This window comes from Pteronotus mesoamericanus, unplaced genomic scaffold (genome assembly GCF_021234165.1).
Source record: "Pteronotus mesoamericanus isolate MK-2021 breed Mesoamerican mustached bat unplaced genomic scaffold, CSHL_Meso_final contig_220, whole genome shotgun sequence".
NCBI lineage: Eukaryota > Metazoa > Chordata > Mammalia > Chiroptera > Mormoopidae > Pteronotus > Pteronotus mesoamericanus.
The window spans coordinates 9,837,012-9,950,051 of record NW_026555091.1 but is presented as its reverse complement, the minus strand read 5'-3'; the positions used below and the strand labels follow the sequence as shown (position 1 = coordinate 9,950,051).

The following is a 113,040-nucleotide window of genomic DNA, read 5'->3' as shown; positions in this document are numbered from 1 at the left end:
CAGCTTTCTGTCCAGGCTGTGCTGAGCTGGGCGGCGTGGTAGCCTCTACGCAGACTCAGCAGAACAGCTCCAGTCCCTTCCTGGGGCTGGAGTAGCATTTGAGTAATTAGGCTGAAGGTGACCGTTCCTCTCACACCCTAACCTGCTTCCCGGAATCAGCTGCCACCCCACACTTCCTGGCGCGGCCAGGTGTACAGCGGCCAGGTGCGAGATGGGGCATTCTGCCGCGGGGCCTCCTGCGCCGGGGAGGGCCTGCGCTGCCATGGCGACCGGGAGCGGGGCCTCCGGGCCGGGCCCTGGCCTGTGGGTTGGCCGCCAGCCATCAGGGCTGCCATGCAGAAAACTGGGGGGAGGCAGCCGGCCTCCGTCCCCGTCCCCATGGCAGCAGCCCCGTGGCCGTGTCATCGCCACCTGTCCAGTTCCCCCGGGCGGGGCGCAGGGCTTCCAAACTCACTTCCTAAAGAGCAGAGGCCCCTCGGGGCCTGGGCGCCAGGGGAGAGGGTGCAGGCTGCTGGGCCACAGGCGCCGCCCCACGCGCCCCGCGCCCCCGGGCCACTGCCTTCCTGGCTGCTGCCCCGCAGCCTGAGCCGGCGTCCCGGGCCCAGCCAGCCGGAGGCCCACCTGCCTGGCCTCAGCCCAGTGGCCAGGCGGCCCCTCTCGCCGGCTGTAGGAAGGCCCCGGGGGTCAGGCAGGGAGCAGGGGGCTGCTGACTCAGGTTTCACTCGCGTCCGGAGCAGAATGGGACCCAGAGACGACCCCATGGGAGTTTCTGGCCGGGCTCCGACCTGGTGCGTCTGTGACGCTCACAGCGCCTCTCAATCAGGCCAAGGGTGTGAGCGCAGAGCCAGGGGCCGAGGACGTCCACCGGGCGGGGCGGCAAGGGCAGCAGGGGCAGGAGCGGCCGGGGGCCCGGCCCCGTGCGCGGTCCTCTGGCACTTGCGGTTCCCCTTCACTGATCTTTGTGTCTCCCGGGGCCACACGTGCTCATGCTCCTTCTGGATGGTTCCCAGGGCCGAGTGGCTGGGCAGGACTTACTGGCCGGCCCTCACATGCCCTCATACAACTAACCTTCCACAAACAGTAGGTGTTTGGCTACATCCCGGCCGATCCTTGAGATAATACATCTTTATCATTTTCTGCTGATCTATCATCTCATTGTTGCTTTAATTGCAAAGTGCAGGACATGTTTTTATTTTTTAAAAATTCTGTTTATTTATTTTTAGAGAGGTGGAGGGAGAAAGGGAGAGAAACATCCCTGTGTGGTTGCCTCTCGCATGCCCCCTGCTGGGGACCTGGCCTGCAACCCAGGCACGTGCCCTGACTGGGAATCGAACCGGCGACCCTTTGGTTCGCAGGCCGGTGCTCAAGCCACTGAGCCACACCAGCCAGGGCTGAACGTCTTTCTATATGCTTAGTAGTTATTTGTATTTTTTCCCTGAAGATGATTTGTTCGTGTTATTTAACTATTTTGTTACTGAATTATCTTTTGTCTTTCAATTTGTATAAACTACTTTTATATTCTCTCTATAACATCTAATAATCCTGTGTCTAACATGCTATATATCCCTCCAGCCTATTGCTGAACCGACGACTTGGTTACCAGTGTCTTTCGTCACCCAGAAGTGTTTCCTTTGTATGGATTTCAGTCTTTGCTTTCAAGAAAAGCATTTCCCACCCAAATTACAAAATATTTTCCCGCATTTCTTTCCATACTTTTTTCCAGTTTTTTAATGGTTAGCACTTTGGTCCTTCTGCATTTGTTTTGCACATGGCATGAGGTGTTTGTCCAGTGCCCTTTCTCACAGACTTGCAACACCACCTGCCTCACAGCTTGAACGTCACTGTGTTATTCTCTTGGGGGAGGAACAGCTCAGCTCCAGTCACCTGCAGGCGGACCCAACAGGCTGCGCGGCCAGCTCCGGAGCCACAGCGCCCCAGGGCCTCTGGGAGCACGGTGGCCCCAGGTGGGAAGACAGGGCCACAGCCACCTCCCACCCCCTTCCTGCCAGGGAGGCTTCCTGTTGTCTACCAGGTCCCAGGGTCCAGCCGCCATCTGGGATGGGCTGCCAGACAGGGCACACGCAGGTGGCTCAGCCCTCCCGTGTGGGTGTGGGGCGAGCAGCGGCACCTGGGGTGCTCTTTCTGTTCCCGTGTCACGGTGACCCTGGTCTGAAGGGGAGCAGCTCCGGGCATCGCCTGCCTCGGCCTCCGCTCCGCCCACGAGCTGTGGCTCTCGGCCCACACCGCACTCTGTCCGTTGGCATAACTTTTTAGTTTTTTTATATCCGGTGGAGCAAACGTCCCTTCTTTTTTTCCTACAGAATTTTCTTTACCATGACCTTTTTATCTTTCATGTAAATCTTATAATTTACTCACTCCATTTTACAAAATAATGCTGTTGATAATTTCAGTGGATATGCACAGCATTTGGGGGCATGGGGGTTCATGTTAGAGAATGGACATCTTTATAACGTCGAATTGTCTCACTCGGAAAGACGGTACATCACTCCATCGGTTTGGGTCTCCTTTTGTGTCCTTTAGGTGAGTGTTGCTACTGTTCTCACACATTGATCTTACACATATCTTGTTAGCTGTAGTCCTAAAGAACGGCAATATATTTATGAGGAAAAATTGTTATTATAACTCACGTTGATTAAAACTGTAATTCACAAAGAACTTCACCCATTCTGTCATTCGATCAACGTGGGGGCAGCAGGAAGGGCTGGTGTTATCATCGCGTTCAAACGAGGCCACGGAAGCCAGTGGGCTGAAGGGCTGGCCCGCAGTCTGCAGTGCTCGCGGCCCCCACGGGCCCCGGCCGCGGCCTCCGGCTGAGCACAGAGGCAGAGAAGTCCCTCCTGCCAAGACACAGCCCCGACCTCCCTGACCACAGGGGGGCTGACCCAAAGGCAGCCGTCCTGCACACCTACCAGAGCCTTGAGACTGGGCTCGCAGGACACACTGTCCCAGGAGGGACTAGAAACGTGGGTGGTTTCGCTCTCAAAGGGGCAGAAGCTCTGAGCCACTCAGCTCTCCAGAAGGAAGGCCCTGCATCCTGTTCCCTGGGGAGAGAGAGAAGGTGGTGCTTTCCTGGCTGGAGAGCCTGGGGAGTGCGCATGGGGGGGCCTCTCCAGGACACTTGGGTTTCAGCCCCTCACTGGCTAAGCCCCCATCACAGACAGGACCTCTCTGCAGCGGACAGCCGCCGGCCCCGGGTGGCCTTGCCCATTCACTGTGCTCCTGCAGTCCTTTGCCTCCAAGTCATTCGAGTGGAGATTCGCCAGGGAGTTCATATAAACCTGTGTATTTAACCTTCCATGTTTAACCAGAAGTTTGCACTGACACTGCTTGAGGTTCGCTCACCGTCCCAGTCTGTGCAAATCACACTGCTTCTCTCAAGTGTCAAATGCGTTCTGTGCAGGGCAGCCCCGAGGTGGTCAGGATGCCGTCCTCAGGCCAGGCCACCAGCCTAAGTAACCGTGTGTCCAGAGTGGGTTTGGGCAGGGACAGTCAGTCCGTTGTGGATTAGTGACTAGCAAGGTTCGCTCGTGCAGATGCCTCTCGGCCTCCGCCCACCCGGGTGCTGGGCATGCGTCCCCTCCTCCTCGTACAGGGAGGGCAAGCTCCATGGGGAGGTTAACCCCTGCTTTCGGAATAGAAAGTGGGGTCAGAGTGCCCTCTTGCACCTGCTGTAGTGCAATGCCTTAACTCAAAATAATCAATACATCAAAGCATGATATGCTGCGGACTCGTTCGGAGGCCGGACCACACCGGCGGCTCCGCTCGAAGCCCCTTCCCGAGAGGGCTGGAGGCTCACGTCAGTTCAGTGAAACAACCCAGCTGCCCCGCGGTGGGCTGCCGGCCCCTGTACGGCCGGCCGTTTCGGGGCCGGGCCTCCGGGAAGCGGTGGTGCCCACCTTGTCCAGCAGGGGTAGACCCAGTTATGGCCGGACGGCGAGCCCGGTCTCCCGCGGACGCGCACGCTGACGCCGGCGCCCCTGCCCTGCTGCCGCGCTGTGCCAAGTGCCGGCCGCGAGGACAGGTGCGGAAACGCACAAAGCATCGCTGGACGACCTCCGCCCGATCGCCTCCGCGGACTCTGCCCCGGACGCCCGTGCGACTCTGTGCGCGCGCGTCGGTCCTGCAAGACCGTTCCTGACCGCACGGGGCCGTTTAGCGACCGAGGCTCCGAGGGAACTGCCGCCTCTTGGACGGAGCCCCGTCTCAACACGCCAGCTAGAGAGCGGCGGCCGCGGCCCCCGGCGGCCCGGGAGGCGGCGGGCAGCCACGGACAGCTCCACGGGGCGGGGCCGCGGCCCCGCGCACGCGCACTCGCGCCCCGCCCCGCCCCTCGCCGCGTGTTTCCGGCCGCCGCGCCGCTCCGCCGGCAAGGACGCGCTCCGCAAGCCTCGGGCTGCGGCCCCTGACCGGAACCGGAAGTGGACCCCGAGCCCAGAGGAGGAAGCGGCGACCGACGCGTCGGCGGCGGTGGTGGTCTGGGAGGGGCGGCGGCCGCCAGCTCGTGCGAGCCGGTCCGCGGGCCGGGCGGCGGCCGCGGCGGAGCCATGAAGCTGTACTGCCTGAGCGTCCTGTACAAAGGCGAGCCCAAGGCGGCGCTGCTCAAGGCCGCTTCCGACGTGTCGTCCTTCAGCTTCTTCCAGCGGTCCAGGTGGGCGGACGGGCCGGCCGCCCGGGGTCGCGGGGGCGTGCCGGGGAAGCCGGGCGGCGGAGGCGGCGGAGGGGGTGGCGACGGCGGCGGCCCCCGCAGGGACCTCTTCCGTCCGGTCCGCGGACCGCACCTCTTGGCCACCATCCTGGCGCTGATGGAGGCTTAGGCCATTCCAGGAGACGCCCCTAAACTCGGTGTTTTCCAAATCGCTGCCCTGTAAAAATGACAAGGGAGCTTTGAAAATGCAGATTCCCCGGGCTCACGTCGCGATGTCTGAACTGGTAGGCGGAGGCCTCGAAGTCTGTGTTCGAAACCAGTACCTCTCAGGCAACGACCCTGGGTCGCGCCCGGGGCTGCCACGTCCTCAGAGTCCCTGCATCCCAGCCGCCCCGGGAGAGGTGCAGGCGGGCGCTCCCTCTTGGGGCAGGTCGCCAAGGCCCCAAGGGAGCGCACCACGGCCAGCCCGGGCTCCGACCCAAACTGCCGTCTCTTAGTTTGGGCCCCCTGGTACCGAAGGTCCTACCCCGGGGACCCGGGAGGAAGCGGCGCGGCGTTGGTAGGGGCTCAAGCTTTCCTGGGGGTGTCCAGCGTCCGGGAGACCCTGGGCCACGCTGGAAGAAGGAGAGTTGTCTTGGCGGCCACATTAAATACATTGTGACACGTAATCCCTCACACACACACACATACACCCCCACCCACACACACAATCTCATGATGTTTTAAGTAAATTTACGATTTTGTGTTGGGCTGCATTCGTAGCCACTCTTGGGCCACATGCGGCCCACCAGCGGCGAGGTGGACAGCCCTGCGCCTTCCTGGGCGTGTGTTCCAAGCAGGTGGGTGTTGGAAGTAGGACAGACGCTTGCAGCCCGTCCGTGGGAGGGTGGGTGACCCAGGCCTGGACGGAGAGGGACCCCGCGGCGCCTGCCTGTGGTCACCGGGCCCAGGCCTGCGGCCGTCGGCCGCCTGGACCGCCTCCACGGCTCTGCAGCGGTTTTGTTCTCGATGAGAGTGGCTTGCTGGCAGGCTCCAAAACAGCCTCTTAATTTTTTTTTTTTTTTTTTTTTTTTTTTTTTTTTGCTGAAGCTTCCTGCTTCTTTTGGGTCTAAAAGTATCTTCTTGATACTTGGCTCCCTGGGCCTTGGCCTCCACTCGCTGCCCTGTGGCTGCTTCTCTGTCTTTGTGCCAACTCAGGTCCCTCTGGTCCTCTGTGCTCTCCGCGCATGAACGCTGGAGGGTCGGGGTTCATGGGGGACTGACAGACCGGTAGCTTGCGGCGCGCGTACCCGCTGCCGATGGGCAACACCTGCGACCCGTGCCGAGCCTGTGTCCCCGCCGTGCCCCGTGCCCCGTGCCCCGTGTCCGAGCCGCTGCCCTCCACCCCTCCGGCAGTGCCCGGGGCCAGTGCCGCAGGTGAGGCGGCCGTACCTGGCTGTGCATCTGCCACACAGGTCTGGCCGCCTATGCTTTTCCAGGGGTTTTTATTTGTCCTACTTCTTGGAAATCAGCGGGGCCTGGAGGACAAGCACTGGCTTCTGCTTTGCACTGTGTCCCAACCGTCCTCTGACCAAGTTGTTACATGGACAGTAAAACACCCGAGGAGTCTGGAAGGTGGTGGTTGGGGTGAGCTGAGTAGCAAACAGAAGTAGTTTGAATGGTGGTGATAATTTGTAACTATGTGGATCTGTTCACTTACAGAGCGTTTGTTACATGTCTATGGTTGGGAGGGAAAGGGCTGAAACCCAGCAGCAGTGTCACCTTATGGATAAGCGCAGGTCACTCGCCATTGGGTTGAGGACAAGGTGGCAGGAGCCAGTAACATGTGCTGTGTTTCTTAGTGTTCAGGAATTCATGACCTTCACCAGCCAGCTGATTGTGGAGCGCTCAACAAAAGGCAGCAGAGCTTCCGTCAAAGAACAAGGTAAGAGGGCCGGCGCCCGGCCGCGGGCAGCCCGCCGCCCGGAGAGGCCGGCCGGGCCTCTCTTCCCCTCCTCTCTGTTTGCACAGAACTCCGTGCCCTCTGTCGGTGTCCCGCTGCCTGGGTGAAGCCGCCCCAGAGCTCGGTCCCGCTCTTGGGTCAGCGAGGGACGCGTCCTCCAGAGCGGAGGCGTCTCCGAAAAAGGTTCCCGGGCGGCCTGCGCAGGCGCCCCGCAGTCTGTTCTGTAGATTTTGACCAGGAACCTGAAGAGGTTATTTTTTGTTCCTCGTAGCTCAGGCGTCTGTGAGGACTGTTCGGCATTTATTTTGCAGGCGTGTGTGTTGTCCCGACAGGTCAGGTTGCTCATGGCTTAGACCGCAGTCCCGGGGGTGTGGGTGCTGTGTCGACGGCGTCGCCGTCCGGGAGGCGTGGGCGGCGGCGGCGGCTGTGTTCTCTGGGAGACCTGTGTGCCCCGTGCCGCCGCTGCCCTGGGCCGTGGGCATGTGAGTGCTCGCAGTCCCCGGGGCCGCGTCCGCCTCCCCAGCTTGGCGCCTGCGGCCGCGTCCTCAGACCCTGACCCAGTTCTCTGCGGTGTGTGTGCTTCATCCCCGGGTGTGAGTCTGCCTCACTTGGGGATGGGCGCCTGGAGCGTGTCGGTGGTGAGCCCCCGTCCCGCTCCTGCCTGCCACCCTTGGTCTCCGTCCACTTCTGATGTCAGGGGCCGTCGGCCTCCTGGCCTCTTTAGTTTGTTTTTCTTGTTTAGCTTCTGAATCTCCTGGCTGAGAGTCTTAAAAACAAGAACTACATATTTATCAGCTGCAGGGCTTTCCCGGTGACTGGAGGCAGTCCCGCGGGCTGTGAGCGAGGGGCCAAAGCCCTCGTACGGACTGTCCGTGCCGCTGCTTCCTGCAGACCCAGCCCGCAGCGGCCAGGCTCTTCCTGATGGGCCTCGCTGCCGGCGCTCCCCCCGCCAACCCCCCAAGAACGGAGCCAGCCACCTGGGGCCCGGAGAGCCGATTCCCTGATGGGGGGCTGCCCTCACAGGGCTTTTAAAGGGCGTGGGGCTATTTTGCTTCCCACGGCTTCCTCCGTTTGGGAGCAGAGCCTTGGGGGGCTGCTGCTCCCTGAGACGCTGCCAGCCCTGGCCCAGAGCTTGGGGCTGCATCCGGACACGGGGCCTCCGTCCCTGGCTCTGCACGCCAGGCCTGGGGCATCTCCTCGCCCTAAAGCAGCTGTTGGGCCAAGCCCATGGCCGAGCTCCCACGCGCTGTCCTGTGGGCGTCCAGTCCCGCGGCCGGCCTGCAGAGTAGCTTCCTTGGCCCAAAAGGCAAGAGCCCAGCGCGGTGACACTTGGATTGGGGGTGAAGGGTCTAAAGTCCTCCCGCCCTCGTGTGTCTCCTCAGACTACCTGTGCCACGTCTACGTGCGCAACGACGGTCTCGCGGGTGTGGTCATCGCTGACAGCGAGTACCCATCCCGGGTGGCCTTCACCTTGCTGGAGAAGGTGAGTCTGCAGTCGGCTGCCCTGGGACCGGGGAGGGGGGGGTGGGGGGGGGTGCGACCGTGCCCGAGGCCTTGGGGGAGGGGCCCCTGGTCAGCTTGCTCCCTGCCCTCCCCGGCTGCCCCGCGGGGCCCTGATTCCTGCCCTCTGTCCAGGCTCGCGCCCCAGGGCCCCAGGTCTACCCATTCAGTGACTGCATCCCCCCTCTGGGTCACAGTTCTAGGGCCGGCCGGCGGTGGCCGAGCTCTTACCCTGTGTGGCCCCGTTTCCTCCTGAGCCGCACCTGACTCCAGTGCCACCCGGCCTCTGCCCCGCTCCCACACCGAGACCCCCGTGCACCCCTGGGCTCTCCTGACCCCTGCGGCAGTGCTGGTGGCGCCCACCCCTGCTGTGGGCGTCTGTCCTCGTGGGCCGCTAGTTACAGGGTCCTCCAAGACACGGCCGTGTCTTGTCCCCCAAAGGACTGGCACACGTAGGAGCACAGGGAGTTTGCCGACGGCTTAGATTTTTCCTTTTTGAAGAATTGGTTGGAAGAGTAGGACGCGTACTCTCATTCCTGGGAGTTCGTAACCTAAATAGAAGCTCAACGTGTAGTTTAGAACTCGCATGCTCTTGTCCTCACCAGTCGAGGTTTGTCTGAGGCTGGGCACACGTGGCTTTGAGGGCCCAGCGTGCTTGGGAGGGGGAACCTGCGTCGGGGCTTCTGCCTGTGTTGGCCGTCCACCCGGCCCGCCCTTGGCCTGAGCGCCTCTTCGGGGCCAGGTCCTGCTGCCGTGGGCGTGGCGTGCAGAGCGGCGTCGCTGAGCTCCTTTGCCTTGCAGGTGCTGGACGATTTCTCCAGGCAGGTTGACAGGAGTGAGTGGCCGGTCGGATCCCCTTCTACCATCAGCTACGCAGCCCTGGACGGCTACCTGAGCACATACCAGGTGAGGTGGCTCCTGGGGGCCGTTCTGACAGCCTGGAAGTCTCTGTCTCTGTGGAAAATGCGGGCGCCACATGAGGACCGAGAGCCTGGGCCCCCGGGCGCGCTGCTGCTTCTCTGTCCCGTGGCTTTACGTGGCAGAGTGTGAAAGGGTGTCCCGCTCGCTTGGGTGGGCTTGTTTCCAGGCGGCTTCTCCAGCCCTGACATGTTTGTTTCCGGCTCCTCTTCCCTAGAATCCCCGAGAAGCCGACCCCATGAGTAAGGTGCAGGCAGAACTGGACGAGACCAAGATCATTCTGGTAAGGGGGGCCCGGGCAGGGGCCTGGCACGCAGCCGCAGTGGTAGCCAGAGCGCCTTCCCAGGCGGGGACGGCCTGCCTCTCTCCAGGCTTCAGAGGCCTCGAGGCCAGACGGCCCCAGGCTGCCCCTCCTCACCCCGTGCGTGGCACCGGCTGCACAAGGGATGAAGCTGGGAGCCAGTCTGGACCTTTTCCGTCCCCATTTCATGGGTGGTTCCCGGCTGGGGATGGTCAGTTTAGTAGTTCTGCCCCAGCAGCCCTTGAGCCCCCTGCACCTGCTTCAGAGCGGGCAGGCACCTCCCCGTGGGCCCTGGGTGCTGAGAGCACAGAGGTGTTGGGAACCCCATGTTTTCACCTGAGATCCCCTGGTTTACAACCATCGCAGCCACCGAGCTGCCACACTTCTTAAAGTCCTTCAGCAGCTTGGGAATCGGCTCCAGGAGAAAGAATAGGCTCCCAGACACGTCTTGTGATCCCCACCCCTCCCAGGAAGGTCCCCACGCTCAGGCCTCGCAGGTCCATGGAGGCAACTCCAGGCCCTTTCTGAACGTCACCGCCTCGGCCCTGCTAGTTCCAGGTCTCCCTGCCAGTGGGGGAGCTCGTCCCCATCTCTTCGTCCCTGCTCACAGCCCGCTCGCTGACAGCGGTGCCTGGCAGTCGGTGGACCCCGAGCAACCAGACAGGAAGCCCTGACAGACCGTGCCCTGCAGCGAAGCTCTCCTGGCTCCCGGGCCCGTGCTTGGATAACGCGGTTTTGGGATGAGACCTGGGTGTGAGAGTTCAGGTGCTCTCTGTCCTTCGTAACCAAGCCCCGCCTGCTGCTGCTGCGGCTTCGGAGCTGGGGGGGCCTCAGGCTGGTGGGCACTGCCCGCTCCTGCGCTGGGCCTGGCCACCGGGCTGTGGTCGCCCAGCCTTGTTCTGGCCGCAGTGGCCACGCTGCCTTCGTTCCACCCGTAACTGAGTCCAGTTACTTTGGGCAGAAATCCGAGTGGCCGGGCCAGTGCGGAGACAGGAACGCTGTGTTCCTTCCTTACTCCATGCCTTCTCGCGTGTGTGAACTCAGGTTCAGAGGGTCTGGCGTCGGCTCTTGCGGTGGCCGCCTGGGGTGACACAGGCTGGCAGTAGGGCCGCAGGCCCTTTGCCTCTTGGAGGTGGACCTGTGTGTTCATAGCTCCTGAGAGCGAAGGTGCTCACGCAGGCTAGTCAGGACGGGGAGGCCCCTCCTGGCGCGGTTGTCCACGCCTGTGCTGCGCAGGCTGGGGAGATGCACTCAGTGCTGGTCAGAAGCTCCTGGGTCCATGGGAAGGTCCCTAGGCCCAGCCACCGGCCCAGGTCGGGCTGAGCCAGGGTGCGCGTGTGTGGGGGCGGGCCTGGCGGCGGTGCTCCCCACGACACATGGGCGGGCTCACGGCCACGCGCTGTGGACGGAGCAGACGTCGCCCCCTCTCCTCTGTGCAGCACAACACCATGGAGTCCTTGTTGGAACGAGGTGAGAAGATAGATGACCTGGTGTCCAAGTCCGAAGTGCTGGGGATTCACTCCAAAGCCTTCTACAAAACGGTGGGTGCGCGGCGGCCCTGGGCCCCAGGCCCCTGGCGGCGGCAGGAGCAGAGGCTTGAGCCGCTGCTGGTTCCAGGCTGCCCGCCGCGGCTGGGGGTGGGGATCATGGGGGCGGTGGCCCTTGGGGTTGAGGAATCGGAACAGGACCCAGGAACCAGGGCTGACTGGCCTTGTGTGGGAACAGTGGGCAGCCGATGTCCATTCCTGTTTTTGTGTCCAGCAACTTCCTGGTAGCAGGAACTGGGGAGGAGGGCATGGCCTGCAGACGGCTGCCTGGGCGACGCTGAGGAGGGACCGCCTCCAGCCCTCTGTCCCGCTCAGCGCTCCGGTCCACTGGTGTGTCCGGGTCACCACCGCCTCGGCCCTGCTTCAGCTCCTCTTTGTTCTTTTCTAGGCCCGGAAGCAAAACTCGTGCTGTGCAGTCATGTGACCGCAGCCCGCAGGGGCCCCCTCACTGCAAAGTCCCCGCCATTCGCATCCGAACTGCAGCCCCCAAGAACCTTGGAGGCCACAGGAAGACCGACGCGCAAAACCTCATCGCCCGCTTTGGGCTCCCGGACGGAGCCGAGGGCTGGTGGAAGGGACCTGGGGCGGGGAATGTTCAAGTTCACGTGTCTCGTAATTTCTGCAAACATAACTGGAGGCGCCCAGAGGTGTATTTTTGGGCCAAATGCTACGATAAACACTCTGGACCCCTGCGGAGGCTGAGGGGCCGTTTCTGCCGGACGGCCCCGGGGGCGGGGCCAGCTCTGCTGTCCTCAGCAGCCTCTGGGTCTCACTTGTACATTAACTGTGTTAACACTTCAGTGAGGGGTTCCCGACGCCCAGGGCGGGGTGGCGGGCAGCGCGCACACCTGGTTCTCCCGGGGAGGCCGCCAGCGTCACTGCAGGGCGGGGGATGTGGTGAGACGGCCACTGGGCCTCGTTCTGCGACGCGGTTGCGTTTCTGCTGAGGTGGACGTCTGCAGAGTCCCACGGAGGGGCCTCGGAGGCCTTTGGAGGGGGCAGGACACCTGACCTACAGACCGACCTTGAACGTCAGGGTCACAAGTGTGTGCCTCCGGTGACGAGCCTGTTTTGGCAGCCACCTGCGGTCTGCGTGTCTTAGCAAGTGGCGCTTCCTGTGGCCGCTGTTACTGAGCACCAAGCGTAGGTGCCAGCCAGCGCAAGGGCTCCTGACGCCCCCGCTGTGGTCAGAGGCCCATCTCCGCCCACCCCCCACCTGACCCCCTGCAGCAGGAGCCCCGGCGACCCTCCACCCACCCCGTCCAGCACTGCCGCCTCCTGCCCCGTGTGTCCCCTGAGGACAAGGTGCGCCCTCGAGCCTGGGCCCCACGGGGGCCGCTGCCCGGCGGTCGCTGGTGTGGCTCTGTCCACAGGGCCTCCCCCACGTGTGCTGGTTCCTGCCTGACCTGAAGGTTCCACTCCAACAGGAGGTGCCCGCAGCCCTGGAACCTCTCGCTTGGGCCAGAACGCGGGGCCTGGCCCAGTTCCCTGCCGGTGGCCCCGCCCCGGGCGCCGCAGGCCCACCCACCTCTGCTGCCTGCCTGGCCACGCGGTTCCGCCCCTGCCGCACAGGCCCCGGGAGGCACGGAGCCGTCCTGCGCGCTGGCCCCCGGGGTGGCTGTGACCCCGCTTGGGCAGCTCAGGCTGTGGGTGGGGCCAGGCCCTGTGCCAGCTTGTCCCCTGTTGTGTCATTCTAACATCAAGTCATCTGGCTGAGAGTGTATTTTAATAACTGCTGCCTAACTTTTCTGTGTGTGAGAGGTGTCTGTCTGGATAAAGTTGTCTTTTGAAATTCCAAAATGGTCCTGTGCTTTAAGCCTCAGGGGGCCCCTTCAGGGAGTCCCCCTCTGCTGTGCACGCTGCTTTGCAGACGTGGGGGCCCAGGCCGTGACTCCTCCCCCTTCTCACCACCCCCCCAGGCCCAGCGGGAGCCAGGCCCTGCAGGTGGGCGGGCTGGGGGGTCGGCCCTCGTTCAGGCAACAAGCTGGGCAGCTGGGCAGTGGGCCTCTGCAGAGACTTGGCAGCCAGGCTGTCGCTGGCCCAGGGCCCTGCGCTCGGCTCGCCACCACTGTGGGGCTCAGGAGCAGTCCCGGGCGCCGGCAGGGCTGAGCTGGCCCCCCCGGCTGTGGCCTGGGGGGCTATGCCCGGAGCAGGCCCTGCTCACGAGGGGCGAAGGCCCTCGCGGACCTCCCGCTGCCCGTGGTGCCTGGCTCTGCCTGTGGGCCTGCCCCGCACGCGCCAGGGTGAGGGATGGCCCATCAGGGATCCGGATCCCAGGGAGGCCCGGCCTGGACAGTGCCTCTGATTACAGCTGATAGGCCTGGGTCTAGGAGACACTCTGCCGCGACTCGGCGCTCCGGCTCTGCCCTACATTCTCCTGGGCCAGCTTGTGAGCCCTGAGCCGCTGCCGCCAGGCGCAGCTGCCCTCCTGCCGACACACCTGAGAACGCCTGCCCGGTGCCTCTCTCCGGCGCTGAGACGCCGGTGTCTAGGGCCTCCTGGCCTGGGTGAGGTGCCTGCCGCCAGGAGCGGGAGCCGGAGGAAGCGGCCCAGGCTGGGGTGCCTGCGTCGTCTGCCTGTCGGCCCCTGGGCTGGGCACAGCGTGTCCAGGATGGGTTTGAAGCCTGTGCTTCTGTCCCAGGAAAGCATGTGACAAAGTGCAGACGGACAGCCGCTGGGGTCGGGGGTGGGGCGGGCCAGGGGGCCTGGGGGAGCCACCCACCTCGAAGTGAGGGCGTGTCTGGGAGGGAGGCGGGCCAAGAGGCCTGTAGCGGGGCCCTGCGTGCAGCCACGTGGGCAGATGGACTCCTCAGGCCCTAGCCAAGTGCTCAGGTGGCCGGTCAGCGCCAACAGCCGCACAGGCCAAGGGTGGCCGTTCCCGAGGGAGGTCCCAGCACGCTGTGTGTCCCTGTGCTGCAGGGCTACAGCTGGGTGACACGTCCACTCTGAGGAACAGGCCAGGGCACCGACGGTGGGGCAGAGCCCCAGGACAGGAGAGCGCACGCGGGCGCACTGCGCAGGGAGGCCCAGGGGAGGGCCCAGCCTGCACCCCAGCCCTCACGCGCTCCCGCCCTCCGTCCAGCCGCCTCAGGCTCAGTACCTGGCCTCTCTCTCTGATCAGCGCCCACAGATCTCTGCTGGGGGGGTCCTGTCATCCGGGCCTCCCTGAGAAGCCCGGTGGGACCCCATTGTCATTGCCGGCGGTTTCGTCTTGGCATCCCAGCAGCCACCGCCGCGCTGCGCGTGACGTCGGCGTCTGACACGGGTCAGGCCTGCGTGCCGCCTGCACTTCCCAGCACGTGGGCTCACGCGCGCAGACTAGGGTGGCGCCGGCAGCGAGAAAAGGTGGAGGCGGCAGGGTGGGTGGAAGGAGCAACTCGGCAGGACAGCGGAGCCCGGTCCTGGGGCCCCTCCCCCAGGAGCTGCCCTCCAGCCGCACTTCGGAGGCGACAGGGCGACTAGAGCGCTGGGGGCTCGGGGGCAGCAGCGGTTGGAGCTGTGGCTGTGGCGGCACAGGGGGCCTGGGCGGGCTCTCCGCGCGGCCGGGGCCAGGCCGCCCGCACTCAGCCTCCGCGGGCGCCCGCGGGCCGGGCCTGGGCGTGGGGGGCAGGTCCCGGCACAAAGCACCCAGCTGCGCGGGAAGCAGTTTGTCCTGTTTTTCTTTTATTTGCAGTTTCCCGAGACAGAACAAAATAATTTTTTGTACACTTACAAGGCTCAGAAAGAAAAGACAATGAAACTCAGCAAAAAGAGAGAGGAGGAAAGCCGGCCAGCGCTGCGGCGGCCGGCCCTCTGCAGGGCGGGCCGGCGAGGCCACACCGCGGACATCCAGCTAGAAGAGCGGGTGTGGCTTGCTCATGGGGGTCATGCAAAAGAACTATCCCCCGAAAAAAGTCCCCAAATTAACCCAGACAGGCAGCTCTGTGGAGATAAGGGGGTAGGGGAGGCGGGACGAGGCCCCAGGGGGTGAAGGTGGCCAGGCCACATGCTGTCCGTGGCGAGCCCTGCTGCGCGCTGCCCACACCCGGGGAGCGGGCAGGTGTTCGCCCTGTGTCCACGGGTGGGAACAGCGGTCCTGAGCACAGCTGTGGACGGGCAGGAGACTGTCCACTCTCAGTGTCTGACAACGGAGAGTCTCCTTGGAGAACAGGTGCTGCGTCCCATCCTGACTCTGTGTCCGTGTCCCCGCCCCCGCCCCCCCTTGACTTGTGAGGGAAGATGAAAAGAATCCTTGTTGAAAAGAACGGGAATTCAAGGGTCCCACACCTCCGTGGCCAGGCCCGATCAGACCTGCCCCGCACCCCTGGCTGCTCTCTGCCGCCGTCCCTGAGCCTCACGGAGCCTCTCTGAGCGGAGCCCTGCACCTCCCCCGCTCAGGGTCCCTGTCACACACCGCAGCCTCCTGATGCCTGGCGACGTGGCCGGCCCTGCCCTGCCCTGCCCTCCCAAAGCACTGCCAGGGGCCTGGACCCCGCCGCGGCCAGGGGCCCGGAGCTGCGGTCCCTTACGCCCCTCCTTCCTGAGTCAGCGCCAAGCCCTGCGGGGCCCTCGAGCCCTGCCCCTGTGTTGGGAGGGGCCGGCCCAGGGGTCCCTCCCCACAGGGCTGCAGCCAAGCCGGCCTGCGCCAGGCGCCGGGTGTGCCCATCTGCCTCTCCTGCCCCTGGGAGGCCCAGAGCCCGGGCCCTGGGCCCTCGGGGGCTCCTCTCACGACCCGTCCTCCGGGGACCCCGCCCGGCCTCTGCACCGCCGTCCGCGTGGGCACCGGAGCGCCGCAAGGGAGGGGCCCACGCCTGCCTTCTCGGTTTGGGGAGGGAGGGAGAAGCAGCAGAGGGAGCGGCTGCGCTCAGGCCCGCGGCCCGCAGCGCCCGACGACGCCGGACACCCCTCCCCCTGCCGCGAACAGGGCAGGGGTGGGTCCCGCGGAAGCAACAGGCCAGGGCCCCGGGCGCCGCCCTGTGGACAAGGTCACCGCCCGCGGCGGTCGGAGGCCGGGAGCGGACGGACGAGTGGAGCTCGGGTGGGGAATGGCCAGTAGTTTCGAGGCCCCACAAATGCCAGTCATTTTTACAGCTTTTTCCTTTGTTTAGTTTGTTTCCCATTTCATCCGACATCGTGTGTGTGTGTGTGTGTGTGTGTGTGTGTGGTTGTTGCTGTCATCTTGTTTTTAAAAAGAAATCACATCTGGTCTTGGTTTTCTGCAGACACAGGCACCGGGGAGGAAGAGGCAGACACAAACATGCGACAGGCAGGCCGTGCGCCAGGGCGGCTGCGCGCCGAACGCGATCCGTCGGGCTCTGGAACGGCGGGGGCGGAGTCAGCTCCCGCGCGCCGCGCGCGGCCCCGCCCCGCCCGCCCGCGGCCCCGCCCCGCCCCGCGGCCCCGCCCCCCGCGCCGCTCACCTTCACTGCAGCGGAGCTACGGGCGCGCCCGAGCAGTGGAAGTGCACGTTCTGCCACTTGCCGTCGCGGCGGTGCCACACGCGGGTTTCCTCGGACTGGCTGGTGCGGGGCCGGCCCTGGCCGTCGATGTACTGCGTGAGGCGGATGTAGGCGATGCAGGCGGCGTCCTCCCCGATGACGTGCACGTGCGGGTTCAAGATGGTCGTGTGGATCGGCTTGCTGTTTTTGGCGAGCACTGCGCACAGACGGGCCACGGCTCAGCCCTGCAGCGGCCACTCACGCCTGGGCCGCCGCGCGCCCTCCCGGGCCGGGTCCGTGGCTGTGCGGCCTGGGGCTCCGGGCACGGGGACTGGGGGAGGCTTCCCGGGGCTCCCGACTGCCCTCCACACCCCCGCCCCAGCCCCCTCACTCACAGTTCTCGAAGTAGAACCTGTGAAAATCCATCCCTTCGACCAGGTTGCCCAAAGCTTCAGGCTCAAATGAGGTCAGGCCTGGGTCGCAGATTTTCCTGGGGGGCAGACCCAGGTGAGGAGGGGCCCCTCTGCACCCGCCCAGGGCGTCCAGACCCCTCTTCAGAGCCCACCCAGGGGACCGCAGGACCCACACAGGCCCCGACTCACGCGTAGGCCTCGAAGTCGCCATTGTTCACAGCCTCAATGAGCTGCTCAGTGATCTTGATGATCTCCTGCTTCCGCGCTGTAAGGACACAGGCCCAGTGACCCTCGGGCCCCACGCAGCCCCGGCCCCTCCCGCCTCTCCTCTCCAGGAGGACCCCGAGGCCGGGCACCCCAACTGTCCAGCTCAGCCCATGCCCTCCAGGCCACCACGGCTTCCACGTTTCCAAGTCCCACAGTCTCCTCCCATGTCTGTCATAAAGGAAACGTCTTAAATAATAGAAAATTCCATCCATGGCACAATGTGTCTCAAAAATGCAGAAAGGGGGAACGGCGTCGGCCAGCACCCAGCCCCTGACCTGGGCCCCCCGCCCCCTGGGCAGCCACCCCGGGCCTCCTCAGCTGCGCTCTGCGACGTGCCTTCAGGGCTCCGGCCTGCGGGTCCTCCCCAAACCCGACCATTCCTTCCCCCTGTGGGGACTGTGCAGGGCCGGCTCGCACAGCAGGGGTGGGCTGGGGGCTCCCATGAGGCCTCTGCCTAAAGGCCAGGAGCAGGGGTGAGGGGCCAGGCAGAGCGGAGGGCAGTGCGTGGGCCTCAGCCCCCCGCCCCCTGGAGGCCCCCGGACCAGGTGTTGGCCTTCACCTCCCTCGGTCTCCGCCTGCCTGTGGTCCCGAGCCCAGGTGCCAGCCCGCACACCGCCGCCCGGCCCGTCCAGCCCTCCCTGTCCCCCAGCCCTACACAGGCCTGGCCCCCATGGTGGTCGCCTGGGGCCCTTTGTCTCCAAGCACAACTCATTTTCATGCAAAAAATCTTAAACACAAGGAAGCAGAGAGGATAATTCAGCCCACACTCTGCGGACTCAAGTCTGAGCATTATCTTACTTGCTCTGGACGTTTCAAATAAAACCTTGCATAGCTGCAGGTGCCAGGGAGGGTCCGGGGCCAGTTCCCCTCACAGATGTGCCTGAATGCATACACACTCACCCTCAAAATACACACATGTACACGCAGGCACACACTGTGGGGATATCTTAAAGCAATGAGGTAGGTGCCAGTGGCCAACACAGACCCAAGTGGCCTGAAGACAGGGTCCCCAGGCCTCTCCCCCTGACCCTCAGGTTGAGGCTGCCCCAGCCACGCATCTGTGCACACAAGCCCCCCTTTTCCCAGTGGCACTTGGGACCACGGTTCTCTGCGCGGCCGCCATGTGGGACGGGCACCCACCGGTCTCCACTTCGGCTCGCGGGAGTGGCACACACGTGCGTCGATCCGTGGGCTCACAGCCCCAAGCACTTAGCACCCAGAAGCGTGCGCTGCAGGCCCTGCTGGCTGCCTGTGCACCTCCCGGCAGCACTGGGCTAGATGGGCACTCCCGCCCCCCAGCACCACCTGGAGGGGGGCCAAGTGCACAGCAGCAGATGCTTCGGGCTGCGTGTGAGCCCGGGAGGCTGTGGCCCCCGAGGGGTTGGGTGCAGACGTGCGTGGGTCACGTGGGAATGTGTACACGTCCGTGCGTGCGTGCTCTGTCAGGTGGGTGTGCCTCTGAGTGTGTGTGTCCGCTCCGGCCTGTAAGCGCGTGGGCCCCTCTCTGGGCCGCTGCGCCTCTGCTGCTGCCTGTTGGGCTTCGCTGCCAGACTTGTGTCCAGACGCCGGCAGGGCTGGGCTCGGGGTTGTCACCGCAGGAGCCCACCTGCCTGGCTGGCCCCGGAGGTAGCCTGTAGGGGTGGCCGCGGGCTCCAGCACCCCGGCCCCGGGACCACCTGCACAGCTCTGTCCCAGTCGCCCCTGGGCGCCACGCAGGAGGCCCCAGGGTCGCAGTGTGTCCCCAGCAGCCCGCCCACCTCGCTGGCCTCTGCCTGGGCCGTCTCCAATTCTGAGCAGACTCCCTCCTCCGGTGCCCCCTCTGTCCCCTCTCGGTTCACCTGTCACCTCGGCGGAGGTGGTGACCAGCTGCTGGCTTCCTTCTCCTCCAACTGCAGCCAAGTGTCCCCCGCCCGCCCAGTGTGGCCCGGCCACCTCCCTGCCAGCATCGCAGCCCCGGCTGGGTCCTGCCCAGGGTGCCCCTTGCCAGGACCGAGTCCAGCCCCTGCTCAGGAGCCCCCACCCCCGACCCGATGCTGCTCGCCCCCCTTCTTCTCAGGGGACAGGAGCTGCCCCCACCCCACAGGACTGACGGCTGCACAGCTGGAGCCGGGGGACACTTTTCCTGTTTTGTTCTCAGTGCACTTTGATTTTACAGTCACCCTATACTGTACGTGAACCCAATCTTCTATGTAAGGATGAAATATTGAGTGTTCTTAAATAAATTGTAATGAAAAACGGGGGTGGGTGTGAAGAGAAAGTACAAAGTAAACAGAAGGGGGTTTCCAGGCTGCCGGCACAAGCCTAGACGTCTCAGGTCCAGGGGGCGGCAGCTGCCCCGCCCCACGCACACGCCCCGCCCCCGGGCGGCATCGGAGCCCCGCGCGGGGAGGCCCGGCTCGGGCACAGGGTCTGGGGAGACCTGGTGCCTCTTTGCTGCCACCAACCCTATCCCTTGGCGTTTGTCAGGTGCCAGGGGCTCTCCGGCCGCCCCCAGACAGCTGCACAGGGTCAGGCTGGACTGCGTGTCCTCCCCGACCACGGGGGCTCGGCCGGACTGGCGGGCACCGGCCCCGTTACGCACTGAGGCAGCTGGCGGGCACACGCTTGAGAAAGGAGGGGCCCATGGCCCGCCCTGGGACGACCCCTGTGCCTGGGCCTTGGTGCTGGACAGGCGGACCCTGGTCCCCAAGGTGGAGGGGGGCATCCGGGCCTGGCACGCACCTGCTCAGACCCACAGAAAACAGGCTCCAGCCCTGGGCAGTGCCTCCCCCAGGCCACCCACCTCGCTGTCACCTGGGGATTCCCTGCACACAGGCTGCTGGGGTGTTGGGGCTCAGGTGGGGCACCCCCAGGAGCAAAGGCCTCATCCCCTGAGAGCGCCCAGCTGGGGCGGTCCTTGCCCTCAGCGCCCCTCGGCCCCACCCCCATCCCCGCAGGCCAGGTCCTGTCTGCTGCCCCAGACCCTGTCCCCCCACTTGACTCTGCTCACAGCCCTCCTGCAGCCCCCCCTTAGCCACGCTCAGGGCAGACCCCTAAATAGGCAGAGCTGTGCTGAGCCCCCGCGCAGGCTGCAGTGCCGACCCCAAGGGGCCCCTCCCGGCCTCCAAGCCCCAGGTGAGGGCCCGGGGGCCTGGGGGATGGGGTGCGGAGCCTCTGAACTCAGACAACACGCTGTACAAACGGGGTTCCGACCCCCCCAGGGCCCGCTGTGCGCCCACCACGGCGTCACCCCAGCTCTACGACCAGCCGGATCCCAGTGCCACCGCCACAGCCCCCCTCTAACCCCCGCCGCCAGGCCGGGGGCCAGCGGCCGCCCTCGGCCCCGGCCCCTCGCGCTGAGCACAGGGTGCTCTCGGCAGGTCCTCGGCTCCCCCCAGGGCCGCTCCCCGAGAACCCACGGGCCTGCAGCCGCTCCCATGCATCGCGCTGCTCCCCGCTCCCCGCCCCCCACCTGGCCTGCAGGGGGTGGGCAGGGGTCAGCACTCACCCAGCCACTCCCCCGCCATGCCCGGCCCCGGGCCCGGCAGCCTCTGCTCTGAGAGCCCTGAGCCTCCCCGGCGGCGGCGGGGGCAGCCGGCCTGGGGTGTCATCCATCCCTGTAAGCGATACTGGCGGCCGGCAGACAGGCTGGGGCAGCTCGGCTCCTCCCCGCCCGGGGTGGGGGCAGCTCCAGCCCGCGGGGCCTCCCCTTCCGGCCCCTCTCCGCGCAGGCCGACCTCCCCTCGCGTGGGGCAGCGCCGCCCTGCAAGGCCCTTCCACGCCGGACCCCGCCAGCCGGACCCCAGCGGCAGCCCGCCTGGCCGGCTCCTCGAGCCGCCGCACTGCGCTGTCCTGAGGGGGTCCGGCCCTGACCACCCGGGCCTGTGCTCGGGTTCCTGTCTGACACGCATGTGTTCACCCCCATGTCTTCAGCCACAGGCACCTCTCCGTGTGCCCCGCCGTCCCTTCCAGAGCGGGGCAGGGCCCTGCGGCTAAGTCCGACCCCCCGAGGGCCACTCCCGGTGCTACTTACACGGGGCGGGTGGGGGGCCTGGGAGAGCCGGAGACAGGCAGGGTGGGGGGCCCTGGGCTTCTGGGGTCCCCGAGCCCCTCCTCACTGAGCTCAGGGTGTCAGAGATCCTGGGGGCTGGGGTGGAACAGAACAGACGTGAACATGAGGCAGGCGGGGTGGGTGCAGGCGAGGAAACCTACAGGCTGACGGCCAAGCAAGGCAGTGCTGCGCAGAGGGGACATGAGGGGACTCGGGGAGACAGAGAGGGTCCGGGGGGAAGGAGGAGGAACAGGGGTCGGGAGATGGAGGGGTCATGGGGGGTGGAAGGGACCGTGGAGGAAACGGGGGACACTGGGAGTCATGGGCAGGTAGAGACAGTCACGGGGGATGTGGGGGGGGGTGAGGGGGGGGATGTGGGGGGGGATGAGGGGGCAGAAGGGCACGTGGGGGGAGCTGCTTTGCGCAGAGGGCGCCAGGCGAGGAGGGGCGCCGGCCCAGGGGGGCAGAGCGCACGGCCGAGGCCTGTCAGCCGTGGGGACAGCCTGCGGGGCGGGGGTCAGGCCTTCCTGCCCCTTTAAGCCCACGGGCCTGCGGCCGGACAGGGGCAGGGCCGTCGTGAAGAGCCCGCGGGACCACAGAGGCTGCAGCAGACGGCCTGAGGGAGGCAGGGAGGCAGGGAGGACCGTCCATCGGCCTCAGCCGCTGCCTGGGGCCCGGCTGAGCAGCAGCACGCGTGCGAGACACGTGCGAGGTTGGGGGCCAGCGGGAGGCAGGGCCGCGGTGCCAGAGAGGCCCCTGCCCGGACACTCGGCAGAGCACAGCGGGCGCAGGGGGCCACACTGCTTACACGGGCCGGGCGGGGCCCTCGGCTTCCGGGGCCCCCGAGCCCCTCCTGCCGGAGCTCAGGGTGTCAGGGACCCCGGGGGCTGGGCACACAGACAGGATGTGCCCAGGACGCAGGCGGACGGGGAGCGCAGTGGGGAAAGGGCAGGGGAAAGAAGGTGGCGGTGACGCTGGAGACCCCCAGACCTGTGGCACAGCTCTTGGCCACCCAAGGCCATGCGGTGGGGTCCAGGGGTCCCTGGGGGGCAGCGTCGCCCCAACACGTGCCCAGGGCCATCTAGTCACAGCAGACATGCAAGGCCGGCCCAGGCGGGGGCTGCCTGCCGGTCCCCCCCCACGGTCCCCTGCCGTCCTTGCAGGCCCGGGTCTGACGTCCCCGGGAGCCCAGGGCAGGGAGGCGACCCCAAGCTGGCGGCTCCGGCCTGTTTCAGTCTGGGGAGACCACACTCACGCCCCATGTCCCCCGTCTAAGTCCTGTGCTCGCCACCGCTCCAGGGTATATGGGGACGCTCAGGGCCACTGGGTCTGGCCTTTGTCCCCAGGACGGCAGGGTGGTCGCCGCGGTGCCCTGGGCAGTCCTGGGGTGCTGCTGTGTGACCAGAGCGTCTGGCACGGCCTCCTGGGCTGAGGACGTGGGCACCAGATCCCCGCTCACCCACATCGAGGCCACAGAAACACCCAGAACCCAGGAAAGGCCCCCGGCTGCCGTCCACTTGGCTGCCGGCCGGCCGGTCACGACAGGAAGGAACTTGAAGAGCCGAAACTGAGCAAATGCAAACATGACCTCATTTCTCCTGTGGGGACGGAGCGCCTGGACCCCGGCGGGAGTGGGGGCACCGGGGCAGAGTGCAAAGGGCAGCAGCCCCCTGGCTGGTCAGGGCGCCGGCCTGGCAGGCTGTGCAGGGCAGGTCCCACGGATGCACCCGAGTCACAGACCCTGACACGGAGACCCCCGCCGTACCCCTGCGGGGGCGGGCCACCCCGTACCTTTTGTGTCCTCGTCCTCTATGGTGGTGTGGGTGCTGTCGGACGACTCCTGGGGAGACACAGGGCGGAAGCGGGTCAGAACCGCCCGCGGGCCTGGGGATCGGAGGCCTGGGAGGCGCTTGCAGGGCCCCAGCACCCACAGGGAGCTGGAGCTTTGCCTGGCCCCCAGGTCCCGCTTCCCACCTGCCTACAGCCAGCACACGTGCTGGGTGGGAAGACTGTGTGCTCGGGTGACTCTCTCTGACAACAGGGGAAACTGAGGCTTTACGAAATTCCAGGGCCCCCCGGCGAGAGGGAAAGGCAGCCCCAGGTGGGCCGGACGCCACCGGCAGGTCCTTGGAACCCGGGGGCCCTAGGCAGAGTGCAGCTGCGCCCAGGCCTCCTCCCCGAGCGCGGTGCACGCCCCTCGCTGGCCGGTGCCATCCAGGCGGGCCTGGCCCCACCGCTCCAGGGGCCTCGGAGCACAGGACACAGCCCAGCACCTCCCATCCCACTCGTGGCTTGTTGCCCTTCATACGAAAACCAGGTGCCAGCCGTCGTTGCCGACTCCCGGTAAGGAATAGCTCAGCGGGGCCCCCGAGGGACAGGCCCTGGCCCTGGCAGCACCCGCTGCCCTGGGCCCGGGGCCCGCTGGGGTCTATCTGCCGGGGGATCAGAGCTTGCGGCACAGCCCCAGAGGCTGCTCGCCAGAGAAACGGGAGCCTTGGGCCAGAGACGGGGTCAGGCGGGGAAACAGCCAGGCCCTCGGTAGCACCCTGGGTCCGGGACAGCCGAGAGGCCGGGGGACCATGGCCCCAGTCCCCAGGTCTCAGCCCGCGGCTCGGGGGAGCCCAGCTGCAGGCCTGGGCTCGGGTGGGGGTGCTGGTCCTAGAAGCACCCAGGCCACCCGCCCATACCCCTCCCCCCCCCGCCCCAGCAATGCCGCAGCTGCGGCGAGCAGGTGCAGAGCGGAGAGGTGCAGAGGAGGGGCCAGCGCAGCCGGAAGCACCAGGCAGCAGGGGAAGGACGGGTGGGCGAGGTCACAGGTCTGTGCTGCCCCCACCCCCGGGCCCTTCTGCCCTGGGATCCTGGGAACAGGGCCCTGCACGCGCTGCCCCCGGCCGGGCCAGGCCTGGCCTCTGCCATGCGGAGTGGACAGGGCCGGCGACAGCCAGGAGGGTCCTGAGCTGTGGCCCCCGCTCTAGGCCTCAGGGCAGCCCGGCCCCCGTGTCCCCAGTGGGCAGGCGCAGCGACACCTGCAAGGCAGGCGGCTGGGGCCTCCGGGGGCCGTCTGCCCTGGGAGGGGTTGCGCGACCCCCGCCCTCAGAGGGTCCATGCCCAGACCGTCCCCAGGGCTGGGGGTCTGCCTCCCGCCCCCGCAGAAGGTCCGCGGAGGGTGAGGGCGCTGCAGTACCTTGATCCCATCCACAGGGTTATGAATGACGGTGCTTTGAGGCTCCTACAGAAGAAGGAAGCACAGAGGAAGGAAGGAGGGCGGTGAGGAGAGGGACGGTGGCGCCCAGCGGAGCGAGGGAGAGGCAGGGACAAGCAGCGGGTGGAGGCAGATGGGAGAGGCCCAGGGCCAGGTCAGCGGGATGGAGCAGGCGAGGCGCCGGACCGCGGCCGACGGGGGGCTGCGGCCCCGGGCGCGGGCGAGAAGCGGGGTGGGGGGGCTGGCGTGGGGGCCCAGGCTGGAAGATGGCGCGGGGGTGGGGGCCGAGGCGCGCGGGACGGAGGGGTCCCGGGCGGGGCTGCCGGCAGGACTCCCCCCCCCCGCCCCGCCCCGGGGCCCAGCCTGCCCGTGGGCAGTCGGGGCGGCTCCCGGAGGAAGCAGGGACGGGGCCACGACTCCCTGGGACCAGCAAACCCCAGCCTCCACTCAGGCCACAGCCACGACCACCGGCTGCGGGGCTTCCCTGGGCGGGAGCCCCCAGGCGAGGCCACGAGCTGTGGGCCCAGCGGCCTGCGCCTGCCGGCCCCTCCCCTGCCAGGGGCCCCTGCGCCCCCGGCTCTGGGCGGCCACAGGTCAGCACAGCCACGCAGGCGGGCGTCCCGAGTGGCCTCGGGCCGCGGGATGCAGCTGTGATGACTTTGATGGGAGACCACCACGGAGGCTCCGCCTCCCTCCAGGCCAGTGGGGGGCTCCGAAGGACAGCCCCCCCTCCTCCTGCAGAGACAGCAGAGCCCAGCCCCCAGGCAGCATCTGCTGGCGACCGAGGCGCCTGGAGCAGGGCCCCGCTGCCCCGGCTCCGCCGCAGGCCTGGCCCCGGGCTCCGGGCGCGGCCCAGGGCAGCGCCCTGAGTCCTGCATCTTGGCCTCACAGCCCCCGGAAGAGCTCCATCCATCCGAGACGGGCGGGAGCCGGGCCCGCCGCCACCCAGGCCGCCACAGAGCCGGGCGCCGGACGCCAGGCAGGGAGGGCCGAGGGGCGCAGTACCAGGGCGGCCGGAGGGAGCGCCCCCTTGGGGCTGGTGGCGGCTGCGCTGTTCTTGCTGCTGTTCGTCTGAGGCTGCGGGGGGCAGAGAGGAGCATTAGGGGGCGAGGCCCTGCCTCCCCGGCTCCGCCCCAGCAGGCACCTGGGGACAGAACTCACCTTGACTCCATCCGCTTTCTTGTTGAGCAGACTCTTGGCTGCTGCATTGGGGGGAGACAGGCGTTGTGAGGGCGCGGCCGCCGGGGGCCCGCGAGCCTCCCGAGGGTGAGGGAGGGGTGGCTGTCCTGGGGGGCCCTGGGGGGGGCCCTCGTCTCCTGAGAACGCCAAAATTTCTCCTCCCACTCGGGACCCTCGGCGTGCGGGCGGCCGGGGGGGCTCTGAGAGGAGGGAGGCAGCGCCCCCAGGCGGGGACACAGGCGGCTGCTGGGTGTCCGTCCCAAGTCCCCGTGTTCGCAGCGGGGGTGGGGCTGCCGCTGGCCACCCACAGGGGGCGCTTGTCCCAACCCCATGTGCCCGCCTGCCCTCGCCGCCTGTCCTCTGCCTCAGAAGACGGGACTCAGAGCTCTGCCCCCGCAGCCAGAGCCCCGAGGGGCGGCCTTTCCCTGTGGGGCTGCTGCTTGGCCTGGCTCTGGCAGCCGCCGGGGCCAGGCCGGCCTCCGTGCCCGCCCGCCCAGGGCCAGGCTCTGGGGGGGTCAGCAGGATGCCACGTGTCGGGGGGCCAAGGGCCACCTGCAGCCTCTGATGCTCAGACGGGGCAGACGGCCACTTGCCCTGACCCTCCCCGTTGGTCGGGGCGGCCGGGCCTGCCTCCCCCTCCGAGCCGCCCACCTGCCGCCCCCGCGTTCCCCGGACCCTGGCGCCTGCGCCCTCCACAGAGGTCTATGTTAGTTACAGAGCTGCAAGAAGAGGAAGCCAGCTTACCTTCGACAAGACAAGGTGAGGAGGGGAGGGGAGGGCGTGAGGCGGGGAGAGAGAAAACAAGGCGTGCGTCAGTTCGGGCAGAGAGCGAGCCTGCGCCCAGGATCCCCAGCGCACCCTGCCCACCCAGCCCACCAGCAGGCAAGCAGCGGCCACGCGCGGGTGAGGGAAGCAGCAGAGGGCCCCTCGCCAAGGGCCCCGGGCCGGCTCCAAAGGCTCCGGCGGGCTGGCCCTGAGCTGCGGTCTGCTGGCTCCCAGGGACGGGGCGGCCGGAGGGCCTGGCCAGCCTGCCCTGCTGGGAGCAGCCCTGGAGGCCGCTGCCCTGGCCAGTGGAGCAGACAGACCTCAGGCCCAGGGAGGCGTGGGGTCCCTCCGCCAGCAGCGTTAGCATCGCCCGCCGCCTCCCTGCTCGGGGGGCAGGAAGCCGGGCCAGGCACCGGCTCGGCAAGCCCTCTGGGGGTCCTGCTGCCACTCAGCCCAAGAAGCACGGCCAGAACCCCGTGCAGTGACCAGCCCGGGCCCAGGCAGTGGGACTGCCTGCCGACCACCGTCCTCCGAGTCCTCAGCGCTGCCTCGGGGCTCCGTGCGGGGACCCTGGCGGCTGCTGGGTCGGAGGCCTGCTGGGCCACCCGGGCAGCCGCCCTGAACACAGTGTCCTGACTCCCCCGAAACCTGTCGGCTCTCAAAAGCATCCCTCCCGGGACCCACAGGGCGGCGCTTCCCCAGCAGCCTGGCCCCGGCCCGGTCCCCAGCAAACCCCCGCGAGTGGAGGACCGCAGACCCTGCAAGGGTGACGCCTGGCGGCTGGGCTCAGGCCCTGGCACCTGGCCGCCCTGCCTCTGGCCTCCCAGGGCCAGAAGCTCCTGGGGCCACGTGGAAACCTGCCGCTCACGACGAGGGACAGCACAGCCCCGCAGGGACCAATGTGGCCTCCCCGCCACAGCCCCTCCCCTCCCCCGCCCCTCGCCAATGTGGGCCCCACCGCGCCACAAGTGGGAGTCATCTGAGGTCACGGAGCCCAGGGGCCCCATCAGTGCTGGCCGGCCAGCTGGCCGCGCAGTCGGCGGTGCCCGAGGGGGAGGCGTCCGGCCCTGAAGGCGCGTGTCCTACGAGCCAAGCGAGCTGACCCCGGTCTCCGGTTTAAGACGGGCAGGCTGGGGGCGAGCTGCCCTGACCCCGCACAGCCCCGGCCACCGCATTCCCGGCAGCTTCGAGCTAGGAGCAGCGCGGGGACACAGCCCAGGCCAGGCTCCCCCTTGGGTAGGGAAGAGGCTTTGCCCGGGTCAGGCCCCGGGGGAGGCAGTTGGGGACCGTGCCTCAGGCCCCGGTCTAAAGAGGGTCCCCTTCGGTTCTCGGTTTTACGGACCGGGGCTGCAGGCCTCGCTGCCCGAGGCCGGCCGTTCTGCTGGGGCCGCACGGGTCAGTGCCTGGGCTCCAAGCACACACCTCTGCTTTTCCTCAGCCCCCCAGCCAGCCCCGTGCGGCCCCAGCCCAGCTGCTGGCCCCTGCGTCTCCTGGAGACCCAGCTGCAAAGCCGGCTGAGTCCTGTCTGGGCTGGCAAAGGCACAGGCGGCGCTGCCACGCTCCCCGAGGCGACACGGCAGGAGCCGGCAGGAGCCCACGCAGCCCGAGTGCAGACCCTCTGCCCACCCCTCCTCCCAGGGCGGTCCTCAGGCCAGGCCGCTGCCACTGCAGCGGCCCGAGGCCCTCAGGGGGAAGGCGCCCTGGGACCTGACCGGGGCTTCGGTCAACGGCAACGGCTCCTCGGAGACACCCGGCTGCCCCCACAGAGGAGCTACGGCCCCGGGGCCCATCACACACGCCACGCCCCCTCCCCGCCACGTCTGCTGGGCTCGGTGCAGCCACCGAGGAGGGCTGACCTGACGGGGGAGGCCCCCCAGCGCGCAGGGCAGGCCTTGGCCTCGCCCTGTCACCGGCCACCCAGGGACAGCCATGCTGGGCTCCGTCCACATGCACTGACCACCCTCGGGACTGGCGGCCCCCAGAGCCCACATGCACGCAGCCTCATGCAGGCGGGCGGCGGGGCAGGCGGGGGCCAGGCAGGGAGCAGCTCGGGCGCCCGCCTCTCTCCCTGAGCCTGGCGGCAGGGCTGCACCGGGAGCCTCTGGCCGCACCTTCCCTGACCCTGCCCGTCCTTCCCCGCAGGTGCTTTAGAAAGGCCCGGAAAGGGAGGGACTCAGGACGGCCCTCTGGGGCCTGCCTGCGGGACCTGCCCACGGGATGGGGGCGGGGAGCACAGACCCTGCCCCCCACGGCGGGCCCTGTCCTGCTGCCGGGGGGGGGGCAGCCAGGGAGGCTGGGTCCTCAGTCGGGCGTGCAGGGCTGCCCAGCCTGTGGGCTTGGGGGCGGGAGTGGGGCAGGCACGAGGGCAAGAAAGGGCCTGAGCCTGGGCCTGGGAGGACACGGGCTTTGCCCAGCAGCAGCAGGGTCGGCCCGCAGTGGCACCGCCCGCCCTACGTCCGCACCCCGGCCCCTGGCCAGGGCTGGGCCCGCGGGCCCAGGGGAGCTCTTGAGGTCAGCAGCCCTCTCAGGGTCCGGGCAAGGTTGCAGGCAGGTGGGAGCTCACCTGGGCCTCCTGGGACCAGGTTAGCAGAACCAGGGTCCCCCCTCATGGGTTTGGGACAAAGGGAGGGGATCCTCGTGGGGAGAACCAAAAGGAGGCCTTCAAAGCCATTCTCAGGGCAGCCAAAGGCCCCGGCCTGGAGCCTCAGCATGGCTGTGCACGCCTGAGGCTCCCGGTGGGGCTGGGGGGCAGGTCCGGGTGGGCGGGGAGGCCAGCAGGCTCTCAGGGGCAGGGCCTCTGCCTCTGCCCTTCTCCTGGGGGCCCCCAGGTAGGACTGGGACCCCCCGTGGCAGCCCCAAGACTTGCTGTGGACGGGCAAGGTCATTCTGAATGAGCATTGGATGGACAGCTGGAAAGAGAGCCTCCTTCAGAGGCAAAGGGCTCTGAACAGAGGGGTCTCCCGACCCCCAGACTCAGGGGCCGGGACTGGGGGGTTCAGTGAAATACACATATGTGGGGCCCGGGGTAGGGGTGGCCTAGCCTGTCCCTTCTTTGCTAGGCGGGGCCAAGGGCCCGGGGCTCTGTGGGACGGTCCACGGCGGGAGCGGGGCTCGCGGCCCCGGGCGCCGGGCAGCCAGGGGAGCCGCATGCCGACTGCGGGACGCGGGCCCGAAGCGTCTACCTTGTTCCACCAGCCCCACGGGGGCGCCGGAGGCCGCGGTGGACATTGTGGCCGGAGCGGTGGTCTGTCTGCCCACTGTTAGCACCGGTTAGAGACGAGGGAGGAGCGGACACAGACGGGTGGGGGGCGAGGTGAGGGAAGAGAAGAGACAAAGGAAGCAGAAGAAGATTAGAGTCCAGGCCGACGTGGCAGTGGTTCCAGAGCCCCTTGCACAGCAGGACGAGAACAAGGTGCGGACAAGTGACACCAAGGGACGGCCCCCTTCCTCCTGGGCAGCCCCCAGGCTCCTGGGGCAGGACACGCCCCCTTGGCCCGTGGGACAGGGGCCCGCCCGCCGCCCCGCCCACGGCAGGGGGACTGGAGGGCGCCGGACGCACACACAGCGAGGACGGGCCACAGACTCCGCACACGCAAACCGCGGGACAGGGCATGGGCGGCCAGCCCCACTTGGGCGACGCTGCCCTGGGGGCCTGCCGGGGCCTCTGGCCTCGGGGCCCTGACCCCCGCCCGCCCGGGCGGGGCCGCCGGCACCTCCGGGGCTCAGCAGAGAGGCCCCGGCCCTCCTCTCACCTCCCACACACAAGACGCGGCTCAGAAGTTTCAGGACAACGACAGGCCACAGAGGAGCCGACCTACACCGGACAGACACACGGAGCTGGGGCGTCAGGCGGGGACACAGAGACCCAACACGCAGGGGCGGGGCAGGTGCCTGCGGCCTCCGCGGGGCAGGGGAGGCCCGCAGCGGCGGGGGCGGGGCCGAGGCCGGAGGGGGCGGGGCCGAGGCCGGAGGGGGCGCGGGGCGGGGCGCTGAGCCTTCCTGGAGGAGGCGGTTCTCACCTGAGAAATTCCGGGTGGCCAGCATGGTGGTGAGGATGGCGCCCTGGGGAGAGACCCACGGCTGAGGCCAGGGCCGCCGCCGGCCAGGACTGCACCCCCACCCGCCCGGCCTTGGCCTGGGGGTGTCTGGAGGGACTCGCTCGCTGCACCCGGACAAGCCGCTTGCTTCCAGAATGAAAACAGTGCGCGTCCTGGGCCCTAAGCTGCCCACCGACCAGCGCCTGAAACATGCTTCAGGAGCCCCGGGTGTCCCCTGGGGTCCGCCTGCCCCGACAGGCACGTCCACGTGTGCTAGGCCACGCCTGGCACCAGCGCAGCGTGCTGCAGCCTTCGGGGAGGGCAGGCCAGGGCCGCCCCCCGCCCCCGCCACCCAGGCACCAGGGCAGCCGTCCTCTGCCCTGCCCCGGGCGGGAGAGCCACGCAGAGGCCCAGGAGTGCAGGCAGGCTCCCGGGGCAGCGTGAGCAGCCGAGGAGGGGCCCGCGGTGCCCCTGGAGGCCAGGCCCACTTGTGGGCTCCTTGGGCTTGGTGTCAGGGGGTCATGGGGCCCACCTGACATGTGTGGTCTGCTGACAAGCAGCCTGTCTTGGATGCCCCGGAGGCCAGCGTGGGGCCCCAGAGGGGACGGGCACTCGGTGTGCGGGGCCCGAGCCTCACCTTGAGCTTCCTGCGGGCGTTGAACTTCTTCAGGCACTCCACCGTCTCCTGCCTGTGCATCATGGAGGCCACCGTGGAGCGTTGCTGTGGGGAGAGGGGTCAAGGAGAGGCTCAGGGCGGCAGGGAGCCTGTCCGCGCGAGGACCGGGCCCCAGGTCAGCCTGCCGGGCGGGGGGGCGTGCGGAGGCGACTTACGCAGACCCATGGGTGCTTCAGTGCCTCATGCGCAGTGATGCGCTTGGCGGGGTTGATGGTCAGCATCTGGTTGATGAGGTTTTTGGCTTCAGGTGTGACTGTGTCCCACTCGGGGGACGGGAACTGGAGGAGGAGGAGACAGCGCTCAGGGGAGCCTGCGGCCCCGGGCAGGAGCCGGTTCCCGGGCCAGGCGGGCGGCACTCACGTCGTAGGCGCCGGCCTTGATCTGCTGGTACAGCTTGTGCTGGTCCTCGTCCCAGAAGGGCGGGTAGCCCACCAGCAGGATGTACAGGATCACGCCTGGGGGCGGGGAGCGGGCTCACGCCGCGGCCTGTGCCGAGCCCCGCTCATCCCTGCGCCCGTACGTGCGGCCGCGGGCTGGTCGCTGGCCCCAGGGGTGTCGAGGGCGGCCCCAGGGGTCGGGTGCCCAGCTCGCCAGCTGCAGGGCCCTCAGGCGGGGCCTTGGCCCCAACTAGGACGGGGGAACTCTCTGAAGCCAGCGAGCCCCATGAGGGCATTGGGGTCCTTGAGCTCCCCTCCCCCGCAGCCAGAGCCAGCGCCAGCTGGAGAACAGGGACGTTGCTCACAGCCTCCTCCCTGCCGTCCTACCCTCCCCCTACTTCACAGGCGGTCTGCCCAGCAATGCCCAGCGCCTGGGCCGCTGAGCACAGCGGGGGGCGGGGGGGCGCGTGAGCTCAGCATCAGCCAGGACCCCAGGTCTGGTCTGGGTGGGAGGGGTTAGCCCGGCGCGGCTGCCCGCCTGCCCCGCCCTGGGCCTCACCGCACGCCCAGATGTCCACCGGCTTGCCGTAGGCCTCCTTGCGCAGCACCTCGGGGGACAGGTAGCCCGGCGTGCCGGCGAACCCTACGGGGGGACGGGTGGTGTGAGCGCCTGGGGGCACCTCACCCCTCGCCCGGCCCGCCAGCCCGGCGCTCACCGAACCAAGCCTGCTGGTCCCCCTGCACCTCGATAGCCAGGCCGAAGTCTGCCAGCTTCACGGCCGCCCCCTTGCACTTGCTGGCCAGGAGCAGGTTCTCAGGCTGCAGGGCCCCCAACGGGGGACAAAACAGAGGTGACAGTGGTTTGCAGGGGGGCACACAGGTCTGACCCCGCCGTGTGGGTGTCTCCCAAGCACTGCTGACCCCTGGGGCCCCCGGGCCTGCACCCCAGAGCCCTCCCGCCTCCTGGGGCAGGGACAGGTGTGCCTGGGATCCCCCAGACCCAGACTGGGAACTCGGGGCGCCGGACCAAACCGAGCACCCCCTACCAGTCCTGGGGGGTCCCATCAGCAACAGGGTTTCCCTCCCCGCCTCATGTCTGGCTGCTCGGAGACACGGTGGGGGGCTGCCAGCTGGGGGCTCGGGCGCTTCCTGCAGGGTGCCGACCCCGGGGGGCAAGGAGGAGCGACCAAGGGCCCCAAAGCCCGGGCAGTGCAGGACACCCACCCACCACACCCACGGCTCTCGTTCGGTGGGAGGGGCCTGACTAGACCCCCGCCTGTCCAGCAGCCGCGGGAAAGGGCTGCCTCCGCCCTCAGGGGGCAGCGCCAAGGCAGAAGGACCTTGGTCCCGGGCCTGCGGGGGCAGCAGGGCGGTGGCTGCCCTCCGATGGGGCCCTCGTACGCTGTGTCCCGTGCGCCGGGCCCGTCCTGGCCGCCTCACTGCCTCCAGGGGTCAGTGCTCAGAGCCTCAGCTGCTGGACTCCTCACCCCTGACCACCAGGGCTCCCTCCGCACGTGCAAGCCCACAGAGACCACGCGGCCACTTGGGGACAGGCAGAAAGGAGCTTCACCGGGTGATCTGACCGCAAGTCCCCAACTCTGCAGGTCAGCGTGGGTCCTCAGGCCCCAGGCCTACGGCTTCTTTAGTGAAAAGCTGACCTTTACCTTGAGCTAGCCCCGCCCACTGTCTCTGGGCACCTAGGAAAACACCTTTGTCGCAGGCGGGACCCCTCTCAGGAGAGCCTGTAACCGTTCGCTGTCCGGTAGCCTCTCCTCGCTCTCTCCCACCTCCTTGCAACCCTCCTCCTGACCCCTTCATCCCCAAAGAGCCCGTGACACCGCTATCATCGGGAGGGTGAGACCTCGCTCCCAGGCAACGCGCTCCGTGTGGCTCAGATACACTCTCATAAATTCCTTACAGGTTTTTGGACGTTCTTATGTCACGACGCTGTAGTGCCACCCAGAGAGACCAGCCCCGCAGCCCAACTGCGTGGGCACCGCGTGTAACTCAGGCGTCAGAGCTGCTGCGAGTCAGGGCGGGTTATCGCCCCATGCTGCCAGCGTGAGCCGAACAGGGGCCCCAACCCCTGAAGTCGGGCAGGGACGCAGCCGGGGCTGGGCCTGAATGTGCAGGGCCCACCCCGCCCCGCCCCAGGAAGTCTCCCGTCCCCACGCTCCCGCCTTGGCCGGAGCTCCGGGGCCGAGCCAGGGCAGGGCCTCTCTGGCCAGGCTGCTTCCCACACCTGGCAGGAGGCCCTGCAGCCCCCCCTTTTCCCAGCAAGGATCCCGTGTGCCCCAGGCCGCGGGCTGGGCGAGCGCCCTCTGCCTTGGCCTCAGAGTCCGCTGCGGGTTGCGGGGTCCAGGAATGAAGTGGGGACTCCTGCCCACGCCCGGGGCCCCTCCTCTCAGACGCCCCGAGTGAGGCCCATTCAGACAAGACAGTGACAGAGGACAGCACAAGCGCACAAGACAGACACGTGAAAGGACAGGGACCGCTGGGATGTGCACAGAGGGAGCAGAGGCAGGGGACGGGCTCAGGAGAGGGTCCTGGGTCTGCTGCTGGCATGACATCGTCCCCGGAGCACCGTGCGGAGCTCAACGCACACACACACCCCCTCAAAGGCCCGCGGGAGGGGTGGCCCCAGTCGGCGCCAGCACCAGGGGAGAGCTGTCTCCACCGCCACCAGGGGGCCCCACCCCGACAGGAAACCGCCGGACCAGCCTGGAGAGAGCTGGAGTCCAAGGAACGCGGGTGCAGGGGAGGGCTGCTGTTCCCCCCGAGGGCCCTGCCCCGGCCTCTGCCCTGTGGAAAGGTCGGGAGCCACTTGCTGGGGCTGAGCTGAGCTGAGGGCCAGGGACTCGGGGGGGGGGGGGGCGGCAGTTTGCAGACAGCAACTCTGGAGACCAGCCCCCTACCCGCCGCCCCGGCTCCGCCTGCGGCGTCAGCCCCACCTGCACGCACATCCCCGAGTCCCACCTGCCAGGTCTACACCTGAGCCGGGAAAGTGAGACCCTGCGGGGACGTGTGCTCACAGACTGATGTTTGACACCTGCCCCTCTCAGCCCCGTAGCCTGGAGGAGCGAAGGCCTTGGGCAGACAGCCCCGAGCGCGCACGCGCACGCGCACGCGCACACGCAGCCTCACACATCACACGCGCATGCACGGGCACGGCCCCCACGCACAGGGCGCCCCAGGCCGCCTCCGACGGGACGCGCAGGCACAGACCGCAGGCCCCGCGCGGCGCGGGGTGGGGACTCACCTTGAGGTCCCTGTGGACGACCCCCATTTGGTGGCAATGGAGAACCGCCTCCAGGATCTGCTGGATGCAGTGACTGCGGCAGACAGCACGTGCATTAGTGCGGGGCCAGGGCAGGGGTGCAGGAGCTGGGGGTGGGGGTGCGTGTGGCATGAGGGAGGGGTCCCAGCCTGGCGGGTTTGCGGGAGGCGGGGAATCAAGGCGCTGTGGCCTCTGGGGTGCCTCCCTCACCTTCAGGTCAGCTCAGGCACGGCCGGCCCCGGTGCCCCCGCCCAGGCCCCCCTGACGACGCTCAGGGGGCCCCCGGCTCCCCAGAGCCCCTCCCCAGGCCCACGCTGGCCAAGCCTGACCCTGAGCCAGCCGTCCGGGAGGGAGGCCGGGGCGGAGCCCCACCCTGCAAAGCAGGCTGGGGGGACCCAGGCAGGGACAGGGCAGAGGTGAAAGAGCAGAGGGCAGAGGACAAGGGTCACCCAGGTGCGGGCAGTGCTGATGCTGCAGCCCCCAGTCACTCGTGGGCCAGAGCAGGTGCCGCTTCCTACTGACAAATAGGGACACCCACCCCCACCCCGGCCACCCCCCACCCCTGCCTCCGCCGGACAGCTCAGCCCTGCAGCAGCCCAGGGGCCCGAGGCAGAGGTCCGGGCTCCCTGCCCCCCCAACCTGAGCTTCACCACGTCCCCCACCCGATGGATCAGATGCCCCAGCCCGACACACGCGAACCTCCGCAGCCTGAGCCGGCCTCTGCCAAGTGCCTTGTTTCCGGCAGCCCCCAGAGCCAGGCCCAGGCCTGGGAGACCCGCACGCCTGTGTCGCCGGCAGCTCGGCGAGGCTGGGGCCGTGGGCCGCCCGGAGCCCACCGTCCACGGGGTCCCTCACAGCCCCCTGGCTGGGCCGAGGTGGGGCAGACAGGCTCCCCCAGAACCCCTCCAGCCTCTGCAGGGCCCCGTGCAGGGACCGAGGGTCGCGGGAGGAGTGCGCTTCATGTTTTCAGCGTTCCTAATGACAAACGAGGGAAAGGGGTGGGGGACCAGCCCTCTCCCCGCAAACTGTGGCCACATCTACAGTCCAGCAGCCACTGCACAGAAGAGTCAACCTGAGCTTCCCCCCAACGTGGCAGAACCCAGAGCTGAGCCCCAGCGATGACGGGTCCTCTGCGGCCCCTGCTCTTCGATGGCCACCATGGGCTGGCACCTGGGTCCTGCTCCGCCCCCGCCCCCCAACTCCTGCCCACATCCAGCTGCCCTTGCGGTCAGGACAGGCCGCCGCGCAGCTGCTGGGACCCTGCAGGGAGGCCTGCGGGACCCCCTGCCTGCTGACCAGCCTCGCCCTGAACTGGCTCTGCCCCCGGTCGGGGGTGGTCCGTGGCCCGGCTGTGAACCTCACGGTCCTGCAGAACCCTGGCCTTCCTCCTGCGACCGGAGGCCCGTCAGCCCGGGCTGGCCTTTCCTGCGCCCTGGGCAGCCTGCCATGCCCGGGAGGCCTCTTGGCGCTGACCCATCCATCGCCGCAAACACCGGCTCCAGCCCTGGGTTCATGTCTTCAGCCCAGAGGCCTCGCCCTCCAAGACGCCCTTCTGGGTCTCCATGTGGGTGCCCTCGAAGCTCCCACGTTGTCTCCACTGCACTGGGGCGGCCCTGTCCTCTGCGTGGTGTCTGGGCAGCATCTGTGGCCGCGGCGACTGTAGGAATGTGCTGCTCTCTCCTCTCAGGTGTGGTCCCCAAACATCAGTAGGACCCATGGTCTGTCTGCCACAGCGCCGCTTGCTTGTGAGGTAGGCTTGGACGGGTGGGCTTCGCCCCGCCCTCTTCCAAGACCCCCCTGGAAAACGGGGCTCCTGCCCAGCGGGGCTCGGCCTGTACCTCCTGCCGGCCGCGGGCTGGGCGCGCAGCGCTGAGGTCCGGTCCCACATTCCTGCCCTGTCCACCGTCCTGCAGGCCCTGCTTGACGCGTCAGGGACACCCCGAGGGCCACTCGTGCAGGCTGGACACAGGCTTTCCCTGGCCTTGCCCCCTGTGATCAGCAAGAGCTAGACAAGCAAACCAGGCTCCCCGACAGAAAACAGCCCCCCACCCCCTGCCGACGAGGCAGCGCTGGCCAATCTCCTGCTGGCTCCTTGCACAGTGTCCCCAGCACGGGCGTAGCCTCTGCAGCCTGCAGGTCGAGGGGACACCCGGCTGCCCAAGAGCAGCCCTATCCGGCAGCCCCACCTGTGGGGACTTCTGGGCACAGCCCCCTGCCCTGGTCTCCAAGCTGAAACCACGGCCTGAGGACGCAGGCTGCTGGCGGTGGCTGGTCCCGATGTCCTCCTCCCTGCTTCTTCGGGGGGCCGTTTGTCCCGTCCTGGCAATTCAGAAAGTCACCTTCGTGCTCAGAGTGGTTCCCGAGTGGCATCACGGAGGCGCGCGGGTCCTGGACGGGAGCTCGGGATCCTCCCAGCTCCTCCTCTTGGACAGCCAGCGCTCGCTCCCACGGCCCTTTTTCCGTCTCGCACGAGCCACGTTGCTTTTCAGGGGTTTTAAAACTGGCTTGTAAAGGCTTTGAACTTTGCTTTTACAGGTTTGAAAAGAGACCCCTCGGTTTCCTCACCGACTCTGACGACAAGGCCCCACTTCCTCCTCCTGACTCCCTGGCCGCCAGGGCGTCAGGGCGGCAGCGCGGCTTGGCCTCCGCTCCGCCAGGGACGCGCACCTGGGCCCCTGGAAGCTCGCTCGCCAGGGCTGGGCTCTGAGCAGCAGGCCCTGGAGGGTCGCGGGCAAGGGAAGGGCCCTGCTCCCCTCTGCCTGGGGGCTCCTGCCTCCCACAACCCTGAGCCCTTCCTCCGGGGCTTCCCAGGGAAACGCAGCCCCGGGCGCCCGTGGCGGCCCGCCAGACTCCCTCCTGGCCCAGGCAAGGCGCCCATACAACTGTCAAACGCTCAAACGCTCGTCTCTAACGCGGAGGAGGGCGCAGGACCTCGGAGCGGGGGCAGCTGCAGGTGGGTCCCTCCGCCCTGCCACCCCTCCTCACGGCCAAACTGGGAGGCCTCCTGTGCTGGGCCAGGTCCAAGGCGCCGCAAAGTCAGCAGAGCCCACCCGCGAGAGAAGGCACGATGCCGGCGGGAGGGATCCGCGGGGTGAAGGGGGTGAAACCCGGGAAGGAGGGGCAGGCGGCAAGGAAGGGGCTGTGGGCTCACAGACGTTTGGGGGCGTGGCTGGACTGTGGGCGGCAGTCCGGTTGTGGGCGGGGCATGGGGCGTGGCCCGAGCAGCAGAAAGCGTGGTCGGGGGGAGATGTGGGTCAAAGTCTGGCTGGGGGCGTGGCCAGGACGTGATGAGGTGTAGGCGCTACTTGGGGCGTGGCCAGGAGGGCTGTGAGTCGGTAGGGGGCGTGGCCGGCTTCAGGGCGTGGTCGGGGGGATGTGGGTCAAAGTTTGGCCCAGGGCGTGGTCAAGGGCGTGCTCGGGACTTGGTGAGGTGCAGGCGCCTTGGGGGCGTGGCTTGGAGGATGTGGGCCTTGTTGGGGGCGTGGCCTAGTGGGCGTGCCCGGGGCTCCAAGGGAAGGCCCTGGGAGATGCTGGCCTAAGGGTGCAGGGGCTCCAGGCCCAGAGTGGGGCGAGGGCTGTCGGCCCTGCCCCCTCCCCGGGCCTCGTGCTGCAGCACATGGCAGGCACCACGCCCCGGGCTGTGCCCAGGGGCGGACGCTGCGGATTCAGGAGCTGGGCTGGATGGTCCAGGCAGGGAAACAAGAGAGCAAAGGCAAACAACCTTCCCAAGGGTCCAGGTGCTATCCCTCTTCCGCCCAGGGCAAGCTCCAACCCGGGTGCTGGCCCTGGGCCGTGACATCCCTTCGAGGGCGGCCAGTGATACACTCTTCTCCAGGCCTGGCCTGCCTTTGCTGCTCCGGAGCCCGGTGCCCTGGCAGGTGTGAGGAAGGCCTGGGCCCTGGATCCTGACCCCCTGGCGGGCAGGTGGGTTCCGACGTCCGGGCAGGCCCTGGGGAGCCTGGCGGAGCGGGAGGAGGTGGCTGTGCCCCACTTTTTACTTTTCTAGTAAGTAGGAAATAAAAAGCGTTTTCCTCCTCTCAAAAGGGACAGGCCGCTCGCAGGCTGTTTGCAAAGTGAAAGCCTTTCCCCCAGGAGCCTCTGAAGATCAGCCAGTGCCCCTGCATCCTCGGCCATGGCCTTCCCCTCCCCCTTCCCAGACCACCCCAGCCCCAGCCCCAGCTGCCCAGCTTGGGCCACCCCAGGACCCACGGACAACTTCTTCCAGGGCCTCAGGCCGTCACCAACAGGCAAGGTGGCCTGTGGGTGCAGAAGCAAGTCACAAAAAGCTGCTTTAAAAAGTAATATTCATTTTTCTTGATTAGCAAAGTAATACATATTCATTAAAGAAAAATTTAAAAATAGACAAGATTAAAAAATTGAAAAGCATCCATAATTCCACCCCCTAAAGAGGGCCACTCTCAGCTTTTCTTGTTTTTTTAAGCGCACATCTCCCTGGACTAGGCACCAGGCAGACAAGGCAGGGCGTGGCCGCCCTCAGCTGTCTCCAGGCCGCGGTGCACAATCAGGAGCCATGCTCCTGTCATGGGTCCGGGCGGCACGTGGCCCGCAAGCAGGGCACGCAGCAGACCACGGCAGCCGACCCTTCCCAGGAGGGGCCCTGCCACCCCCAGCAGCCACACTACACATGGCATTTCTGAGGCCACCCATCCCCTGCATCCTCTGGCGAGGGCACACCCCCCGGCAGGAAGGGCTGCCCGGCAGGAGGCCCCGCCTGGAGAGAGCCCCCCCCCCCGTCCTTCCATCCCCTAGGGGGGCCTGGCTCCCTGCCCGCTGCCCCAGGGCTCCTGGGCTGGGATTCCAGGGAGGACAGCCAGACACAGAGGCCGCTCTTGCCATCAGGGTGGCTCTGGAGGGTGTCTGGACAGGGAATCCTCGTCTGTTTTGGGGACAATCAATTGGAAACTTCAAATCCCCGTGAGGAAGGTCGGCTGGGGGCGCCTCTAAGAGTTATTGACCGACACCCAAGGGAGGGGCGGGGGACGCCCATGACCACCCTGCTCTCCACCTGCCACCAGCCACCCACCCCAAGGACAGCTCCCCTCTGTGGGCCGCCTCCTGCCCGGGGGAGCCCAGCAGGCCCAGCCCCCAGCCAGGGGGCAGGTGAGCCCTCCGCCCGGCCGCCTGGCCCATGTCCGGGACAGTGGGGGCCGGGGGCCGGAGTGGGGCTGGGGGCGGGCAGGACAGGTGTGTGAGGGACACCCACCTGGCATCCGCCTCACTGTAGTACTCTCTGGCCACAATGTCCTCGAAGAGCTCCCCGCCGGTGACGCTGCGGGAAAGCACACGGGAGTCACGGTTCTGGGCCCTGTCATCCCGAACCCTCCATGACTGTCTACCGCCTACCCTCCGCCACCCGCCCCTCTGCCCATGGCCACTGTCACCCGGGGCGGATGGCCTCCCGAGGACTCGCACGTGGCGGCGCCGAAGGCTTCGTCCTCACACCCGCCCGCAAGCACTGGGTTCAGAGGCCCTTCCTCCTCGACCCCCAAGAAACACCACCCCATTTCCTCTTGCTGGACCACAGCTTCTCCCCACACCTGCCTGTCGTGGAGCCGGAGGGACAAGGACCACATGCACATGCATGCGCATACACGTGTGCACACAGCACACACACTTGCATGCACAAGCACGCACACCATCCCCTCCCCGGTCTGCTCCGGGATCACACACACCCATCAGCCACCGGAGGCCCCAGACAAGGCCACTCTCCAGCTTGGTGGCCCAGGCACTTCCTGGGGAAATGCGTGACAGCGAGCCTGCCACTCCCGAGGGACCAGGGGGCAGCCGTTTCAGGGCACAGCCTTGGCCTGGCGGCCCTGGGCACCGGACCGGTGACTCCCAGCGGTGTCTGTGGGACACAGGGGTGCGGAGCGGTGGCCAAATCCTCGCAGGGACTGTCCCAGCCCCTCTTGACCGAGGAACCTGACTGGGCTGAGGGCTCCTCAGGGCTCCTCGGGCCTCCGTGCGCCCCAGCCCCAGGCAGCGGCGCTTTAAGGGGGAGAGAGCCCTCCAGGCAGGCAGCCCGTCACCGTGGCGACAGCACCCGGCGGGGCTCTCCTGGCCCCGTGACAGCCTGGGGGCCACATGGGGCTGCCCAGAGCCTGTGGCCCCTGCCTGCCCCGTGGCCCGAGCGCCCGTGTCCCCGGTGGTAGTGACTCACAGACGGCTAAATATAGCGCCGCGCAGGGCGCTGTCAGGGAGCGAGGGGTGAGATCACTGCTGCTAAATCCAGCGGGGGGCGGGGGGGCGTGGCAGAGGCCCCAGCTGCCTTCTCACGCGGCCCCCACACCTCCATGCACACAGGCAGGCACCCACAAACTGCATGGCACACACATGCACATGCCCCACAAATCACACTGCACAAGGGTACATGCACCTGCATGCATGTGTGGACATGCACACCCTCACAAGTCATACGCAGACATGCGTGTCCATGCAATCCCTCGCACACATCAACATCTACAAATGCGCACACACAACCACAGCCACACACAGGCATCCTTACACACACATGCACACGCTTGTGCCCTCTGGGGGTGCCCCCACCCAGCTGTGGGGGGGACACTGAGGGAAAGAAGGGATGGAAGCCGAGGACAGGCCTCACTTCCTGTCTCCAGGGTGTTCCCTTTGGAGGAGAGGACCCAGCGCGGCGGCCGTGGCCCGTGGGACTGCGTCGCTCATGGCTAAGCCAATGGGAAGGCGAGGAAGGCCGGGCCGGGCGGCTGGGGCGGCCGCAGACCCCGCCCAGGCCTGACGCCGAGCACTTACAGGTCGAAGACGAGGTAGTGGAACCCTTCCTCGGAGATGCTGTCATGGAGACGCACTGTGGGGACAGGAGAGGCCGTGAGGGCCGGCCGCTGAGCCACCTCTGTGAGGGCCTGGGGCTCCCGTGGCACGGGGCGGGGGCAGAGTCGGGGGGCCCCGCAGGCCCCACTGGCCCGCAGCCCAGTCCGTGCCCGGGGGGCGTCCGGGTGTGCAGACGGCTCACATACTGGGCCCCAGAAAAGAGCCACTGAGAGGCCTTGGGAAGAGAAACTGAGGGGCAGGGGCCCCAGCCCCCAGTGAGGCGTCCCTTCCAAGGTTCTGACCCTGCGCTCCGGTGCCAGGCCACGAGGTCAGCAGTGTGACTCACCCCGCACCCGCATCACGGCTTAGCCAGGCTCCCTCCATCCCTGAGCCCGCACCGCGCCGGCCCAGGCCCGCGGCGATGATGCGGTGAGAGACAGAGAAGTGGGCTGTGGCCCAGGAAGGCAGGCCCAGCGCCTCCTCTCCCTGCGCGGGAGACGCACGGCCCTGAACGGCAAGCCCTCCTGGGAGCGGCTCGCTCCGCACACCGCGCCCCACCTGCTGGGTGCTGCGCTGCCCTAAGCATTCGGCAGGTACCGGCTGGGAGCTGGCCATCCCGAGAGGTTACAGACAGGAAGCCGGTCGCAGCCCACAGAGGCCGTGAGCCGCAGTGTGAACGGGCGGGGGGCGCTCAGCTCCCACGGGGCTGCCCCCCAGGGCCCGCACCCCAGCCGGGGCCCCACGCCGCCCTGGCTCCTCACTGGCTTCAGCACCCTCCCACCTCCCGCTGAGCTCCCCGCAGGGGCCCAGCCCTCACTGCCAGGAACCCCGCTGTGCTGGCAGCGACCCCTGACCTAGGGCTGGAGCCTGACGGCCAGGGACCCTCCTGGGGCCTCGGTCTCCGCCCATGCCGGGCACCCGGCCCCTGGGGCCTCAGGGTCTGCGAAGCTGATGGCTTTCCCCCTGGCGGGGGCCGCCCTGCCCAGGCCCCTGTCCCGCCGTGCAGGTGACGGGGCCAGACCCCAGGCCCTGCTGACGGGGCAGGGGCGGCGGGGGGGTCCCACCTCCTCGCCCAGGGAGACATGGGGGTCTGCGTGGGAGCTGAGGCTGTGTGCACATGGGCACGTTTAAAAAAATACTTTTTAACATTTAAAAATAGTTGCATATTATTTTAATGGTTAAAGAGAAAACCTAGCTAGCACCTCAGCCCCAACTTCACAGACGGGGCTGAGGAAAGAGCGACTCGTCAGATCTACCGGAATGAAAACAGCAGATACGTGACATGCGGGTGCAGGCACGCAGCACCACACAGCCCTGAGGGTCCGGTGGGCAGCCCTGGGGGGACACCCCAGCCCCGGGGGAAGCGGGAGGGGCCTCGGCTCCTCCAGGGCCCGGTCCAGGCGCGGGGCCGCCGTGGGTCCCTCTCGGGCCCCGTCCGGGACCTGCCCCGTCCCTGGCAGAGACCAGCCCCGCCCGTGGCACGCAGGCCGAGCGGCTGCGCGCTGAGCTGTGCGTGGCACCCGGGCCCTGAGCCTGTGCCCGTGGCCCTGCTGCCGTGGCCTCTGCAGGAAGCCCGCCCAGGGCCGGGGCCTCCTTGGCGCCCCCCTGCCCAGCTCACCCTCGAGCCGCCCCAGGAGGGAGTGGAGTTCCAGCCCCAGAAACAGGAGGTGGAAATTTGCCATCACGGAGCCGGGGCCAGAGGGCGGGAGAGGGGGGTGCGCAGAGGGAAGGCCGGGGAGTCCGGGGAGGCAGGCACCCCGCTGAGTGGAGGGGAAGGGCTCTGCTTAGTCCCAGAGTAGCGCTGGGCCCCATTTAACAAGGCAGCGGAAGATTCTCCCTGCCTGGCTGTTTAATCTGTCACCTCAGGGACCCTGGGGACAGCAAGGGGGTTTGGGGACCTGCCTGCTGCTGAGCAGCAACCTCCAAGTGCCCTGCCTCCAGCCCACCAGTGAGACAGAGGCCCCTTGCCCTTGGCTGGCTCCTGGCTCCGGGCTGCCCGGTGTGGGGGCAGGTGTCCCTACACACGTGCCGAGTGGGGACGGGGGTGGGTAAAGGTGCCAACCTGAGATCTCTTGGACAGTCAGGTGCAACACGGGCGTGCGTGTGGGGCCTCTGTGGGTTGTGCTCGTGCTAGACACCCAGGGACAGCAGGGTCCTGCTTGTCCCCACGCAATGCTCTCTGCCCAGGGAGGGCACCTGGCCATTTCCTCTGCCCGGGTCCCACCTTGTCTCTGAAGAGAATCTAGCCCACCCGGGGAGGCGGGCGGGGGACTCCGCCTGCGCAGCTGCTGCTGGGGGCCCAGCTGTGCAGCCCACCAGCCACGGGCAGCGCCCCATGTGCCGATCGTGTAGCCATGAAATGCATGCCAATCCCCGGACGATCTTCCTCGGAGCTCCCAGGTCTCCGTCGCGTCCTTCGTGTGGACAGAGTGAGGCAGGGTGACGGCGAGACACCCCCAGACTAAACGATGAAAAGACTTGGTGGATCCTTCAACAACGAAACACAGAGCTACCACGTAGCTCGGTGACCCGCGGCTCGGGGCACACCCATTGGCGGGAGGGAGGACCAGCCACCCCACCGACAGGCAAAGCCAGACGTCGATAATGGACGAACGGAGGAGCAAACCGGCCCCCGTATATGTGAGGGGCACCCGCGGCCCAGAGAAGGGAGGACGCCCTGCCATTCGCTGCCGCAAGCACAGGCCGCGCACACGTCACGCCCAGGGAAAGGAGCCGTCACCGAAGGTCACATTGTGTGATCCCACGGCTGCGAGGCTCCCAAAGCAGTCAGGTCACAGCGCTGCCTCCCCCGTGCCCTGGAATGTTCCGTCTAAACCCCGAAGTCTCAGCGCTGCCTCCCCCGTGCTCTGGAATGTTCCGTCTAAACCCCGAAGTCTCAGCGCTGCCTCCCCCGTGCCCTGGAATGAAGCTGCTGCAAGGACCTCGGGGACTGCTCAGCACTGACCCAGAACCGCACTGAGCACACGAGGCGTCGTGCTGAAGGGCAGTCCAAACACCCAACCCAAAGGACACCTGGTCCCCTCCCCTGACTAACGCTTGGAGTGCAGGCCCAGCCGTGGCTGGCGCTGGGCACATGGGCGCAAGGCTGGCAAGGAGAGGGCGTGTGCAGGGCGGGCTGGGCCTGCTGCCTGGTGGCAGAGGGGCCCCCACCAGGTGGTGGGGCCGGATTGGAGCCCTAAGCCTGCGGGCCCCGCCCCAACCAGTGAGGAGTGCGCTGCGGTCCCCGTGGACACCCGCGTCCGAACCCCGGTGCGCTGGCCAAGACAGGTTCCTGGGCCCCCGCCTCCCCCTCTCGGGCCAGGACAGGAATTTGCGTGCCAGGGACTCCAGAGGACTCAGCCTCAGAGCCTGTCATTGACAGGCAGGGGCTCAGGCCCAGGGGCTGGAGCAACCCCAGGCTCCCAGGAAATGGGACGTAGCCTCCCCCGGGAGAAGCCGCCCCCCCACCCCGTGAAGGAGGCCCACTGCCCCCTCAGGGCATCCTGGCTGCTTCCCAGAGCCGGCAAGGCCTGGGGCCCGGCTCCGAGAAGCCCACAGGTGAGGACGGGCCGCTGGAACGCCCGGGCGCTCACAGGGTGGTAGGCTGGGTCCACCCTGGAGCCCGGAGGTGTGGGGCAGGCAGGGTTAGGCTGGGCAGCTCCACCACCTGCACCACCCACGGACTCGCCCTGGGGTGCCAGGAAGGAGGGGCTGCCTGGGCAGGGCGGCGGCACCCCGAGACTAAGGCGGGGGCCCCTGGGCTGCATTGTCCCTGAGGGACAGCTGGCAGGGGTGGGATCCCCCGACCACAGTTCTGGGCCCCGGGCTGGTGGGACGGCAGAGGCTCCGCAGGACCGGACCTCGGAGCCCAGTCGGGGCTGCACGCGGCGTGGTCTTTGCTTTCTGGTTTCCAACGTCTTTTTCTTTGTCATCCACCACCTTGTGGCTTTCCTGAAGCCACAGGACACCCAGGACCCTTGTGTTTCCATAAGAACCCCAGCTGGGAGCTGCAGAGGGTGCGTGGGTGCCCCCAACAGGTGCTGCCCAACCCTGGACCCCTCCCCAAGGAGATTTCCTGCTCGGGCTGCAGGGGACGGGGTGGGAGCTTCAGTGCACAGGGAGCCTTTGGAGCCTGGAGGGGGCAGGCTGCCTGCCAGCGGGAGGGAGGGAGGGGGGACCCCGCCCGCCCCTGGGCCCTCACCGATGTTGGAGTGCTTCAGAAGGCGGCAGATTCGAGCCTCTCTCTCCAGCTTCTGGTGATCTGGGGACAGAAAGGGACATGGCGTCACCTGGCGCCCCAGCAGCCACCAGCAGAAGCTGCAGGGGGCAGGAGGGTCCCTCGCCCACGAGTCGCATGGTTGGCCGCTGGCCTGGTGCCAGGCATAGGGAGTGCAGGGTCAGGACACGCGGACATACTTGCCAACATGCATGTGCATTTCTGAGGGAGGAAGTCACACCTGCAGATAGAATGCGCTGGGCGAGGGGGTCACCTGGGGCGTTCCGCCGGCTCCCCTGCTCCCAGGACAGGCGCTCGAGCCTCCGGGAAGCGCCGCCAGCCTCAGCGCGGCCCCCCACCCCCTGTCCCCGGCGCTGCAAGGTCCCCCTCAGTCCCACGCCTGCGCAGCTGCGTGGCCCGTCCCAGCTGCCGGGTGGCAGCCGAGGTGTCCGCAGACATGGGAGCAGCCCCACACCCCGCCAGACGGACGAATGGACGCAACGCGACAGAACACCGCCTGGGTCCTGCTTCTCCGACGCTAAACACAACTGCGGGGTCTGGTGTGTGAGGCCCAGCACCAGGGGCGGACGCCCCCCTCCCCTGCCCCTGCCGGTGAAGCAGGGCCAAACGGGGGAGGGGCAGGCTCCTGGAGGCTCTTCTCTTTCACAGTGAAGTAACACGTTCTCTAAACATGTTACCGCGCGCAGTTTTTGAACTTAAAAGAACGGCCCAGGTGCAGCTCGGGTTCTCAGGGACGGGGCTTCTGTCTCTCCTGCCCGTGCACGTCCCTGGCCTCCCCCGCTGTGCATTTCCTACAGACGAGGGCGCGCTCGGAGCAGGTGCCCCACGTACTCGACCGGACGCAGACGGGACCCTTGAGTCTGCCCTACGGTGCATGTTCCCGTTGTGCCGCCTGTTCCAACGAGGTCAGGCGCCCGCCTGCGTGAGCGCTGGGCGGAGCTTGGCTGCGGTCTGGGGGAGCCGGGGCGTGAAGGGTGGCTGCCTGCGGGGCAAGTGCCTGACTCCAGGCACAAAAGAAAACCAGGGGAGCAGCGTGCGTGGGGGCCTGTCTTCGGGACGTAAGTGCCGTAAAGGACTGCATTTCACCACCGAGACCTGTCACTGCGGATCGAACGGGAGGCGGGTGTGTCCTAAAACACCAGGGCGACGCCTGCCCTGACGTCAGGAATCCAAGCTGACACTGCAAGACGCCGGAGGGACGGGGGCGGCGGGGAGGCGGCGGCGAGGGGCGGCCCTGCGGCTGCGTCCCCGCTGCCACGGCCACACTGGTGCGACAGCACCCACGCAGCTCCCGGGCAGGCCGGACGGGAGAGCCCACCCCGACGGAGCCCACGCCCCACACGCAGACCAGCCCCCGGGCCCAGCGCCCTTGAGCCAAAGGTCTAGAGGGGGCCTCGCACGCAGACCGCCACGCACACCCGCCCAGCCGGGGCCGGCAAAGGCATCAAACAAGCTACTTACTTTTCCTAAACAGAAACACCCACATGTAAAACACAGCATTCATTTACGCCCATAAAATCACTTAACAAACAAAACAGAACCAACTTTCCTCAGAAACATGAGTTAACCTGGACCTGTGAGCCCCAGGGCCGTGAGGTGTGGGGCCCCCTGGACCAAGGGCGGGGACCAGGGAGTGGAAGTGGCCCCCCACCGGGCGTACCGCCCACAAAGCGGGGGGCAGGGCGGCCGGGGGCCGTCACTGTGGTGGCCCAGCGCCCCACCGTGAGAGGGCAGCAGGAAGAGACAGGTGCCGGGGGGCCGCCCACTGAACTCCAGTAACGCCCCGAGGAACAGTGTGGGGCTGAACCCAGCTCCTCACCAGCCCCCCGAGCAAGGCAGCAGGTCCCCCAAAGCACCTGAGCCGAGTCGGGGGGGAAGGGGAGGCCGCTGTTGGCAGGGGGAGATGGGAGAGGGTGGTGTGGACCTGCAGCGGCCACCGTCACAGAAGAGGAAACTGAGGCACACAGCAGCCGTGCCCAGGGTCCTCCAGGCCAGCACCCCCTCCAAGGCTGGTGGCCTCCCTCATGGCCCCCAGGGACGGCCCCACTCTGCCCTGGTGCCATCCCCCAGGCCCCCCACCCCCCACCGCCCGGCGCCCGGGCGCTCCTGGCTGTGGGGCGGGGGCGGGCGCCGGGCCTCGCGCCAGCTCTTGGCAGCGGCAGCACTGGCAGGAGAGGGGCTGGTGGGCGGAGCTGCCAGCCCCTCCCCGGCTCTGCCCGGCCGACCTGCGGGAGCTGGGAACTGCGACTGGGTGTGAAACGCTACTCTGAAGCGCACAGCGCCTGGCACCGGGCCTCTCTCCCCGCCCGGGCAGCGGCGGGGCACCAGGGACCCGGCAGCCAGGCAGGCAGGGTGTCGCTGCGAGACCCCGCCTCCACCGGCGGGGGCCCTCCCCCTTCCTCAGCCCCCAGCCCTGCCCAGAGGAGGGCAGGCAGAGCCAGGGGCTCTGCGGGGGCCCTGGCCTGGGACAGGAAGCCTGGGACACAGCGCGGTGCCAGCTGAGGTCCGGGGCCACCCTGGCTGTCGCCCAGGAAACCCCGCACGGAGCCGGGCGGGGATGAGACTTGGGCTGGAGACAGGCCCCTGCCCCAGGGCCACCGTCCCCTCTGCCCTAAGGGGCGGCCAAGGCCCCAGGGCACAACGAGCCCAGAGGGGAGCGTGGGCGGGGCAGGCCGGCCCTCGGGGGGCTGTGCAGGCTGTGCTTGCTGCCCGGCTGCCAGCACCTGATCAGGCTGTGGGGGGGTCGGGGGGCACACCAGCCAGACACAGAGCCCCCGGGAGGCCCCGGCTGGTGCTGACCACCCAGCAGGGCCGAGGGCAGCCAGCTCCCAGGTCCGGTCGGGGAGTCTGGCGCTGGCTCGGCAGCGCTTGGCTCCGCGTGGGCTGCCCCCGCCCCCCCAGCTAACGCAGCTGCAAACCCACCTGCAGCACCCAGCTGGGGGATGGCGCTCACGTGTGTGCGGGCCTCAGGGGGCCTCCTTTAGGAGCCTGTTTCCAACTGGTGAAAAGGGCGGGACCTGCCAGGGAGGGGCCCCGCAGGAAGGAGCCCCCGGTGCCCACCCCCACTGCCAGGCCAGCCCACTCTTCCGGCCGCTTCCCTCCTGAGCTCGGCCACTTGCCTCGCGCCCCAGAGTTCCCCACGTCCCCCAGGACTCAGCCCAGGAACCCGGCGGGCAGCCACGCCATGGGCTGAGTCTGAGGATGTCCCGGACCCTCATGCCACCAGAGACTCGGTGGCAGCGGAGCCCCAGCCCCCCAGCTCAGCCCAGCCCGCCCGCAGCTCTGCCCTCCGGGCCTCAGGGATGGGACAGGGGCCTGGGAGGAAGAGGGGAGGCGGGGGGAGTGGGAAGGGGGGCGGGGGGGTGCGCACAGGCTCAGCACCCCCGCGATGCGGTGCCGCGGCCCCATTAACCCAGTTCAGGGGCTTCCTGGCGCCGTCTTCCCGGCTCCGGGTCGTGGGCGGAGGGAAGCCACAGTGAGCCGCTGCGGGAGCGCCGGCGGGTGTGGGCGTGCAGGCTCAGCCCCGCCCCACCCTCTGCAGGGGCGCCCCAAGGCGGGGGTTGGGGGAGGCCACGCGGCCCTGGGCGGGGGCGGCCCCAGGTGCCCAGGAAGGGGCATCAGCCTGGAGGTGGGAGGGGGCACAGAGGTGAGCCCCCTCCCGTCGCCTCCACACCTGTGGGCCCAGGCCCCTCCCCTGTGAGGTCCACCCCCGACCCCAGGTCAGCCATGTAGCTGAGGAGCCCTCAGCCCTCCCCAGCCGGGTCAGGTCCAGAGCCCGTGCCCCACGCTCTGCATTACGAGGAGGCAGCCCGGTTTCCTTGGCCCTGAACCTCCAAGGGCCCAGGGGTCACGGAGCAGCCGCGAGGAGACACGCATGGTTCTGCTGAAGGTCAGGGCACCGTAAACGCCCAGGCCCCCGCCCCGGGCGGCCATCGGCCAAGGGTCGCTCTGGGACGCCTGCCGGCCGCACACTCACGCCCGCGAGCACTGACCGGGCTCACCTCCCAGGGCACCCTCCCAGGCAACAAAACCGCCCCCAGCCAGCCACTTAGCGCCACCAGTGAGCTGGGCGGGGCGGGGGGGCAGCATCAGGAACGTTTAGAAAACCCTGATCCCCGATGATCTCCTTACCCCAGTCTATTAATTTTCCTCTAACTGCTTTTGTGAACAGCAGTTTAATAATCTCTAATTATTCAACACATTCGCTGGTTCTGAATGTCTCAAGATCCTCTATTTAATTAAGTATTAAATTTAAAATATCTAACGGAGTCTCTGGCACCAGCTGGGGGGGAGGGGCGTGGTCCGTGGGAGCCGTCAGTCAGCTGCGGGCGAGCAGGCTTCCGCGTCCCCGCCTCCCAGGGCACCTGGCCGCCGGGTTCTCCCAGGGAGTACGTCCGGCCCTGTGGGACTCTGCGGTGACCAGGGCCTCTGCCCACCCTAGGGCTCCCGAACGCGGGCCTCCCACGCAGCAGACCCCCTTGCGGACCCCGGCGCCCAGCCTCACCCCGGGAGACGGGCCGCGGCACAGACAGCGGCCGGCGGTGCTGCTCGCTGCGGGGCACCGGGGAGCACCGAGCCTGCCGGGCCTGCCCAGGTGCGGGGGACACAGGGCTGGGCCCGTCATGCGAAGTGCCAGCAGCGTGGCCCGCGGGTCTGACGGGAGGCGCCCACAAAATAAGACGGGTGCCGGGCCCCAGTGTCCCAGGGAGGCCAGGGGACGCCCCTCCCAGGAAGTGTCACCAACAGTTTCAGGGACAAAGTTTGGGAGAAGGCCCTGGGGCGTGAACAGCTGGGAGAGGCCCAGTGCCTGGGAGGGCGGGGAGGGGGCGGAGGCCCCAGTGTGTCAGCCAGTGAGGGCTTTCAGGGGGGTGGCTCTGGGCTCCAAAGGCACAAAGATAACAGCTGCCCTCAGGGAACAAAGATCAGAGGGGACTGCGGGTCTCCCAGCCCTGGGAGCGCATGGTGGTCTCTGGCAGGACCTCCCTCCCCTTTACCCCCAGCAGCGCTGCTCTGAAGTAGATACGGCTTCATCCCATTACCTCTGGGGAAACTGAGGCACCAGGTGGCTAAGTAACATGGCCGCGACCCTGCGGGGCAGAGACAGGGCTGTTTGCTGGCCCACCCTCAGTCGGGGTCCTGAGACGCTCCCCCCCACTCTCCCCCCCCCCCGCCGGCTGCCCTCGCAGCTCGGAGGTCCCTGTGCATGTGGGGACGGGGGGACGGGTGTTTCTAGAATCCTCTCCTGTTAGAGAAACACGCTGGACACGCTGGGCCCTGCCGTGCGTCCCGGTCGGTGGGGGTGGCGGCCCGGGTGGGGCCCGAGTGGCCGGGAGCTGGAAGCTTCGGAAGGCAGGGCCGTTCTATCATCTTCCCCCGGTTCCGGGGCGTCACAAATTCCCTGTGATAAGGAATTAACCAGGAACAGGGGACAGCCCAGGCCTCAGCAGGGCCAGACAGCGGCCCGGGGCCTCTGATTCCTGTCGGGGGCTGTCAGGGCCGCCCCGCGCCTGTGCAGCTGGGAGGGCGCCAGGCCAGGGGCTTAGCTCAGACCCTCCGGCTTGACCCCGGGCTCGGAGGACCCGTGGGACGCCCCACAGCGCTGAGATGACCCGCCCTGCACGCCCATCTTGGGGACCCTGCCTCACGCCCTCCCCAGCCCCAGCCCTCGGCCCCCCGCCCGCCCTCCACGTCCCCGCTCAGGGCAGCACCGCCAGCACGCACGGCCCTGCGACACGTGGGACACTGTCCAGCCGCGTGAGGGCCGTCACTCGGCCCGGGCCCAGGGGTGCGGGCAGGTGAGGGTAGGCGCCCGGTGCCGGCCCCGCGCTCAGCCCTGCGGCCCCACGGAGCCTCCCCACATCCACGTGGCCAGGCGGGGCTGGGGAGGAACCCTGCCGCTCACGCAGCCCGGCATCACCCGGCCCCCCCGGCCCCCTCCCCTCCCCTGGCCCACAGCTCACGGCCGGTGGTGTTATCCAACCGCCAGAGGCCTGGCCTCCCCGCCCCCAGCCCGGGGAGGACGCCAAGCCCCTGTGACCGTGTGGCCCCAGATTCGAGGGCGGAGTCCCTGTCCCCTCCAGCCCCCTCGGGCCCCACGGCAGCCGGGACCCCAGCCCCCGGACGCCCCTGTGCCCAGCCCTCTGCACGCGGCCCACCTACCTCGGGCCGAGAGCTTCTTGGTGTTGATGATCTTGGCTGCGTACTCATGGCCGGTACAGAGCTTGACGCAGCGTCGGACCACAGAGAACGCCCCCCTGGGCGTCAGATGGAGACGGGACAGAGACAGAGAGAGAGCTGATTAGTCTCCCTGTGGACGCCCAGCACCCCCCGACCACCGAGGCCAGACCTGGGGCCGAGGTCTGGGGACTCTCTCCCCAAAGAGCTGCTGCCCGCCCCCCGCTCCAGCCCAGGGGGTCCTTCCCTGGCAGTGGGCGGAGCCCAGCCAGTCCCCCTGCTTGAGTCCTCGTGGGTCCGAGGGGCCCAGGGTCCCCCGGGTGGCCTCTCAGGGCGCAGCCTCTGGAGCCCCGGGCCAAGTCCCCGAGGCTCAGCGAGGCCCAGCGAGGGCTCCCCAACGGTGTGGTGTCCGCGCAGCCACACGGGCCCCGGGGGCGGGGAGCACAGGGTCACTACGCTGGGACCCTGGAGGAAGGGCCCGCCCGCCCCAAGCCGGCCCCCCGCCCCGCCCCCACCGCTGTCGGCCAGTCGCCCCCAGGTCCCGGGCCCACGGTGGAGCCCTGAGGGAGCCGCAGGAGGGCGCGCCAGCCCTGACCCTGGAGAGGAGGCGGGGCAGGAGGTGCAGAGCCAGGGCCCATGCGATGTCCCCTGGTGTTCACTGTGTCACCACCGGGGGTGTGACTCGATTCCAGGTCCTTTCTGAGAGCACGAGACCCGGCACACGTGAGGCTCGGCCGGGACGGGGCGTCGTGCGCCGGTCGGAGGACACAGGGCCGGCCGGCCGCCTGCAGCCCCGGAGCCCGCGGGCACGGCCCCACCCACACCCACACCGCGTCCCAGCCCCGGGCTCTGGGGGGGCGGCAGCAACATCTCAAATAAGGACCCTCTTTTGCTACAATTCTTTTTGAGACAAAACTTCATTAAAAGGTACAACTCACGCCTTGGAAAAAAATAAGTACGACACTAAATCTTAACTACCCGATTCACCACAAGCGACAGCTCTCCTTAGAGCTGGGTCTTCTCTTTTTCAAAATCAGTGGACAATGAGGGGCGGCTGCCTGGGGACATGGGGGTGACGGGACACACCCTTCGCCCTGCGTCCGCTGACCCGTGTGACACCCTCACTGTGAGTGTGGGGTAGGTGCTCAAAAGGTCCTTCCCCTGGGAAGGAACATAAAGAACCCCGGCCGCCGTGGCTCCGTGGATTGAGTTCTGGCCTGAGAACCCCTGGGTCGCCGGTTCGAGCCCCCGTCGGGGCGCAGGCCTGGGATGGGGGCCAGGTCCCCAGCAGGGGGCGCGCGAGAGGCAGCCGCACAGGGGTGTCTCTCGCCCTCTCTTTCTCCCTCCCGTCCGCTCTCTCTGAAAGTAAGTAAAAGTCTTTGCAGAGAAAGGGTGGCCTCGCTGACTGTGACGGGGGTGGGGCGAGCAAGTGCTGAGCGGAAGCGCCACCAGCTCGCGCAGCACAGGTTCCGGTCCTGCCCCGCGCTGCACTCCCCGGGCCTCGGCTTCCCCTCTGCGCCAGAAGCAGGAGGGGGCCCTGCCCTTTGCCCAGCCGTCCCCACGGTGGCCGGGCGCAGAGGTCCCCTCGCAGCGAGAACGCCCCCCGTGATCCCGCCCGGGACGTGCCCCCTGCGGCTGGCAGAGTCCCAGGCCCGGGAGGGAAGTCCAGCACCCCCTGTCGTGGGGGACGCCCTGGGCCCTGTGGCCGCTGCCCCCGCGCGAGGAGTCCGTTGCTGTTGCAGCGACAGCGCTCCCCACAGAGCCCCCCGGGGCCAGACGGCAGACGCGTGCCCGTGCAGAGCCCCTTCCGCGGCTGGTGCGCGTGGCCGCAGTCGGCAGGCACGTGGGATGTGTCCGACTTCCCTCCTCCTCGATGGCCCGCGTGAGCCCTTGGTTATTTTCGTAGAGTTCATCTCCAAAGGCGCGGTCGCGGGCGCCTGGTAACGTCCGCCACCGGCAAAGGACTGCGGCCTCACCGCCGGCGGCAGGGCCATCCTGGGGTGCAGCCGAGCCCTGCAGGCCGGCGGCTTAGACAGCGGAAGCGGTTCCCAGGGTCCCGGAGGCCGTGGGCCCCGCATCGAGGGGCTGGCAGGGCCTGGGGAGGCCATTCCGGGCTCCGTCCAGCTTCTGGGGGTGCCCCCCGGCTCCTGAAGCATCGCCCCACCTCTGCCTTCACGTCACATGGGGGGCCCCGCCCGAACCTCCCCTCTTTACGAGCAGTCACAGTGGGGCAGAGCCCACCCCACGCCAGCACAGCCTCACCTCACCTGCATCGGCTGTGACCCTGTGTCCAGCGAGGTCACACCCTGAGGGCCTGAGCACTCGACACACAAGTTGCGAGCGAGAGGACACGGTGCGACCACAGCACGTGCCGCCCGTGCGTGAGGAGCCGCCCGCTGCCCACCGGCCTCCGAGCAGCAGCCAGCACGCGCTGCGCACTCTTTCCTCGGCGCCTTTAACGAGGTCCCCTGCACCGTGAACTTCCAAGTAGGAATACGAGGCCCAGCCTTTCCCTAACTTATTCGACCACAGAAACGCCTATTCCGGAAGCCTCCAGAGCCCTGGCCGGTGTGGCCCGGTGGGTGGGCGTCCGCCTCCCAGTCTGGGCGAGTGTGAGAGGCCCCAAACGATGCTTCTCTCCTTCTCTCTACCTCCTTCCCCCTGTCTCTAAAAGTAAAATAAAAAATAAGTCTCCGAGGGCAGACGTGGGGGACTTCTGGTCTAAGGCCTCCACACCGACCCCTTCCTGAAGCCCCACGCGACCCCCTGGGGACAGGAAAGACGTCCACTGCGAGGAGGGGTCCTCCTGGAGGGACACAGGAGGTGGCAGAAATGCCGCTGTCAGCGCACAGGACAGCCACACGCCCCCCCGGGACACCCACCCCCAAACACAAGAATGGCTGCTGCTCAGACAGGAAACCCCACCGAAGCGCCCTCTGCCCTCGGCCCCTGGGGGCGGGGCCGCCAAGCCGGACGCCTGCCCATCAGGAGCCCCGCCCCGCCCCCCCCCTCACAGGCGCTGTGCCGCCGCCCAGGTGAGCAGGCTCAGAGACGCTTCCTTTAGGTGCCGGGGAGGGTGGCGTGGGACTTCTGACCGAGGACCCTGTGACTTAGATGTTAATGGCCTGGCATCTAAAAGCCAATTAGCATCACCCCTCACAGCAACTGACTTCAAAGCAAAATCACACAGACACATCAACTGATGCAGAAAAAGCAGTTGACAAAACACAGCACCGATCACGAGGAAAACCCCCAGCGAGGGCTTAGGGCCTGCGCAGAACAAAACAGCAGGGCCCGGAGGGGCTGAACACCGGACCGGCCTGGCGCCCGGGGCTGGGAGAGCAGCCCGTTGGCAGCCGCCGCCCCCTCCCCCGGCCACTGCCCGGCAGGGGGTCTCTGAGAAGTTCTGCACTTGGTGGGGGGCGGAGGAAAGCCCTGGGGCGGGGCTGAGGGCGTGCACCCCCCACCCGGTGTCTTTCCGAGGCCACTGTCCCCACTCCCGACGCCAGGCCAGGGAGCCCAGGCGAGGCTCAGCCCCTGCGTGGTGCCGTCCGCAGCCTTGGCCACCAGAGGGCCCCGTGCGGTGGCTCGGCTCCCCCCAGGCCGGGAGGTTCGACCAGGGGCTGGGTCACTGCCCACCTCGGACTGGGGCCGCCTGGCCTGGGGCACTGAGGTCACTTCCAGGCCACTGCGCTCTCAAGATGGCCCCCCGTGCGGGAGCTCACGGCCCGCAGAGGCAGGGGTCTGGGCCTCTGGGCCACCCTTCAGGCCACCTGCTGCTGCCACCGCCACACTCAGGGGCCGCACACCGGGGCGGAGCCAGCAGGCCGGACGGCGGAGGGCGACGGCCCCCGAAGCCAGTGCAGAAGGCAGGGGACAGCTGGAGAGCTGGACGCCTGGGGCTGCAGGAGGGGCTCCCTGAGCGGGTCCACGCCCCTCCCCCGGCCGGTCAGCGCCGCACCCCCCAGGGCGACCTTCAAAGGCAGCTCTTCCAAGCTGCCGTCCCGCTCAGAGTGCCAGGCCGCGCCCAGGGAGCCGCCGCGGGGCTGGAGGGACGGCCCCGCCCGCTGCCCACAGGCCTCCGAGCGCCAGCCGGGCCCCGCGCGGCGGCCTCGGCCACGGGAGCCTCGGAACTGACAGGATGGCTGTGTGGCCACTCGGTTTTTCCCTGCACAGTCTGCGCGTCAAAGTTCCAGGCGGTGGTTTTCGTTTTGTTTCAGATCAGACTTTATCTGCCTTCAGCTTTGTTCCCGAGGGACGCGAACCTCGGCAAGATCAGCTGGGAAGGCCCAGCCTCTCACTGGGGGCTCGGTGACCGGTCTCAGAGGAAAGGCAGTGGTTCCCGCAGACCCGCACACGGAGCCAAACCCGTTCCCGATCCTCCTGCGCAAACTGAAACCAGGCGGCTGCACGGTGGCCCCAGGGTCAAGCTGCCAGGGCCCGAGCAGGGGGACGCGTGCTGCGGCCTTTGCGCACCCACGCACGCCCACAGCGGCGACTCACCACGTCCGAGGGTGGGAGCAGCCGGGCCCATCGGCAGACGAGGCCGACGCCGCACCTCGAGGACGCGACGCCCATGCGGTGCCCATGCGGTAAGCCCGACCCGGAAGGACAAGCGCTGCACGACCCCTCACGGGGTCACGGGGTCGCGGGGTCGCGGGGCCGTCAGAGACAGAGACAGAGACAGAGAGGAGACGCGGAGCCGGGGCGGGGGCGGGGCGGGGGGCGAGCGTGCGATGGGAGAGGGTCCGCTTGGAGGGTGGGACGTTCTGGAGACGGTGGGGGTGACGGCGGCACAACGTGAATGAATTTAACGTCACTGACCTGCACACTCAACAGGGGCTAAGAAGGTAGATTTTATATTAAACATGTTTTGCCACAAAAAACAAAAAAAAGGTCCTGGAGGGTCTGCAGCCGCACCCGAGAAGCCGTGAAGAACGAGGGACACCGGAGCTCGGGACGCCGCCTTTAAAGCCGGGTTTTAAAAAGCGCCCGCTCCGCACCACGCGGCAAATCACCCTCTCGCCTCTACCGACAAACGAGAAAAAATTTAAAGTTTCAGAGAGAAAGCCTTGAACTGCGAGGCACGCGCGGCTGTGACCGGCCAGCACAGGTGGTGGCCGCAGCCAAAGGCGTCCGGCAGCTGGACACCGTCCCACCCTTGGGCCCCGAGGCCCTGCCCTCAGTTTGGGCAGGGAAGTGGCCTGTCACTGGCTCTGAGCTGTGTCCCTCTTAGCGGTCACCCCAGGCCCTGAGGTGGTGCAGGGAAAGCCACCAGAGGCCTCAGACCTGGCACAGGACACAGGGGAGGGACCGCACACCGAGCGACTGGCCCGCACAGCGAGCGACTGGCCCGCACAGCGACGCACCCCTTTCCCGGATGAGGAAGCTTGAGGCGCCCGCGCCCGCCCCAGTCGAGCACTCTCTCCACCGCGCTGTCTCTTACCGCCGAGCAGGACCCACGTCCTGGCCCCGCCGGGCAGAGGACGGCACTGAGCTCAGGCCCGCGGTCTGGTCACATCCAGCAACACCCCGGACAGAGGTCCAGGCTGAAGACCCACCTGCCCCAACGTGTGACGTCACAAATGCCTCTCAAAGGCCCAGGCCCAGGCCCAGCCACCACCCCGCGCCCGCTGGGACCGGCCTGGGGCCCGGGGTCACAAGGGCAGGAGCCAGAGGGGACTGAGCTCCTCGGCAACGGCTCAGCCCGCGGCGGGGAGAATGACCGACTGCTCCCAGTGGAGGAACCCACCGCTCAGGTGCCTGCAAAGCCCCGTATGTCCCTTCCAGGGGGCCACCAGGGACAGGTGGCAGGAAGAGCAGTTCCTAAGACGGCATCCAGAGAAACCCTTAGGACCCTTTGGGGGGAGGAAAGGAGGGGAGAGAGAGAGAAATGGAGGGGACATTCCGGCCCCACGGTGTCACCGGCACAGTTAGCTGACGCCCATTGGTCACCGCACCAGGAAACGCCTGGGAAGTCAAGGAGGAGCAAGCGAAAGAGAGAGAGGATGCCCCCACCAGGCAGGCCGTCGGGCCTGCGTGATGCAGGTAACTGTCCAGACGAGCACCTGCTCCTTGGATCAGAAAACTGGAACCAGCGACAAACATGCCGCCTTCCTGGGCCTGCGGATGAACTGGGACCCCGGCAGACGAGGGCCCCACCCAGCCGTGAGGGCGCGGGCCCACCCACGCTGCCCCCCAGGCATGAGCCTGGGGAGGGGCCCTGCTGGCCTGAAGGAGGCTCCCCATGACAGCCGGTGTGGGCGCCCCTCCGTCCCCTCCCTGCCGATCCTGCTGACAGCATGTCCGCCCCCTCCCCCCACGCCCGGCCCCTCCCTGCTCCCAGGGGAGCCTCCCCTCCACCACCCGCCCGCAGGCCTGGTTCTTTAGAGAGCCGCGCCCCCAACTGCTCCGCGCCCTGCTGGACCCAAGGCCGGCTGCCCAGGCATCCAAACACTGATGTTTGGGGAACGAGGGCAGGCTTGAGCCCTTGGAGCGGGGAGCAGCAGGTGTCCCCCTGGAGCCTCCCTATCAAGCAGGTGCACATACACTCTGCCCACGCCACCCTCCACCTTCCAGGCACCACAGGGACAGGCGCCCCAGCCTGGGACGGAGCGATGGCTGGGGGAGGGACCGCGGCCCTCGTGCTGGAGCCTGTCCTCAGTCACCGCGAGTGACCGTCCCAGGGAGGCTGCAGCCGGCGCTGCCAACGCTTTGTTAAGTTCACTTCTCAGGAGCGGGAACCCCGAGACACAGGTGTGAGAGGTTTGTTTTTTCTACACGGTTTTATTTGTCTTCAAACATCTTCCGTGAGCTCCCTCGCTCACCACGCGATCCACCCATGAAGAGCACACAGCCCAGTGGTTTTTGCTACATTCACGCCCATCACCCCAACCTCAGTGTGCAGCGTCTCCATCCCAGACACGCGTGGCCGCCCCACCGTGCCCAGAGCCCAGGTTCCGCTGGCCCCTCAGAGCCTCCCCGGCTGGGCGCCTCGTGCCCACGGGGCCACGCACTGTGTGGCCTCTCTGACGCGCCTTTCACGGAGCACCATGGGTCCGGCGTTCACCACACTGTGCCCGCGGTCCGTGCTCGGTGCTGGCTCTGTCCCCTGACACCCGGACAGCAGCCATCGCATGGGCACGGTGCCGTCAGTGGACAGGCAGCTGGGGTGTTGCTACTTTTTGACTGTCATGGATGATCCGCGGTGGACAAGTTGTTTTTGTTGGTTTTTATTTAAGATTTTTAAAATTTATTTTTAGAAAAAAGGGAAGGGAGGGAGAGAAACATCAATCAGTTGCTTCTCACACCCCCAAAAGGGGACTGAACCTGCAACCCAGGCCTGTGCCCTAACTGGGAACTGAACCAGCGGCCCTTTGCTCTGCAGGATGATGCCCAACCCTCCGAGCCGCGCCGGCCAGGGCTGCAGAGAACGGGCGTTGTGTGGACAGGTTGTCACGCCTCTCGGGGACCCACCTGGGTAGGCGGCCCTTCGAGGAGGGTCAGACTGCCTCCCCGGGGCCGCAGCCCTTGCAGGAGGGTTTCTGCTCCGCGTCCCACCAGCATTTGTCGCCGCTGTCTTTACATGCGCCATCGCAGGGCGCGTGAGGTGGCCTCGCACGGTGGCTTTGACTCAGGCCTCCCCACTGACAGAGGATGTTGAGCATCTTTTCTTGAGTCGATCGTCCACTTGGGTCACTTGTCTTTTTACTTAGGCTGGAAGTTCGTCACACAATCCGAAGGCAAGCCTGTTACCAGATACCAGGTGGGCAGTGTCCCCCTGCTCTGTGGGGTGTCTCTCTGCTTTCCTGACGGTGCCCCCGATGCATAGAAGCTTCCATGTTGGGTCCAATTTTTCGATGTTCTTTTGTTGCCTGTGCTTTTGGTGTCGTATCTAAGAAACCATGGCCGAAGCCAAATTACGTGTATGTTTTCTTCCAAGAATTCTACAGCTTTAGCTCCTACAATTACATCTATGACCCAGTTTGAGATGGCGTTTGCATCTGGCGTTAGGTAGGGCTCCCACTTCCTTTTCTTGGTCTGCAGGTACTGAGGGGTCCATTCGTTGAACGGACGATTACTCTTTCCTCACCCAATTGCCTCGCCCTCTGGTCAGCAACCAGCGGACCGCAGGTGTCCGCCGGGCCCCCACTGCCCACCCCAGGCCTCGTCCCAGGTGTCCCCCTCCTGCCACCCTCGGCCGCGTCCTGACTGCGGCGGCTGCACGGTTGGCTTTGGGGGCAGGAAGTGTGAGCCCTCCAACTTGCTCTTCTCTTCACGGCTGTTCTGCTCTCCCCAGGCCCCTGCATTTCTGTAGGAATTTTAGAATCATCTTGTGAGTTGTTCTTTTTAAAGGCAGCTGCACTTTCGACAGATACCACGCTGAACCCGCAGTCCATTTGGAGAGGCAGTGCCGCATCTCGGACCCACAAACGTGGCGTCTTCCCATGTGTTTAGGTGCCTTTCATTTCCGTCGACGGCAGTTGGCATTTTCAGCGGTCCAGACTTGTACCGCTTTTGTGAATTTAATCCTAAATACCTTATTTTACTGGATACTACTGTGAACGGACTTCGTTTTCCTAATTTTATTCTGAGAAATGCAGTGACTTTTTGCAGCCTGTTTTGGGCAACCCGAAGGGACTCGCTCCTCGGCTCTAAGAGAATTTGGGGAGCCTCCTGGCGTCGGGGAGGCAGGCCCCGTCTCCTGCCCGGGTTTACAGCTGCCATTCATCACGCGGAGGAAGTTCCCTTTTGTTTCCAGTTTGTGGAGTGTTTCTACAATCAGGAGACTTAGCTTTTGTCTGCGCCCACGGAGAAGGCCGCATTATTTCCTTATTTACTGTTAGTACGGTGTTCGCACCGCTTGAATTTTACGTGCTGAACCCACCTCTCACCCCTGGGGCGGGTGCTGCCTGTTCACCGTGCGCCCGCGTCTCGCGAGCCTCGAAGGGCGCGGCCCCCGGGGGGAAGCTGGCCTCACAGCCCGAGCGGAGAAAAACTCCGTCCTCCAGGGGTTTGGGGGAAGAGTCTAGGGGGACCGGCGTCCACTCTTTAAACGTCCGATGGAGTTTACCAGCGAAGTGCTCTGGGCCGGGGCTTTTCTATGAGGGGCACCGCACATTTTTAATTTGCCGGTCGACCTCTCCAACCGCCCGGGCCTGCCCACGGTGTCCTCTCTCCCCGCCTCAGTTTCAGCCGCGCGTGTCTCGCCAGGAGCGTGCGAGTGTCGTCGCCCTGGCCCGCGGGCGCGCGGCCGCCGCGCGCAGCCTCCCCGGCCGCCCAGCCTTTCACTTCCGGGGTCAATCACAAGCACCGCCCCCCGGCCCCGCCCCTGCGCTAGCAGGTCGCGGCTTCCGCCCTTGCTCTTGGCCTGGCCCCCTTTATAACCACAACCCCCTGCTGACGGGCACGCGGGGCTGCCTTACAGTCACTCCCGGAGCAGGGGCGGCTCGGGACAGCGACGCGTCCACAGCGCACCGCCTGCCTGCGTCCCACCGTGGCACATCGGCGGGCGCCTGGCGCGAGGAACGGCCAGCGAGTGGCAAGGGCACCCGCCAACCTGCTGAACGGATGAGTGAATCTGCAGACGAGCCAAAGAAAGCAGAAGGCTCTCAAAGTAATAATAACAGCCATCATCGTATTGATAGCAATGACCTTGAAGGGCCAGGGAGGCCCTGTCCAGCCCGGCGGCCTCGCGAAGCCACGGAACCGGGGCTGGGGCTGCTCCACACCGGATGCGCCATAAACGTAAAATACACAGCAGATTTCAAAATGTACACAGCGGATGTGTGGAGGGCGCGCGTCATTGGACGGTCACCGCCCCTCGGGCCTCCACCACGTTTGCCCGGTGGTGCCGGTCTGGCCCGAACTCAGCAGACGCGCGCGTCTGGATGCCCAAAGAACCGCAACTTAGCGATCGCCATCACGCTGTTGGGCACAAAGAACTGCGTCCACCAGGAGCAGGCCGGTGGCCCTGGCGCCCGGGAGACGAGCCACGGGAGGCTGGGTGGCTGGCAACCGCTCTGACACAAAATCATCTGCTTTTACTTTAAATAGATCCCGATCTTCACATGAATAAAATATACGTTTCACATAGCACGCCGACAGGGCGATCTCTGGAAAAACCTCGCTGACGCGCGACGCATTTAGTTTTCTACGCTAACCGAGTGACTCGCAGCGGTGAAAGGTACTTTAAAATAATCAAATCAGACTCCATTTTTGTCAGAGACAGAGCGACAGAATTAAATTTTTGAGAATATATTTGAAATCTCCAGGAAGGCCGGCCTCCAGCCTGCGACCAGGTGGCCCCGGGGCAGAGGGAGAGATGAGGCGTGTCCCCTCCTCCCGGTCTGTCCTGTGAAGCACGCAGCTCCCAGGCAGCTCGGCCGACGCAAAAGGGAGCCGTCTCTGTTGGACACTTTTCCAGGGAGAAGAAAGCAAGCCCGGCGTAGCCGGCCTCTCCCTGGGCCCTCGGCAGAGGCTCCAGACCCACCCCACGGGGAGGACTGCGCTCCCGGCCAAGAGCAGAGGCCCACGGCTGCGCCCCCCAACTGAGGGAGCCCCTCCAGACCCGGGGCCCCTCAGGCCTGGCTCATGCTCCTCAGAGGACAGGCCCCACGTGTACACACACGTCCTGCTCCTGAGGGAGCCGCAGGCACCGGGCGGTAGGAGAGGCTGCGGTTTGCGGGCCGACACGCTGAGGGTCCCGTGTGTGGTGGTAGGGTGCCACCAGCGTTTTTGGAGTCGTGTGTGCACATGACATGCATGCATGTGCCTGCACCCACAGGTGCCACACAGCCCCCCAGGTCCCTGCCCGGACGTTAGGGTCCACAGTCCAGCTGCCTTGGGGGGTGAGGTGACGTTGGGCGTAAGGGGCACGTTTACTGCACGTGTGTGCGTGCGTTGCCCTTTTATTTTTCTACAAGATGATATTGTCCTTGCCGTTTGATTAATAAAATAAAATGTCAAGCCTTGCTGGTCCCAAATGGGGGCAGTGTTGGCTGTCGTGCGGCAGCGCCCCCTGCGGGAAAGGCAGGAGCCTGCGGGACGGAGGGCCGGCTGGGGCAGGCCAGGGCCCCAGGGGCGGGGTTGGCGGGGCAAGGCCCGCGTTTCTGAAGCCCAGAACCGAGCAAGGTCTCCAGAGGGGCAGGGGCGGCCTCCGGGGTCCGTGGCGCCGCACACACCCTACCCGGAGTGGCCGGGTGCTGGTCGGAGGCCCTGCCCTCCCCCCTCCTTCCAACAGGCCGTGGCTGCAGAGCAAGCACCTCGTGTGACGGGCGCCATGGAACCGCTGGCGACCGTCACGAGAGCAGGAGGAGCGCAGGTAGCAAACGAAGCTATATTCTTAGCTCCCAGCAAAGTAGGTTATGGTATAAAAATACCACCGAGTAGTAACTGAGCGAGCCTCACCTTCAGGTGCGCCCGCAGCAGCGACAGCGAGTGCGCGCAAGCGCCGCCCCCGCCAGGACCCTGCGACCTCGGGCAGCCCCTGCTCCTGTGCAGGGGCAGGGGCCTGGGCCCTGCGCGGAGGCCCGAAGCCCCGCCTTCGAGGGGGCTGCCTGGGGTGCCAGGTGCCCAATGCTTGGCGAGGACAAAGCAGGGTCTGGGATGGGACCCCACGGAGCCGCTGCGAAGGAGCCATGTGGCCCTGGGGGGCAGAAGGAGCGCCCCAGGCGGGGCAGGAGGCAGCAAACACCATGGCTCCTCCTCCCCCGGACCCTCGCCCCTGCTCTGGCTCCAGGGGTCAGGGATCAACACCCCGCCTGCCCTGAGCTCCGGACTTTATCTGGTAACCCCCTGGCTGACCACTGGCTTGTTGAGAATGTGCTGACTTCCAGGGAGGGGTCACACAGCAGGACAGACACTGGAAGGAGTCAAGGGCACACCAAGGTCAGCCCTGGCCTGGGCTGGAGGTCGGCCTCCTCGCTGCTGGGGCAAGGCGCCCACCCTCCCTCAGCACCGTCTCCATTAACTCTTGGGGGCAGGGGCTTCCTGGTCAACTAACTCAACAAAACCACAGGTCCATAGTGACATGCTCCTCAGGGGTTGACACAGCAGGTCCACAAACCCCTTAGCTACGTCCAGCCCTCACAGGAGCTGCCTTCTTCTGGGAGAGCACCCCCACTCTAAAGGAGACAACCCCAAAAGTGGAAGCCTCGGGACCCCGGGCACAGGCACCTCTTCTGCCCCGGCCGAGAGCCAGCGCATCAGACCCGAGGTGGGGGCTGGAGGGCACGGGCCACAGAGGCACAGAGAGGACACAGGTCGGCCAGGGGCCCCGCCGCGGCGTATGCACCCTGAGGAACCGCGCGGTCTGGGCCCGGTCAGGCCCCCGCGGGGCTGGAGGAGGCGCCGGCACTGGGGCGGGGCCACGTATTCGCGCCACGGTCACTGCGCAGCAGCACGCAGGGCTGACGTGTGTCACTTCCACGTGCCCACGATGCTCCGTGGGGGGCAAACTGCTCCAGGATGTTCCTGTGAGGCTCAAGAGACACATGGAGGACCCCGTGTCGAGCTATGGACATGGGCCTCTGGGTGCAAACGGACCACACGGGTCTGGAAGGACAAACACCACGCACGGGACAGTGGCTGGAGGCACAGGCTTCACTGCTGGTAACCAAAGAAGAGCTTAAAGCCAAAGGGATGAAAGAACAACACTTTCCAACTCTGGGCAGAGGAAATACAAGGGTTTATTTTTTGACTTGGGAAGTTTTCTTGATTTTAAGGGCCTGCGGACCAGGCCTTCCCGCCTGCTCCGTGCCTGCTGGGGGCCCCGCTCGAGGTGGCTCCTAACCCAGGACCTGGGCCAAGTCGGGCTGGCATCCAGCTGGACAAGGGAGGGCGGGGCCTCAGAAAGTAGCTCCTCTTGACCCTCGGACCCCGCTGCCCAGGCCCCCGGGGGACCATCCGCAGCAGAGGCGGCAGCTGGGGGTCAAGAAAAGGGGAGGCCGGGCTGGGGCCAGGTCGTCACGCGGGCAGCTGTGGGCCAGTAGCTGGCCCTTCCCGGGCAGGGACCTTGCTGTCGCCTGACCAGTGCCAGGGGCTGCAGCTTTAAATAAACTTGGACGCGTCACCTGGGCCAGGAAGCAGCACCAACTGTGCCTCCAGCAGGCCAGGCGCGAACGAGAGCCCGCCAACATGGCCACGGTGGACCCTGGCCCGGGCTCGCCCTGCACCCACTGGGCCACCGCCCGGCTGGGTGCCCCAGCACAGCTGCACAGGACCCTCGGTGGCCCTCCCCGGGCCGGCCACCTCGGAGGTCCCACGGCAGGGTGCCGGGTGCTTCACCCCAGGCCCCTGGCCCCTCCACGGCCAGGGTCGCCCCCCACTCCGGCCCAGTCCCTGGGCACCACGGCCTGGGCAGCCGCCAGCGGCCCGTCCCTGTGGGCGGGGTAGGAGCCCAGCATGCACTGCGGGGTCCGCCACCCCCTCTCCGCCCGAGGGCAGCCCCGAGGACCTCCGTTCCCCAGCACGGGGGTGGGTGACAGCGGGGCACTAGCCAGCCATGGCTGGAGCCAGACGCCGGGGGCTGGGGACCCCCATGCAGCCACAGGCCCAGGGAGAACCCACGGAAAAGTTCACAGGAAAGGGCCAGGTGCCCCCGAGTGCAACGCAGAGGAACAACGGGACCCCCAAAGGGGCGCCTTCCTCCCACAGCTGCGCTCCTCGCCCTCCCGCACCAGCCGCCCAGCCTGCCTGGGGGCGGCACCTCGAGGGCGGGCCCTCCCCTGCCCTCTGCTCTGCTCTGCTCTCCAGGCCCACTCGCCTTGGGGCCAGGCCCCCACCCGAGGGAACGGAGCCTGTGGGTCCCCAGAGCCTGGTCTTGCCCCCACCGGGGCCCCCTGCCCACCCCCCAGCCCCTGCCTGGGCTTCCTGCCCCCCCCCCCGCCCCCCCGCACGTGCAGGGCGAGCTGGGGAACCTGCGCCCTCACACTCCTCCCGCTGGGCATCCACCGTCCCCGATGATCAGCATCGCCCGCCAACACAAGGTCTCACCACAGACACGCGTTTAGAACAGAAAACCAAGGGTTGGCCCCTGGATGTTTGAAAGAAGCCTCGCCAGCGGCGCCGCCGCTACGGCCACCACGGAGGAACCGAGGCCGACGCAGGAGGAGGGGTCTGGTAGCCCGGGCCGGAGCAGCCCCTCAACTCGCAGAGCGCACGGCCCAGCCCAGGTGACCCTGGGGCCAGGGCCCCGGGCCGCCTAGGTTGGCAAGCAGAGCACGGGAGCCACCTGTTCCGGTGAGGTCCTTCCTGAAACGCGCCCTCGGCGACCCTCCCGCCAGCGCCGCTGAACCGCCCGGCCCCCGCCTACTCGGTGACCCTGAAATCAGGGGCCCATCCGCCTCCCCGCCTGACCCCCTCGTCTCCAGACCAGTGAGCTGACCCAGCCTCCGACCACAGTCACCAGCTCTCCAGACTCCTCTTTCCAGAAGGATCTGGGGGACAATTCCCCAGAACCTCGATTCCCCGGGGGCCCCCGCGGCAGAGGCCGTTCCCACGCGGTCCGAGGCGCAGCGAGCACCCCCCCTCCCCGCGCGCGGATGGAGCCACGCGGAGGAGCAGGCGCCGAGCAGGTCCTGCCGCCCCCGCACCCGGCTGCTCAGTGGGGGTGGGGACAGCCAGGCGCACTCGGGGACGACCCTCGGGCCCAGGCCGCCCCCTCCCCTGCGCTCTAGGCCCCGCGGCCACGCCGTGCGCCCCTCCTCTCTGACCTCCGGCCGCCAAATGCGTCACGTCTGCCGGGCGCTCCGAGGACACCTGCTGCCGCCCCCGCTGCGCCGAGCCCGGCGCCCAGACCCCGAGGCTTCTGGCCGGGCGGCCGCGCTGGGCAGGGCCAGGCAAGGCCGCGCACGCTAAGGTCCGGCGGCCGGGCCTGGGGCCCGGGGGTCGGGGCCGCGCGGGGCTGTAAGCCTCGGGCCCTGAGCCGGGAGGAGCCGGGGGCGCGCGGGGCCGCAGTGCGCCCGGAGCCGGAGGCGCGGAGGGTCCTGGTCTCCGGGGTCCCGGCCCTGCCCGCGCGCATCGCGGCTCTTACTTGCCAATATCCTCGTAGAGCTGGTACTCGTCGGTGAAGCGAGTGCAGGTCACCGTAGTGGCCATGGCGGTGACAGACAGCCTCGGCGTGCGCTCTTCTGCACTCGGGCGGCGGCGGCGACTCCGGCTCCCGCTCGCGGGCACGGCGGCGACGCGGGCGCGGGCGACACCTCGGCTCGCGGCGCCGGGCGGGGGCCGGGCTGGGCTGCGAGCGCACGCGAGATCTGCGCGCTCCGTCCCCGCCAGGAACGCGCCGCACACCTACGCGCGGGGAGCGCGGGCGCAGCTGCTACCGCCGCGGCTCCCGCCCCGCCCGCCGCCCCTCGCGCCAGCCCCGCGCCAGCGCCCGCGCTCTGCACACGCGCCCGCGCGCTGCACACACCCTGCGCCCGCGCCCTCATCCGAACCCGCGCCCTGCACTCACACCTGCGTCCGCACCGCACCCGCTCCCCACACGGGCACTGGCGCCCGCGCCCTGCACAGCACCCGCTTCTGCACCCCTGCACTCGGGCTGCATCCTCACCAGCACCCACGCCTTACACACGCACCTGCACACGCGCGCCCGTGCCCCCTGTGCGGACGTCCTCACACTACCCACGCCCGGGGCTCAGGGCCTCGCCTTAGGGCACAGCCGGTGGCCTGGGCTGGCCTCCCTGCTCCTGTATGGTGACCCCTCCCCCGCACTCACATACACGCCCGCAGGAGTCTGTGCCCAGTGAACCTGCCCTGTCTTTCCCGGAAGGCCCACCCTGCCCCACACTGCAAAGGGACGCAGGCTCAACGGAGGGGCAGGGACATGTGTCACTCACCCCACGATTTATTCCCCACGCCCCCAAGAGGCTATGCTGCCTGGCCCCTGCCCCACGACAGCGTCCAGTCTGCCGTCCCCACAGAGCTGTGTGGACCAGGGCAACTCTGGGTGGCCGGGGGTGGGAGGTAAAAGAGGGGAGGCTGCCCTCCCCAGGGGCCCCAGCAAACCCCCCCAGCACCGGACTCTGGGTGTGTGCACTACAGTCCCAGGAGGGCAAGCGAGCGCAGGCCGAGTCCCTGAGTCAGGGGAGCGCGGGCTGCTGGGTCAGGAACTCGGGCCCTGAGAGCTCTCATCCCCCGCCCGGGTAGGGGGCTCATTCCCCCCTCTCCCAGGCGGAGGCCGCGGGGGCCCCTGCTCTGTCCTGATAGAAGAGGGTCCGCTGGCAGGACGCCCTGAAGCGGAGGAGGCGGGGAGGAGGGCCAGGCCGGGAGGCTGGGCTGACCCCGTTTTTCCACCGAGGAGCCTCCCCAGGGCCGCGCCCGGCTGCCGCCGAGAACGGGGCCTTCAGACACGCGAAGAGGGCCCCCCACGCTGTGCCGGGGCCGGGCCGGCAGGCCCCAGGCAGGCCCCGAGGGAGGGGGTTCCCAGCAGCCCACCCCGCTCAGGCCGCACAGCTGCCCTGACGCTGCGCGTCCCTGCCCTGGTGGCCGGCCCAGGGCCCACCCTGGAGGCCACAGTGAATGCTTCCGGGGTGAAAGTTCGCCCAGAAGGGATTCTGGGGTGGGGGCAGCCGGGCCTCCACGCAGGACGCCTTCGGCACGTGGGTCTCCCACAGGTGAGCAGACCGGGGGGCCGGCCTGGGTCCTGGGAGGTCCCGCAGGCCTTGCAGACACAATGTACACCCAGGAGGCGTCTACCGGCAGAGGACACTCGGGGTGACGGTGAGTCCCTGCCGGGTCAGTGAGGGCCTGTGGGGGCCCGGCTGCGACCTCGGCGGGAAGGGAGATCACGCCCACACCTCGCAGCGCCCCCGCCGTCCTGGCAGGCGGCACACCTCTCCCAGGAGGCCCTCTTGGATTGTGCCCGGTCCCACGAGGTCTCTGCCCCTATATGCCGGGCCATCAGAGGGCTCGGAGCTCGAGGCCAGGAGGCCGTCCCACACGGTTGCCTGCGGTGCATGAGCCAACAGAACAACGCTGCACCTGGGGCGAGTCAGGCTCCCCTCCCCTGAAAGCCAGCCCGGGGCACCCTAAGGTCGCACACGCTCCCGCCGGCGCCGGGCAGGCCACCGGGATGTGGCGTTATGGTTGTGAGGACACTGGCTTATTCACACACATTCTGCCTGTCGAGTCTCATTTGATTCTCGATCAGCCCGAGGCAGGTGGGCACCGGCCTCGCCCCCGTTTCCCTGGCAGGGCAGCAGTGAGACAGGGCGGAGAGCGGACGTGCCCAGCGCCACGCCGAGGAGTGCCCGGGACCGGAGCCCGCTGCTCCGCTACAGCCTCGCGTCCTCTATTTTCACACACACACGCGTGCACACTCACAGCCATGCACTCACACACACGCAACCTGCACACTCCGCAGTCGCATGCACTCACAGTGACATGTTCGCACACTCACAGGCACACACACTCACACTCACGCGTGTGCGGCTTCCGCGGCCCCGGGGGAGGACCCAGCAGCATCCAGAGGTTTGTTTCGAGGTTGCTTCCCCGGGTGGCGAGGCTGCCCAGGACCAAAGGCACACAAGAATCAGGGTCACTGAAGGGCGCGACTGCAGGCCCCTCCTACTCCTGTTAGTACCCAGGGTCGGCAGCCCTGCCCCGGGGCCGAAACCCTGCAGCTGTGACCCAGAGCAGCCGGGGGCAGGGAGGTGGGGTGACCAGGGGCCACAGAGGGGACAGGTGGGGCCACCGGAGACCCAGATGGCCCCGCCCCCACACCCCGCCCCTCATCCCCCTGCAGTGCAATGCACTTCCCACCTCTGAGGCAGCTGAGCTCGGGGTTCAAAGGGTGAGGGGCTGTCAGCCATGGCTCATCCTGGGCCCCAGGCCCTGAAGTCCCTTCTCCCCACCCCTCCCCTCGCGCCCCCCGCTCTCCGCCTCCCCCCTTGTCCCTCCTGGCTGGCTCCCGGCAGCGAGAAGGGCTCTCCCTCCCGAGTGGTGGCTGGGGCAGGCGTGGGGAGTATCAGTTCTGGGAGGTTATTGTTAGGATGGTCCCCATGGCAACGAGCATCACATCTGCAGAGCCAAAAGTGCTTCGCGGGGCTGGTTCTCCCCAGGAAGCCATGGCCTCCTCTGTCCCCGTCACCGACAGGGCCTGTGGTGGTGGGGAGGTCACTGCCACCACCCATCCCAGTCGTAGCCACCTGCCTGGAAGGGCAGGCCGCGGTCCCCCAGGGCAGGAGGGCCCTCACCCCCGCGCTCCAGCCCATGCCGGGCCGGCGTGGGGGTGGGGGTGGGGAAGGCCAAGCCACGACCGCGGTGCTGGCGCTCATACACGCTGGAAGCTCCTCGGTCTTCCCACCACTTTACTAGATTTTTTTTTTTTAAGATTTATTTATTTTTAGAGAGAGGGGAAGGGAGGGAGGAAGAGAGAGAAACATCAACGTGTGGTTGCCTCTTGCGCGCCCCCTTCTGGGGACCAGGCCGGCACCCAAGCCTGGGCCCCAACTGGGAACTGAACAAGTGACCCTTTGATTCATAGGCGGCGCTCAATCCACTGAACCACACGAGCCGGGGCTACTTTACTAGATTTTATGGAGACTTTCCAAGGCAGGGTGTATCGTTGGCTTCCTTTTGCAAACGAGGAAACTGAGGCTGGGGCGGATGCTGTAACGGGCTCCGGTCGCACAGCGAGTCTGCGGCAAAGCCAGTATCGGCGCCACATCCTCTCGATTTTCTAGTGGGTGCCGGTAACCACGGCGCCCCGCTCACGCGGGACTGCCCGCCTGTCCCTGCGGCGACTGTCACACCAGGCAGGAGGGGCGAAGGCCCCAGACCAACAAGAAAACACTGAGTCACGCCGTTGCTCTGCATCGACTCACGCAGGAGGGCGGCGGGGCGGCGGCTGCGCGGTGCGCACTCGGCGCAGGGCTGGCGTTTCAGGGCGGAGGAGGCGGAGGAGAGGGCCACGCTCGGCCGCCCGTTCACCTGCGCGCTCTGCGGGCGCCCGGGGCTCCCACGGCGTCTGCGGCGCCGCCACGGGAACGAGCAAAGCGGTAAAGCTCAGCGACGAGCCGGGGGCGCGGCCGGGAACCCGCAAAAAAGCTGAGCCCGAGGACATACAGGGACGCGCGCACCTCCTCGTTCTCGCTGGGCAGCATGGCCGTGAGAGGCCACACTGCTGGGGTGCAGGGACCCCAGCGGAGCAACCGCCAGGCTGGGGTCCAGTCTGGCCCCCGCAGCTGCCCAGGCCTCTGGCTGCGGGGGGTCCCTGCTGGCGCCCAGGAGAGCGGCCCCTTCCTGCTCCCACCCCCCAGGCTCCTGGAGATGCCTTGGGCCCCGGGCCCCACGTGGCCAGGCTTTGCCGCAACCCAGCTCCCTGACTCAAAAAAGGAAAATACCGTAGAAGAAATGTAAAAATTGGGCTGCACTTGGCACAATAAGGATGTTTTTATTTATTCTATTTGTACTAATGAAGCCAACAAGAATTAAGGGGCGACAGGCAAACCCAAAGGCCCCGAGGAGGGAAGGATGGTCCTGCCTCGCGCCAGGGCCCTGGAGCACCGAGCTCCTCCCAAACCGAAGGAGCACAACGCTCCCCCTCCTCCGGTGCCTGTGCAGCGTGAACCGTGAGCCCACGGCCTGCACCCCTGCGGGGGCGGCCGCGACCTGCCCCCAGGCCCTGCGTGCGTCCGCAGTGCCACCCGCGCGAGCGGTGGGACCGGCAGGATGCGCGCTCTGGGTCCTGGGTGCCCCCAGGGCTCAGCTATTCAGGGTTTCGGAGGAAGGATTTGTAATAAAGACATGCAGAGCGATGCTATTTATAACCGGGAAAACTGGAAACAACCCAGATCGCCTCCCCCTGCCCCCCCGCCGGGCGCCTGGCAGCTCCGCGGAGGAGGGGATGGCGACGCCAGCACGTGACGCGGGGGGGTGGGGAGCGCCGTGGAGACCGAGCCGCGTGCGGGGGCGGGGGAGACAAATATAACGCGGCTTGCACACCGCGCGTAATTACGGGACACTGCGGCCAGGCCCAGGGTGTCCGAGGCCAGGCGTAGCTCCGGCGCGCAGGCACCGACCGGGTCGCCTCCCCTGCGAAGGAGGCCCTGGGCTCGGCGGCACAGCCCACGCAGTGAGCTGGTGGGAGGCCAGCCCTGCGCGGGGTCCCGGGGGCCGCAGGCCTGCTGCCCGCCAGGAAGCAGGCTGCGCAGACCACTTGCAAAGGGTCCAAGTGAGGGACACGGAACCTTGAGGTCCTGGCCTTTGCCCCGAAACGCGCCTTCGGCCTCGGAGCTCGCGCGGGCAGAGGAGAAATGGGTCGGCGCCGCGCACCTCCTCCTACCTCCCAGGGCCCTTCCGCCTCCTCTGAGGTGCCCGCAGGTTCTCCCAGCGACTGACCTCACCGCTGGGGTCCTGAGGGCAGTGGGTGGAGGAGGGGGCGCAGGTGGACCCTGAGCCGCAGGGAGTGACGGGCCAGCCTGTCCTGCCCCTTGGCTGCTGCGGCATCCGGCCTTCCCGGCAGGTGCAGAAGCAGCTCCACACAATGGACCAGGCCCCCCACACCTCGACCCACCCTGGCAGGCCACCCGGGCTTTGGGGCTCTGACCCAGGACAGTCGCAGGAGAAGGGGCTCTGTGAGGGGGGCCTGTCCATGCAGCGGCGGGGGGCGCGGTGGCTGGCCCGCCCCGGGGGGCTGGGTCCGGGCTGGGTCCCGCCAGGAGCCGGGCAGCCCTGCCTGCGCTGGGCCCCAGGGGGGAGGTAGTTGCCACCCACACCCCACAGCCCCTGGGCCCCGGGGACACCGGCAGCCCCCTCTGCCCACCCCACCAGGTCTCTGCCGCAGGGGCTGGCACCCAGGGCCCCCCGTCCTTCCCTCCCCACCCCCGAGAGAAACTGCTGGCGCTGCACCTGGAAACAGACGTCTCACCGTCTCTGTGGTGTCGATGTGAACACCAGCAAGAGCTGTGCTGGGCAAGGCCAGCGCGGTTCACCTGGGGGGCTGGTTTGGGATCAGGACTCGGTGGCCCCTGCAAGTGAGAAGTGAGTGTGGGACCAGGGCCGCGAGGGCATCAGGGTGGGGGCAGCAGAGGGGGCAGGTCTGGGGGGAAGCTGTCCGGCTCTGCTCAGGGCGGGGGCTGGGGGGCGGCACCACCGCGGCCGTGGGGGTGAAGCCGGGCTCGCAGGCCGGGGCAGAGACGGGCGGGGGGTGCTCAGACCGGAGGCACCGAGAAGGAAGAGCCGAAGCCACAGCCCAACGTATGCCACCAGGAGGGCCCGTGCAGGTTCTCCGGGGGGAGCGGCTCGGGGCCAGTGGCCTGAGAGAGGGGTGATCGCGGAGCGAGAAGGACCCAGCGGAGAGTGAGAGGCCAGGAGACGAGCATCTGCAGAGCCCCGGGCGGAGTGTCTGGCAGAGAAGGGTGACGGGGCCGTGGGGCTGGGGCACGAGAGGTCAAGGGGGGCATGAGGTGGGGAGTGGAGACACAGCGTTGTCTTCTCCCTCAGGGAGCTCATCGGGCCCTGGCCCGCTGGCTCAGTGGGTTGGGCGCCGTCCCTACATCAAAGGGGTGTGGGTTCGATTCCCGGTCAAGGCACAGAGGGGAGGCAACCGGGTGACATTTCCTCCCTCCCCACGCCCTCTCTAAAATCGGTGCACACATCCTCGGGCGAGGATTAAAAAAAGTCACAGCCCCAGCTGGTGCGGCTCCGTGGACGCAGCGCCGCCTGCGAACTGAAAGGTCGCCGGTTCGAGTCCCAGTCGGGGCCCAGGCCTGGGTTGGGGGCCAGGTCCCCAGTTGGGCGTGCACGAGAGGCAACCGATCGATGCTTCTCTCACACATGGATGTTTCTCTCCCTCTCTTTCTCCCTCCCTTCCCCTCTCTCTGAAAACAAATAAATAACATCTTTGTAAAAAATTGTAAAGTTCCACCATGAGTGGCCGTGACCATGGGCAGTGGGCCCGAGATGACCAGGAGCAGACAGTGCAGGCGCGGCTCTCCGGCAGGACAGCTTACGGCCAACTGCCCCGCGCTCACCGGCAGACGACTCCCGGCGGGCCTGAGCCAGGGCAGGGCGTGGGGGCGGCACCAGGCAGGAGGGGCTGGGCAGGGTCCCGCTGCAGGCGAGGACCCGCGAGTCCCTGCCGATGGCCAGGCTGAGCTGGGCGGGGAGAGGGCTGGTCACACGGGAGCCGCGGGCCCTGGGAGCGCCTCAGGGCTCCAGGAAGAGCGACCACACGCACAGAACCAAACACCGCGGCGATTTCCGGCGATCGGCAGTGGCCGAACTGCTCCCGCCAACGGTCAGCGCTGCAGAGGGAGTTAGCAGGGTATCGAGTTTCACAGCCTATCGGCCCCAGGTCCAGTATGTGATTTAAAAACACTAGGTATACAAAGAAACAGAAAATGTAATCCCAGGCCAAAAACAAAAAAATCAGAAACTGAGAAACTGAACCCAGTCGGCCCAGATGTTGGACTTAGCAGACTGGAAAGCCACTATTATAACTATGTTCAAGGAATTAAAGAAAGAAGTGGTTTTAATCAGTGAACGTATCAAGCAAGGAAGGAAGGAATAAAGGTGGGTCAGCAGGCGTGATCTCACCCGGGGTTTGGGGTACAAAGAAGAGGAAAAGCAGAACCCCGGAGAGACGCAGGGAGAGCGGCGGACGGCCTCTCGTAGGCGGAGCCAGAGTCTCAGAAGAGACATCGTGAGATGGAGGCAGAATAAATATTTGAAGCTATAATGGCCCAAAACTTCCCAAATTTGATGAAAAACATCAATTTACATATCTAATAATCTCAACAAACACCAATCAGCATAAATATACAAAGAGCCACACTCAGACACCCACAGCCCTGAAAACCAAAGAAAATCCGGAAAGCAGCCAGAGAGAAAGACACGTTGTGTGCAAGGGAGCGCCTGGGAGACCCGCCACCGGCCGGCCTCTGCCCGGGAGCCGCGCAGGCCAGGCAGCGATGGAGGGACAGGGGCGAAGCGCTGAGGGGGATCCTCATCCAAATTCACCCCTAGTTCTCATCCAGGAAAATGTCCTTAGGAAACCGGGTCGACATAAGACACCCACGCGAATGAGGCAGAGAACCCAGGGAGAGGAGCCGCCGCCCGGGTGGGACGCTGTCCAGGTCCAGGGGGCGCAGAGGGACACTCGGGTCTGCGGAGGGGTGACGCGCCCGGGGCAGAGCTGGCGGGCCCCACCCGAGCGGCGTGGCCGGAGGAGCGTGGACGCCCGGGCGCTGCAGCGCATCTCGGCGTCAGCTGTCAGGGAACAGACGCGGAGGGAGAAAGGAGGCAGAGAACCTTCACAAAGCAGCCGACCGGACGCCTCAGAAACGCCACGTCCCGCAAGGCAAGCGAAGACGGAAGAGCGGTCCCAGGCAAGCGGACCCTGCTCGCTGGGGCCCAGCGCAGCCGGACGACGGCGCTGAGCACCGGGGGAAGCCGGCAAATGTGGCCTGGCTCTGGGATTGCATGGTGGCCTGGTGGCACACTGAAGCCCTGGTGTGACAGCTGCGCTGTTTGTGTGGGCGGGGGACAGGGAAGGGTCATGCCTACAGCTTGTTACCAAGTGAGTCAGAGGGAAGGGTAGCACACAGAGAAAAAGACCTACAAGCCAGCGCACTCAGACGCCACCAGCTGGGGGATTTGGTTGAAGAGCAGGTAGGAGCCCTTCCGACGGTTTTGCAACTTTCTTGCAATTTGTCTGCGATCTCAAGTAAATTTTAGAATTAGTCTGCAATGCCACGCTCGCGCGCACACAGACCTGCCAGCATTTGGGGCAGTGATGTGCGTTCGACGTTTAGCTCGCATCGCGCAGACCTGAAATCGGTTCCTGTTGAGTCGCCCATCCACGCACCGGCTGCGCGTCCGGGAACGCAGAGGACCCGCGACGGAACGGGAGTCGGAAAGGCCTGCAGGGGGCGCTCTCGGCTCCTCTGCCGCCGTCCGTCAATCACAGCTGCCAATCACAGCGGCAGTTAATTTAGGGACAGACCCCAACACCGAGACGACCTCCCGCGCCAAAGAGTGCGACACCTGTCCACCGGGCAGGAGGAGGATTTTCTTCTCGCAGCAACAAGCTCAGCCAATGGGAAGCCATCACGTCGCCTGAACTCGCTTTCCTCCAATGAATTTTCGTTTTTCCTTGCTGATGACTTCCTGTCCTGCCCTTTCATTTCTTTTTTAATGTATTTTATTGATTATAAGATCACATTGTCCAAAATGTTCCCCTTTTGCCCCTCCACCCTGCACCCCCCTTCCCTCCAGCTTCCCCCCAAGTTCATGTCCATGCGTCATGCACACAAGTTCTTCGGCTTCTCCATTTCTTACACTGTTCTTAACCTCCCCTGTCTATTTTGTACCAACGAATTCCTGCTTCTGGATCCCTGTGTCTTTTCCCCACCCCCTGCCCCCCTCCCCACTGATCACCCTCCCTGGGACCCCCATTTCTGTGATTCTGTTCCTGTCCTGGTTGTCTGCTTAGCTTGTTTTTTTAGATTCAGTTGTTGATAGTTGGGAATTTGTTGTCATTTTAATGTTCATCGTTTTGATCTTTTTCTTACATAGTTCCCTTTAGCATTTCACATGATCAGGGCTTGGTGACGATGACCTCCTCTGGCTTTACCTCGTCTGGGAAGCCCTTTATCTGCCCTTCGACTCTAAGTGACAGCTCTGCTGGACAGAGTGGTCGAGGTTGCAGGTCTTTGCCTTTCATCCCTTGGATATTTCTCGCTAGGCCCTTCCTGCCTGAAAGGTTTCTTTGGAGAAACCAGCTGACAGCCTTATGGGAACCCCTTTGTAGGTGACTCTCTGCTTTTCTCTTTAACATTTGGCATTTTAAGTATGATGTGTCCTGGTGTGGTCCTGTTTGGGACCATCTTGTTTGGGACTCCCTGTGCTTCCCGGACTTGTATGTCCATTTCCTTCACCAAATGAGAGAAGTTTTCTTTCATCCTTTTTTCAAGTAAGTTTTCAATTCCTTGCTCTTTCTCTTCTCCTTCTGGCATCCCTATGATTTGGATGTTGGTACATTTCAAGATGTCCCAGAGGTTCCTTAGACTATCCTTGTTTTTTAAAAATTCTTTTTTCTTCTTGCTATTCTGGTTGAATGCTTATTTCTTCCTTATGTTCCAAATCATTGATTTGAATCCCAACTTCATCTCCTCCATTGTTGGTTCCCTGTAGATTTTTGTTCATTTCACTTAGGGTAACCTTAATTTGTTCCTGGGTCTTTTTTTATTTTTGTTGCTGTACTCATCGAGTTCTTTGAGCATCCTGATCACCAGTGTTTTGAACTCTGCATCTGATAGGGTGGTTATCTCTGTTTCATTTAGTTCTTTTTCAGGGGTTTTGTTTTGTTCTTTCGTTTGGGTTATACTTGTCCCTCAATTTGGCAGCCTCCCTGTGTTTGTTTCTGTGTATTCGGTGGAGCTGCCTTGACTCCCTGGCTTAGTAGCGTAGCCTGCTGTAGAGAAGGCACCTGTAAGTCGTGTGTCGGGGCGGGGGGGGGGGGGGAGCCTCAGGTGATCGCCGGGGCGGGACGAGCTGCTTCACCGCTTGTGGCTCTGTGTCGGGGGAGGGCTTGGAGAAGGGGCAGCGCCCCTGCTTGGCCTCGGGAGGTTTGCCCGGCCCTTGCCCTGCATGGCTGGTGCCCTTCCAGCTGTTGCCCTGGTGCTGAATTCCAGAGGGTTGGATCTGGGTGCGTTTTAAGTCCCTGCGAGCCCTTAAGCAGAGCCTCCTGAAAATCCAGCAGTTTCTTCCTCCGCCCCGACCCCCACTGGTTCTTACGGCCGGACGTTCTGAGGATTTATCTTCCGGGCGCTGGAAACCTGCGCCGTGCAGTCTGGCCTGGGGCTGCAATCGCTCGCTCCCAAGGTGTCCCTCCCGATTTTTATCCACCGCACGTGAACGAGGGGCTGCCCGTTCCGCCGCCACCGCCTCTGCAGGCCCCCTGTGCCTCCGCCTCCTCCCCGCCGATGCATTCTTTAAGTCCTCGGTTGTCGACCGCCATGCAGCCCGATTTCCTGGTGGCGCTGGGTGTTGTTTCGAGGTTGGCTGTGGTGCTTCCTGTGGCTGAGCACCGAGGCAGAGCGTGCCTGCCTGCGCCCCGATCCCGACCGGACCCTCCTTTCTCTAGGAGCCTTCCGCCCCACACAGCCCTGCCCGGGGTCTGAGTCATTTAACAGGGACAATAGGTCGCCAAGTCTTTTGAGTTAAATTTTGTTTATTAACATAGCCTTCCTTTAGGTGTACTTTGTTTCAGTAAAGTTCAGAAGTTCCTGTATATGGGTTTTGCATGTCTTTTGTTAGATTTATTACTAGTTTTTTGATATCTTGAAAATCCTGTTGTAAAAGATCATTCTTTAAAAAAAAAAAAAAATTTTATTTATCTATTTTTAGAGAGGGGAAGGGAGGGAGAAAAAGAGGGAGAGAAACATCCCTGTGTGGTTGCCTCTCACGTGCCCCCGACTGGGGACCTGGCCCATAACCCAGGCAGGCGCCCCGACTGGGAATCCAACCAGCGACCCTTTGGTTTGCAGGCCGGTGCTCAGTGCACTGAGCCACACCAGCCAGGGCTAAATGATAATTCTTAAAGTATTTTAATTGTTGCTGACATATATAAATACAATTTTAAAGATATTGACCTTGGTAATTTCACAAATTGAATTTTGTAAGTGGCCTGAAATTCTTTTGGATGTTTTATTGCTTATAAATGGCATCGGTAAGTAACGACTGTTTCAGCTCTTCCCCGGCAGCCCCCTGTGCCAGCTACGCTCTCTGACACCACGCTGAGCGGCCGGGCCGAGTGCGGACGCCCTCGCCTCGCTGCTAACGCAGGGGAAAGTTTCTGATATTTCCTCATCAAGAAGGGTGTTTGTAGATATTCCTTAATGGAATAAGAAGGTTCCCTTCTACTCCCAGGACATAATTTGAATAATTTTAAATATTTAAAATGTGTTAAAACATGTGATACATTTTTAATGTTCCACACGCATGGAAAATAGTGTGTGGTCTGTCATTCTGGGGTGTGTATTCTGTTACGGCCAAGGTGTCATTTGTCAATCATGTTATTCAAATCGTCTCTTTCCCGAGTACTTTCCCTTTTGTCTGCTTGCTGTCTGATAGACTAAAGGAGGCGGGTTAAAGTTCACCACTACGAGTGCCAGCTGCTTTGTTTTGGTGACAGGGTGCGCACCGAGGCGCTTGCACCGAGGCCTGGTTTGCCCACCGCCTGCAGGCGCCCAGAAGGGGCCGGCCCTCGGCCGGCTCGGCGGGAAGGCTCTGAGCCCGCGGAGACCCTGCCGGGAAGACGCCTCTGCTCGCCCGGGCGCTGGGCCACCCCTGCCCGTCTGACCAGCGTGTGCGCCAGCCCCCCGCCCCCACCCCCACCCCCAGATCCACACGTTGAAACCCTAAGCCCCAGAGTTGACTGCATTTGGAGGGAGGTCCCTGGCGCTGGTAATGGAGTTAAAGTGATGCCATTGGGTGAGCCCTGAGCCAGCCTTGCCCGTGTCCTTCCGAGGAGACGACACTCAGAGGCACACCGGCCGCGCGAGGACACAGCGAGGGCCATCCCTCTGGGCCAGAGGCCTCGGGAGAAGCCGCCCGGCTGACACGCGGACCTTCCGGCCTCCGGAGCTGGGAGGAAGTGCACGGCTATGGTCAGCTGTCCAGTCTGTGGAGCCTGCTCTGGCAGCCGGGCCGAGCGACACAGCCAGACGGCTTCCGCCCACGTGGCCCGGGCGGAACGCCGGCTGCCGTCTGCCCGAGGCCTGGCTCCGCGCTTCCGGACGGGCCTCCGGGCTCCGGTGGCCGGGCAGCCGGGGCTGGTCATGCCGACAGCGTGACTGGCGCCCAGTGACATCCCCGCCACAAGGCTCGGTGCCTCCCGGCCGGCGATGCCCCCTGTGCTGCCGCACGTTGTTGTGGGGAGAATTCCGCGCACCCCATGCAGCCCGCGGTGGGGGCGGGGGCCGGGCGGGGAGGGGTGGCCTGGGAGCTGGCGCCCGGTTTTCCTGGGATTCTTGTTCCCTTTGCCGATTCCAGCCTGTCTCCCGGTAATTGTGGGGCTTGCCTCCCCTGGCCACCCTCCGCCCCCTGCCCCCCAGGGCTGGACAGGCAGCCCCTCCCTCCCGCGCACTGGGACCACCTTAGGGTCAGCGCCTGCACAGAGGCCTTGGTGGCAGCTGGGGGCCAGAGCCCCGTGCCCTAGAAGGAGCTCTTGATGGCGTCCAGCTCTCCGCCCCGTCCCTGCGGCCGGAGGACATCCGTCCAGGACACAGAGCCCCACGAGGGCTCCCCGTGGCGTCCACCCGCCCCCTGCCCACCAGCCGACCCCTGGACCCTCCCTGGTGGGGTGCCCCGCCCACGTGCTGTCTGCACGCAGACTCCTTGGGAGCCTGGACCTGCCCCTCGCGCCCCTCTCTCTGAGGAAGGAAAATAACCAGGCGTCCCCTGTAGGGCGATGAGCAAGGCCTCTCTCCCCGAGGCTCCGACAGATGCAGGCCTGAGCCTGAGGCAGAGTCTGACTCCCAGGAAAAGCTGCTCAGCCCAACTTAGCCCAAAACGGCAATGCTGCGCTGAAGTCTACCTAGCAACCAGACTAGCAGCTGGTTGTGCAAACCGGTATTTTTATCGCTGGGGTGGAAGGCTGAGCAGAGGGGCCTCCTCCGGCAGCACCCGGGGACTCTGCCCCTCCCCCCGCTGCTCCGCCCCAGGTTCCCCACTGCGCCCCGGGGCGCGGGGGGGGGGGACGACGGACCTTGAGAGCCTCCGGCGGGAGAGGCACGTCAGCCTGTCCCGCTGCTCCTGTCTGTAGGACACGGAGCCCCCGCACCCCCCGTGCTGTCCTGGCTGGCACTTTGCACCCCATCAGACAAGGGGCAGGGGGCTCATTCCGTGCAGGTGCGCAGCAGGCTCCCGTTGCCGCGGGGAGCCCTGGACGCAGGGACGGGAGCCCCGCAGCCGTCGGGGTGGACAGCCATCAGTCACCTGCCACCTGGCCGCCGTTGGCCCCCTGGCTCCACAGAGAAGGTACTGTGATGGTGAACCGCCTCCCCAGCCCCAGAACAGGATGGTGAGTCTCCCCCACCCCCTGCTGGACAGTCCAACAGGCCCCAAAGGGCGGCGAGAGCTGGGGTGGCGAAGGCGGGCGGGCGCGGCCCTGGGTGTCCTGCGGTCTCACACGCCCCGCCGCCCCCAGGGCGGCCAGGTGACAGGAAGGGCTGCCCTTGGGCCAAGGACAGGAGCGGGCAGGCCCAGCAGAGAGCGGGGCTGGCGCTCTGTCCCCCGAGACCTAGCAGCACGGGGCCCGTGTGACCCACCTCCGCCAGCCCCCGGCGGAGCCCAGGCCGGGGCAGCACGGCCGCCCACGGTGCCACCAAGCCAGGACGCTGAACGCTAAACACTGGACCACAGCCACTGGACACAACGCAGGCCGGGCCTCCACGCCGGGCCTAGCAAGGGCGCCCGCCTGCGGAACGGCCAGGACAGTGATCTGCTAAGGTAACAACCAAAACATCCAGGGAACGTAGGAAATCCTGCTTCAAGCCCAGAACCAGTGGGTTGGGCGTCGCCCCGCAAACCAGAAGGTCGTGCCCGGGTTGTGGGTTTGATCCCCGGCTGGGGTGTTTCTCTCTCACATTGATGTTTCTCTCCCCGGCTTTCTCTGTCCCTTCCCCCCCTCTAAAAAAAAATAATAATAATAATGAGAGCTAGCTGTCCACACAGAAACGACATAATGACAGCAAGAACCGGAGCTGCCACCAAGGAAGGAACTGCAGGAAGTGTAAAAACAAGTCCCCTGACGTGCCTTCACCCCGAGCTGGGCTGCAGGCTCGCTCTGGGCAGAGGGGGCCCCGGGAGGGTCGGGACCGGGCGGGCGAGGTGCGTGGTCCACGGAGGTCGCTGGGCAGCCTGTAAAACCTGTGCAAGGCGACGTCCTACAAATGGATGCTGAGCGTCACTGTAAAGCCTAAACTCGAGAGATTTCGGAAAAGAACCTCAAGAAAACCTTCTAGACCTGATGTGAAAACCGTAAGTCACAGAAGAAAAATTTAACCTCATTGACATCAAAAAGTTTTGCTCTGATAAAATTTTATTTTTTTATTTTTGAGCCATGTTTACTCTATTATTGTTCTCAATTTCCCCCCCTTCCCCCCCTCCCATCCCACCCCGCCCCCTCCCCCACAGGCAATTCCCACTCTGCGGTCCACGCCCACGGGCCACTCACACACGCTGTCTCGTCCCTGCCCCTTCTTTCCGCCCTGTCCTCCTTCCCCATCCCCTCTGGTCACTCTCAGTCTGCCCCATGTTTCCCTGCCTGTGGTTTATTTTGTTTGTTAGCTTATTTTGTTGAATAGATTCCACTTAGAGGTGAGATCGCATGGCATTTGTCTCTCACCGACGGGCTCATTTCACTGAGCATAATATTCTCCAGTTCCATCCATGTTGTCGCAAAATAAGAACGACTATTTTAAAGGGTGAAAATAAGTTACAAACTGACAGAAAATATTTGCAATCACAAATCCAACAAAGGACTTTATCTGGAACACGTAGAAAGCATTGAACCGCACATAAAAGCAGTCAGTCCCTTTGCCTATGGGGGGCCTGGGGTTGCTTCTTGGGGTGCATGGGTCCTTTCAAATTCGTGTTTCCATTTTCTTTGGACAAACCCCCAGAGGTGGAACCACCGGGTCCTCGGGCAGCCCCAGGTGTAACTTCCTGGGGAGTCTCCACGCTGCTCCCCGGGGCGGCGGCGCCCACACTCCCGCCCACAGGGCACCGGGCCCCCTGCCAGCCCTTGTTTGCTGACTTGTTGGTGACAGCCAGCCCGGCAGGCGTGAGGGGGCCTCGCGTGTGGCTTTGATGTTAGAAACGGGGCAGAAGCGCGCTGACCAGGCCGGCCAGTCCGGTCGGGGAAACGCAGATTCAACCGGGAGGGTCAGGAGGACTAGGATGACGCGCTGAGGGGCGCCCCCGGCCCCCGCGGCGGCGCATCTCCACGGCCAGGGGCTTAAAGGAGCACAGGCACTGCCTCCCAGGCTGCGGCCAGGGCCGCAGGCCCCGGGAGAACCACCCCTCTCCTGCCTCTCCGTCTTCGGGACACTGCTGGTTTTCGCGCGGACGCCGCTGGCACGCCAGGCACCGCCACCGCTTCCGGCGCAGCCCAGGGCCTGTGCGTATCATCGCACTGCTGGGTGCCGGACCCCTCCGTCTGCCTGCACGCCCGCCCGACGAGCGGAGTTTCAGGGCAGGGACACGGGACGCCGCCGGCACACAAGTCCCCGCTGGTGGCTGCGAAATGCTGCAGCCCCTCTGGACACTGCTGCGCAGAGAATAACCAAGTAGCCAAGTTCACCATGCAGGGCACCGGCCGGCCAACAAGCACACGCCTAGGGCTTGGTCCCCCGAAAGGAAACGCATGCTCACACACCCTGCGTGTACGTGGCCGGTCACTGTGGCGCCGTTGGCACCGACAAAGAGCGGGTGCGACTCACACGTCCTTCGATGGCGGACGGTGGAACAGACTGGTCCACCCACACCCAGGACCACGGCCGGGCCTCGAGTGCAGGGCGCGGCGGGGAAACACGCGGCTCCGGCTGGCACCGCTCGCGGGGCTGAGCCCTGTGCCTGCGGACGACGGTGGCCGGGGGGGGGGCCCGGGGGGGCCCGGGGTTGGGGGCAGGGTGAGGGGCTCCGAGCCGGGGGGGCCCAGCAGGTCCATGGAGCTCCCCGGGGTGCGGCCACACTGCGGTGCCCCGACACGTGCGCGTGGGGGCCATGGCGTCTGTGGGCGGCGCAGTGTCCCCTGGTCGCGACGTCAGGCTGCAGGGCGCACGGGCGCTTCTCCTGGCCTTCCTGGCTCTTCTTTGTGCAGAAGTGAGAAACCAGTGCCAGACGCGCCCGGAGCTGTCTGTCCGAAGTGGGAGGCAGCCCTGCTCTGCGCGGCCGCGCTCTGGGCCGGCCCACGGGGACGCCTCCGGCGCCTGCCTTCCCGGGGGCAGCAGAGGACGGGGCACCAGCAGGAGGACAGGACGGGCTGTCCCCACTGGGGCCCCGTGTGACGTCCCCCACCCGCCGCCCACAGGCTCTGCTCACACTGCCTGCCACCTGCCCACCCAGTGACACTCCAGGCCCCCAGCTCCCCCGACAACCCGCTCGGCCCTCCGTGGGCTGGAGCCCAGGGCGCAGCCCGCTGCTGGCCGGCTCCAGCTCCCAGGGCCACCGCGCTCCGCGGACTCGGCCCCTTCCCCGCCTCCCACGTGTGCAGCCCGAGCTCTGGCCCCAGCTCACCTGCCCTCTGACCTGACCCTGGGGCCGCCCTGGGGACCCAGGACAGACTCACCGCAGGCCCCTGCATAGTACCATCTGCACCAGGGCGCTGGCAGCACCCCCCCACCCCGCTCCCTGGCGAGTGCTGGTGGACAGACGGCTCACCTGAGAGGAGACCTGCCCACTGTGGCCCGGCCCTCCCCCAGGACGCTGACGCCACGGCCCCGGGGGGCCCCGCCTGCCGCCCACAGCCTCGTGCGCAGCCTTTAGCCCGGAGCCCGGGGTCCCTCCCTGGCCTCTGCGCCCCACACGCCCTCCTGCCCTTGGACCCCACCGGGGCGGCCCCTCAGCCAAGGCTCCAGCCCCGCCCCACGGCCGTGGCCGGGCCTGCTGACCGACAGCAGCCGCGGTTGCCGGCCTCTAGCTCTGGTCAGTGCAGGCTGGTCAGCGGGAAGGGCCACGGCGGCACAGGCTCTGCCCGCCTGCGGCGGCCGCCGCCGCCCAGCCCCTCAGTCCACCGCTGCAGGGAAGTTTCAAGGCCAGCGAACCACGGAAAATCACTGCACAGGCACGGAGTTTCGCTTTGGGGACTTGAACGTGCTCTGCGGACACGCGTGGGGCAGGCGGTACGACGACGTGCCACCCCCACTGCCCCAGAGCTGCTCGCTCGGCAGCAGCCGACAGCGGACCCCTCCCCCGGGCAAGTCCTCGGGACAGAGGGTTGAGAGACACAGCAGGACAGGAGCGCAGACGGGGGCTTGTCCCTCCGCTTCCTCGACGCTCCACTGGCTGATCTGCGTGCGCGTGCTGACCGGGGACGGACCCCGCAGCCTCGCGCGTGGGGGCGCCGCGCCGGCCCTCGGAGAGCCCGGCCAGGGCCACAAGCAGCAGCTCTGGGGGGTGTGAGCTCCCCGGGCGCCCTGGCGCCAAGTCTCCCTCTGGCCACCACGGGCGGGCGGGGGGGTGCCCGGCAGGGGGGCCAGGCTGCTGTGGGCCAGGGTCTCCGAGGCTGCGTCCAGGAGGGTCCCGGGAGGCAGGTGGGGCTGGTGACCTGAACCTGGTCTGGCTCCGGAAGGGGGTCTGCAGGCGGCACGTGGAGTTGGCACAAACCCCACACGCACAGAGCGGGGGGCCCAGTGACGGTCTCACTTATGCAGAAGGGCCTCCGCTCAGTTCCTGGGACGGGGCCACGGGGCAGCAGGGCGGGGCGGCTCCCCCACCTCCTTCCTGGCCCCGTCTCCGCTCCCTCTGCAGGAGGACAGCACCCCCACCATCACCCCTGGAACCTCTGCGACTCTGGCCAAGGGGCACGCCGTTGGGGGGGCTCCCAACTTCCCACACTGCAACTCGGCATCTTCCTGAACCCAGGCGACCGGGGACACTGCCGTCAGAAGGCCATGACCCGGGAGGCCTGTGGAGGGCCCTGTCCCCTGAGGTGCAGGCCCCCGCGGCACCAGGAAGATGGGCGGAGGCCTCTGGCAGCGGTTGTGGGACCCGGTCAGGCAGGGCCCCGGGGCACCAAGCCGTGGCCCCTGTAGTCAGGCCAGCGCGCAGCCGTCCTGGAGAATGAAACCGAGGAGCGCGCGCCCAGCGAGGCGGTGCACTGGGACGGGCGCGGTCTGACGAGACACGCCACAGGGACGGGCACGGCCCCGGCCCACACGGGGGCTGCTGGCCGGGTGACCCAGGCTGGTGCTCAGGGACCACCCACGAGGGCCCGTCTGCCCCGCAGCCCTGCTCGCAGGTGGCCCCCCCCGGTGGTGCACGCTGTCCCCGGGCGCCCAGGTCTTCACAGGGCAGACACGTGTCCGTCCCCCCCAGGACACTCCTGACTGCGCCCCCCGCCCCCCGCTGCACACCGTGGGGGCCTCTCCTCCACTTCGCATCTGGCCTGGGAGCATCTTTGTTTGTTAAAAGGATGCTGATGAAGGAATTCCCACCAGGCTGTGCCCACCAGGCCGTGCCCCTGGAGCGTGGCCACTGGAACGGGTAGGAGGGCCGGCGACCACCGTGACCGAGGAGGGGACAGGGCAGACACCACTGCACCTGAGGGGCGCAGGGCACGGGGCTGCACGGCCCAAGGGAAGGGCACACAGAGACCAGCCTCAGCAGCAACGTCACGCCAATGCCGAGAGCTTAAATACGATTTATTGCAAACCCACGCTGCAGGGCGGCGTCCTCGCCTCGCCGCGCCGGCGCTCAGGGGCCCGTCTGCTGCAGCCGCGTCTGCAGAGAGAAAACAGGCAGGAGCAGCAGCTCCAGGGCAGCAAAGGACAGAGGCTGCCCGCCAGATCACTCGCCACCACCAGCCGCGTGCGACCCGACCCTGCCCAGGCGCGGCCACAGCCAGAAAGGCAGGAAGAGACATGACGCCCAAAATAAAATCCAGGCAGAGGAAGACGGCCCAGCACAGAGTCCCAGGCTCCAGGCTCCCGAACTGCTGAGATGCAGGTGCCACAGCCCACGCGGTCACTCCCGAGACCCCCTCCCAGTGGGGCAGGGTGGGACAAAGGGACAAGGGGACGGATGCATCGAGAGCGGCTGTCACGCAGGCGGCACAAACGAGAAGCCCGGGGAGGGTCCCGGCAGGCGCAGGACCAGGACCAGCCGAGTGACGGCTGCGGGCGGGCCTGGCCCGGTGGTGCGCCCACAGCCGGCTGGTGACCACGCTCCCGCGGTGGCATCACAGGACCCGGAGGCTCCCGGGGACCCGGGGCCACTCCCCACGCAGAAGCTACAGCGGCGAACAAGTTCTCCCCAGCAGGCCACTGAGGTGGAAGTCTCCGGAAGGACCGCCTCCCGGCGGGCTCCCTGGCCCCCTGGTTCCAGTGTGTGGAGGTCTCGTCTTGGCGATGGGCTCGGTCCAGCGGTGCCGGGAGCAGAGCTGCTGACACATGTGGTCCCGAGGGACCGGCTCGGCACACGCGGACAAGAACGGAGCTCCGTGAAACGACAGTGCTGGCTCAGGCGGGACAAGACAGCCTGGTCAGACGTCAGAAGTCCTGTTGTGCGGGCGGCCGCAGGACTTGCTGCCAACAGCCAGAACCAGAGATCAGGACCACGGCCTGGCCCTGAGGCAGAGGACCCCACAAGGTGCGAGCGGGCTCCATGGGGCTCCGGCGACTGTGCCCAGCAAGGGAGGCTGAGTGTCCCCAAACGGCTTGGCTGCCCCCACCGCCCGCTGCCCCCACTGCCTGCCGCCCCCCGCACAGGATCAGCAAGCAGAGCTACAGGACAGCGCGGCGGGCAGGGGCGGGGTGCCGGCGGCGGGCCAGCGCTGCCCGCAGGGAACTCCCCTGCTGGCCGGCACCCCGCCACGGCGCAGCCCCGCCCTGCTCTGGAACAGTCTGGAAGTGCAGGGCGGGGCGGGGCTGAGGCCGGCGGCAAGGACACTAGAACTGCACGGCGCCCGGGGAGATGTTGAACATGGCCGGGTCGAATCTCTGGCCTCGGAAGGGAGAGCCTTCTGCGTCCCACCCCTTCTTCAGCATCTCATGGACTTTCTACAACAGAAAACAGACAGAGATTAACCGCAGCCACCGGGCCAGCAGGCCCCAAGCTGCCGCCGCTCCGCTGCCACCTCCAGAGCACCCGCTGGGCTGGGCGCCCCCCACGCGGCCGTGCCCCCCGGCGCGTCCCCCACGTGCGGCCGCCCGCAGTGCCGCCTGGCCCTCCGGCAGCTGCTGCTCCCCGGCCACCGGGCATCTGTTCCAACTCCAGGGGCCGAGGGCTGTGGCCCCGGGACAGACTGAGGTGCAGGGGGTCCCTGCCTCCTTTTCCAAAGGGGGAAGCTGGTGGCATCAAGGGCCGCACCCTCAGACAATCCGGGGCAACCTTGGCTGTGACTCGGCCTGCCCCGGAGGCCCCGTGTCCAGGGGCGGCAGCAGGCAGGCAGTGTGGCTGGGGATAGGGGACAGAGGACCCGGGATGGGGGACCCGAGGGGGCGCCGCCCTGTGAACGCAGTGGGCTGGGGCCGCCTCCCCTCACTTGTGACCACAAGAAGCAAAGCAGCGTCGGGGCCACAGATGTCGCAGCCACGCACCACGTGGAGGGGTCAGCAGGCACCGCCGCAGCAGAGACGGGCCAGCCCCGCCCTCCGCGCCCCGCTGCCCATGGGGGCGGGGTCCTCCGGCCCCCCTGCACCCCGCTCCTCTGGCTCCTGCCGCCGCCGGGCCTCCCACAGGCCCTGTACCACCTGAGATGCCGCGGCCCCGAGACGCCCGCCCTTCGCCGTCTCCAGCGAGGCCCCTGGATTGTGGGTGGGCTGGGCAAGGGGCTGCCCTGGCCCCTGCCTCACGCATGGCAGCCCCGGCTCCCGCATGGCCCCTCAGGGCCACACGCAGCGCGTCTCCAGGGCCCCTTCCCAGCTCACCTTCCCGCCCGGCCCGAGGGGCCGGCTGCCCCTGGGCCCATCACTGGGGACCCTGCTGCTCCCCTTGTGGCCTCGTGACTCAGCGCCTGCCCCCTCCTGGGCGGGGACACCAGTGCCCCACAGCGGCACGAGGCCTGTCCCACGGGGCCAGTGACAGGCAGCTCTCTGTCCAGTGGCCACGGGGTGCTGGGGTGAGGACCGCTGTCCAGCATGAGACAAGCACAGCGGTGACAGCCAGCGACCACTGCCCACAGACACGGCCGGCTGATGCCGGGACCCTCCCTGACGGGCAGCCTCAGCCCCGGCCCCGAGCCGTCAGCCCGGATGAGGCCGGTCAGATCCAGACACTCGGAGGGAGAACAGGCCGCTGGCTCACGGCACGGCCCCGCCTCTGTTGCCGAGCTGCGGGGGGGCCCTCCGCACATCCTGGGAGCTTGTGCTTCCTCCCACTGGGCGGACAGATGGACAGACACACCCGCAGGCCCACGCCGTGGGCCCCGCGCACTCCCAGAAGCAGCCAGGTCCCCAGACCCCACAGGACCCCAAGGACGTGAACGGGGTTGAGGGAGGGTCCGGGTTCGACGTGAGGAAAAAGCAGCATCCAGCAGCCCGCGCCGTGCCCGCCACGCTGCGGCCAGCTCCCCCGTTGCTCCCGCGGGACCCCGGCAGCCACAGTGAACCCGAGGAAGCAGCCCTTCCTCTCCTGAACCCGTGCTTGGGGCCATTAAAGCGAAGAAGGGATGTACAGACATCCCTGATCCATGATCTCCTGTTCTGCGGTTTGTCACCCGCGGTCGACCGCGGTCTGAAAACATGAAGTGGGAAAGCCCACAAATAACCTGCACGTTTGAAACCGCGCGCGGTTCCGCGGAGCGTGAGGAAACCTCTGGAGGTCCTGCTCCGCTCCGCCCGGACGGGGCTCGTCCCTCCGTCCAGCGTCCCCGCGCCGTGGGCGGTGCTGCGCGTTAACGACTCAGCAGCCGTCTCGGTGTCAGGCCGACGGTGACAGTGCCACCGCGCTCCTGTCCAGGTCGCCCAGACGGCACTTCCCGACGCCCCCAAGTGACGGGCGGTGAGGCTGGCTCTGGGAGGGGCCGGCGCGGAGCCGGGAAGTGCGCCCTTGGCGGAGGGAGCCCGTGGGGGAGAAGACCGCACGGGAGGGTCTGCGCTTCCCCTGGGCCCCGGCACCCACCAGGGGCCCTGGGACGCGTCCCCCGTGGGTGTGGGGGTGACTGTGCTCGTCTACTCCGTCCTTCCCTCGGCCGCCCGGGCTCTGTGCCAACTTCCTGCTGCCGCCTCCCCAGAGCCTCAGGCCAGGCAGGCAGTTCAGGCCCCCGAGGACTGAGGGGGTGGGAAGGACTTCCTGCCACCGCCCCTCCCGCCCCCCCCAGAGCTGGGACACGCGCTGTGACTGGGTCTGTGTGGCTGGGCGCCTCCTGGCCCTGCCGCCTGCACACCCTTTCCGGGTGTGACACCGGTGCCCTATCCGAGGGGCGGCGACCAGGCCCCCCCCCCCCCCCCGCCACGCGCCCCGGTGCCCCGCCCCTGTCGCCCCGCCCCCACCGTACCAGCTCGTGGCTCTGCGGCTTCCCCTGCAGCTTCTGGTGATAGTCGAAGGTGAGCCGGTCCAGCACGGCGTGCTCCTCCTCGTCCACCGTGGCCATGGAGCGCTCCTTGTTGATCTGGTCGATGTCGATCGGCTCCTCGCCCTCCAGCACGGCGCTCCACCAGTACTCCCCCACCTTGTTCAGGCTCACCTGCGGGGCGGGGCGGGGCGGCTCGGGGCGGGCACGAGGGGACAGCCGCTGCGGGCTGTCTGGGGCCCCCCGGTCCTCACCGGGGGCACGGCTTCGGTGTCCCCGCTCACCCCCAGGCCACAGGAGCCAGCCCACTCTGGCCCGAAGGGGCACTCCCATGACCTGCGAGGCCCCCACCACCTACCCCGGGGCCCCAACAGCCACAGCCTCTCCGAGCAGCCGCAGAGGCTCGGCCCCGCTGGCCACCCCGCCCCATGGTGACCATTCCTGCTCCCGCCTGCTGGGACCGGGGCCCGCGTCCGGTCCATGGAAGCCTCCCTTGATGCCCGGCACCCTGGCCCTTTGTCCCTGGCCAGACCCCTCCAGCTCCCTGACCCGCCACCCAGATTCACAGCACAGCACGGAGGGACGGCTTGGGGACGGACACAAGAGGGCAGGGCGGGGGCAGCACCGTGGGAAGGAAAGCAGGACATGCAGGCTTGGGCCGAGGCTGGCACCGAGGGCACTGTCTCGGGGCCCCACAGGGCCAGGCGGGCCCCTCCTGCGCACTGTCCGCTCTGATGGGACGAGCGCCGCCCCGCAGCGGGGGCAGGGTGGGAGCTGGTGCTCAGGGAGGGGCACGGGGGCACAGCGGGCTGGGAGGCAACCACACTCAGCAGGCGCCGAGGGGACACTGCCAGGCTGAACGGCGCAGGTGTGGCACGAGAGCGCACGGGAAACGTTCTGCCGGAGGCTCGAGGACCCGGGTCTAAAGACAACTTCTCGGGTAAAGTTCCCTGACAGCGTGACGTCCCCAGACCTGGAACTGTTTTGCAGGGAAACCCCACAACGCTGGCAGGCGGGGTCCCCAGAACATCCTCACAGACACTCGGGCCCGAGGAGACACGTGAGCGCCTGGGGGTAGAGAGGACAGGTGATGGGGCGCGACCGGGGCCTGCACGGCGCAGGCCACTCCCACAGGAGGGTGTGGGCCCAAGGTCGGCCGGCCCGGCCTCTCAGGACTCACCGGGGCGGCCGTCACAGGCCGGCCCCTGGGGTTTGAAAGCCCTGTGGGCACAGAGACTGGAAGGCAGGACGGGGAGCGCGTGCTCCATCTGCGGCGAGCGCCACCTTCCTCCCGTCTCCTGGTGGCTTCGCCCCGTTCTCGTGACTCCAAGCTTCCGCTCTCCCCCTGGGCCCCGGGCCCCGGGGATGGCGCCGCGGATCGGGCCGCCCGAGGAGCGCAAGGGTCCGAGGAGCGCGCGCCGAGGGCCAGGGCCCGCCTCCAGTCCAGGACCAACGTCCCCGCGCTCGCCGACACACTGACGCAGCCGACCTGCCCGGCCCTCACCTCCCGGGCCTGGGCCGCCTCCCGCGGGCACACGCGGCCTCTCCAGAGAGCCTCTGGAAGACGCGCAGGCACAGTAAGTCAGCAAAGACAGGCAAGCGGCCGGGCCCAGGGCTGGCGGGAACGGGGACCTAATGGGAGGCAGCCCACGACCAACGGCCAAGGACATGTCAGCCGTTGCCCTGCTTTCGAGAACTGTGACGCGAAAGCGACCTGACCATGTCTTCCAAGGGCGCAGGGCACCGCACGCCAACAGCACGCGCGGGTCACAGACAGACACCGCCCAAGGGGAGCACACGGGACAGGTCGGCAAGCGCAGTGTGGCGGCCCTCCAGGCCCAAGCAACACGCACGGGCCAGCACCGCCTCCTGCAGCGCTGGCCGGGAGGCTGCGGCCCCACGTGGGGGCAAAGGGCAGCGGCACAGAGCGTGGGGGGCAAAGGGCAGCAGCGCGGCGCGCAGCGAGCGCAGCAGGGCGGCTCCGTAACCAGGCAGGAGCCTGCAGGCGAGAAGCCTCGCTGCATCCCCGTGCGTGGGAGGGGGCGAGGCGGGAGCTGTCATCGGTTTTAGCTGCCACCCCTGCCTGGTGGGCTGACACGGGTCCTCGGCTCAGAGGCAGGCGCGGGGGGGCGGGCGGGGGGGGCGGGGGGCCGTGACCAGGCGCTGTGAGGGCACAGGCCTCTGCAGCCGCCACCGCCGCGTCCCCACGGCCTGGGCTGTCCTGGAGCAGCCACTGCAGAGCTCTACGCACGGGGCTTTGACCCCGGCTCCCCCTCCACCTGGCGGCCGCACTTCCAGTCACAGCGTCACGTGACTTCGCTGCCTCCGGGGGTCCCAGGGGACAGGAGTGTGGCCACACGTCCCCCTCCCTGCCCCAACGTCACTTCACTCCTCCTGCATCTGCGTCTTCTCTGCTGTCTCAACCCTCCTTCTCCCTCCCCCGAGGACACGTGTCACTGGATGACCCAGGTGACTCCAGCTCGGGGCCCTCAGTGCGTCTGCAAACACCTGTCCCCGAAGCCCTACCGCGGGCCCAGGGCCCTGGTGCGGATGCTGGGGACGCGTCCCCTCCCGACTTGCTGGGGGCCTGGTACTGAGTGGGACGCCTGGGGAGCCACCCACCAGGGACAAGGGGACCAGGGGAAGGCCCGGCCAGGCTCCCGCGAGGACCCGAGCAGGCTGCCCTGCGCCGCCAGACGCTGAGGGAGCGGGTGCCGCTCCTCGTAACACACCACCCGGAACCCCACCCGGGGCTCTGCACGTCAAGGCAGCCTGCTCACTGGACCTCAGATCATCCAGGTGCGCGACCCCAAACGGCCCCAGTGAGGGACGAAAGTGGGGACGCACGCCCGGGGCCAGGCGCAGCGCCATACTCACCAGCACGCACTTGCCCGGCTCCAGGCTCCACAGAGAGCTCTCGGTGTTGACCTTGTGGGTGAACTTCCCCTCCATGAGGACCCGCTCCCCCTGGCCTTCCAGCACGGCCACCCGGATGGAGCTGCTGCTGAGGGCCACCGAGACCTGCGTGGAGAGGGGAGAAGTGTTTCTTGGGTGCAGGCGGGACCGGCCTCACCACGGTGGGCGGGGACAACAGAGCAAGATGCCAGGCATCCTCGGGCCACCAGGGTCCTGTGCGAGGAAATGTCGGCGACTGACCGAAACCTGACGCAGCCGGTGCGCATGCCCCTCCAGTAAGAGCGAGACCTGGGGACGCGGGGAAGGCTCTCTCTCCACAGCCCCAGCTGTCAGGGGGACCAATCCCACGGCGGGTGGGGGCCAGGTGACATGCCTCCCATCCTGCCATCTGGACACCCGCCAGAAGGGCCACACGCCGGCAGCCTCTGAGGCTCGGCCCCGCCTCCACCAGGACAGCAGGCCATGGGCTGGCTCCGCCCCCTTCCCTGGGTCCGATCTCGGGAGTCAGGTCACTGGGTCAGCAAGGGGAGAGCAAGGTCACAGGACTCCTGTCTCTCCCTGGGCCTTCGTGGCGACCCTCCCGCCCTTGTCCCTGCGAGTAGAGGGCTAACAGGAACCTTGGAAGGGAGCTTCCCAGGCACAGAAAACATCCGACCTGGAGTTCACACTGGTCAGTGCGCTGGCTCGCGGGCTCGACAGCCTCCAGCACACGCCCCCAGGGACCAACCCCGGCTGCCGCCCGCTTGGACAGACAGCCCTCCCAGCCGGCCACACAGGACAGTCCTCGTCCTGATGTCTGACGCAGAGCGTCAGGGGCATCGGACGGCAGGGACCCCAGCGGCTCCCGTCCCAGAGTCACCCCAGGAGCCACGGGGCGACCGGAGCGAAGCACAAAGAGAAGCGCGGAGCCCTGAGCGGTGCAGGGGGAGGAGGCCCCGGCCCCAGGCGGAGGCACTGTCACCAGCGGCCTGCTCTGGTGGGGGGGGTGGGCAGGGGGCACTTTACATAAAAACACCTAACAGGAGCTGAGGGTTGCATCGTCTGCGGAGCCAGCACCGCGCAGACAGACTTGGGTACAGAAAACAAAACCGCTGCAGCGCTAATGAGGAAGGAGGATTCTCTAAAGTGCTTCCTATTTATGTCTTCAGCGGGTCTGAGGAGATGTTGCATCTACAGAACCGGAATAAAATATGAAAATAGTGTTAGACAAAAAAAGAGCACTTAGAATTAAAATCCTGTGGCTAAAATAAAATTTTCAACAGACAGACGGGAAGATAAAGTCAGAGGAATGGGGTGGAGACAGGGCTGAGCCCACAGCGGGTACGAGACAGTTTCCAGAGCTTCAGAAACACACGCCCCCGGACTGAAGGGCCCGCCGAGGGCCGAGCAGACGAGTGGAAGGGGGTTACACAAACGCGTGACAGCTCACGGCCCTGACTTTTGAAAAAGGTCCTCAAAGCTCCGAAGAGGAGGAAATACACGCGTCCCCACCGAGCTGCATGGACAAGAGCTTGGAATCGGCGACCTGGGTGCACGCAGATGAGGAGCAAAGCCTCCCACCTCCTGGGGCGACTCTTCAGGTCAGACTCTCCAGAGCACCCACGCTGGGAACGAGGGGAGGTCCCAGCCACCCTGCGCTGAGGGGCTCGGCGCCCTGCCTGTGCATGGCCGTCCTGCGGAGGTTCCGGGGACGAGGCGAGCACAGAGGACGGTGCTGGGCAGACGGCATGAGGCACGAACGCCCAGGGGCAAGGGGAGCCCGTCCCGAGCTGGGGGGCAGCGGCAACCGGAGCCGACAACACCGGGCTGCGGGGGCACCAGCTGCTGAGAGAGGCCCTGAAAGCCCTCGTCACGGGAGAAACGCCCTCAGTGACCGGGGCGGCCGTCGCGTCCCCGTCCAGAGGTGCACCCGTCACTGAGCACTGGAGGCTACACCGTGTTACACGTCAACTGCATCGCCACAAAGCGGGACTAATCGGGGAAGCCCGAAGGGCTGAGATGGGGCGCCCGGAGTGGAGAGGCGCAGAGGTGGCTCGGGGAGACGGGCGGCACAGGGCGCGACCGGGCCGAGGGCGCGCCTTCCAGGAGGACCTTCGGGGAGAGCGGCGTCCAGGCGGCACAGCGCTGCCGGGGCCCAGGTAACTCGCAGGTTGGTTTTGACGAGAGAAAGTGAAAGGTAGCAAGAAACTCCAAGAAAACGAACTGAGCCAGAAGCTCCTGGCCGGGAGGATGTCGGAGTGAGCCCTGGAGGCAGGGCCCCAGAGAAGGAACAGGGCCCTGGAAAACGACCAACCTCCGCTTTCCCGAACTTCAGAAACTCGCCCACGGCTGCGGAAGCCAGGGCGCGTTCGCGCAGAAAACCTCGGCCAGAGCAGCAAGCTCCGCCACGTCTGACACCCCCTGGCCAGCCTGTCCCCTCAGCCAGCCCCGCGGCAGCCCCGCGCCGGGTGTGGCCTGGCAGCCACCAGAGGGCGCCTGCGGCAGGGAGCTCTGGAAGCTTCCCTCCAAATAGCTGTGGTCACCTGACCTGTGCGACAGTCCAGGCAGCCCCACCCGCCAGGCCGTCTGCAACCAGACTCAAGACTCAAGAAAGCCCTTCTGCAGGGTCTGGTTGGGGAGGCAGCGTCGGGGCCTGGGTGGGCGCGTGGTGAGCCGGTCGTGGTTGACGGCAGGCGCATGGCAACGCCTGCACCCCCGACATGCGCCGTGACGCCCGGGGTCGGGGCGCGGACAGAAAGCGGAGGCAGGAGAGCACTCGGGCTGCGAACCTTCTCTGCTTCCAAACAGGCCTTACGTATCCAAACAAGGCTTCCCGTGCAGAAAAGTACAGCTTGGTGGGCTTTTTCATCACCTTTCCTGCGAGGGAGCCTCCCCACAGGTGTCCAACGCACCTGCAGCTGCGTCGCCGTGCAGGACGTGCCCCAAGGCCAGGCGCTCTCTGGAAGATGCCCGTGGGCACCGAGGGCGGGCAGCAGGGCCGTGAACCCAGCAGCCGCAGGACCTCCCGCGAGCAAGGCCCACCCACGTGTCCGAGACGGGGAGCAAGAGCGGGAGGCGAACCCCCTGCCACGCAGGGCCATGCAGTCACGAGACAGACGGGCGGGGCCAGGCCCTGGCGTCCGCCCTCGGGGGAGCGCGACGCCCGCGGCACTCGGCCTCCGGTGCTGATGCCCGCGAGTGCAGGAGCGGCGGTCAGCAGCCAGGCCAGCAGGCGTCACGGCGGCCGTGGCTATGCTGAGGCAAGAGAGTGCACTGGATGAAGCAAAGGCCAAGGACAAAAGCCTTGTTCTGAGTTTTTCCTTCAGATTTACCAGCAAAACAACGGAAGACAGACGCCTGTAAACAGGAACACCAGCACCCCCGTCCTCTGTCCCCGTGGCACTCGAGAGGCAGGCCCCTCCCTGCAGTGACCCCTGGGGACGAAGGGGGAGAGGCGCTGAAGGTGGGGCGGGGCTGGGGGGTGAACATTCCGAGATGCAGCCACGCCCACCCCCAGCTGCTGCGCCCCCACCACTGCCACGCAGCACCTGGTAGGTGCAGGGACAAAAGCCAAAAATAAACACTGCTGAGAGGTCGCTGTGACAGGCCCCTCAGGGAACAGCTGCCGAGGAGCCGGTCCAAAGGGAACACGGCCGCTCGGGAAACCCTTAGGTCAGCAAACGCCAAGGGCTGCAAAGGAGCCCGCCCCAGCCTTCAGGGAGGCGCGGCAGAAACTCAGGTCACGGAGACGCGAGAGGCCGCGGCTCTTCAAAGGGAGGTCGCAGTGCGATGAGAAGGCCGCGGGGAAGGCCACGGCGGAGAGCGCGCCCCACCGGCCGAGACGAGGCAGGACGAGCGCCGGTCCGGTCGGGGGGTCACCGACACACCAGCACTGGGTACAGCGAGCCCGCCGCCGCGTCTCAACACACAGGCTCAGCCACACGTCCGGGGCACCATGGGCACCGGCGCCCCGGCGCCCCCTCCTGACAGCGCGGGCCAAGCGCAACTGACCACCCGCACCCCACACAGCACCTGTGACGTCCCGGCCAGAGCCCCAGGGGCCCCGACTCTGGGGCAGCCACCCAGCAGGGGCACGGCAAGGGTCCATCCCAGGGCGAGCAGCAGCCAGACTCCCTGGCGGAGGCGGCCACAGGTGACGCCCTCGGGACACACTGCGGGGGGGGCGGGGAGGACATGGCCGCCCCCCGGCCCTCAGTGCGCGCTGGGCTCTGCGTGCATGGGGGCACCGTGGCTGTGGCGGTGTGGATGGCGGCCGGGCCGTACAGAGCGGTCGGAGCACAGGCCCGGGCCCGGCAGCCAGCGCTTCCCACAGTCTCCTCCCCCCTGCACAAGGCAGCCCGGCCAAAAAACGACGTGGAAAGCAACAGCTGACCCACAGTAACCCTGGAAGGGGCTGGGCAAACCAGCCCGGCAGGAAGGCCAGCACCTCCCCATGGCTTCCAGGACAGGGGGCGTGGCCGTGGAGCCAGATCCGTGGGGACAAGCCCCGATGGCAGGGTTGGCACAGGAGGGCGGGAGGGAAGAGGGCCGCGCGGCTCCGGCCACTGCCGGCCCCAGGTGTCTGGTGCAGAGGACGGGGGGACACACAGGGCCCCAGCCTGACCAAGACGCCTGTGCGCGGAGTCAGCGAGCGCCGCAGCCGCCCAGGCGCCAGACCAGCAGCGGCTGGCACCACGTTACATGGCGGTCACTCCAGAACCATCCCCGCAGCTCAGCCTGCGTCTCCTGCACTCCAGGCCTGGCCCTGCACAGGGAGGAGCCATGCGTGACCTTGGATGCAGGCAGCCCCCTGGAGGGAACCCCTCACCCCGGCCCAGCCTCATCCAAGAAGCACACTGTCCAGGACAAGTGGGCACCCCCTGGACAGCCAGGCCTCCGGCCTCACCTGTGACACACAGAGGCGTCGGGCGCTCTGCGGACTCACGAAGGCTGAGATACGGGCAGCGGCTGGCAGGCCATGGGCCGTCCACCCTGAGGGAGGTGCTCCGGGAGCACCCGGCGCCCACGCCACACGGAGCTGTGACCCCAGCACTCTGAGGGGGGCCAAGCACGCTGCTGCCTCCCGCCCCGTCCAGCTCCATAAACCAGGAGCCTCCCGCAGGCCGAGCGTGAGGCGGTGCCCCCAGCGGCGGCCCCTCGCTCAGGTCTAGCTCTGCAGGCGCAGGACGGGGTCCCCAGGGGGTGCTGCAGACCTTGGGCTGCCCCGCCCGGGAGGCCCGGCTCCCGCCTGGGTGGCTGCCCCGCCCGCCTTGCATGGCTTCTGTGGAGGCCAAGTGCCCTAAAAGGCCCGAGTGCAGCACCTCAGCCGCAAGCCCCAGGACACAGCACGGCCTGGGGATGGAGGCGGGTCTTGCACCTGCATGGATGGGCCAAGCTCATGGGTACGGGTGCCTGCGGCGGACGGTTCAGACCAGCCCACAGCCCGATGACCCCACGCCCCGGGATGGCCACTGGGCGGCGCGGCTGGACGGCCCACTTACCTGCCTGCCCTTCACCACGTGCGTGGGCACAGGCACCTTGAGCTCCAGGTCGGTGTAGTCCTGGGACCAGGTGTAGTTCTCGCGCACGGCCCCGTTGTAGCTGTCGGGGTTCCTCTGGAACTGCTCCTGCCTCCTGAGAAAGAGCCGGGAGTCAGACGACGGCCCCAGCGTGCAGCCCCGCGCTGGGCACGGGCGCTGCTAGCCTGGCGTTTCTTCTTAAAGACTCGGCGTCAGATGCCACCGCGGCACCAGGCAGCTCGGCTTAGCGCCGGCCGCGGTCCACCCAGTGCAAGGCCGCCACGCCCACTAGCAGGGGCAGGCCCAGCCTCCAGAGCCATCCTGGCCCCAGAGTGGGGACACCATTCGCGACGAGGAGGGTCCCGGCCAAAGGCGGGGCAGCACGAGTACCAGAAAGGGCCGTGTGCCCAGTGGACGGAAACACAGGTCTGTACAGGCCCCTGAAGCCACGGAACAACACCCCCAGGCTGCCCGGGATGAGCAGGCGCCACTCAACGCGACGCCGATAAAGACGACGGTGGTGTGGGAACCAGAGCTTCCAGAAAACCACCTTCCTGCACCACCTGGAGAAGCCGAATGAGGACGAGAAAAGCAGCCCCAGCCACACGGAGCAGGAGTCTGGGCAGACGCCCGCAGGGCGCAGGGAGGGAGGATCGGGAAGACGCCACCCGAGGGGCCTCAGCCCAGCCCAGCCCAGGCCGGTGTGACTGCGCGGGTCAGGAGGGCAGAGTCCCTGCTCCCCAAAACCGTGGACATGCCTCCAGCCAAGTGCACAGTCTGGGAAATTCAGTACATGAGGTTCCAAGTCTCTTTACAAGTGAACGGCGTGGAATTAAAAGGAGAGAAATTATTGTAAAAAAAGGGCCTGAGATGACGCAGCCCAGGCGCCACGTCTGCACCTGCTGGAGGCCAGCGCGGAGCGTGGCTGCAGGAAGACCATCAGGAAGCCCTGGCCGGGCGCGCAGGCGGCGGGGGCCGTGACTCCGCACGCTGTGGAGGTCACAGTACGCGGGAGGACGGGCGGAATGCCCCGAGTTCTGGGGCTTGTCCTGCTGGAAACAAAGCCTGGCGCAAGAAGAGCGCCAAGAACCAGGAGACGCGAGGAGACGCAGGAAGCTCTGCTAACTCCGCAATCCGACTGCGTCCTGGCCCCCGTGGAGGGGGCCCGGCAGGGCCAGGTACTCAGCCAGGCCCCGCCCTGGGAGACAGCGGCTGGTCCCCAAGGACGCCCAGCCACCCGCGCGCCTGGCCGCGTGGCAGGCTGTGCCCAGCACCGCAGGCCCCTCCAAGTCTGCCAACGAGGCGCCCCCGGGCGACGCCATGGACGGCTCCGTCGCTGTCCCCTGGGCGTCCCTGTCACCACCAGGGCGGTGCTTCCCCGACATCCCCGCCGGTCAGCGCCGCGGCCGGCCGTCCCGCGGGTTCGAGCCGGCAAACGCCCCTCCTGGACTGCAGGGCGCCCCCATGCTCCCTCCAGGGCGCTGGACCGTCCCTGCGACCGGCGCCCCGTCCTCACGGCTCTGCCCGCCCGAGGTCTGAGGGAGCTGCCGTCTGTGCCCAGAGCAGCGCCTCCTGATCCTGCCGCCTCCCCTCCGCGGCGGGGTCACTGCACCCTTGGCGGGCGGTCACCCTGAGTCCGGTGCCGTCTCTCCTCTCTCCCTTCCGTTGTACAGGGAGCTTGTCTCAACCCAGAGGGAGGCCCAAGGGAGGCCCGGCCGCGTGCGCAGGTGCGGCCCCCACGCGGCCCGGCCCAGCCCCGCCCGCCCGGAGGCTGTGCGCCGTCAGGAAGGCCCCGGTAAGAAAAGGTGCTGAAGCAGGTGCACTGTGGAAACTTCCTCTTAGCGTTTTAATGTTAATCGTGCAGCACAGTTAAAAACCCTAGACGACCCTACACCTAAAATAAACAAGGCAAGGCCCTCGAGTCTCCTGACAGGCCTGAGGGACTGACCCGTAGGTGCAGCTGCCGGACACGCTGGACGCTGACCGTCCGGTCACGTGACCAGCCAACACAAACACCCCCCCCATATTTACTATAAGCTCGTCTAATTAACTAAAAATGGGCCGTTGCTACAAGGAGACTTTTTTAAAAATCTTGTTGACTACTTTAACAAGGGAAAGAGGCATTTCATTGTTCCAGGAATATGTAAATATGAAACACATACTTTGAAACAAAAAGTAGGTCACCTGCTCTGTAAATAAGCCCGCTGAGGAACGCGGAATTCTTGGTCTTTAACGGAGTTTTCTACTCCTGGTCGTCCAAAACCAGAAAACTATGTCAATCCCCAAAAGGCTTCGGAACGGAGCGACAGGGAGCCCGGCAGAACCGCGCCCCCACCTCCAGGGCAAACAGGCGGGGGCCGGCGCACGGCCCAGGCGCACGGCCCGGACACAGGCCGGACACAGGCCGGACACAGGCCGGACGGCCCTGTCGAGACGACACAGACGCCACGGCCCGGCCCTCGTCCTGCCCGCCGGCCGGCAGCTGCCCCGGGGCGACCCAGCCCAGCAGACGCCTGGCCCCCGAGGGAACCTCCACGTCACGGCCGCCTGGCCCGGGCAGGACCCCGCCCACTGACACGCGAACCCCCCTTCCGTCAACCTTCTGACGCGTAAGTTCCGGCCTGACGCCCCGAGAGGCTGCGGGCCCTGGGCGACGCCGCCCTCATGGGGTGAGCGACGCGCCGCCGGCGTGAGAGCAGGTCCTGCGCTCGATTCTGGGGGGGCGCATGCACAAGGCGGGTGGGAGGGGGCCCCAAAGCCCCCGTCTGTGTTTCTGCCGCTGACATCAAACACCAAAACATCCTCGATAATTTATGTTCGAGTCCCGCTGCAGGTCGTGACCAGAGTTTGACGAATAAACTTCCACCTCCGAGCAGACAGATCAGTGAAAAAGGGCCAAAGTGGGAAACGGGGGGAGGGAGGCAGCCTGGGAGACCGCGGAAGGGGTGGCGGCCTCCCCGGCCCCGGCGGGGAAGGTGCTGGGGCGGCCGGGCTCCGTCCCCGCCGCAGACGGTCCTTGGGGGGCGCCCTGAACGCAAAACAGGGGCAGCGGGTCCCACAGGAGCAGGCGTCTGTCCGCAGGGACGCACCGGCGCAGTCCGCGCGTGGAAGGGAGCAGCGCAGTCCCACGCCCAGGGGACAGCAGCAGCACCGCGGCGGGAACTGTTCCCACACGGGCCGCCACCCGCGGAAACGAAATGTTTACAGCGCCTCCAAGCACCTCCGCACGAGATACCTAGCAGTTTCCAAAGGAGAAACAGTGACTGTTCGTCCGCAGGAAAGCGACCCCAAACTGCATGACGGGCCGTCTGCCAAGGAAGAGGTCGCGCGGGTCACGAGTGCCCAGGCCGCGGAGGCGACGGCCGAGGTCCCGCTGGCCCGGGGGGAAGGGCCCCGGCGGCGGCGGCCCCCGGCCACACGCCGGCCACAGAAGACAGGCCCCTGCCGCTGCGCGTCCACCCACGCGGCGGGAAAAGCTGTGTGAAGCACGGAAGCGCCACGGCGGGAAACACGGGCCCGCGGCCCCCAGGGAGCGCCCGGCACCGGCCGGCACCCGCCGCCCGACTCACCGTGTCGAGGACACGAGAGAACTGGAGGGCGAGCTGCGAGCGCCGGAGCCTGCGTGCGGGTTCACACGCACCTCCGTCGCCGTTGCTCCGTCACGACGTCACGAGGACCCCGGACGCCGAAGCGCCGACGGCAGGGGCGTGGCGGGCGGCAGGGACGGCGCACGCGCCGTCCTACCCAGAACCCCCTCCGCCGGCCCGTGCGGCCTCCCACGGGGCAGCGAGCGGTTCTTCTGCGCGACGGAAAGGCGTCCCCGGGAAGCCGGTTGCTCGGCGTCGCGCGGTCTCTCTGACGGCTCTGGAACCACCACCCTCGTCCCGGCGCCCGAGCGCCATCCCTCCTCGGGCAGCGACCCATTCGGGGCTACTTTTTCCTTTCACGTTCCTTTCCGAGAGGGTCCGGTGCCTGATTCACAGAGGCGAAGCCAGAGGCGGCGCATCCTTTCCCGATTCCTGCCGCATCCCAGCGCCGGCGGCAGCGCCACCTGCTGGCCCAGGGCTGCACTGCAGCGCCGGCCCGGCCGCCGTGGGGGCCTCTCCGGGAGCTGCCGACTTGGGGACTGGGGACCAGGTCCTTCTTCCTGTGGGTTCTGTCCCTCTCACCTTCTGCCTTCTGAGCGCAGGTCATGGGTCAGCGCCGCGTGACATCAGGACTTGGGCATCACGCGTCACACCATCCTCGCGCGGAGAGCTCACAGCCGGGCGGGGGCCCTTCCTGAGACACCCCCTCGTGTGCCCAGGGGCCTGTCTGGCCATCGCCCAGACTCTGCTCCAAGGAACAAAACGCCACTTTTCAAGCCCTGGGCTGGCGGCGGGGGGCGGGGTCCCCCACGCGTAATTGAAATTACAATGTCCCTCAAACATCTCTTAAATCACCCCCAAAATGCTTACGTATGTGGTTTATATGGAAAAATCTTTGCAATATTGTAAGTGAAAGTGTAGTCTGCAGCCCCAGCCGGGTGGTCGGAGCGCCGTCCGCCCCCAACGGTGGCAGGATGGACCCCAATGGGGTGCAGGCAGGAGGCAACGGGTCAATGTTTCTCTTTCTCTCCCCACCCCTGCTTCCTCTCTCTAAAATCATTTTTTTAAAAATTCCTGGGGGAAGGTTTTTTTAAAAAGTACAACGCAAAACCATTAGGGCAGACAACTGACCCGCGTCTGCAGCTTCCCTCCCGCTGACGCACGTACAGGACCCACGGATGGGTGCCCAGCATTCCAACCAGGGCGACTTGCTGTGTCAGCCGCACTTAATGCGACCAAAAATGACTGTGCTGTACACATGAACAGCTGGTAATAAAAACACAAGGGGGGCCCCCAAAACGGAATTTATTTATAAACAATTGCGTATTGATTCTTACACCTTTAAAACAGTCACCTTCAAAGCCCTCTCCGCTGGATGCAATACCCCTATTGAGACTTTTGTCCACGGCCCAACAGCTTTGAGCTCCTCAATTGTGACGCCTGTTAGACTTCTGCTGAGTTTTGTTTCACTTCTTCTACATCGTTTCCCTTTGAGGTCTTTTTTCATCCAGAAAACACAAAAAAATTGCTCCGGGTGAGACTGGGGGATGGGCAGGGTGGAGCTGGGACCACACTACTTTTGGTCAGAAACTGCTGAGCACTCAGCGCGGTGTCAGCAGGTGCACGCGTGAGCCCCCGCCGTGAAACGAGTCTTCAGAACAGAGTCACCGAAGCTGAACACAGCCGCTCACACCACCAGCTGGCCGCTGACACAGATGGGCTCCCGGAGCACCTACCCCGCCGGGGACGCCTGGACTACAAGGGGCCTGCCCTCCAGAAGATAATTCCAGGGCTTTTGGGGTTGCACCTCGCACAGACATGAAATACAGACACACACGTTTCCGTGTTTCACTGCACTTTTCTCCAGTGCTTCTGCTGCATTTGCTTGAATTAAGTGAGCCCGCGTGTGACTCGGCTGCAGAGCAAGAAGCGGGAGCGTCTGCCGTTGCCACTGCCGGGCCCAGGCGGAGCCCCCCGCAGCGGAGCGGTGGACAGGGGCCATCAGAGTCACCTCTCACACCTGGATTCTCAGCAACCGGCTCTGGGCCGGGCGCCAGGAACAGAACCCCAGACCACAGCTCCCAGGGCCAGAGCTATGGGACCTGAAGGCTGTCACAGGCCACGTTCACATCTGCCGCCACACCACACTCTGGCTGGGACTCGGAGGCCAGGGCCACCGCCTCCCGCTTTGTTCATGGAAAATCAGGAACTTCCCCGAAGCTGAGCGGCCCATTTGGAGCGCTGGTCCCACGGCGCCGCAGGAGTTTTCCAGGGGCACGTGGAGCTGGCCTCGCAGCAGACAGGGAACTTGCAAGTTCTCTGGCCCCAACACAGCGCACAGCCGATGGCTCACGGACAGAGGAGGGCCCCTGCAAGGCAACACGGCAGCTGCTCCCCGGTCACTCAGGACCAAAAACAAGTCCCCTCTTCGGGTAACGTTTTTAGAAATTATAAAAATAATGCAAAGAATAGTAAAACCAAATGTACGCTCCTTGCAAAAAAAGTTAGAAACTATAACATCAACAAAGATGACAATGAAAATACTGAATTCCACCAGGAACTGTTTCCTTCCAGGTTTTTTCTCTACAATTTTAAATGTTTTTCAGGTTTGGTATTCGTTTGATGGCTGCCTTTCTCATGTCACGCTGCATCATGAGAACACCTTCAACCCAAGAAACAGAACCAGGAGCGTGGGCTTGCGTGACCGGGGGCAGCCAGGCCTGTCTGAAGCCCACAGGGCAGGCTGCTGCCGGACAGGACGGGCTATCCCGCACCTCAGGGGAGCCCCCAGCGCTGCACCTGACACCTTCCAAGTGACTGACTGGCTGCCGGGGACAGTCTCCCTCCCTCCGAGCCAAAGCCCGCCGCCCCCGGATTAGTGCTTCGCTGAAGGACAGGCGTGGCCCGGGCTGGCCGCCACGTACGGCTGACCGTCACGGCCCCCACGTCGGTGCTCTCAGAAAACACCTTGTAAGTGGCCCTGGCCGGGGGACTCGGCGGGTCGGAGCGTTGTCCCCATACACCCAGGCTGTGGGTTAGGTCCCTGGTCAGGGCACAGGCAAGAAGCAAGCAATGGGCGCATCAATAAGTGGGACCACAAATCCATGATTCTCTCTCACTTTCTCTCTCTCTCCCCCTAAAGATCAGTAAGTGAAAATATAAATAAAACGTTGCGCAAATATATTTAACTGTTTCCTTAATGAGAATTGAACATTCTTTCAAATTGTTGCTGATACACATAACGCTGGAATAAATGAAACGGGGTCGAGTCAGTGCACATCCAACCTTCCTTCTCGTGTGTATTTCAGGGAAAGGCTCCTGGGAAAAGGGAGACACGGCGCCACACACAGTCCCCGGGGCCTCCGAGGGCAGCCCCATCCGCTTCCCACCCGCTGCCGGACTGCAGGGACCGCGCTGAGCAGCTGAGGCTTCGGGCGCCGCCGAGGCCACGCCTCAGGGGCAGGGGCACCAGCGCAGAAGAGAAGGGGCTCCAGACACGCCCCGACCGGGGCTGGTAACGCCTGCACAAACAAAACTCAACTGTCCCTGAAGGAAACGCTTAAAATCCAGACACGACCAGATGGTCACAATGTCTTGCGTCCCATGTGAAGTTACCAGGTGTGACAAGGCAGGAAAACATGACCCAAAATCAGGAGACACGTCAGCCACCGCAAACCAACCAGGACAGGGCAGAGCTGACAGAGACGTGACACAGCTGTGAGACACAGGAACGATGCAGAGGGAGCCCGAGGGTGGACGTTGACGCCCCAGGAGCCCAGGGGAGCACCCCTGCAGGAAGCTGTGCCGATGCGTCAGGTGACGCCAGGCACCACAGCAGGTAGGAACGCATCTGAGACAGGCCCCGAGGGGGAGACGGGGGAAAAGCCTGAAATTCCGAGGCTCGGCGCCCCCCCAGCAGCACGCGCACAGGAACCACCCCGGGGGAACCTGATCGTGGCCGGGGCGGGGGCGCGGCCGCAAACACGAGGAGCTCAGTCAATGCCAGGCGGCTGCTGCCACCACGTGACAGCCACTCCCACGCCACCCCCCCACCCCCGTGCCCAGCAAGAAAAGAGGAGGCCTCACTTGGGAGGAGCTGGGGGTTCCCTCGGGGCCTGGGCAGCTCCTGTGTCGGAGCCCGGCGGCTCTGAGTCCTCCTGGGGGGCCAGGGCCACCTCCTGCGCGGTGCCCGGCTGGCCTGGGGGCTCCGCAGGCCCGTCTGCGGCTGCGGCTGCGGCCGCGGCCACGGCCGTGGGGGCGTTGACCTCCACCTCCTGCACTGGCGCAGGGACAGGCTCCTGCTCTTCTGCCGCCGCCGCCTCCTCTTTTCTCCTCACTTTCTCCTCCAGCTCCTTCCTCCTCTTCTCATCATCCTGGCGAGCCATGCGGTCGAAGGTCTGGAACACCTAAAACCAAAGAGCGATCCAGCAGTGAGCGCAGAAAGGAAGCAGCGGCCACAGGAGAGACCGCGCGGCCGCCCCCAGACTCTGTGTCCCATGGCAGACGGCAGCGCCCCGGGCTTGGCCAAGCTGCCACGGCAGCCCCGGGACGGGGGAGCCCCCAGCTCCGCAGGAGCGCGGCCTGACCAGCCAAGGCCCCCACGGCCCGGCGCCCGGCCTCAGGGGGCACCGTGCCCAGGCTCGCCGGCCTCCGTCCTCCCGTCCGGTCTACAGCCACATGGGCAGCGCAGTCCCGGCCGAGCGAGCCGAGGGCACCGCGGCGGAAGGGAGGCGGAGCTGAGCTGACCTTCACTCCTTCACTGCCCGGAGCAGCAGCGGTGGGCAGACCCCGGCCCCGCCTGCCACTGCGGGAACCCAAGCACCGCTGATGGCGTCCCCTCCCCCGGGGGGCAACAGTCACCTCCGCCAGGACCAGCCCACCTGAGACACCGCGCCCCGGGCGGGGGGCGGGGGGCAACGAGCGCTTCTGGTGAGAGCCGGCGGAAGATGGGCCCTGGAAGGCGCGGACCTGAGTCAGACTTTCCCGGACGGCACATCTTCCGCAAGAGCCCCATTTCCGGGGGTGGGGTCCTGGGAAGCAGAACGGCTGGGACGCCCACCCAGGAGCACGGGGCGAGGCGGGGGCGGGGGAGCCAGCAGCCATGCTCCCCGCCCTACCCCCCACCCTGGGGAGAAAGCTCACGCCCACGCGGGTGCCTCCGCAGGGAGGTTTGCAGCCACTCTGTGCGTCTGTCAACACGAGGGCCAACCAGAGGTCCGCCGGGGGTGGTGGGTAAAAAAAGCTGCGGTTCGTCCAGACAGCGGGAGAGTTATTGTTCAACACTAGGAAGAAATGAGCGATCTGCTACGAAAAGACGCGCAGGGCCCTTTGCTCGCGGGGGGGTGATGATAATGGGGTCAGCTGGGCAGGTGGGGGCAGGGGGCTAAGTGGGAGGTCCCTGTACCTCCCCTCGGTTTTGCTGTGAACCTGAAACTGCTCTAAAAAATCGTCTTCGTGAAATAAATAAATATAAGCAGGTAGGAGTCGGTCTCCCAGGGTTACAAGGCACAGGTGCTAAATAGGCGCATCCTGGGCTCTGAGCAGGAGGCAGAACGGAAGGAGCCGACGCGCTGAACAGCACCAAATGTTGCTGCCCCGCACTCTCCAAACCCCGGGAGGCGCCCACGGCGGGGGAGGGGGGGCGGGGGGGGCGGGCAGCAGGGACGTTTCAAGGAGAAGAGTCGCCTCCAAGGGGAGTACCTTGCCCGAGGTCCTACCAGGGAAAGAAGAAAGCGGAAAGTTACTCAGGCGGCGCCGAACACCGAAAGGTGGAAGCAGAGGAAACGAGGCCCTGAAACCTGGACACAGAACAGGCCCCTTCCGACCTCACACACCCCGACGCCCGCGTCGCGGACCCTGACCCCACCCCAGCCACTCGTCCCCGACACCCCAGACCTTCCTCTGGACGCCACAGAAACAGCACCCGCGGGCGGTCCTGACCCCTCCCCCACCCCAGAGCCACAGGGCTGCGGGGCTGAGGCGCCACCGGTGACCTCCCAGCAGCCTTCTCGCTGACCGAGGGGTGACTTGCCGGGACTGCCTGAGGGGATAGGCGGAGCGGGCTCTCCCGACTCCCCTGGCTGGGCTCCCACGCAGGCTGGTCAAAGGGTCCAGGATCAGCTGAAACGAAGGAAGTGCCACGCTAAACGGGGCTCTTGTTCAAACACACTCATGTCACAGAGAGGCCGAGGCGCCTTTCCCAGGAGGGCCATTCAAGCTGTGCAGACTCAGAATTAGGGGGAGTTACCTCCGCTCCCAACCCACCTAGGAAAGCTTTCGCGCTCCCACCCTCCCATCCAAACCCTCGCTGCCTGTGCCCTGAGGACTCCCGAGCGCCCCACCTTGGCTGCGGCATCCACGGGAAGGGGTCTCCCGCCCCTGAGTCAAGGGCAGGCAGGCAGGGCGGGGTCAGGAGGCCACCTAACGCCCCGGAGAGTGATGCTGTGCAGCACCCACTCACTCGGTCTGACGACGCGCCCTGTGTTACTGAAGTGCAGTTGACATACGCGGCACTGCCACTCGGGGATGCGGCCGCTGTGTGCCTCACGGGGGCGCGTGCCTCGTCACCACGTGAGGTTGGGAAGGGGCCTCATCAGCGACACAAGTCCGGCTTGCCTGCAGCCAGGCCTCTTCCCCTGAAATCAGGGGCAGGCCAGCTAACGCGGCGGCGTTACTCCAGCCCCCCGCCCCCACGAGTCTGAAACCTCAGGTTACCGGATTCACCCGTCCCCTCCCTCTGCCCTGCTGCCCTCTGTCCACGTCGTTAAGTGGGTCACCAGATCATCACCTGGAGGGTGCCTGGAACATAGCAGGTGCCCCATGAACTGATACCAGACAAGTGAGCTGCCCCTCAGTTCAGCTGTGAAACAAGGGCAACAACCAACCCTTCAGAGTGTGTCAGGGGTACGGCGGGCGATGTCCTGCCACAGTAACTAGTACAAGCAGGTAGTCAGTTGCCACGACCTCCTCCCCTTTTCTGCCCCCATCACCCCAGGTAAGAGGGTTCCCACCCTGCCATGAAATGGATACATCAGGGAACAGAAAGACCTGGAGTCACGAAAACAGTGTCGTGGAATCACCTCACCCTGCTGAACTGGCACCCTCACCTGCCACATAAAATTCAGCTGCATCTATGTCACAGGGACATCCGTGCAAGTATTGGGTCGGCCAAAAAGTTCCTTTAGTTTTTGCCGTACGATGGCTCTAAGTAGAGTTTAGTTGTCTTTAACTTCGTTCAAAACAACTTTGTTACATTGTATTGTGACAGCTGTCCTATCAGTGTGCATTTGAAAAAAACTTATCAAAATTGGTGAATTTTTGTGTAGCCATTTTAATATTGAAGATGGAAGAAAATTCACAACATTTTCAGCATATTATGCTTTAATACTTCAAGGAAGGTAGAGATGCAACTGAAACAGAAGACATGTGCAGTGCACGGGGAAGATGCTGGGACTGATCAAACGTGTCAAAAGCGGTTTGAAAAGTTTCCGGCTGGAGATTCCTCACTGGACGATGCTCCACGGTCGAGTGGAGCAGCTGAAGTTCATAGCGATTGAATGAAGACATTAATTGAGGAAAATCAATGTTCACCACGCAGGAGACAGCCGGCATACTCAAAATACCCAAATCAATAAAGTTATTGGTGAAAATGAAAAATGTGTCTTTTATTTCACAGAAAAAACCACACGGACTTTTTGGCCACCCCAATATTAAACTGCCACAAGGGCCTGCTGGGGCCCGTCCCCCGGGGTGGCACCCAGACTGGACGGGACGAGGATCGGGGTAAGTTCTGGTACTGAGACCCGCACTGAGACCCCCGCTCCACCTCCGTGTCACCTAGGACGGCTGAGCCCCGCACGTCTGTTTCTCGTGCGGGCACCAGCTGTAACGTGTGGGGCTGTCCCGGAGCGGGCCTCGCACAGTTCCCTGTTCTAACGTGTTTTCTTATCTTGGCTGTAACAGGTGTCACACGGAGGCCGCGACAAAAACGTCGCTGAGGATGGGAATACCTGCTGCCTTCCAAAGCACCCTGACAGCTTCGCAAATGAGGACGGACAAGCCCTCGGACACAGAACCGACTTAACTTGGGACAGCCAGACAGACGCTCAAACGCACCCTCTCTGACCGAGACGTCACAGCGCGGGCAAGGGGACCACGCCCGTCAGTCGCCCGCCTCCCCGCCACCTCCAGCCCCGCGGCTCGGCGCCGCGCACGTCCGGTACCCAGCCCCGGCCGGCAGCCCCGGCACCGCCGCGGGCGCGGCGCCACTCCTGACACCCAAGCGCAGCCGGCGTCGCCCGGGCTTCCGAGCGCTAGCCCTGCTCCCACGGCGGAGCAACTTGATCCGCCGCCACCAGCGTCTCCGCGCACTCGCGGCGCCAGGAGGCGTCCCGGGAAGCGCCAGGGGGGAACCCGAGGCCGGGGGCGCAGGGAGGGACGGGGGTGGGGGGTGAGACCGCGCGGGTGTGGGCTCGGGGGAAGGGGGCTCCGGGGAAGCGGGGTCCGGCGGCCCGGCGCGCGTCACCTGCAGCACCAGCGCCTGCGCGGCCCCCGGAGGGAAGCCCATGCGGTCGGACGGGTGGCGCAGCAGGCGGTAGAAGTCGGTCTTGCGGTAAAGGAAGCCAAAGAGCACGCGCAGGAAGTCCTGGACGTTGCCCACGTGCTGCAGGATGCCCAGCAGGGCCTGGTCGTACAGCTCGGCTGCCCCGGGCTCCATGGCGTCTCCGACCGGACGGGCGCTCGCTCTCTGCAGGCGCGGCCAGGACGCCGGCCCACGGCCACTTCCGGCGCGCCGCGGTAACGGCTCCGCCGCAGGCGGGCCCGCGAAACTTCGGTCCGCCCGCGCCCGCGGCCCGTCGGCACTCGGGCGGCGTCGCCGCTGGCCCCGCCCCCACCGCCCGCCGGCCTCCCCGGGCGGCCTCACTGAAGAGCGAGAGCACTTGGGCTCCGAAGCGGCGCCTACTCCGCCGAGGGCCCAGGCCTGCGCGACGGAGGACGCCTCGCGGCCATGTTGGAACCGGGCGGAAGAGCGTGGGCGGTGGCGTCGCGCGCCTTGGGGTCGTCGCGCGGTCTGTGCCCCGATCCCCTGCGTGCGCCGGCGGGTCAGAGGGGACAGGTGCGCGCGGGCCCGAGGACGCTGGTGTGTCGTCGCCGCGGAGCGCGTGCCCGCGCGGGGGCGCGCGCACTCGTCTGCTCAGAGCTCCCTGGATAAACAAACTGCGGGTTTCGAGGCTGGATACGCTGGCCGGCGACAGAACGCAGGGGTTGACCCTAAGTGGCCACCGCTGACAGGAGCCAGTCGGAAAAGGCTGCCGTGCATTGTCTCATTCGGAAAGGGCGGACCGTGGAAACGGGGACAGGCCGGTGGTTGCCGGCAGTGGGTGTGAGACAAGGTTTGTTAGGTGGGATCATAGTAAAGTGAGGCAGGGAGCAGGAGGGAGATGGCCTCACCCACGGACTCAGCAGCCCCAGCCAGGTGATGGCCAGGTGGTCGGCAGATCAGGAGAAGCAAACGTGAGAGGCGCTTGCATCGATCCCACTCTCTGGGAAGGCAGCCTTTGAGACTGAGTGTCCATCCTAAAGCCCAGGACGGGGAAGAGAACAGGGCCCAAAGTGCTCAAAGCAAAAAACCCGTATATGCCTTTGGTAAATTGCCTGCCTCTGGTCCCTATCTGCTTTAGGAGGAGCCCCTAGTGCTTACAGAAAGAGCCCATAAATAACTTTGGGTAACTGCCTCAACTTGAATTAGCTGCTTCCTGTCACGTGTCTGTTTTACAAGGTGAGCAAATGTGGTCTGGAGTGAATCAAGGATTCGGGCTAACAGACCCCCCGACGTACCCATCCCTGGGTAGTCACGTCCCCCCACCAGGGGGGAGCTGGCACCGCCTTTACCCGTCAAGCCGTAACTCCCCCCATCCCCCCAACTATCGGAGTCCTCAGGGCAAAGGACCCGAGGCTCTTGCAGCCCTTACTTTGCTGTGCCCTGAACCTGTGCCTCCACCCCCGCCCCCGCCTGCGCAAGGCCTCTCCTCTTCCCGGGGACCGCGCCACTCTCAAACCCTGCCTGCTGAGCTGTAACCCTTCACTGCGCTGGCAGGAAGAACCACACTCCCCTGCCCTGCAACCACAGCACAGGGCCCTGGGCCTGCTCGCGTGATCCTAGTGAGGGACACCTGGCACGGTCATGTCGGAGCCAGAGCAGTTACAGCGCACAGAGAAACTTCCTGGATACATGTTTTTAAAACGTCACTTAAGAGACTGGGGGTCCCAGAGTGGAATGCAGAATGTGACAAAACAATCTACCTGTTTTACAAACGTGGGAAACAGCCTCACCGAAGGGAGATGCCGACCTAGGTGACCTTGGACGTGAGCGAAGTCCTAGCACTACATGGAAAAGGGACTGTGCGCAGACACTTAGTTCCAAGCTGTTCCCCACAGATTCTTCCTGCCCGCAGGAAACGGACATGAGGCGGGCGGCATGCAGGTGGAGCCAGGCCTCCCGGGGCTGGGGGGGTGGTTGCAGGTAAGAAGGGAGGCGGGGCCGGGGGTGACCCCGTGGGGGTCAGAGCGTGTTCAGTGTCCCCGCGGGTGGCTGCATGTGGAAGCATTTACACGCATCGTCGTGCATTCACACGCCCATCCCCGTGCTCTCCCCGCCAAGAGAGCCCAGGAGCAACAACGCCCCGGGAGCAACGTGCACGTCAAGCGCCCGGTGCTGGGCTCCCAATCCCACGTGCGGATGAGGGACCAGGCAGAAATGGCTGCGTCTAGGTCTGGGGACCCTCTTATCGTGCCGGAAAGTAAGGATGTGCTCAGAAAGGGAAAAAAACCTTCACCATGACGGACGGATGACAAAGGGACCCAGGGGCCACCTGAAAGAGCCTCCGAGGGCCTCAGCTGGAATAATTTGACAAATCAATAAGGCAGGATGATATTATAACCCAAAGTACAAAACGACTCTCCAGGGGCCCAGACTGACGTGCGTGTGAACAGGGCTCTCAGCATGCGGGGCTCTGCCTTCCACACGCTGGAGCGCGGCTGCCCGGCCCTCAGTGTGGGCTGTGCACAGGGACCCCCGAAGAGCACAGCCTGGAGAAGGGGGAAGAGTGTTGTGGGGCGG

At 66.4% G+C, this 113,040-nt stretch overlaps 3 protein-coding genes and 1 long non-coding RNA gene across 10 annotated transcripts; 1 reads left to right on the top strand and 3 right to left on the bottom strand.

Annotated features, from left to right (window-relative positions):
* Positions 1 to 1,412: 1,412 nt before the first annotated feature.
* On the bottom strand, positions 1,413 to 3,999 carry LOC129068866 (uncharacterized). The gene is made up of 3 exons (XR_008528965.1): positions 3,918 to 3,999; positions 2,931 to 3,062; positions 1,413 to 2,599 (listed from the first exon to the last, which is right to left on the bottom strand). It is a non-coding gene; the product is annotated as an uncharacterized LOC129068866 (long non-coding RNA).
* A 480-nt stretch (positions 4,000 to 4,479) lies between these two features.
* On the top strand, positions 4,480 to 12,644 carry YKT6 (YKT6 v-SNARE homolog). Its single transcript, XM_054571298.1, has 7 exons — positions 4,480 to 4,669; positions 6,508 to 6,590; positions 7,991 to 8,091; positions 8,910 to 9,014; positions 9,244 to 9,309; positions 10,767 to 10,868; positions 11,263 to 12,644. The coding sequence occupies exons 1-7, from the start codon at positions 4,566 to 4,568 to the stop codon at positions 11,296 to 11,298; spliced, it is 597 nt and encodes a 198-aa protein (XP_054427273.1). The 5' UTR covers positions 4,480 to 4,565; the 3' UTR covers positions 11,299 to 12,644.
* Positions 12,645 to 15,935: 3,291 nt separating this feature from the next.
* On the bottom strand, positions 15,936 to 67,039 carry CAMK2B (calcium/calmodulin dependent protein kinase II beta). Of its 7 annotated transcripts, none has more exons than XM_054571407.1 (21): positions 66,767 to 67,038; positions 51,718 to 51,812; positions 45,523 to 45,582; positions 41,304 to 41,358; positions 39,739 to 39,804; positions 34,497 to 34,569; positions 31,954 to 32,056; positions 31,797 to 31,880; positions 31,221 to 31,315; positions 31,016 to 31,138; positions 30,822 to 30,905; positions 30,167 to 30,209; positions 29,330 to 29,404; positions 25,365 to 25,405; positions 25,209 to 25,280; positions 24,186 to 24,230; positions 22,793 to 22,841; positions 16,894 to 16,969; positions 16,687 to 16,781; positions 16,274 to 16,508; positions 15,936 to 16,168 (listed from the first exon to the last, which is right to left on the bottom strand). In XM_054571407.1, the coding sequence occupies exons 1-20, from the start codon at positions 66,829 to 66,831 to the stop codon at positions 16,276 to 16,278; spliced, it is 1,632 nt and encodes a 543-aa protein (XP_054427382.1). In that variant the 5' UTR covers positions 66,832 to 67,038; the 3' UTR covers positions 15,936 to 16,168; positions 16,274 to 16,275. The 7 variants fall into 7 exon arrangements, with proteins under 7 accessions (XP_054427382.1, XP_054427383.1, XP_054427384.1 ...); XM_054571408.1 differs by having other exon boundaries at positions 25,365 to 25,402; XM_054571409.1 differs by lacking the exon at positions 24,186 to 24,230 and having other exon boundaries at positions 66,767 to 67,039.
* Positions 67,040 to 87,256: 20,217 nt separating this feature from the next.
* Positions 87,257 to 110,883, bottom strand: NUDCD3 (NudC domain containing 3). The gene is made up of 6 exons (XM_054571406.1): positions 110,446 to 110,883; positions 106,008 to 106,327; positions 98,317 to 98,449; positions 92,798 to 92,941; positions 89,906 to 90,094; positions 87,257 to 87,467 (listed from the first exon to the last, which is right to left on the bottom strand). Exons 1-6 carry the CDS (start codon positions 110,635 to 110,637, stop codon positions 87,357 to 87,359), a joined length of 1,089 nt encoding a protein of 362 aa, XP_054427381.1. The 5' UTR covers positions 110,638 to 110,883; the 3' UTR covers positions 87,257 to 87,356.
* Positions 110,884 to 113,040: the final 2,157 nt, after the last annotated feature.

Excerpts from the sequence above, each read along its gene's own strand:
- YKT6 (XM_054571298.1), top strand. The coding sequence starts at position 4,566 with ATGAAGCTGTACTGCCTGAGCGTCCTGTACAAAGGCGAGCCCAAGGCG. Across the intron at positions 6,591-7,990 it reads AGCTTCCGTCAAAGAACAAG|ACTACCTGTGCCACGTCTAC; the intron begins GTAAGAGGGCCG and ends GTGTCTCCTCAG. Across the intron at positions 9,310-10,766 it reads ACGAGACCAAGATCATTCTG|CACAACACCATGGAGTCCTT; the intron begins GTAAGGGGGGCC and ends TCCTCTGTGCAG.
- CAMK2B (XM_054571407.1), bottom strand. The coding sequence starts at position 66,831 with ATGGCCACTACGGTGACCTGCACTCGCTTCACCGACGAGTACCAGCTC. Across the intron at positions 45,583-51,717 it reads CAAGAAGCTCTCGGCCCGAG|ATCACCAGAAGCTGGAGAGA; the intron begins GTAGGTGGGCCG and ends TTCTGTCCCCAG. Across the intron at positions 30,906-31,015 it reads TGAAGCACCCATGGGTCTGC|CAACGCTCCACGGTGGCCTC; the intron begins GTAAGTCGCCTC and ends CTCTCCCCACAG.
- NUDCD3 (XM_054571406.1), bottom strand. The coding sequence starts at position 110,637 with ATGGAGCCCGGGGCAGCCGAGCTGTACGACCAGGCCCTGCTGGGCATC. Across the intron at positions 106,328-110,445 it reads CGCAGGCGCTGGTGCTGCAG|GTGTTCCAGACCTTCGACCG; the intron begins GTGACGCGCGCC and ends CTTTGGTTTTAG. Across the intron at positions 90,095-92,797 it reads AGCCGGGCAAGTGCGTGCTG|GTGAGCCTGAACAAGGTGGG; the intron begins GTGAGTATGGCG and ends CCCGCCCCGCAG.